General features: G+C 44.0%; 3 protein-coding genes, 1 long non-coding RNA gene and 2 pseudogenes across 11 annotated transcripts; 3 read left to right on the top strand and 3 right to left on the bottom strand.

Annotated features, from left to right (window-relative positions):
• The first annotated feature begins 243 nt into the window (after positions 1-243).
• ASL (argininosuccinate lyase) lies at positions 244-10,505 on the top strand. 3 transcript variants are annotated; one of them, XM_032604467.1, is made up of 17 exons: positions 244-967; positions 1,178-1,232; positions 4,346-4,540; positions 4,859-4,942; positions 5,159-5,215; positions 5,362-5,459; positions 6,920-6,997; positions 7,085-7,162; positions 7,560-7,612; positions 7,981-8,043; positions 8,233-8,347; positions 8,490-8,574; positions 8,687-8,746; positions 8,987-9,070; positions 9,876-9,956; positions 10,119-10,225; positions 10,317-10,505. In XM_032604467.1, the coding sequence occupies exons 2-17, from the start codon at positions 1,221-1,223 to the stop codon at positions 10,459-10,461; spliced, it is 1,395 nt and encodes a 464-aa protein (XP_032460358.1). In that variant the 5' UTR covers positions 244-967; positions 1,178-1,220; the 3' UTR covers positions 10,462-10,505. The 3 variants fall into 3 exon arrangements, with proteins under 3 accessions (XP_032460358.1, XP_032460360.1, XP_032460359.1); XM_032604469.1 differs by lacking the exon at positions 5,159-5,215 and having other exon boundaries at positions 921-967; positions 10,317-10,503; XM_032604468.1 differs by lacking the exon at positions 244-967 and having other exon boundaries at positions 972-1,232.
• On the bottom strand, positions 9,068-27,305 carry LOC116739773. 3 transcript variants are annotated; one of them, XR_004345703.1, is made up of 4 exons: positions 26,950-27,305; positions 16,522-16,772; positions 11,015-11,206; positions 9,068-9,205 (listed from the first exon to the last, which is right to left on the bottom strand). It is a non-coding gene; the product is annotated as an uncharacterized LOC116739773 (long non-coding RNA). The 3 variants fall into 3 exon arrangements; XR_004345702.1 differs by having other exon boundaries at positions 16,526-16,772; positions 26,950-27,301; XR_004345704.1 differs by lacking the exon at positions 16,522-16,772 and having other exon boundaries at positions 11,015-11,203; positions 26,950-27,283.
• LOC116739768 lies at positions 20,384-20,932 on the top strand (annotated as a pseudogene).
• Positions 27,306-27,334: 29 nt separating the features above from the next.
• GUSB (glucuronidase beta) lies at positions 27,335-42,041 on the top strand. 4 transcript variants are annotated; one of them, XR_004345700.1, is made up of 13 exons: positions 27,338-27,611; positions 29,064-29,249; positions 29,544-29,725; positions 29,884-30,026; positions 30,454-30,641; positions 31,328-31,480; positions 31,728-31,906; positions 31,989-32,135; positions 34,328-34,412; positions 36,406-36,582; positions 39,663-39,752; positions 39,847-39,950; positions 41,622-42,033. XR_004345700.1 is itself a non-coding variant. In XM_032604464.1 (12 exons), exons 1-12 carry the CDS (start codon positions 27,399-27,401, stop codon positions 41,789-41,791), a joined length of 1,959 nt encoding a protein of 652 aa, XP_032460355.1. In that variant the 5' UTR covers positions 27,335-27,398; the 3' UTR covers positions 41,792-42,041. The 4 variants fall into 4 exon arrangements, 3 of the variants coding, with proteins under 3 accessions (XP_032460355.1, XP_032460356.1, XP_032460357.1); XM_032604464.1 differs by lacking the exon at positions 39,847-39,950 and having other exon boundaries at positions 27,335-27,611; positions 39,663-39,798; positions 41,622-42,041; XM_032604465.1 differs by having other exon boundaries at positions 27,337-27,611; positions 39,663-39,950.
• A 500-nt stretch (positions 42,042-42,541) lies between these two features.
• On the bottom strand, positions 42,542-104,195 carry VKORC1L1 (vitamin K epoxide reductase complex subunit 1 like 1). Its single transcript, XM_032604475.1, has 3 exons — positions 103,862-104,195; positions 51,554-51,663; positions 42,542-47,768 (listed from the first exon to the last, which is right to left on the bottom strand). Exons 1-3 carry the CDS (start codon positions 104,053-104,055, stop codon positions 47,542-47,544), a joined length of 531 nt encoding a protein of 176 aa, XP_032460366.1. The 5' UTR covers positions 104,056-104,195; the 3' UTR covers positions 42,542-47,541.
• Positions 104,196-109,403: 5,208 nt separating this feature from the next.
• Positions 109,404-109,958, bottom strand: LOC116740592 (annotated as a pseudogene).
• Positions 109,959-116,287: the final 6,329 nt, after the last annotated feature.

Below are 116,287 nucleotides of genomic sequence, written 5' to 3'. Positions count from 1 at the left end.
GGTCCTATCAAGACCAAACCCTCTCGTTTGACATTCAAGGCCCTTTACAATCTTACCCCAACCTACTTCCCACCTCTCCTCCCCACCTCCATTCTAAAGCCCCAGACCCTTTGTTATAGCCACTCTTGGTTTCCTGTTCTGCAAGCAGGCCATTCACTTTCTGGCCTCTGGCCTCCCGGACTTTGCCCAGGCTGACCCCCGCACCCCCCACCCCGGCGCAGGGAATGTTCTAATCCCCTTTTTTGCTGAGCTAACTCCCTTTTATTTCCAAGACTCAACTCAGGGGACATCTCCCCCAGAATGTGGAACTTCCAGGGCAGAAGTTCTAGGGCCCCTAAGGCCGGAACCCAGGCTGTCTATTTTGTTGAATAATTAATTAATCGTGTCAGGGAACCCTTCCCTGAGTACCCCAAGATGGACGCCCCACTGCGCTGCCCTCTGTGCCCCCTGCACACCTTATCCACGCTTTGTTAGATCTTCTTGAGGCAAGCATCATTTCTTATGCTCATTTCCTTTTCTTCAGTGTCTAACTCTGTACCTACCACATAGGAGGTGCGGGTACGTGTTTGTTGAATGAACGAATGATCGGACTTGGCTTTTCACCCTGTGTCTCCTGTGAGCCCGCCAGGCCTGGCCCAGTGTCTTTACCTCTATCCCTAGCCTGGGTCTCCCTCCAGTGCCCGGAGCAGTCTGCAGCCTTGAGCACTGCCGCCCTGGGGGTAGGGGACCCTCACAGTCGCCTACCGCCTCCCTAGTGCTGCTCAGCCCAAAGCCGCTCCCGAGACGGCTCCGCCCACAGCCGGGGTTGGAGGGCGGAGGCAACGCCCACGGGGCCGGGCTGCCTGGGATTGATTGGTGCGGCCGCCGACAGGAGGCGGGGACAGCGCTGGGCTGCTGTTGACGCTCTCCCGGCCGGAAAAGTCCAGCCCCGCGGCTGTGGAGAGACTCACCGCGCGGCCAGGCGGTGGTAAGTGCTCGGCGGACGAACGGGCTGGACGGGCGGGACTGACGGGAGGGGAGGACGCAGAGGACCCGCGCGAGCGCTGGCTGGGCACTGCCCACGCCCGCCTCCGCCACAGGCTGCGCTCCAAAGGCAGTGCCCCAACCCGGAGCCGGCCCCGCCCGGGGGACACCGCCCGGTGGCCGCCGAGGTCGTCAGTCCTGCCCTGTCTTCCAGACCCGGAGGACCTAGGCTCCCGGACGGCAAGAAACCGCCCAACATGGCATCGGAGGTGAGTGGACTCTCGAGGACGCCGGTCCTCCAGGCCTCCAAACGAGGGGGAGGGGCGCCCTGGGCGCCAGCAGGGACAGTGACCTGCGCACGCGATCTCCCCGAGCCAGACCTGTCGCCCTCCACCCTCCTGGTAATTGTTCTCGCTGGCTCCAGGCAGTGGGTACGCCCCGGCGCACCTGCCAGAGCCCTAAGGAGAGCTTTGCCCCGACTTCCCGGTATCCCCACCACCATCTTTTCTCCCCGGTCCCTCACCCCTCCCTAGGCAGCCTTTGTGGCAAATGCACCAACCCACACTGCTGGGGAAGGTGGCCCTGACCTGACCGTGATCTAGGCCGGGCGGGAAAGGTGCGGCCCGCTCATTCAGCACCCTCACCTCTTCATTCCTTCCTTCCCGCCCCCCATCTCCCCCGTCCTCCTGTCAGTCCCCATCCTGTGCCCCTCTCCTACCATAGCAGTTGTCCCTGTGTAGCAGAGTCCACAGGGCTCTTGCGTGTGCTAAGAGCCAGGATGTAGGGGACCGTGCCGTGTGGCCCCAGGACCTGGTGGCTTCCTGTCTCATTGGCCTCTCTCCCTCAGAGCCAGAGGACTCCTGGGTTCTCTTTCTGACTTAGTGGCAGGAGTCTGAGGCACAGGTTCCTTTCCCTGGGCCTCAGTTGATTTACCCGGCAGATGGGGATAATATTAGCTGTCTGCCTTCTCTGTAAGGTACTGGATCATGAGGTCATTGCTTTGAACCCTTCAAGTAAAAGGGGCTGTTTGCTTGATGCCAGAGAAGAGAACCCTGGGCCTGGGAAGCAGGAGGTGTGGGTTCCAGTCCCTCCTGGCCCCCATTAGCTGGCAAGTCACTTCCTCTCTGGGCCTCAGTTTTTTATTGAATAAATGGGTTAAGACTGTCTGCCCTACTAGCTTCTGGGTCATGGTGGAGGGCCCGTGGCAGGGCCTGGACTTTGGGGCCAAACAGACTTGGCTTCTGAAGCAGTCACTCGACCTCTCTGAATGTCTTTCCTCATTTGTAAAATAGGGGTAACCTCACAGGAGAGTGTAAGAGCATCTGGAGAATGCCTGGCACAGGGCGAAGCAATAGTAGGTGCTCAATAAATCATGGCTAATGACACTAAGAGGGACAACGCCGGTATTTCCCATGTGTTCTAAATTGGCTGTTGCTCTTTCATCCCAGCCTGAACCAGTGTCCCTGTCCCCTTGCCCCAAAGGGATCCTTCTGGCCCAGATGTACCCTGGCTCACAGCAGTGCCCTCTCCCACCATCTCACCCCTCTCTCAGTGCCCAGGTGGTGGCACGTCACTCTAACATCCTCCTGGGGTCCTTTTAAGACTGCCAGCAGGGTAGGAGCTTGGCCCCAATGCGGAGTGGGCTGCCTTCAGGAAACCAGGGCGCCAGGCGACCTCTGCTTTCCCCAGGCCGTCCTGTGGGTTGGCACTGATTGGTTTGGCTGCGGCCCCACTTGTTAAATAGCTGTTATTACTAGCAACCCACGAAGCGAGTCCAGGGGCCTGCTGGGGGAGGTGATGCCAGGCCCCTGGCTGAAGGGCAGCCTGCCTCCCCAACCTGACTGGCTGGCCCTGGCCCTCTGGCCCCAGTGGTCAGGACCAGGGCCCCACGTGGTGCTTTGCTGGAGATCTAGGCCTGGCGGGGCAGCAGGGGGTAAGGGGCAGGTCCAGCTCAAAAGGCTGAGTGGGGGCAGAGGCTACATCTGCAGGGCAGAGTCCTCTGGCAGCCAAGGCTGCTGGGCACTGAGGGGTCAGTTCACAGCCTGGGGCCAGAGCACCCTGGGGCCAGGTCCCGGGGGTGCACACAGGAGTGACGAGTGGAGCTAAGGCACACCCTGACCCTGGCAGCCCTCGGCCCCTCCCTTAGCAATACCTAGAACTTACTGAGTACCAGGCACTGTGCTATGTATGCAGTTTAATGGCTTAATCTAACAATTCCATCAGATAGATGCTATTATTATTCCTATTTTATAAAGGGACAACCCTGAAGGTTAGAGAGGTAATATAACACTCCTATGGTCAGGTGGCTAACTGAGGTCTACGACATTGCAGGGAGACAGAGGAGAACATATGTCCCCAGTGGCCACTGTAGACCCCTTCCACAGAAAAGATGCCAGCGAAGTAACATTCCCACCTCCACCCCGGACCGCTCTCCTCCTGTCCTTGGCTCACTGGGCACTAGGACTGCCCCTCAGGGGTTCTGCGCTCCCTCCCCCATCTGTCCCATGCCCTGACCTATGCCCTCTTTCAAAACAGAGGTGTCTCTGTCCCATCCCTCTGCCCTTGGCTCCTGGGGGGCAGAGGGTCAGCTAGTGACCTCCTAGAAGGCCGATGATAATGGGTGTGTCTGGGGTGCTCTCCAGAGGAGTGGGGGGTTGGGACCTTAGGCCCCACCCCAAGCTGGGGGAGGGAGATGCAGGTAATTTGAGGCTGACGGGGCCCCTCAAGTGCCTCCTCACCTGTCCCTGCAGCAAATGTTCAGAACAGCAGAGCCAGCAGAGAGGTCCTGGTGGCATGTGGGGTTTAGAGCAGGGCTTCGACTTCCGGCTGCCGAGGTGCAGTCCGGGCTCTGCCGCTCTCAGCAAGGGCAAGGTAAAGATCTGCTCTGTGCCTCAGCTTTTCCTCTCTGTAGCAGGATAGTATTGGTACCCAGCTCACAGCGTTGCTGTCTGCGTGACAAGCAAATAATGGTGCCTGGCAGACAGTGAGAATGCGACGTATGTTAGCCAGCATTATTGTCATTATCCCTGGTACATCAGAGCTGGATTCCAGAGTGACTTCTCACTTTGGTCAGTGGCAGGAAGGGTCCCAGAAGTTCTGCTGTGGTCTCAGGGGTGCCTGCCACCATCTCCCTGGAGCAGCGCCCCATGGTGGGAAAGAACCTAACTTCAGTGTCCAGCCAATTTCCCACATTCACTCCCTGAGTGACTCTGGGCAAGTTCCTAACCCTCTCTGAGCCTCAGTTTCCTTATCTGTCCAGTGAGAATAACCCTGCCCGCTGGCTCCCACTGCCGTCAGATTTGATAACTCTCCTGAGGGCCCTTTGTGGGAGGTACTGTTCTCAAGGGGGGAGGAGACTAATTGCTCATGCTCTCCTGGCCAGAGCGGGAAGCTGTGGGGTGGCCGGTTTGTGGGCGCAGTGGACCCCATCATGGAGAAGTTCAACTCATCCATCACCTATGACCAGCACCTCTGGGAGGTGGACGTGCAGGGCAGCAAGGCCTATAGCCGGGGCCTGCAGAAGGCGGGGATCCTCACCAAGACCGAGATGGACCAGATACTCCAGGGCCTGGACAAGGTACTCTCCACACTCCCAGGCCCAACCCAGCGTCCCTCCCTGTGGTCCCAGGCTTTCACCAAATCCCCGAGCGAGCGCAGGCTGCGGTATCATCCCAAGCCTGTCATCTCCCCTCGTAGTGATCATATGCCTAGAGAGGTGCCCTTTAACCACATGCTGTGCTGACTGTCTCTCTTCATCCCTTAATGCTCCTGTGGTCCTATGGCTCCTGAGCAAACGTGCTCTTGGCCTGTGATTCTCCTCGGGGGTGGAGCGCTGCCAGGACTCAACTGCTGATGCCCACCCTCCTGACCCCCGTGTTGCTGCTCTCTGCTACAGGTAGCTGAGGAGTGGGCCCAGGGCACCTTCAAACTAAGCCCCAATGATGAGGACATCCACACGGCCAATGAGCGGCGTCTGAAGGTGAGGCCACCCCCACCTCACCCCCCACCCCTGCCCCTCCCCTCTCTGGGCCACTTTTGAGCATAAGCTGTTCTTATGCTCATTCTGTTCCCTTCATCACTGGGACCTCAGAGCAGGAGGCCTTAGCAGAGATCGGGCAGAACCAGGGCACCCCGGGGCAGGGAGGGGAGGCCACAAGCAGGCAGACCCCGACTGCGTGCCTCCCTCCACCCCCAGGAGCTCATCGGTGAAACCGCAGGGAAGCTGCACACAGGACGAAGTCGGAACGACCAGGTGCCGCCAGCCTGCCCAGCTCCCCGCCCTGGGCCTTCCCAACCTTGGGTGGTCCAGACAGCAGAGCTGGGGCTCAGCAGCGGTCCTGGCTCCCCAGGGAGGCAACACATCTGTGGTCCCTGAGTGCCACATCCTCCTCCCAACAGGTGGTCACAGACCTCAGGCTGTGGATGCGGCAGAACTGCTCCACACTCTCTGCCCTCCTCCGGGAGCTCATCAGAACCATGGTGGATCGGGCAGAGGCGTGAGTGCATGCAACACCAGGTGGCAGAGAGGGGCATGAGGACATCCAGGGTCTCCACTCCCCCGAGACAGGCAGCCTGAATGCCAGACCTAGGTGGCAGGGGTGATGAGGGTAGGGGGGCCAGGCTCTGGAGTACAGGGGTACAGTCCAGAACTCCTGGACTGAGTGAGGCAGAGCAGCCAGGAGTGGGGATTTCTTGCAGCATCCCCGACCCCCAGCCAGCCCAGCTTAGCAGGCAGGGGGAGCTCACCCTTTGAGGGTTCACAGGCCAGAGGCTAAGGCACTAGGCAAATGGCCCGAAGCCCGCGGAAAGGGGCCGGCTTGCCCGGGGCAACCAGAGAGTCACTCCTTGGCCTGCCTGTGCCCCATGTCCCCCATCCCCACACAGCATGGCGGGCAAAGGACAGAGCTGAGGGCTGCCTCCCACTGGCCTCATCCCAAGCTTTGGCTTCTGTGACATGACTTCTGAGAAGTCTCTATTTGGTGTCAGAGACAGGGTTGACCCCTCCTCTTCCCCAGCTCCCTGTGACCCCTGTTTCACTGACTTCACTGGGGGAAAACAAGGGCCCCCAAACTGTCATCCTCAGGGCAGGGTGGGTGTTGGGAGGATTAGGGACTGACTGCTAATGAGTACAGGGTTTCTTTCCTTTTTTTTTGTCTGTGTTGGGTCTTCATTGGTACACGCAGTGAGCGGGCTTCTCACTGCTGTGGCTTCGCTTGTTGCGGAGCACGGACTCTAGACGCGCAGGCTTCAGTAGTTGCAGCACGTGGGCTCAGTAGTTGTGGCGCACGGGCTTAGTTGCTCTGCGACATGTGGGATCTTCCCAGACCAGGGATCGAACCCATGTCCCCTGCATTGGCAGGCAGATTCTTAACCACTGCACCATCAGGGAGGTCCCAGGGTTTCTTTCTTGGGGTGATGGTTGTACACTAAATGTACACTTTAAATGGGTGATTTGTATGTGAATTATATCTCAATAAAGCTGTTTATTTAAAAAAATTAGAACCGTCACTCACAGCACCTGTACCACTGCCCTGCCTACTTTAAAGTGCCCCCAGCTATTCTGGGCTCCTCTGGAGTTCCTCTCATGCTCACGAACTCGGCCTCTCACTGCCAGGTGGTACCTGCCGTGCACCTCCCCCCCTGCCCTGGCCCCTACCCAGATCTGCTACCAAGGTGCAGAGACCCCAGCTGAAGGTGTAATCTCTACTTGGTCCTACGCTCACCCTCTGGACGCCCCCAGCCATGGCCCAGTCACGATGCCCCACCTCCCGACCCTTCCCTTACACCATGTTTGTCCCCAGGAGATCACTTGGTCCCTTGTGCAGGCAGATCCTTGGTGAGCCTGCCCTGCTCTTCCCTACAGGGGCCCAGGACTGCAGGGTCCCAGGGTCCCAGGCAGGCCTCGCCTGAACCTCCTGAGCCCCTCAGGCTCCCTGCCCCTACTCTTCCCCTACAGGGAACGTGACATCCTCTTCCCAGGGTACACACACCTGCAGCGGGCTCAGCCCATCCGCTGGAGCCACTGGATCCTGAGGTGAGCGGGCAGTGAGGGAGGGGCGTGGTGGAGGGGAGGGGCCCAGCCCAGGCTGCCCTGACCCTCCTGCCTCCTGGCTTCCCACAGCCATGCTGTGGCACTGACCAGAGACTCTGAGAGGCTGCTGGAGGTGCAGAAGCGGATCAACGTCCTGCCCCTGGGGAGGTGAGTGAGGCCCAGTGCTCCAAGGATGGGGCTGCTGCCACATACTTAGCATGTTCCTTGGGCTTCAAGAGAAGAGGAGGGGCCAGGAAGGGCAGAGGGGGACAGAAGCCAGGCAGTCAGCCTCCCCAGCCACGGTGGGAGGGAGACCACCAATGGATCCTCAGCTCTCTCTAAGATGGGGGCGATGAGTGTGTCACAGCCAGGCCAGAGCTCTCCAGAGAGCCAGCCAGCTGCTCACATCGTGCCGTTTCCCCCGCGTGGGGACAACTGTCTGGCACCCAAGCCGACCAGGCCGCAGCCCTGGCAACCAGAGCTCAGCACAGGTGTGCGTGCAAGTACATGCCAGGGCCTGCCTGCCGGGAGCCCCGGTCACTCAGAACCCCTCCCATCTCTGCAGCGGGGCCATCGCAGGCAACCCTCTGGGTGTGGACCGGGAGCTGCTCCGAGCAGGTGAGGCACCCTGCCCCTCCTTTCCCAGGAGACCACCCTCAGCACCTGCCAGGTCTCGCAGACACACACTTAGAGAGGGCAGGGGTCCGGGTAAAACCCTGGTCTATTATCTATGGCCAGTGAGGCTAGAGAGGCAAGGGGAGGCCATGGGAGAGGTGCATGGTGCCGGGGAGACTCAGGGCTCCCGCCTCCCTCCTGGGACCTGTACCAAAGACCTTCCCAACCTCCTGCCCCTCCCTACTCCTCCTCCCTGAGAGGGGGTCATGGGGGGGGTGCTGAGCAGCCTGGTTGGGGGGTGGGGGTGGGGAGAAGGCCCCTCCTCACCCTCCAGCCCAACCCTATTGCCTTCCCCTTCCCAAATCGGCCAGAACTGAACTTTGGGGCCATCACTCTGAACAGCATGGATGCCACCAGTGAGCGAGACTTTGTGGGTGAGTCCTGGGCGCTAGCCCGCCCGCCCTCCAGGGCCAGTCCCCTGTAGTGCGTGCTGCCTTTGTCCCCCCGCCCTGCCTCCTCTCCAGCTTCCTACCACCCCCGAATGGCCCACTGGACCTTCTCCAGGCTGGGTGAGGGGCAAGGCCTGGTGACCAGACAGCCTGCTCTCCCTCTCCTCCCACAAGCTGAGTTCCTGTTCTGGGCTTCGCTGTGTATGACCCACCTCAGCAGGATGGCCGAGGATCTCATCCTCTATGGCACCAAGGAATTCAACTTGGTGCAGCTCTCAGATGCCTACAGGTAAGGCTGCGCCTGCCCTCCCCCAGCTCTGCGCCCACCAGCATGGCTTCTTTCCTCCTCACCTCAACCCCCGGGCAGAGCTGCCCAGCAGACCAGCCAAGGGGCACCGGAGCCCCTTCAGCCCCGGCATCTCTGTCTCCAGCACTGGAAGCAGCCTGATGCCCCAGAAGAAAAACCCAGACAGCCTGGAGCTGATCCGGAGCAAGGCGGGGCGAGTGTTTGGGCGGGTAAGCAGGGCAGGGAGTTGGGGCGAGGCCTCTGCGCTGACCCGGAGGGTCCTGAGGGAACGTCCAGGACAGGCTCCGAGGTCCAGCCCCCTGATCCTCCCTGTCCCCTCAGTGTGCTGGGCTCCTGATGACCCTCAAGGGACTTCCGAGCACCTACAACAAGGACTTACAGGTGCGAGGCTGGGGACCCAGTTGCACACACACCGCATACCAATTCTCGGGGTCCTGGCTCATCTGGGCAGGGGACCCACAGAACTACCACCTCCTGTCCTGCGCACGCAGCCCTGGGAGTGCTCTCCTCTCCCTTGCTGCGGGGTGTACGAGATGCTGAGTGTTCCCAGTGGAAGGCAGTGGGAAGGCCTCACTGGGCACCGGGCTACTGGGCCCTTACCTCCTGCCACGTGCCTCCCAGGAGGACAAGGAAGCCGTGTTTGAAGTGTCCAACACCATGAGCGCCGTCATCCAGGTGGCCACTGGCGTCATCTCTACACTGCAGGCAAGGCACGCCTCTTCTCCCCGAGGCCCCTAAGCTCAGGGCTGGGATGCCAGGAGGGTGATCTTGAGAGGAGGCAAGCATGGGTGGGTCCAGAGGCCGTGGGGCAGAGGGAGGGACCATGTGCTTGTTCCTGCCCTGGGAAGAGGGAAGAGACTTACTGCAGTAGAATGGAAGTGGGTTAGACTCAAGGAGCCCCATCAGCTGGCCTGGCCAGATTTCTTCTTTAACCATTTACTATGGGAAATATCAGTATACAACAGTTGAGAGGCTGTGTATCATGAACCCTTATGTACCAACACTCAGCTTAAACAACAATCAACCCATGGCCATTCTTGCTTCAGCTGTCTTTACCCACTACCCCCTCCACCGTTGTTTTTAAGCAAAGCCCCCTCATCATTTCATTCCTAAATAGTTCAGGACGTGTCTCTAAAGCAGCGGTTCTCAAAGTGTTGTCCCGAGATCAGCAGCATCAGTATCACCTGAGAACTTGACAGACCTGCAATCCTAGGCCCCCCTCCAGACCTGCTGAATCAGAGACTCTGGGTTAGGCCACGGAGATCTGTATTCATGATAAATCCTCCAGGTGATTCTGATGCTAAAGATAAGGAGGCAACCCCAGTAGCACAGCTAATAATTATCAATAATTATGAAATGATGGTTCAAGCAGAGAAAGCAGAAGAGGGTGGGTAAGAGGGGATCTGCCCAAGGCAGGGGACTTCCTGGCTGAGGGGGGGTAGGCCTTAGGCTGGCAGCTCCAGGACCAAGGGCCCCCCAGATTCACACTCGCCTGGCTTGCTGTCCCCAGATTCACCATGAGAACATGGCACGGGCTCTTAGTCCTGACATGCTGGCAACTGACCTCGCCTACTACCTGGTCCGCAAAGGGGTAAGTGTGGGGCAGCCAGGGTGGAGGGGCGAGGGGACAGGGATGTTCCTCAGGCTGGGGGTGGCGGTGGTCATGGTGCGGGGGGAGGGCCGGCACCCCCAGCAGAACAGGGAGCTCAGGAAGCCTGCGTCAGCACTGCTCTCCTGCCGCCCGCACCCCCAGATGCCATTTCGCCAGGCCCACGAGGCCTCTGGGAAAGCCGTGTTCATGGCCGAGACCAAAGGGGTCGCCCTCAACCAGCTGTCGCTGCAGGAGCTACAGACCATCAGGTGCGCTCCCCTCCCCTCCCCTCCCTCCCCTCCCCTCCCTCTGCTGCCTTCCTCGAGGCCAGCCCAGGCCCACCTCCTCCTTTCCCCCCAGCCCCCTGTTCTCGGGAGACGTGAGCCACGTGTGGGACTACGGACACAGCGTGGAGCAGTACGCAGCCCTGGGGGGCACTGCGCGCTCCAGTGTCGACTGGCAGATTGGGCAGGTGCGAGCTCTCCTAGGGGCGCAGCAGGCCTAGAGCCCTCCCCATGCCTCTCCCAAATAAAGTGGGCCCAAGAGGAGGCTGTGTGTGTTTCCTGCCCAGCCTGTCTGCCTCGGTCAGTGGGGATGCAGTTAAGGGCCATAGAGGAAGTGGAGGAACTGGACAAGCATGGCTAGAGTCAGGGATGGGGAAGGGTGGAGGGGATGCGCATCAGAGCCTCCACCCTGCACAGGCCCCACCCCCTTCACCGTGGGCCTCACAGTGACTTCCTGCCTTGGGTGTCTTGGCGGGACTGGCTTCCTTGGAGCCCTGCTGGGAGCTGACGGGCTGGGTTAACCCAGACAGCCCCGTCCATCCCCCTTCCTTCCAGTGTCCTTCCTAGGCTGCCCTGCTCACGTTGTCCCCTTGCTTAACCCACCCTTCCCCAGACCATCAGGGTCCTGTACCCTCTGAGGGGAATGGTGTATCTGGTGGTAAAGTCGGTCATCCGGCTAGCATGTGATGCCAGGCACTAGGTGAGCTGCATACACAGGTAAAGAAGACGCTTCCTCCACCCTGAAGAGTAACGTACAAATTCCCAGACACTAACCGTGAGGTGAGGGCCACGGACACGTGGTGCCAGAGGGGCCTGCCCGTGCTGCAGTCAAGGGAGGGATGGTCTCGCTGAGTCTGCAAAGAGCCCGAGGCCAGGCCTAGGACATGGTAAGGATTCCATAACGGTGGTCCCCAGAGCCAGCAGAGATGCAGAGGCCTCGTCTATACAAATCTCACCAAAATCCTGCTAATAAAACACAAATTTCAGACGTTTCTTAACAACAAAGGTAAGTGAGCTAAACACAAAGAAGAATGAGTAACTCCTCCTGAGCGACTCTGGGAGCAATGAGAAGACTTTGTAAACGAAAGAACCAAAACTCCAGCAGTGGGGACACTACACCAAATTCCCAAAAGGGTGAAAGCTGTGGGTCACACATAGAATCTTCTAGAGTGGTGGCTCTCAAAGTGTGGTTCCTGATTATTATCATCTTCTTCAAACTTGTTAAAAGGAAAATGTTCAGTCCCCACCGAGACCTACTGAATCGCATTCTGGGTGGGCCCAGCAGTCTGTGTTAACAAGTCCTTCAGGTGATGCTGACGTGTGCTCAGGTTTGAGAGTCACTGATCTTTAGAACCTTGTGACACAAAGTTGCTGCAGACGGGCAGCATCAGCCTCCCTGGGCCCCTACCCCGAGCTACTGATTCAGAATCTGCAGCTTGACAAACTCACCGGGTTATTCTTGTGTACATTTAGAGTCAGAAGTGCTGATCTGTAGATAAGCAACAAGGACTTATTGTACAGCACAGGGAACTATATGCGGTAGCTTGTAATATCCTATAATGGAAAAGACTCTGGGGAAAAAAAATATGTATATACATATATATATATATAACTGAATCACTTTGCTGTACACCTGAAACTAACACAATACTGCAGATCAACTATACTTCAATTTTTAAAAAGAAAAAATTAAAGAAACCCAGAGGGGTCAAACAGAAACAAAATTGTAGGAGTAAAAAAAAAAAAAAGTGCTAATCCAGAGAATGCCTAAAATCTAGTCTCTGAAATGAAGGAGGGCCTCACCCATCCAACAGCAGACAGGATTAAAATAACTAACACATTTAGCACACGGAGAATTGGAATAGAGGGAGGCAGGAAGTTGCTGCGATGCCTCCCTCCATCTCTACCGCCTCCATTGAGGGGGCACACCCCAGTCTAAATGGGGACTCTTTCCAGACAATCCTGTTAAAAGTTCCTCCTTAACTGAATTGCAGTCGGCCTCGCTGGGCTTCCCACTCAGGAGCCTGGCCTGACCAGAGGGAATGGCCTGTCCTAGCTCAGGAAGGGCAAGAGTTTGTGCAGCTTTTCTCCCAGACTCTGTCCATACATGACTGAGCTACTCCACATATCTGCCTCTTTCTGTTCTGCTACAGACTGGCTACATACTTTCCTCTTGTCTACTGTGTTTTTAATCTCAGAAGCTGTTTACCCCAAAGCTCAGTGTGACCTTGTATTGATTTCCTATTGCTGTAACAAAGTACCACAAACTTCATGGCTTAAAATAACATAAACACTATTTTATAATTCTTGAAGTCAGAAGTCTGAAGTGGGTTTTTTAATTTTTTAAAATTATTTTTGGCTGCGTTGGGTCTTCGTTGTTGCGTGCAGGCCTTCTCTAGTTGCGGCGTGTGGGCTTCTCATTGTGGGGGCTTCTCTTGTTGCGAAGCATGGGCTCTAGGCGCGCAGGCTTCAGTAGCTGCAGCACATGGGCTCCGTAGTTGTGGCTTGAGGGCTCTAGAGCGCAGACTCAGTAGTTGTGGCGCACGGGCTTAGTTGCTCCGCGGCATGTGGGATCTTCCTGGACCAGGGCTCAAACCCATGTCCCCTGCACTGGCAGGCGGATTCTTAACCACTGCGCCACCGGGGAAGTCCCTGAAGTGAGTTTTACTGAGACAAAATCAAACCTCAGCAGGGCCACGCCTCTTCCAGAGACTAGAGAAAAATCTGTTTCCTTGTCTGTTCCAGTTTCTAGAGGCCATGTGCATTCCTTGGCTTACGACCCTTCCTCCATTTTCAAGGCCAGCAATGTAAAATTGTCAAATCTCTCTTTGACCCTCTGCTTCCACTGTCACATCTTTTATTTTTTTAATTTATTTTTTATCGATGTGTAGTTGAATTACAATGTTGTGTTAATTACTACTGTACAGCAAAGTGACTCAGTTATACATATATATACATTCTTTCTCTTTTCCATTATGGTTTATCACAGGATATTGAATATAGTTCCCTGTGCTATACAGTAGGGCCTTGTTGTTTATCCATTCCGTGTATACCAGTTTGCATCTGCTAATCCCAAACTCCCAGTCCAACCCTCTCCCACCCCCGGCACCCTTGGCAACCACCAGTCTGTTCTCTATGTCCCTGATTCTATTTCTGTTTCATAGATAGGTTCATTTGCATTGTCACATCTTCTGACTGACCTTTCTGCCTCCCTATAAGGACCCTTGTGATTACACTGGATCCACCTGCATAAACCAAGATAATCTCGTCTCAATATCCTTAACTTAATCACATCTGCAAAGTCCCTATTTATCATGTTAAAGTAACATAGTTACAAGTTCCAAGGATTATTATTCAGCTTACTACATTCTGTCTGGCTCTCAAAGATTTATGTCCATCCCACATGCAACATACATTCACTTGATCCCAAGGTCTCCCAAAGTCTCAACACATTACAGCATCAACTCAAGTTCAAAATTTCATCTAAATCTCATCAGCTCAAAAGTCCCATATCTCATCATCTAAAAGGGTATGACTGAGATTCTGGGTATGATCCATCCCGGGGCAAAATTCCTCTCCATCCATGAACCTGTGATTTTGCTGAGGATTAAATGAGTTCACACACAAAAACTCAAGAAATAAATTATCTACTCGCTTTCTAAAGTAAGATGCTGGGTTAGGTACAGTATAACAGTTATAGACATTTCAATTTAAAAAGGAAGAAAATGGGAATTCCCTGGCGGTCCAGTGGTTAAGACTCAGCACTTTCACTACCATGGGCCTGGTTTTGATCCCTGGTTGGGGAACTAAGATCCCACAAGTTGTGTGGCGTGGCCAAAAAATATAAATAAATAAATAAATAAATAAAAGGAAGAAAATGGATAACACAACACTGTAAATCAACTATACTTCAATTAAAAAAAAAAAAAAGGAAGAAAATGGAAAGAGAAAAGGAGTCACTGGTTCCAAGCAATTTTGAAATCCAGCCTAGCAAACTCCATTAGGTTTCAAGGCCTGGAAATAATCCTCCATGGCTCTCAGCTCTACCCTCTGGACCTGCACCTCCGTCCTCACAGTCACCACTCCTTTTTCTTGAAGGGTAGCACATGTTTGTAGCTGAGTTAACATAGAAGCATATTTCCTAATATTTTGAGAGAACTTTTAGAGCTTTCTTTAATTTCCCCCTCTCTTGTTCCTTTTAGTCTTTGCCGGCAGAGTTTTTGCTGATATAACATCCTCAAGAACTTTGTGGGTCTCCTGTGTATGTCACAGGACACTTCACTGGACAAGAGAGTCCTCTTTCCTAGATAATCCCATCTCTGTTCCTGGCTTCTGCTGAAATATCTGGAGGGATCCATGAGTCATGTGCCAAATCTCTTAAAGAGCACTCTTAACAGGATACTCTGGCCCTCTGATCCTTTCCAGGCAGTAGCAAAAGTTTGTCCAACCACACCCTAGGCTTTCTCTCTAAAGCATGTTTTCCTAACTGTGAGTCTCCTAATTTTAGCATCTTTTGCAATCTAGATAGGCTGAGAATTTCCCAAATCATCAAGTCCTGGTTTCTTCTTGCTTACCAGTTCTTACCTCAATTTATGTCTTTGTTCTTGCATTTTATACTCAAAGCTGCAAGGGATGCTGAGGAAGCAAGTACCTGGCAAAAGGGAATGAGGTTGTCTCATTGGCTCTTATACTAAACTTTAAACATCCCTTGGGGATTGGGGCAGGGCCCACTTCACTGCTCCTGTTGTCTTCTGAACAATATTAGGGTCCATAACTAAGGAAGAAGGGAGAGGAGAAATGACTGTTCATTGAGCAGCCAATGGAGTCCAGAGTGGGTGATTACTGTCCTGTTGAAGCACCAAGATTGCACTGACATGTTTGGCAATCACAAAGTTAGTAGACTTCACAGGACCGGGGTCCGGTGTGGAGAGCCCTTCATACAGGGACACAGGGCACGGCTGGAAAGGCAGCCACCCCCTTGCCCATCACGTACCACACGTTTGTGGGGAACCTGTGCTAAATCATTCGTAGACGACCTGCTTCTGGGCCAGGGTTTTGTACGTAGCAGAGCAGCTCCCTTGCTGCCAAACTTTTTTTTTTTTAAACTCGTGATTAAAAAAATATATATATTATTTATTTATTTTATTTGAAAATTTTTGGCTGCATTGGGTCTTCGTTGCTGCAGACGGGCTTTCTCTAGTTGTGGTGAGCGGTGGCTACTCTTCATTGCGGTTCACGGGGCTTCTCACTGCGGTGGCTTCTCTTGTTGCCGAGCACGGGCTCTAGGCGCACGGGCTTCAGTAGTTGTGGCTCACGGGCTCTAGAGCACAGGCTCAGTAGTTGTGGCACACGGGCTTATTTGCTCCGCGGCCTGTGGGATCTTCCCGGACCAGGGATCGAACCCGTGTCCCCTGCATTGGCAGGCAGATTCTTAACCACTGCGAAATATCTTTTTGAACTATAGTGTTGTCTGGGTATATGCCCAGGAGTGGGATTGCTGGATCATATGGTAATTCTATTTTTAGTTTTCTGAGGAAACTCCACACTGTTTTCGGTAGTGGGTGCACCAACTTACATTCCCACCAACAGCGTAGGAGGGTTCCCTTTTCTCATACCCTCTCCAGCATTTGTTACTTTATAACAGATCTATTGAGCCATAATTCACATACCATAAAACACAACATTTTAAAGTGTTCAGTTTAATGGTTTTTAGTATGTTCACAGAGTTGTGTAATCATCACCACAATCAATGTGAGAACATTTCATCACGCTAAAAAGAAGCCCGGGCTTCTCTGGTGGCGCAGTGGTTGAGGGTCTGCCTGCCGATGCAGGGGACGTGGGTTCGTGCCCCGGTCCGGGAGGATCCCACATGTCGCGGAGCGGCTGGGCCCGTGAGCCATGGCCGCTGAGCCTGCACGTCTGGAGTCTGTGCTCTGCAGTGGGAGAGGCCACAGCAGTGAGAGGCCTGCGTACCGCAAAAAAAAAAAAAAAAAAAAGAAGCCCACAAGAAACTTGCCCTTCAAAGGAAGCGCAAAGAAACACATAACAGGTATGTGTAAATCATATACCTGATATGGGTCTCGTATGCAGAATATAAAAAGAACTTTTAAAACTCAATAATAGAAAAGACAAATAACCCAATTAAAAATGGACAAAATATCTGAATAGGCATTTCTCCAAAGAAGATATATAAATGGCCAGTAAGCACATGAAAATATGTTCAATATTATTAATCACTAGGGAACAGCAAAGCAAAGCCAAAATGAGAAATTACTTTATACCTACTAGGATGTGAGTTAATTTTTGTATATAGTGAGAGGAAAGGTCCCAACTTCATTTCTTCTCCGTGTGGATATGCATTTGTCTCATCACCATTTGTTGAGATGACTGTTTGTATCCAATTGAATTGTATTAGCACCCCTGTCAAAAATCAACTGACCAGGAATTCCCTGGCGGTCCAGTGATTAGGACTGGGCACTTTCACTGCCAGGGCCGGGTTTGATCCCTGGTCGGGGTTCTAAGATCCCAAAACCTGTGTGGCACGGACAAAAAAAAAAAAAATCAACTGACCAATATAAGTGAATTGTATGGTATGTGAATTATATACCTCAGTAAAGTTGATACCCTTCCCCAAAATTGATTATTCTTTTATTTTTAACAAATAAGTGTTTTCTACATGCGCCAGATGCTGTGCTGAAGGCACACTAGTCTATTAAAATATTTGTGGGATTCACCTTCTTCCCATTCTTGAAAACTTAACGGTCCTTCCAGCCTACCATGGCTCACCAGCAGCTACCACATTGCCCACGGTAGTTCTGAGAAGTCATCAGCTTGTTCTCAGTTACCCTGATCTCTTACCAACTCCTGCGGCCATCTGAATGTACAAGGTTGGGCTTATAAGCTCAGCCAAACATTTAGTTTTTCACTTATTCTTGCTCAACTTTTCCTGCCCTCTTCTGAGGGGAGCTAATCCAAAGATTTCACACCTTCTTCAAGCTCCCAACCTGATCCAAACATCTTCCCCAAACCCCCAGAAACGACTAATCTACTTCCTGTCTCTGTGAACTTGTCTATTTGACTTTCATATAAATGGAGTCACATAGTATATGGCCTTTCGTGCCTGGCTTCTTTCACTTCATTCATCCATGTTGTAGCATGTATCAGAACTTCATTCCTCTTTATGGCTGAATAATACTCCATTGCATGGATATACCACATTCATGAGTTGATGGAAATTTGAATTGTTTATACTTTTTGGCTATTATGAATAGTGCTGCTAAGAACATTCCAGTACAAGTTTAACAAAAAACCTCTTAATAACAAAATAAATAAATAAAACAAAATCCCCTTCAGTCCTAAAAAATTACCTAAACCAACTCAAGAAGAAACAGAAAATCCCAACAGGCCTATAACAAGAGATTGAATCAGTAATCAAAAACCTCCCAACAAAGAAAAGTCCTGGACCAGATGGCTTCACAGGTGAATTCTACCAAACATTTAAATAAGAGTTAACATTAATTGTTCTTAAACTCTTCCAAAAAACTGAAGAAGGAGCAGTCCCCAGGTCATCCTATGAGGCCAGCATTACCCTAACGCCAAAGCCAGATAATGACATCACAAGAAAATAAGATTACAGACCAATTTCCCACATGAATACAGATGCAAAAATCCTCCATAAGATATTAGCAAATTGAATCCAGTAACATATTTAAAGAATTATTCACCATGACCAAGTAGGATTTGTCCCAGGGATTCCAGCGTGGTCAAACATAAGAAAATATGGAAATTCCCTGGCAGTCCATTGGTCAGGACTCTGCTCTCACTGCCAAAGGCCCAGGTTCAATCTCTGGTCAGGGAACTAAAATCCCACAATCTGCGCAGCGCAGGCAAGAAAAAAAAAAGAAAGAAAAAGGAAAGTCAATCAATGTAACATATCACATTAGCAGAATGAAGGAAACAAAACTGCATGACTCTCTCATACGGTGTAGAAGAGGCATTTCACAAATCCAACATCTTTCTATGATAAAAACTCTCAGAAAAGTAGGAATAAAGGGAATATTTCTCAACATGATTAAGGCTATTTATGAAAAACCCACAGCTAACATATATTGAAAGACTGAAAGCTTTCCCCTTAAGATCAGGAACATGACAAGGATGCCTGCTTTCACTGCTGCTATTCGCCACTATACTGAAGGTTCTAGCCAGAGCAAATACAGTTGACCCTTGAGCAATGTGGAGGTTAGGGACACCAACCGTCTGACCCGTCAGAAACCCACACGTATAACTTTATAGTTGGCCCTCCGTATCAGCGGTTCTGAATCTGCTTGTTAACGTTTTATCTCTTGTTGTGTGTGTGTTTTGCCCCGTCTCACGCTCTCACTATAAGCCAGGTCTCCATTTGGCACTGGACCTTTGTTTCTGTCATCCCTCTACTCCAGCTCAGCCAGAACAATTCCTTCCCCCCGACCCCGGCTCACTTGAGATTGTCCAAGTAGAATCTGGATTTTGAGGTCTCCCGAGCCATCCTCCTTCTTAGAGTACCTATTTCACACCGCGAGTTGGCACTGCAACAGGTGCTCACTTTCTTTTCTTCAGGATCTGAGTTCCCCAACGAGGGATCGAACCCACGCCCCCTGCAGTGGAAGCTCATAGTCCTGACCACTGGACCGCCAGGGAAGTCCACAGGCGCTCACTTTCAGGTCTTGTCCTAGAGTCATACGATTCCTGCCCAATATTTGAGACAAAGGATTGTCATTTTTGCTGGGTAAAGGGACTATGGTGGAAGCAGGGACTTGGTTGACCTTCCCTAAAGGTGAAGTCAGAAGGAGAGGGTCAGTTTGATGAGTTCCCTCCTGAGGGTCAGCACCCAAGCAGAGCTTCCACATACCACCTTAAGAGATGTCCGTCCTGTGGCTGACCTTGAAGGATACCCCACCCTCTGCAGTACGCTGGGGCCCCCTAGGCAGTCTTGAGAGCTGGCTGGGCCTGTTGGCAACTGCCTCGCCTTCAGCTCTTGCTCTGATAATGCTCCCTCCTCCGGGCAATGGGACTTTTACCTCTTCTCCACTCTTGCCTCTCTGCATGTCTGCCTCTGAGGTGTCCTTGGGCACTCTTCCTCTGGCAGGCAGCTCTGCAGTCTGCACATGGGGGAGGAGAGGCAGCCCTGACCCACCTTCCAGCCTTTGCACCACAAAGGTGGGCTCAGACCCCACAGCAGGCAGGGCCTGGAGATCAGGGGTCTGGATGATGAGAACCTCAATAAAAATTCAAAATGTCCCAAATCCCCTGGGTTGTCATTTGTCCTTCTTTTCATTTTGTTTCCCCTAGAATGATCTCTTAAAGAAAGAGTCTCTGGGCTTTCCTTCAGAGAAGGGAGGAGAAAATATAACTTATGGGTTTGCTGTAATGTTCTGCTAATCTTGAAAAACATGTAAAATCACAGAGCTAAAAGCACTGTTTCTGATGAATTCTGGTATAAAGCAGAATTACAGTGTAAACACATTTAATTTAAAAACATTAAGAGGCAAAAGATCACATATTACATAATTTACATAAAACATCCAGACTAGCCAAATCTGTGGAGACAAAAAATAGATTAGTGGTGGCTTAGGGCTGGGTGGGAGGGATAGAAGGATAGATAACTAAAAGGCACAGGGTTTCTTTTTGAGGTGATGAAAATATTCTGAAATTGATCATAATGATGGTCATACATATACATGAATTTACTAAAAATCATTCAATTGTACAATTTAAATGGATAAATTATATGATATGTGAATTATATCTCAATAAAACCGTTTAAACACATTGTAAATCAACTATACCCCAAGAAAAAGTTTTTTTAATCTGTTTAAGAAATAAACCTTAAGGGGACTTCCCTGGTGGCCCAGTGGGTAAGACTCTGCACTCCCATTGCAGGGGGCCGGGAGGTTCGATCCCTGGTCGGGGAACTAGATCCCGCATGCACGCCACAACTAAGAGTCTGCATGCCACAACTAAAGATCCCAAGTGCAGCAACTAAAGAGTCTGCATGCCGCAACTAAGACCTGGTGCAGCCAAAATAAATAAATTCATTCATTCATTTAAAAAAACAAAAACAAAAAAATACCTTAAGATGCTCTCTTTGCTGAATCCACCATGAGAATGAAGCCTATTTTCAGCAACCAGACTGTCGACATTCCAGAAAATGTCAACATCACTGTGGAAGGACACACAATTATTGTGAAGGGCCCCAGAGGAATCCTGCAGAGGGACTACATCAGTATAGAACTCAGCCTCCTTGGAAAGAATAGGAAGGGACTCCAGGTTGACAAAACAGTGGAGAAGAGAAAGGAACCGGCTCCAGTTCATGCAGTCCCAAGTCCAATACAACACATGATCAAGGGTGTTCCACTGGGCTTCCATTACAAGAGTACGTCTGTGTATGCTCACTTCCCCACCCACATCTTTATTCAGGAGAGCAGGTCTCTTGTTGATACTGGAAATTTCTTAGATGAAAAATCTGCAGGGCTCATATGAGGCCAGGCATTGCTTATTCAGTATCTCAAGCCCAGGAAGTGATTTGCACTGACTTTGCATCAAATTCAGCTGCTTTGATTCAGCAAGCCACACAGTTAAAAATAAGGGTATCAGAACATTTTGGATGTTATCTGTGTCTCTGAAAAAGGAACAAATCATCAGGCTGATGAATAAGATCTAAGAGTTGTCTTGCTATGGAAACAAGAAGATACCAAATGATTCCCAGGACCTCTTTGTGATATCTTTAAAATGCAGTGAAACTTATCTATTGGAAAAAAAAAAGAGAAGTCTCACACTTGTGCTCTGATCAGCTGAGTGTCCTGTGACTTGCTTGTTATACTCAAGGCTGGAACCCTCACATCTTTTCAGGGACATTTTGTGTTGATGCACCTCACCACCAGGGGGAGCTTATTCTATCAATATTATCTTCTGTCCTAAACATTAGAAAGTCTTCTGGATGCAGGGTAATTTGGGGGAAGGAGAGGAGTGAATGTGCCAGCAACAATGGTAAATGTAGGGAATTCCCTGGTGGCCCAGTGGTTAGGACTTGGCGCTTTCACTGCCGGGGCCCGGGTTCAATCCCTGGTCCAGGAACTAAGATCCTGCAAGCTGTGCCAAAAAAAAAAAAAAAAAAGAAGTCAATGTATTTTGGGTGTGTTTCCTTAAGCAAGTCATTTCATCTCTCCTCTCAATTCAGCCTCAATTTCCTCATCTGTAGCAGAGAAAGAATAACTCCATTTTACAGTCTTTCAGAGCTGTAAGAATCTCTTAGCAGAGTGTCTGCTGGCGGGGGCGGGGGTGGGGGGCTGCTGATACTACTGTTACCAAGCGGTTGGAGTCTAGTGGACACCCTATAGGCCCCAGGTCACCTTTACCCAAGTGATACTCTGAATGCTCTCGCCTATGGCACGAGGCCCACATCACCGTGGTTACGAAAGGAGGGTCAGTTGCCAGAGAGTCACAGTTTGGCTCAGGACAGGCAGCCAGGACTCCAGTTCAGGACCCTGACTACAAATGCAGTGACAGCTGCTTATCCTAGGAGCAAGTCCTGTCCCCATCAGGAAACAAAAGAGCTGGCATGTGAGCCAAGCTTAGAAAAATGACCCAGAGAAGACGAGAAAGAACTATGCCGCCTTCAAGACAAGCCTGGGAAGGTATTTCTGGGGCCAAGGAGCAAGTGTACCAGTAGAAGGGCACCCAGGGATGGGGGAGACGCATAGAAAAGTCACTTAGGACAGACTTACAGTCAAATAGCATCATGACTCCATGCTTCAGACACATAATAAAGACGAATAAAATCTAGTCAAGATAAAAATAAGGAAGACCTCTTTGTGAACCAGACACAAGCAGAAGTGGTGAAAGGGGAGACACAAGGGCCTGCGCTGGGTCCAGTGAGGGGCTGGTGGCTGGGTGTTTTTCTTCAGCTTCCATGGGGTAGCTGGGAGTAAAAGCACTGGTGTGCACAGCCCCCGTGGAGAGTGCTCAGCCATAGTAAAGGAGAAGATGAACAGAGCCTCCAGCCTAGCAGCAACATCCCTAGGAAACACCTGGGGAAAGTCTCACGTGTGAGCACAAGGTCAGGAGGTACATGAGGAATGTGCTGATGGAAAGTGAAAAAGGGCAACAACCTAAATCCTCAACAGGAAAACGGGTGAAATCAGTGGTGGTGTATTCACACAATGTAATACTCTCCAGCCATTAAGATGGATGGGCCTGAGCTACATTTGTCAGCACGTCTAGAGCTGGCCAAGGCACGTGTCTGGCTATGCCGGCATTCTGGAAAGGAAATGGGCACAGTCGTTTCAGATAGTGAGAAGTGTCAGGGGTAGATCAGGGAGAGGTGAGAAGGTGATGGGAGAGGTGCTAACTTCTATCAGGTGTATCTTTTTCTTTTTTTTTTTGGCTGTGCTGCCGGCTTGTGGGATCTTAGTTCCCCTGACCAGGGATTGAACCTGCCCCCTCAGCAGTGAAAGTGGGGAGTCCTAATCACTGGACCGCCAGGGAATTCCCTACCAGGTGTATCAGAGAAGAATGTTACATGCCCCTTATTCCTCTGGCTTAGAATTCTCTTTTGCCTTTTTCCTTTCCATTGGGCGGGTATGGAGCTCCCCGGAACTTTCTTTTCTCTAGGTGCTAATGGAAAGCTGGTATTGAGTTTTGAAAATGTTGCAAGAGAAAAGGAATTTCAGGAATTTCCTGTTTCCAAGCAGCAGAAGGTAGACACCATTCCAGGTCATAAAATTGGTTCAAAGACTCTTATCTGAATAAAGTATGGAATTGGGAATAGTTATGAAAGTTCTGCCCAGAACCGAAACTTGTTCTATTTTCTGTTACTAAAAACTGTCCTTGGGAATGACATATTGACATGTGCAATAACATGGAGAATCTCAAAAACATTATACTGAATGAAAGAAACCAGACACAGAAAAGCATCCTCTATCATTCTGTTTATGTGGAGCTCTAGAAAAGCCCAGTCTACTCCAGGGTGACACAATGTCGGTCAGTAGTTGCCTGGGGTCAGGGGTGGAGGCAGGACAGACTGGACAGGGTCAGGAGGGAGCTGCCTGGAGTAATGGAACTGTTCTGTATTTTGATAGTGCTGGTAGGCACTCAGGTGTAGACATCTGTCAAGCCTTATCAACCTGTACAGTCTGAATGCGCGTGCACTTCATTATTTGTAAACTATACGTCAAGAGAGTTTGTTTTAAACAGTTTAAAAAAAAAAGTCCTTGGAAGTATTTCTACAAGGTGGGGGAGGGTCTTTTAAGACACTCAGACTTATTTTCAGATCTTGTAAAAATAACCTTTAACTTCTAAAATATTTGTTATTCTAGGGAATTCCCTGGCAGTCCAAGTGGTTAGGACGCCGTGCTTTCACTGCTGTGGGCCTGAGTTCCATCCCTGGTCGGGGAATTAAGATCCTGCAAGCTACGTGGCACGGCCAAAAATTTTAAAAAAAGAAAACAAATTTCTTATTCTAATTGGTTGTTACACTTGATAATTGTTGTCCTGGTATTGATATTAAAATAGCAATCAATATATCAAGTGACATCCTTGTATTCCTAAAAGATACACACACACACACACACACACTCACACTCACATTCTAAGGATGAAAACTGGCAGTTCCCTTTTCTCTATATATGTATGAATATGTAATAAAACCCATGACTCTGTCAATCCCTTGTTCAAACATGAGTTTGAACGTCTTTTAGAGGCCGTATAGCAGAATGACCAAGAGCATAAATCTCTAACCAGGTTCAAATTCTACCTCTGGCCTTTACTTAACTTTTCTCAGTCACTGTATTAGGAACATGGGAATAATAATAGTACCTACTTAATGCTGTGAGAAGTGAATGAGTTAATACATGTAAAACACCCAGGTAAGTACCTGGCTCTATAGGGTGTAAGTCTAGATAGGCTAGTTATGCTGTAATAGCAAACAACCCCACAATCTTAGTTGTTTGAAACAATAAAGGTGTTTTTTATTTTTTTTTACCATTTTATAATTTATTTGATTAGAAACTGCCAGATTCATGATGCACATTTCTCAAATAAAATAGGAAAGGATTTTGAATTTATAAAAGCACAAGTTCTATCCCGAATTTTGCTACAGGTTTTTCTCTGATCTTGGCAAGTCACTAGCTCCATTTGTCTTAGTGTTCCCATCTGTAAAACTGTGGTCATGATCCTTGACACTGCCTTTCTTAAAAGAGAATGTTATGAGGATGAATAAGGTAATGCCTTGTGGTAGAAATAATAAAGGTTTATTTCTCACTCATGCCACACATCCATCACAGGTTGGAAGGGAAGCACTGATCACCCTCAGTCACTCAGGAATTCAGGCTGATGGAAGCTCAATTTGGACACATGCTTCCATGATCACCAAGGCAGGGAAAAGGGATGTGGCAGATCAGCAGTGGCTTTTAAATTTCTGCTATCAAAATCTCACTTGGCAAAAATAGCCACATGGTCACACCTAACTTCAAAGGGGCAAAGACCATGTGTCTAGAAAGGCGGAGGACCAGAAAAATGTTTGGTGAAAAGCACTAACGACTACCATGGTTAACTTTTTTTTTTTTTTTTTTGGTTGCACCTTGTGACACGTGGGATCTTAGTTCCGCCAACCAGTGGAAGTGTGGAGTCCTAAACACTGGACCACCAGCGAAGTCCCATGGTTAACTATTATAATTGAATTTTAAAGTAGGCAGAAGAGGAGAACGCAATGAGGAGGTGACATTTAAGCCAATGCCTGAATCACAAAAAAGGGGAAACTAGGAGAGCATTGTGTGCAAAGTCCCTAAAGCAGGAATGGGCCTGAAGCATTTGAGGAACAGGAAAATGGCTCAAGTGTTTGCAAAATGGTGAATAAGAGTGAGAGCTGGCAGGGCTGGGTCACACAGGCCCTTGAAGGCCACAGTAAGGAGTCTGAATTTTACTCCAAAGTGTACTGCGAAGCCACTGTTTAACCAGATAACATGGTATAATTTTTATAAAGACCACTCACTCTGCTTGCTCTGGTGGGATGGGCACGTGTGGAGGAAGGGAAATCAGTGAAGAGGCTACAATCCAGGTGAGAGATGCCTGTGGTGTGGACCATACTGGTCTGGGCCAGTATGATGTTGTGTGGAACCCACGGTCCCTGTAGACTATACTGACAGAGGATAAAGAAAGCGTAGGCCTCGGGCTAGACAGTGAATGTCTACCACTGCCCCATATAATTACGACCTGCTTTTGATCCTGTCTTGTTGCTGAGGATTGAAAAGAACACGTTTACCACATCATTAGCCACGTATCAAGTGCCAGAGGCTGTGTTGATATATTCTAGCAAAGAAACAGCTTCTGAGGGGCTTCCCTGGTGGCACAGTGTTTAAGAATCCGCCTGCCAACGCAGAGGTCACTGGTTTGAGCCCTATGCTCCATGCTTCATCCCCTGTACTCATAATGTGGGGTGTCTTGGGGCTAATGTGTGAATCTGTTCTCCACCCGCACTCATTTCTTTGGTGACCTTACCCATTCTCACTGCTGACAACTCCCAAATTTTCATCTCCAGATCCATATGTTTGTACCAGGCTGCAAAATTAGTCGGGAAGGAAACTGGCCAATGGGCTTTACCCATCAGGATCTGGTCTTCAGGTTCAAACGTTCAGAAACCAAATTATGTTGCAGAGCAACTAAGCCCGTGTGCCACAACTACTGAGCCTGCACTCTAGAGCCCGCGTGCCACAACTATTGAAGCTGCTCGCCCTAGAGCCTGCGCACTGCGACCGCAACTACTGAGCCCATGCGCCGCAACTACTGAAGCCCGCGCGCCTAGAGCCTGTGCTCCGCAACAAGAGAAGCCACCGCAATAAGAAGCCCGTGCACCGCAACGAAGAGTAGCCCCTGCTCTTGGCAACTAGAGAAAGCCTGCGTGCAGCAAGGAAAACCCAACGCAACCAAAAATAAAAAATTAAAATTAAAAAAAAAAGAGGAAAATCAACTTGTACTAACTAAATATATATAGGTTGACTCGCAAATGGAAAATCAGTTTATTAATTTATAGAAGCAGATCGAACTTTACTTACTTTTGCCCATTTGCTAGTTTTAAAAGGCTCATTGGTTTGATTCTGATTATAAAAATAATTTATGTTCATGACAGAAATTTTCAAAAAATCACAAAATACGAAGAACAAAATGAAAATCATCTATAACACCCATAATAACACTTTACAACTATCTAGATCTGTGTGGATATAATTTTAGCACTATTGGGATCATACTATATATACTTTTGCATCTTACTTTCTCTTATGTTTATATGGTAAGCATTTGGGGAAAAGAAAAACCTGTAGGCCTTGTCATTTCTTACAATATATTTATTTTTACCACCCTGGGAACTACTTTTTTTACGGCGTCAAGGTCCATTACCAGAAGGTTGCTTTGGTGAACATGAAACCAGAGCAAAAATTAATAAATTAAAAATAGAGTAATTGTACGAACAATTGCATCCAGGCCAGGTTACCTGTACCATAGACCCCCGCTCCTTGCATCTTTATGTGTGTATCCGCAATGCCAAGAGGGAGCGCCGGGCCCCTGGGTAAGGGGTTCGGGGCCCAGGGGACCGCAGGTGGAAGACCAGGGTCAAGGCTATAAGCCAGGTGGGCCTGCGCGAAAGTCACTAGGCATGTTGAGGCTTCGTCTGAGCTCACCGGTGTCCCGCAAGCATAAGCGAGTGGAGGTGTCCCAGGTCGGCCTCCTTGAAGCATCAGTGGTACCCCGGCCGTCTCCAGGTTTTCGCTGCGGCCCGCGGCCCTGGACCAGCCGCCCTGGGCGCGAGCAGCCGAGTATGGGAGGGCGAGGGAGGGCGGGGGACGGCAGTGACCTCGCGGGTGCAGAGACTGAGACCTCCGCCCTTCGGGGCCCGGGGTGGATCTCGGGCTCCCCGCGGCCCCTCCCCCGCCGCCGCCCTCCGTGAGGAAGGCGGGCCTGGAACCGCCTTGTGGGCGCCGGCCTCACCGTGTGCCTCCGGGCCGCGCAGTCGCTTTCAACGAAGATGGCGGGGGGGCGGGACACGTGACTTCAGGCTCCACCCCGGCCCCGCCTCCCGCGCTCACGGCACCGGGCGGGGGATGCTGGCAGCTAGCGGCTCGTGGGAACCATGCTTCGGGGGTTGGCGGGCACCCGGGCCGTGGTCGGCGCGCTGCTCTGGGGCTGTGGGCTGGCGCTGCTGCAGGGCGGGATGCTCTACCCCCGGGAGAGCCGGTCACGGGAGCGCAAGGAGCTGGACGGCCTCTGGAGGTTCCGCGCCGACTTCTCCCAGAACCGGCGCCAGGGCTTCGAGCAGCAGTGGTACCGGACGCCGCTGCGGGAGGTGCGGGCTCTGGGGACGGGGACCAGGGCAGGGAAGCTACTGGAAGCCGGGTCGGGGGTGTGGGAAGCCTTCCCCTGAGCCCTCGGAACTGCCGGCCAGGAGGAGGTTAAAGATGGACGGGCCTGTGGGGGCGTGGGGTCGACCCACCCGGAGAGTGACCCGGAACGAGGAAATGGGCGGGCCAGATGTCGGTGGGGGAGGCAGAGCCGGAACAGTGTCCCGGCACCGACCTGGGGGCGGGTGGCCGCGCAGTGGCAGGAGGGGAGGCTTTGGACGTCTTGGGGCCAGCTCTGCCCTGGCAGGAAAGACCTTGGGTTCCAAGGTTCAGGTAGAGGACGGGGCTTGGCATCCAGCCGAGGATCCCCCTCTAGGCCTCCCCTCTGACTTGGATCGTGTGGGCTGAGAACTGGAGCAGGGGCAGGCCTGTGTGCCCATCCGACACTCACCTCACTTAGATCCTCTTTTTAAAGTCTTTGCCGCCCAGCCCTCATCAGCGGAGGAAGAAAGGGTCGGGCGGGGGCTGGTGCCAGGCACTTCTTGCGCAACTCAGAGTTTCCTCAGCAAAGCGGCCCGTGCGCCCCGGCCAGCCTTCCTCCCTCCCTGGGGCAGTCAGTTGGTCATCTTCCTCTTAGTCAGGGTCTAGATTGACTTTGCAGATCCTTCTTGCCCTAGCCTGGTTGTGGCCATAGGCTCACCCCATTCCATGGAGACCCTGGTGCCTGCTGCCCGCTACCCTGAGAAAGAACTTATGGCCTCACCAGACCTTGGACACAAAGCATCCTAGCAGTTGGTCTCTCATCAGCAAGTTATCCATCCATTCATCCAATATTTGTTAAGTCCTTACTATGTGGCAGGGCTTGTGCCAGAAGCTGGGCAGACAGCTGTGAGGGACAGGAAATCCCTGCTTCCTTGGAGGTCACGTGTGTCTTCAGGAAGCTCTTCCCCAGGCTGCTTCCAGACTCACTGAGCTCTCTGCCCCACTCCTGCCTTGCCTTCTCCCTGAGGTGTTCAAGGGTGCGGAGGTTCAGGGGATTCCCTGCGGGGCTCAGATTCACCTGGTTCTGCCGGGACGTCCAGAGGTCGTATCTCAGGGGCCCTGGCCCCTAAGATAGTCCCCTGCCATGCTCCACGCTCTCTTCGTAGAGCTGCTCACCTGGCAGCAGAGGCCTTGTTCACTCTTTCATTCCCAGCGCCTAAAACAGCATGTAGGTGTTCACTGTGCACCACTGAGTGAGTGAGTGAGTGCATGCGTGACTGGGTCTGCTTCATGGAGTTGCGAAAATTAAATGAGTCCGTAAAAGACATTGGTCAGTTGCTGGTGGGGTGGCCTGGAATCCGGGAGGGTCTGGGAGAAGTCATCTCGTCCAGCTTCTTCCTGTAAGTGGGGTTGCTGGGGAGGGCCCCTTAGCTTCCCAGGTGATCTGGACCTGATTCCGGTCCTTGTCTCCTCAGTCGGGCCCCAGCCTGGACATGCCAGTTCCCTCCAGCTTCAACGACGTGGGCCAGGATGGGCGGCTGAGGAGCTTCATTGGCTGGGTGTGGTATGAACGGGAGGCCACCCTGCCCCAGCGATGGACCGAGGACCTGGGCACAAGAGTGGTGCTGAGGATCGGCAGCGCCCACTACTACGCCATCGTGGTCAGTGCAGCGAGCGGCAGGCGGAGCGAGTAGGGTGCCTGGCTCCCAGCCGTCACCTGGCAGCCTGCCTCCTGCGGTGCCCGCGGGGTGGGGGGCACACTCATGCCCCGCACTGGGGTTTGTGCCCTGGGTGGGGAGGGTGGCCTCATCTATTCCCCCAGAGCTCCCTCCCTCCACCTCTGAGGCGGGTGGCAGCTGGCAGCCCGTCCCACCAGCTCCCCCCATACTGCACTTCTACGTGAGGGAGCGCCTGAGATGGCAGGGCCCCCTCCTCATATATCCCTGTGTCTGCAGTGGGTGAATGGGGTCCACGTGGCAGAGCACGAGGGGGGCCATCTCCCCTTCGAGGCTGACATCAGCAGGCTGGTCCAGAGTGGGCCCCTGTCCTCCTGCCGCATCACCATCGCCATCAACAACACGCTCTCCCCCAACACCCTGCCGCCAGGGACCATCCTCTACAAGACGGACACCTCCAAGTGAGCAGCACCTCGCCCCCTCCCCGCTCCGCCCAGTGGTCTTCCCGTCAGGGGCAGGGTAGCCTTAACAGAGGTGAGGCCCTGGCTCCGGGAGGCCAGGGAGACATGTGAGCTGAGGTCGAAGGACCCAGGGCAAGGCCACTGTCCTCCCATCCTAGGTACCCCAAGGGTTACTTTGTCCAGAACACAAACTTTGACTTCTTCAATTATGCGGGACTGCATCGGACTGTGCTCCTCTACACCACGCCTACCGCCTACATTGATGACATCACCGTCACCACCGACGTGGACCAAGACACTGGTGAGGCTTCTGGCAGGGTCTGCCGTCAGCCAGGCCCCCAGCGGCTTTGTACCCTGTTTGGAAAGATCCCCTAGGAGAAAGACTGTCCCATCCACCTCAGCAGCTGGAATCCAGCCTGTCTGAGCTGGCAGGGGCTGCGGAAATCACCCATCTGCTCTGACTTCACTTTGGGAGGAAGCGGGGCTTGCCTCAAATCAGAGCTCGTGGTGAATAACAGCCCAGGATGCAGGAGAACCCCGTGTCCCTTCCCCACTGTGCCATGTGCCACCCTCACTTTATCTCCCCTCGCTGCAGATTAAGCTCAAAAAATAAACGGCTGTCAGCTACGGGCTCCTCAGAAAGGTGGCCTCAGGGCGCTCTCATCTGTGTGACCCCAGGTCACATCCCTTCCTTTTCTCTCTTGTCTGATCTGTCTTGTCTCCTGCAGGGCTGGTGAATTACCAGATCGTTGTCCAGGGCAGTGAGCACTTCCAGCTGGAAGTGTGTCTTCTGGATGAGGAAGGCACGGTCGTGGCCAAGGGGACCGGGGGCCGGGGCCAGCTGCAGGTGCCCAGTGCCCACCTCTGGTGGCCGTACCTGATGCACGAGCACCCTGCCTACCTGTACTCGTTGGAGGTAATGGTGGTGAGGACTGGGCTGTGGGAGGCCTTTTCCCCCCATCCAGCAGCTCTGGCTTCAGCAGGTATGGTCCTCTGATCTTCCCAGTCAGTTGGATTGAAGAGTCCCCAGCCTGCTTTTTTCCAGCCCTTGGTGGGGAGGCCCAGTTTGAAGAGCAGGCCCCAGGGGCAGGGTGGGCAAAAGTTCCTTCTTTTTTAAATTTTTACATCTTTATTGGAGTATAATTGCTTTACAATGGTGTGTCAGTTTCTGCTTTATGACAAAGTGAATCAGTTGTACACATACATATATCCCTGTGTCTCCTCCCTCTTGCATCTCCCTCCCACCCTCCCTATCCCACCCCTCCAGGCGGTCACAAAGCACCGAGCTGATCTCCCTGTGCTATGCGGCTGCTTCCCACTAGCTATCTATTTTACGTTTGGTAGTGTATATATGTCCATGCCACTCTCTCACTTCGTCCCAGCTTACCCTTCCCCCTCCCTGTATCCTCAAGTCCATTCTCTAGTAGGTCTGCATAAAAGTTCCTTCTTGTTCATGGCAGATGCCTGTACTTCCTGCATCTCTCTACCTGCTGTTCCAGAGGTGGGCTGCCGTGGTTTGCAGGGGGCCATCCTGCCGAAGTGCGGGCTGCGTTGTGTTCAGGCCGTCCAGGATGCCTCATGCCCAGTGCTTGGCTTTTGCAGGTGAAGCTGACCGCACAGACGGCTGCTGGGTTTGTGTCTGACTTCTACACCCTGCCCGTGGGGATCCGTACCGTGGCTGTCACACAGAGCCAGTTCCTCATCAACGGGAAGCCTTTCTATTTCCACGGGGTCAACAAGCATGAGGATGCAGACGTGAGTTGGGGCTCCTGAGTCCCTGTGGGGGGGCCATTTCTCGCCATCCCTTCCTCCGCGTCCCTTGAAGTGGTTGAGGGCAGCTCAGAGCAGTTAAGCAAACCGCTCAAAACCACTGCCCAATGGGGCCTGTGCTTGGCCTGGATAGCGGGCTAACAGGGTGACTCTGAGGGGCCCAGCTCTAGTAGGAAGGGCATCTTCAACGGGGACAGGGGGCAGGGGCTCACTCTGCTGTGCTGTCCCCTAGATCCGAGGGAAGGGCTTTGACTGGCCGCTGCTGGTGAAGGACTTCAACCTGCTTCGCTGGCTGGGCGCCAATGCCTTCCGCACCAGCCACTACCCCTACGCAGAGGAGGTGATGCAGCTTTGCGACCGCTATGGGATCGTGGTCATCGACGAGAGTCCCGGAGTGGGCATCGTGCTGGCGTGAGTGCCCGCCAGCCGCACAGCCCAGCCCGCCCAGCTTGGCGCCCTGTGACCTGCTCCCTTTCCTCCCCTGGCCCCGCAGCCAGAGCTACAGCAACGTGTCTCTGCAGCACCACCTGGAGGTGATGGAGGAGATGGTCCGCAGGGACAAGAATCACCCGTCTGTTGTGATGTGGTCTGTGGCCAACGAGCCCGCTTCCTTCCTGAAACCAGCTGGTTACTACTTTAAGTGAGTGCCTCTGCCTTCCCCGGGTCAGGGGCGAGACCTCAGCCCTCTGGCCCAGCTCAGCCTCGGCTGGTAGCTGCAGGAGAGCTGCAGTGGGCCCTGGGGTGGGCGTGGGCTGTGAGAGGGTCAGCACCTGCTCCCAGCCCAGGTACATCCATACCTGGTCAGTTCAGGGGACCAAGTACCCACCCACCCAGATTGTGATTTCAACCCAGTGTCTCCTTGACACACCTGAAATGAAATCCAGAGTTAACCTAACCCACTTACACACATAACTTCAAATTAAGAAAGAAAAAAAATAGTGACGTGGCCTAACCGTAGTATAAGGGAGTCATTTGTAAAATAATCCGTGAGTGCCTGGGCCTGACTCCCCGGAAGATGCAGTGAAGGGGTCGGGAGCTTGCATCTGGATGTGGCATCTCCCTGAAAGCACAGCTACAAAAGCTGATGACGGGGGCTGGAAAGCATAGTTGGTGACTCTGATACCGTGAGCAGCGTTTTCTTCAGTGTTGCCCTCTTCTAAAACACTGAGCCACCCCAGGTAAAGTTGCAACCAAAACCAAGTATAGTCGTCCCTCGATTTTTATGGTATCTCCCTTCCTGGGAAATTTAGTGCGTGTTAAAACTGCACAAAACCACTTCGTGATGCTTCGGGTTCATCTGTAAAGGGGAATTAAGCTTTATAAAGCCGGCTTACCTAGGCATGTAATTATAAACAGGTTTGAAATGACATGCATGCTCTAACCATTCTAAGTTACATTGTTGGACGGGACCAGGCCATCTAAAGTTCATGGTCCGTTCACTGAATGCCAGTAGCTCCCCCCACCCCCCAGGCATTGCTGTGGACAGAAATCCCACTTAGGGGTCATCTCCCCGCCCTGGGCTGGCTCCCCTCGGGGTGTTCCTTGGTTCCTTCTCTCTCTTAATGGTCATGCAGTTGTAGTGTAGCCTGGAGAGGGGAATTATTTCACTTCCTGTGGAGGCAGCAGAGGCCATGGAAATACTCCCTGAGGCGGACACTGCCTGCATCCCAGTGTCCCAGATGGAGGCTCTGAGGAGTGGACCCACCCGGGTGAAGCTGAGCTCCGGACACGCAGCCCCAGAGCACATGGCACAGGGATGTTGAGCCAGGCTGGTGGACGGAATTTTTTCTGTGACGTGAAAGGATGATAAGCTTCCAGGGGCAGGTGCCTGAGGTTTCCTGTGAACCTTTTTGGGAGGTGCGGAGAAGGAGAGGCTTGATTTGGGAGCAGTGGCGATGGGGCAGGATGTAAGTAGGGCTGCCTGGGCCGGAGGCGCTCAGCTGGGCTTTGAAGCTCCCCAGGTGACAGACAGGCTGTTTTGGACAGTGGGTTAGGGACTTGCAGGTCGCAGGGCAGTGTTCTGGCCTGTGGAAAACACAGCCTTCGAGTGAGAAGAGTTATAATGGGTGGGGGGGGGGTGTCAAGGAAAAGAAAACCAGCTGTGAGGAAATAGAAGAGGAAAATAGGCTTAAACAGTGAGTGAGGGTGACCTGCACTGGGGAGGCTGAGCCCTGACCACAGACCAGCCCCTCTGTTGGGAAGCATCCTCTCGCCACCCCTCCTTGGTTAGCAGGACTCAGTGTAAATGCCGTGTCTTCAGAGAGGCTGTGCTGACGGTCTGGTCTCGGGGATGTGCCGCCTTACGGTCTCATAGAACCCCGTGCTTCCCCTTCATCATTCCCGCCAGCGCTTGTCATTTGTTACATTCGCCCGTGTGGCTTCGCTCCACGGAGCTTCATGGCTGTTTCAGTTTCTAGCGAGTGCCCAGCGCACAGCCTGCCTCCCAGCCCCCGACTTACGTGCTAAGTTAATATCCATCCTAATCCACACCCCGTCCTATTTTCAAGAGCTTCGCCAGAGATGCAGAGCCCAGCTTTTGGCAGTGGCCAGCCCAAGGACCTCTGCTCTGTGCCTCCCGCCCCTGGAGGATGGCCTCTCCTCTGGGAGGGGTGGGGGACTAGGAACTGGGGAGGGAGGAAGGAGGAAAGAATGATGTCAGGGAACGTGATGCCTAGAAGAACGTGTCTGCTTACCTGAAATACACTGGAAGGCAGGGAGGAGAGCGGTGTCTTGGGGGTCTTTTTGGCTGGGAAGATGAGAAGGAGAGGATGCGGGATGAGAGTCCTCCCTGGACTGACTGACGGTGCCGTGTCTTCTGCCCTCCGTGGACAGGACGCTGATTGCCCACACCAAAGCCTTGGACCCCTCCCGGCCCGTGACCTTTGTGACCAACTCCAACTATGAAGCAGACCTGGGGGTGAGCCTGGGGGTCTCCATGCCACGTCTCCCCTCTGCCTGTCCTCTCATCCTGCCCGGATGCTTGCTGACATGAGCCGCTGGGAGGGACCACAGCAGCCAGTCCACCCATTTCCATAGATGGTCTTTAGGTTAAAGAGGACTGCCCGTTGACTTGCCAGGCAGTGTGGCTTCTTGCATCTAAGGAGGCTGGGCACAGGGAGGGCGAATTCATTCTCCGTTCAGACCCACCAGTTTTTATGCCCCTCAGTTTAATAGGCTCAGAAAAGGGTAGAGGTTTAAGGGAGCCTAAAGTCATCATCGTCCCATTTCTCAAACCTGGCTGATCGTCAGAACCACTAAGGGAAGCTTTCTGAAAGTGTAGATATCTGGATTCTGAGATTCTGATTTAGTAAAGTCCAGGGTGGGAATCTTGAGTTTTTAAAAAACTCCTCAGTGATTCCAGTCATCAACCCAGCTTTGGGAACCAGACTAGACTAGATCCAGACCCTGGGATTGAGAATCAGAGGAACAGGCTCACACAGCCGGCCAGACCCCACGGCCACCCTCGCAGTCCCTGGGCGCAGCAGCCCCTCGGAAGCCGTGTTGAGTTGCACGGAAGCTGTAAAACATGGGAGCGAGAAGATTCTCCTCCGCTAGAGAACCGAGGCCAGTACTTAAAAGTGCTCCAGAGGGAGATCACGTAAAGGAGAAAGAATGGATGAGAAAACCCATGCACAAGTACAAATTGTCAGCACTGTCATTTTGACATGGATGGGACAGTTTGTAGCCCTGGTGTTCCTGTGCCATCCCTCGACGACACCCCCTTGAAGGAGTGCGAAGACTGTGGCCAAATACCAGTGTGACACAGGCAGACCTGGACTTTCTCAGAGCCTAAGTGATGTCCCTTCCCATTCTAGTGGCAGGGGGGCCTCTGCCGGTCCCCCCAGAAGGTTGCCAGGCTCACCTGGCGGGGTGTGTGAGCCATGGTCATGGTCATGTGCCCACCCAGAGGCACCACTTTGCACCTGAGTCTTTCCGCCACCAGTTCGGAAAGGTGCCGAGGTCACTTGGGAAAGACGGACCACGACAGTCACAGTGCAGACTTTGGAGGTGGGTGTGGGTTCAGGTGAGCTTTGCTGCCCACTGAGCACCACACTGTTCAGATTTGAGGCAGTCCCGCCCCATCATCTGGGCTACCCTCCTAGGAGGGAATTTTCCAGCCACTTTATGGCCCACAGTACTAGCTAGCTCAGGAAGGTGAATCAAGAGGCTTTGTGAGGAGAAAAACTGCCTTTGTCCCTTAGTTGGGAACACTGCTTCAGGGCCAGGGGGACAGCCAGTGACAGGAGCACAATCTAAAGAGGAACACAGTCGGGTTGGGATGGGCCCTGGGCTCCCACTGGGGCCAGCGTGCTGGGCACCCTCCCCTGAGCCCAGCTGCAGCCAGGTTGGGGGCACCAGCCCAGAGTTAAGAGACTTGTTCGATTCAGGTCTTTTCCAACCCCACGTCCTATACGTGTGAGCATCCAACTCATTTCTTTTTTAAAATTAATTAATTTTATTTTTGGCTGTGTTGGGTCTTTTCGTTGCTGCACACGGGCTTTCTCTAGTTGCGGCGAGTGGGGGCTACTCTTCATTGTGGTGCGCGGGCTTCCCATCGCAGTGGCTTCTCTTGTTGCGGAGCATGGGCTCTAGGCGCATGGGCTTCAGTGGTTGTGGCACGTGGGCTCAGTAGTTGTGGCTCGTGGGCTCTAGAGCGCAGGCTCAGTTGTGGCACACGGGCTTAGTTACTCCACAGCATGTGGGATCTTCCCAGACCAGGGCTCGAACCAGTGTACCCTGCATTGGCAGGCGGATTCTTAGCCACTGCGCCACCAGGGAAGTCCCCTAACTCATTTCTGTGTCCCCTTCTTACCTCCTGTGCCAGAAGTGCTGCCCCCCCTGCCCAAGTGTAAGTCCGAACGCTATCCTACACTCTCCTGGTTCGTGAACACGTTTTAACACTCTTCCAGGTGCCTTATGTGGACGTCATCTGTGTGAACAGTTACTACTCCTGGTATCATGACTACGGGCACATGGAAGTGATTCAGCTGCAGCTGGCAACCCAGTTTGAGAGCTGGTATAAGACCTACCAGAAGCCAATTATTCAGAGCGAGTACGGAGCAGAAACCATCACAGGGTTTCATGAGGTAAGTAGTGTAGACATTCGAGTTATTTTTTCACTCTCTTGGACAGTGATGTCATTCACTGCCCCAGGCTAGAAAGGTGCCTCCTTCCCGGTCCCTCACTTGTCCTGATGACCTCCTACAGCTCACCAGGCTCACCTTAACCTACCCCTCCACATGGCTGCCCTGGGCTCAGCCTCTGCCTCACTTGAGTGGTCCTCAGACAGCCTCCCACTAGCTGGCCAAATGGTCTTTGGAACAAATCCAAACCTTGGGAGTCCCGCCACTGGCTTCTCCTGGCCCACAGGACGAAGCCCTAATCTGTGGTCAGGGCTGTCAACACCCTTTGCCCTGTGCATCTCCCAGGCCTTCATCCTCCTTTGCCTTCAGTCCTGGACCCTGGCCTGTTTTCACTGTACTCACAGGCCTCTGCTCTGGCTTGGCCTGTTCCTTCTACCTAGAATGCCCTTCTTAGCACCATAATCATCAACTAATGGGTTCTGTTTTGTTTTTTTTAAGGGATTATTTATTTATTTACTTGTGTATTTATGTATGTATTTATTTATTTTGGGCTGCATTGGGTCTTTGTTGCACCGCGGGCTTTCTCTAGTTGTGGCAAGCGGGGGCTACTCTTAGTTGCGGTGCACGGGCTTCTCATTGTGATGGCTTCTCTTGTTGTGGGGCACGGGCTCTAGGCACACAGGCTCAGTAGTTGTGGCGTGTGGGCTCAGTAGTTGTGGCTCGCGGGCTCTAGAGCACAGGCTCAGTAGTTGTGGCGCACGGGCTTAGTTGCTCCGCAGCATGTGGGATCTTCCCGGACCAGGGCTCGAACCCGTATCTCCTGCACTGGCAGGCGGATTCCTAACCATTGCACCACCAGGGAAGCCCAACTAATGGATTCTTACTCAGCATTTGAGCCTCAGCTTAGGTGGCCCCTCTTTGGTGAGGTTTACCCCACCTGCCCGGGCAGAGGAAACTCTTCCCCCTGCTCCGTCTCTGTCTCAGCATTTCTCACTGTGCACTGTCATGATCTCTTTGGCTCTCTCCTTGACCAGACCGAGGGCTCCAGGAGGGAGACTAAATCCTATTTATCGTTGCTTCCCAAGCACTCAGCAGGGTCCGGCACACAGCGGGTGCTAACTGATACTTGTTAAGGCAATGAGTGAGATCTTGGAGCAAGATTTTGGTTTTGGGGGGAGTTTTTTTTTGGCTGCGTTGCACGGCATACAGGATCTTAGTTCCTCGACCAGGGATTGAACCCACACCCCCTGCATTGGAAGCATGGAGTCTTAACCACTGGACCACCAGGGAAGTCATTGGAGCAAGGTTTAATCACTAGCTTTTTCTCCTTGTTTTGTCCATTTCCTCACCAAAGATAGGCTGTTTTGTCTTGTGGGGATTGTTTTCATGTGGATTCTTGAACCCCAGCCAGCTGACACTCACCTGTCACAACGGCTGGGGTTCCTTGTTGACACATTTCTTCATTTGCTGATCCTTAGTAGGTTGAACAGTAACCCAAATGGACTCCCTTATTCTGTTCACACCCTTAAATTCATCTTGCCTACACAGAGTGCCACTTGGACAGACTGCTAATGTAGGGGGAAGTATTTTATGAAGACAAAGTATGTACATTTGTCCTCCCTCTTTGAAAAGGTGACCAACTCTGAATTTTTAACAAATTCTGAAAAGGACTTCCCTGGTGGTCCAGTGGTTAAGACTTCCCCTTCCAATGTAGGGGGTGTGGGTTCGATCTCTGGTCCGGGAGCTAAGATTCCACATGCCTCCCGGCCAAGAAACCAAAACATAAAACAGAAGCAATATTGTAACAAATTCAATAAAGATTTTTTTAAAAAAAGGGAAATTCTGAAAGAGTCTGGGTCAGCACTCTCTGATAGTGCCTTTGTGGTGATGGAAATGTTCTAGACCTGCACCGTCCAGAACGGGAGCCACTGCCACGTGTGACTTTTGAGGACTTTGAACGTGACTAGCGTGACTGATGTAGTTTAAAGTAGTTTTAAATTTAAATAACCTCGTGTGGCTAGCGTTAGACAAGGCAGGGTCATTTCCATTAAAACACAGAAGGAACTCGACATCTTGCCCTGCCCTCAAATCCCGCTTTGGAACTGCAGCAAAACAGGGCTCAGTGGTACAGTCGTATCTTTGGTGTATAGTAGCTTTCACTGTTGTCGTTCTGTATCTTTTTTTTTTTGCCTGTGCCACGAGGCATACAGTATCTTAGTTCCCCGACCAGGGATCGAACCTGTGCCCCCTGCAGTGGTGCAGTGGAAGCACAGCGTCTTAACCACTGGACTGCCAGGGAAGTCCCTATAATAGCATATTTTTCCTATAATAGCATTTTTATTTATTTATTTATTTATTTTGGCTGCGCCAGGTCCTAGTTGTGGCACTCGGGATCCTCACTGCGGCACACGGGATCTTTAGTTGTGGCATATGGGATCTAGTTCCCTGACCCTATCTTTCTAGTTTGTCACTTTGTCTCCAATGCCTGCCATATAAGCAGATACTAAATAATTATTTGTTGAATGGATGAATGGGCTAAATAGCAGCTACTTACCCAGAAGAGATACAGATGAATCTGAGGCGAGTTAAATCTGAGTCACACTAGTTCTCAAATTATGCACTGGCAGCTACTTCAAACTTGAGTTTTAAATTTATTATCCAGAGACATACTTTTACTCCTAGTGTAGTTCAGCGTTAAGACTGCACTGGGGAATAGAGATGTTAAAGATAAAGCAAATATTAAATTCTGTTTATGGGAATTCCCTGGTGGTCCAGTGGTTAGGACTTGGCACTTTCACTGCCGAGGGCCCCAGTTCAATCCCTGGTCAGGGAACTAAGATCCTGCGTGCCACGCAGTGTGGCCCAAAAAACCCAGTTACTAATTAAGGTGTTTTTTTTTTTTTTTTTTTAACCTGGGCTGTCATACCCTGGCTGTGTCCCTACACCGGCATCAGCAAGTCCTGCAGTCACTATAGCCCACCATGAGGACAGATGTTTTGGTCATCACGTGGATCTTTATTTTTATCTAACATTTACAGTCCTGCTTGTTCTGAGTCCTAAATTCTCTTTGCCTTGACTTCCAGGACCCACCTCTGATGTTCAGTGAAGAGTACCAGAAAGGCCTGCTTGAGCAGTATCACGTGGTTCTGGATCAAAAACGAAGAGAATATGTGGTTGGAGAGCTCATCTGGAATTTTGCTGATTTTATGACTGACCAGTGTAAGTGGCAGTTCGGTGCATGGAATGTACTGCTTCTCCTTTTTTCAGGTTGGCATTTTAGTTCAGGACGTTTGGCTGTAAGAACCCTGGAAACAAGAAGGGGGAAAGCTGATGTAATCAATGCAGGCTACGTAGAGGATTCCCTAGGAAACGTAAGTTGCTTTCAGCAAGCAGCCATCACTTGCTGGCTGCCTAAATCATTTTATGGTAAACAAGCAAATGGGAGAGGCTACCGTCTCAAGGCAGAGATGGCTAGCTTACCTCTGTGGTTCACCACAGTATAAGGAAAAAGTGGACCTCGTACTGGATGTATTTGTGGGATATACTCATTATTCCAGAATAAGGTACAAAGCCCGAGGAACTTCAGATATTTCAGTCTGTTTTATATTTTTCACTTATAAAAGGCAAGTTTGCCAAATACAGGTTAAGTGTCAAAAGGTTTTGAATGTGGGAGTGTTTAAAAGCCTTCAAGGTGAATACGACCTGTACTTTCTCAAGTGGGGATAAAGAGGGCTACTTCACAAAAGTTCCAAATGAGTTTCCCATTTCTTTCTACCCCTCTAGGTAACTAGCTTCTTGATATACCGTAAACTTAGGATAGCAATCTGGGGAGGAAGGGAAGGATTTGGTAGTAGTGGGAATTACATTACTTACGGGGAAAGACAGGTTTGTAGAAGGTTAAAGTTTTGTTTTGTTTTGATATATTTTTATTTATTTATTTGGTTGCACCGGGTCTCAGTTGTGGCAGGCAGGCTCCTTTGTTGCAGCTCGCTGGCTCCTTAGTTGTGGCATGCGAACTCTTAGTTGCAGCATGCATGTGGGATCTAGTTCCCTGACCCGGCATCAAACCTGGGCCCCCTGCATTGGGAGCACGGAGTCTTAACCACTGTGCCACGAGGGAAGTCCCTAGAAGATTAAGGTTTAATTAAAAATCCGAATGGGAGAGGTGAAGAAAGAAAGAGACAGCATGAGCCTCCACTCTGCTTTTGGCAAACGAGATTAACAGCTCCTGGAAATAAGCTTGGATGGAAGTCTAGTTTTGTGACTAGGTGCACTGCTTCGCATAGTAAGGAATTAGCTGTGTGACCTTGTACAAGGTACCTACCTTTTCACAAGCCTGTAAAGTGGGGCTAACGCCTACCACCTTGCAGGTTGACACAGGGATTCCATTTGACGAAGCGCTTGGCACAGTGCCTGGCGTTTGCTTTTCGTGGAAGAAATTATTGTTGTCTTGAGCTTTTCAGTGGGAAAGACCTGCTTTCCATTTAACAGAAGCGGTGGTTTCTCTAGGAGACGGAGGGGTTTGCTGGGAGTGTAGCTGCTCCTTTCCCAGCTCCAGCTCTGGCGGACTTGCCACCAGGGGTGGGGACCCAGCTGGAAGTCTGCCCAGCGGGACTTTAAAATCTACAAGTAGCTCCCTCTTAGGCGCCTGTGACTGGTCAAGTCTCTGGCTCCCACTAGCACAGTTGTCTCCTCAGAGAGGTGCAAGCCTTTCCAAGGGGAACTCTGTCTCAGCCCTGCTCCAGTTACCAGGCAGGTGGGTACCCATAATGTCTTAAACCTTATTTTGCAAGTAAAAGATAAATAATTTTGGATTATTTCCCTAACAGAAGAAAAATTAACACACCAGGGAGCTAAGTGTTTTTGGAGAGCAGTGGTATTTAAATCTTTAACCCGTTAAGGAGCCACTTCATCAGATACCACTTCAGACCAAGCATCTCTAAGCCATGAGGACCTCTCTGTTTAGTGCCCAGCTTGGCTCCAGGCTGGTTGTGATTTGGCCCATCAGAAGTCATCTGAAATACCTTTTGCCTTGTTTTTAGCACCACAGAGGCCGATAGGGAATAGAAAAGGGATCTTCACTCGTCAGAGACAACCGAAAAGTGCAGCATTCCTGTTGCGAGAGAGATACTGGAAACTTGCCAATGAAACCAAGTGCCACCGGTCAGCTGTGAAGTCACAGTGCGTGGGAAACAGCCCGTTTACTTTTTAAGCAAGAACTACCTCTCTGCTGACAAGGGCTCTGTCAGCCCCTCCTTCCCAAGTAGGGGGCGACTTCCACAGGACACAGAGCAAGCGCTTCCTGGACTGTGCATGGCAGACCGGGAAGTTTTCTGGTCTGGATTTTGTGGTCATTTGCTAGAAGGGAACGTTAGAGGTGAAAATAAAGGCTTTTGTAGTATGAGAGTAAGGAGTTGGCTTAAAAGCGACCATCCATAAATTCAATGATCTGTACTGCTGAAGCATTGGAAATGGTTTTTCTGTGTCAGGCTGTTTTCATGGCCTTAACCGAGTACAGAGTCTTGAGAAACCTCTGCTTCAGCACTCGCCACAGTCAGAGTCGCTGGTTACAGACTGTGTGCTGCCACAGGAACAGCCCTGCCGCTTTGGGGCCACCTGTGCTTTAGGCCGGCCTTGACTTGAGTGGGTGACAGTAAAAGACAAGTGCTAGTAGCTCCACAGATAAGCCGAAGTCCCAGCACATTCACAGAAAGTAGTATCATGCTGGAATAATGCACAAGGTTGAGGTACCAGTTTCCAGAGTTAAGCTGACACGTAAGCCTAAGAAAGGTAAGAGTTGAGGAATGTCAGAATTGGAAGGGAGCTGAGAGGTTACCAGTTCTTCTGGGACGTTCTTCCAACCTCAGCCATAGTTTTTTCTGGACTGAGAGGGATAGATGGGCGTAGAAGCCCACTGGGCCATCACAGCTGACTCCAGTGAATGTGATGAGGCCTCTTTAAACGGGCTGGGCCTGCAGACAAGTAGGACAGGCTCTTGTACCTCTGGGTGACGCCACCCGCTCTGCTCCTGAGGATGGTCTTTCCTTATGGAATCTTTCCTCCTCCTCCTCCTCTTCCACAGGCTCCATTAAGGCAAGTAAGGCACATTGTTTGTAAGAGTTCAGTGTTCATCTATCTTGGTTTAAAGCTGAAAGCTTTGGAAAAATACTGTCCAATCAAATAGAAGACCGTGAAACAATACAATTCTTAATACAGAGCTTGATCCACTTCACTTGCGGGGGATTTCACATCTCAGCACATGCCCTTTTTTACCCTTCCTTTCCAAGCTCCGTGAAAGGAACAGTACAGATAATTTAACCTCATTTTAGTGGCCGTCTTTAGACCATTTTTAAGAAATGAGAGTGTAGTCAGTTCAAATAATGTTAGGAATTCTAGTGGTTACATATGTCTTTCATTACCACTAAACTTAAGTCCCTTGGAGTAATCAAGTTTTGTGTTCCAGTTTAATGTCAAGGAATAATATATAAAACTCTTTACTTGACAAACATTAAAAAAAAAATTAAACATCACAAACACACTTAAATGTTTTACAAATTAGAGGTAAGGTCCATTTCTTAAGTCCTAAGGTTCTAACACAGGGCACATTTGTTCTATTCAATAAAATATGGCTAACTGCATTTCAAATGGCATCATCTTTCTTACAGATGTTAACTTTTTAGATTATAACAGTGGAGTGTTCGAGATGAGCTAAAGTAAAGCAGTGGAAAAACAGCTGATTAATACATTCTATGTGCTTACAGGACTGTAAGCAGTAACATTTTTTCATTAATTCTTGACAACCACATACATCATAAATCAACAGGAATTCCAAGAACTAGAATCTCTGAGAATTCTGCTTGTGTCTTCTCTAAGTTACATATAATTTAAGAGAAGAATCAACTCAGTACACCTGTAGAAATACATTCTACAGTACACCTGTAGAAATACCTGTAGAAATACATTTCAGTACACGTAGAAATGAAGCTACAGAAACAATTTCAAGAATATAAGACTGAATTCATTTCTGCTGCTTTTTTGAAATGGCAATACTGCAGTATAAGAATGAGGGCAGCACAACTTCCACAGGTAACTTCTACATTTATTTTATACCAAAAAGTTATGTGCAACAAATAAACATTCTTACATATTTACATTTGTTTTTACCAGTTAGCAAAACTGTGTCCTAAATCTCTGATAAAGAATATTTCTATCTATATTAAAGGGGAAATCTGCCCAGTGAACTCCATTTTAAATGAATGTTTACTCTGGAGCTTAAAGCACTAGTAATAAATATTTTTGATGGAACGCACTATACAGATCATACACCTAATACTTAGGCCATGCGTAATAGTTTTATAACAAAACATTTCACCTTTTCTGGGCTAATTTGTCAAAAAAAATGTTTACCCAAGTAGCCTGGACTCCTACCCCCGCCCCCTTTGATTTATTGAAGGGTAGCTCTCACAAATTAGGAATCGTAAGTGCTGCCTAAAATATCTGAATAGAAATGTTTCACCAGTGCTTGCCTGTTGGGGAGAAATACACGAGGACAAAGACTGAATATCAGGTATTCCTTCCCAAATAGGTTACCAAAAATAATAGTGGGTTTCTTGTTGGCATTTGTTCAATGCTGATTTTTCAGGACAAGATCTGTCAGCATTCATTGGTGTCAAGCTTTGCTGAAGACAACTTTGCACTTTTGCTGATAGTCTTAAAAATAAATGAAATACAAGAAAACTAAAGCCAACTAACAGTTTTAATTTAACTGTAGTCTTCGTCCTGTATCCTACCTAGTAGGTCCAAGGATCTCTTGTACCAAATGATAGACCTTTGTCTCTTTGTAAGAAAATAGTCAATGCTTTCAACATCCTTAGAAGTAATGGATTTCAGGAGAGGCTCTATACATCAAGTAAAAGTAATTCCTGGCACACAGCTAGTTAAACCTGAGTTATTTCACCAGACGTTTACCCTCACTGATAGCAACTAGCTACAATGAAAAATACCAAATCCTCCAAACCACCTAGATTCCCTAGAATTTATCATCTAACTACAACTTCTCTTATTTCTTCAAATGATAGGACTGTCAAATAGATAAGAGGCTTCGTCGTTACAAGTCATTTTGAAAACCAAGAAGCAGAAATTCAATTTCTTCCCTAATCTGTTCTTCCACATTGGTGGCTAATAATGTTGCAGTGTTTAAATATTCTGTCTAAATAGTCAAAATCGGGGGCGTCCCTGGTGGCGCAGTGGTTGAGAGTCCGCCTGCCGACGCGGGGGACGCGGGTTCGTGCCCCGGTTCGGGAAGATCCCACATGCCGCGGAGCGGCTGGGCCCGTGAGCCATGGCCGCTGAGCCTGGGCGTCCGGAGCCTGTGCTCCGCAACAGGAGAGGCCACAGCAGTGAGAGGCCTGCATACCAGGCAAAAAAAAAAAAAAAAAAAAAGATAAAATCGTCAAAATAGCCCTCAGATTTTATAACATGGGGTTTTCCCCCTCTTCTGGGGTGTAATTGAGGATGTAGAGGGAAGCCTAAATTCTTCCCGGGCAAAAATACCAAATCACACGCATGGGGGGGGGGGGGCGGGCGCGGGGGACGGGGGCGGGTCCTTTGCTTACAGCGAAACAGGCGTCACCGCGCTGGTATTTCAGGCAGCACGTGGTCATCACCCAGTGAAAAGGAGGATATTAATTCTGGGGTCATAGGAATGTGGCAACAATTTTTCTACAGCTGAAACAGTGGTTTACCCAAGGCTTAGAAAAGCAAAGGAAAAAATTCGAAGGGTCTGGCTGAACACTGACGTTCTCTCATGTAAGAGTTGAAGATGTTCGCAAGAACGCAACATCAAGACAAGCTTTAACTCTAACTGATACAAAATATGGTGAAAAACAATTTTAAATTGGTACACGAGGAACTTGTTTAGCACGACCAGAGTTATATATACCACGAAGTCTTCACCGTGAAGCCAGTTCCACTCTAGCGGAGAAAAGAGAAGCAGTAAACTGCTGGGTAGACGGGAAGCACTGCTACAAGACGACCTCGTTGCACGGTTTTCCAGCATTAGGACTTGTTTCTCCATAAATATCAGACATCTAATCAATGCTTTCTAGAGTTCTTTAACTATAGAAACAAGAACAATACATAGATAATAAAACAGGCATTGAAATATTCACATTCTTGGGAGAACATAAGCCTTGATGAAATCTGAATTAAGCTCTCTTTTACAAAACTGGTTTAACCTGGTTGAAAGTACATTACAACTCGGATTTTATACCTGCCTTGGGCCAGAAGAATACACTGCATCAATTATGAGTTAGTTGGAAACTGCTGAACAGTTGCTGTCTCTGCACGTTACAGTTTACAGAGCAGAGCCTGTCCCCTCCCTTCAACAGAAGGCAAATAAAGCACTCAAAAGTTACCCGGTCTCTTTTTAACATAATGATGAATGGAACTGGAGGCAAAAACATGGCTACTACTTCTCAATCTAAGGAATAAAATGATCATATGGAACCTTTCTATAGAATGCAAGTTTTCTACTTCATGCTAAGAAAGGAAGGAAGGACACTTCTGCCCAAGTTCAACACACAAAATATTTGGTTTGAGATTTAAGACAGAAGGCACTTTTAACAATCTGATATAAGATGTTAACCATAGAAACATACTGTCACTATTTCATTTGGGCTTATTCAGATCACTTTCGCAAACTCTGCATTTGGGTAGTTATTAGAAAGAGTACTGTATTTCACCTTGAGATATTTCTACCTTTAGTACTCCTCTCCCAGTTAAGCAAACTGAGCAGCATGTCAGCCCTAAAGTGTACAAATCCAGTATCTGACTCTAAAACAATTAAACTAGACGTCTGGTTAATCAGTGTAGAAAGAAGCAGGGAAAACACTACAGAGCTACCCAAGAGCAATCCAGCTCTGGAGCGACTGGGCTTCTACTGATGATTTCAAAGTCAATACTGTTGGGTTGACTGGCACCAATGTTAAGGAAAATTCTCTGCAGGAAAATTCAACTGTTGTAAGAGATTTTACCTAAAAATGCCATATTAATATTTCCAGCTTTTCTCCAAAGAAATCTACCCATTTTCCCATCTTTAGTATCCTGAAGGCCTTGGACTTGAAAGTCTGGTCACATGACTCATTCTGTAAGGTTATAACTGATCCAGTTTTATGACTAGGTACAAGCTTGACTTGAATGTCCAAATTTAGTTTCCTCCTTTCAGAGAAAGGAGATGAAAGGGAACCAATCACCCTATCATTTTTGCTGTCAATGCTAGACCCACAGCTCTCAGTGCTTTTCACAAGATGCTCTGTATGGACTTACTATTTTCACTATTTCTTCAGTCAACGTTAAGCTGACATTTCTTCATTGCTACACTTCAACTAAACTGTACAGTAAGTTCTGCAGGGATGGATCCAATATTTCTACCTTTATTTACAAATATCACATGAATGGATTCTAGTTGAATCTACATGTTTAAATCCATCAGCTAAAAACATTACATATTGTAAACATGGCAATATTTAATACAGTATCTATTCTAAAATATTTTCATGTCATGATCACATTTGTTATAGCTGAAATGTAATTTATACACATTAGAGAATTACTAGCAATGGTTGCTCACTTTACAATTGAGGGAAGGAGGCTAGGGCTACATTTATTATTTCAGAAACATCTCCAAAGTAAAGTTAAAGCTTGTCTTTGATTGGCTCGGCGTATCCTCTTTTTTTCTTTTTTTTTTTTGTATCCATATTTAAAATGAAGATTGACACAGAAAATAGCTAGAGCTCCTTCTAATTTACAGGATTTTAAAAAAATCAGTTTAAGATTCTTAGGGAAAGTGTCTGTTGTGAAGAATTAAAAAAAAAAAAAAAAAACAACAACAACCAAACTGCTGCAAAATAAACTTAATGGAAAAAGGGACTTCAGACTGTCAGTTAAGAGTTCGTCAGGTGGTTAGTCCTGCTTGGGCTGCAGTTGCCGTTTCCAGGCCTCATTCAAGTAAACTAGTCGTTTGTAGTTGATGATAAGAAGAATGAAGTTCAGCACATATGTGATGACGCAGATTATGCAAAACTCCTTCAGCACAAAGTACAGGATGTAGGCCAGGTACAAAGACCCCACTACAGACATGATGGAGGATGTCATGAGGATTAAAGCCGCAACTGCACTTGCTGTCAGGCCTGCAAGAGAAAGAGACACTTGGCTCAATCAGACCTTGACACTGGAGAGAAAGTTTCTGAGTTAAAAGGTAACATTTTGTGATTTGCTGCAGTGTTGGAATACGGATCTTACAACAAAACATTCTGAAATTGGAGGACAAAAACTACAGGTCTATTTTGTTAAGATTATGCAGGTTGACTCTGCACATAGGATACCAGTTTTATAGCTGCAATATTTTTGACTTGTCAATATTCTAGATGAAATATTAACTTATTTCATAAACCAGCCTCAGTTAAGGCACACAAAGAAAATACGCAGTCTCTCAATCACATTATGCAATGAGCAGATTTGTAAACTGACAGCCCTGCCTCCTCTAATGAATAAAACAACACGAGGACCACAAGCTTCTCGTCCAAGCAGGACACATTTGATGAGACCCTCCCCCTGGCCTTTTCACTATAGGTAGAATCCCCACCTGTGGAAAGTAAAATTTGCTTTCCCATGTTTAGACAAAAAAAAAAACAAAAAACATAATGAGAGATGATTATGCCAACACGCTGCTGAAGAAAAAAAAAATCATGATAAACATTTCAGAAAGGGCTCTCCCTGAGGCATAAAAGAAACCGCATTTGACCAGTTGGCCACATGCGGGTCAAACCAGATCAAGTTATGTGTGCTAAGCTTGGTTCTCAAGACAAAGGCTTGCCTGAATTCTTGATGCTACCTGACATCTTCACATGTATTGTTTTGTAATTTCCTGTAGCCAACAGTATTGAAAACATGTGCATTTATTTTCAAGGACAGAGGAGACAGCAGAGCATATTAAACTACCTATACCCTCCTACCCAGCAAGTAATGGATAAGGATCACAGAAACAGGAAAAAATAAGAATAGGTGGTAGTGGTTTGAAGAGGTTAATTAAGAAGCTGAAATTCCCGCTGCAAGTAGAATGAGAAGTTGCCTGTGGACTGCAGCTTGGCCATGGGGGCCGACTTGCCCCAACACCAGTCAGTACTAGAGAATATGATGCTTTAACAAGGCTCTTTAAGACTAAGATGCTGTTGCATTACTTATGCCACCTGCTTTTGTAAATGAAGATTTATCGTAACCCAGCCACGCTTATTCATGTATGTAACGTCCATGGCTGCTTCTGCACTAGAGTGGCAGAGTTGAGCAGCTGCAACAGTCAGAAGAGCCTAAATTATTTCCTATCTGGCCCTTTACTAAAAAACATAGTTTGCTGACCTCATCTGTGCTAACATCTAAAACCTCAGAAATTAATGCTGTCAGGGACTTCCCTGGCGGTCCAGTGGTTAAGACTCCGCACTTCCACTGCAGGGGGTGTGGGTTCGACCGCCGGTTGGGGAACTAACTAAGGTCCCACATGCCGTGTCGTATGGCCAAAAACTGGAAAAAAAAAAAAAAAATTAGTGCTGTCACCTTAATTTTATCTAAGAAAGTGATATGGGCAAGTTATTTACTCTCTCTCTGCAACTCTTTTCCTTAACTGTAAAACTGTGATGATAATCATGACTGCCTCCGAAGGCTGTTGTGCAGAATAAAAGAGCTGATTCCCTGGCATTCCAGTGGTTAGGACTCGACACTTTCACTGTGGTGACCTGGGTTCGATCCCTGGTCGGGGAACTAAGATCCCGCAAGCTGAGAGGCGCGGCCAAAAACAAAACAAAACCAAAAAAGGCTGTATCTTGAACAACTTAGAAGGAAGTGAAGATGATGTGCTCTGGAAACCAATGTTTGAGGAGTTGAAATGTGCCACAGTGGTAAAGACACTGACACTAAAAATGCATGTGAATGCATAAAATGTGAATAGAAAAGATACATATGGGGACTTCCCTGGTGGCGCAGTGGTTAAGAATCCACCTGCCACTGCAGGGGACACGGGTTCGAGCCCTGGTCCGGGAATACCCCACATGCCGCGGAGCAACTAAGCCTGTGTGCCACAACTACTGAGCCTGCACTCTAAAGCCCGCAAGCCACAACTACTGAAGCCCACGTGCCTAGAGCCTGTGCTCCCCAACAAGAGAAGCCACCGTAATGAGAAGTCTACGCACCGCAACAAAGACTGGCCCCCGCTCGCCACAACTAGAGAAAGCCCACGCGCAGCAATGAAGACCCAACGCAGCCAAAAACAAATAAATAAATTTAAAAATAAATTTATAAAGATGCATATGATACACATGATTTAAAATGTGTATATAATGAAATTAACAAATTAAATATTGTAAACAAATCTGTTCAACCCCTATCTCCAAGAATTAACACAGTCTAAGCTTTTCTTAGGTTATTTTAATATGGGCTTATACTTTATATTCTTCAGAAATCCAAACAAAACAATTAAATGGAATAAAAGTGGAACTCTCAAAAAAAAAAAAAAAAAGTGGAAGTCTCAACCCCAGCCCCCAACCACACCATTTTCTGTGCATTTACATGCATATATATAAACATATATTTATCCTACATCTATTATACCACAACTTGCTTTTTTCACTAAACTATGTCTATATCTTCCAGGGTTTGTACACCTACTTTTCCCTTCAATGGCTACATAGTATTTTCTAGTATGCTTGTAACCTAATTTATTCAACCATTATGTTTTGCTAAGCTACTTCCAATTTTTTGCTATTTTAAACTGTACTGCTGTGAATATTCTTGTGCGTATTTTCATATGTCTGCAGGATATACAGATATGGAACTGGGCAAACATGACGGGAGTATTGAGAAAAATTGATACACAATTTGCCTTGTAATAAATCTACTGCAGCTAGACAGAAGACCTGGCAGATAACAGGATAAAATATTAACAATTGAAATGCAAGGACAAAAAAGGATAGATTTAACTCTAAAAGTATGAAAACTCTTGTACAATCAAAACTCACGAAACTAACATTAAAAAGGCTAAAGAATGGGTAAAATGTCTGTAACAGATATGAAGTGTACCATTATCAGGATCCCAATAACTAAATTGGCAAGAAAAGTAAATTAAAGTACAGTAAAATTAAAATAATGGCTACTAATATGTAACTGCTGAATTAGAAATTTTACAGAAAAAACTTTAAAAAATGAGGATAGATGAAGCTTTGGGGAAACCTGACAACTGAGGGAAAAGCAGTTTGGTTATACCTATTAAAATCCATACCAAAAAAAAATCTTTGTTTGTTGATTCTTTCATCCTACAGTTAGATATTTATTTTGCAGAAATAATTCAAAGAGGGAAGGGGGTATGAGAAGGGGACTTTAAACAAAGTTGATCAGTGCAGTGTTATTTAGGACATTAAAAAATCTGAAGCCTTGATGTTCACAATAATAAAACACTTAAGAGGATAGACAGTATAAGAGAGTTCACATAAAATTAAGTGAAAAGAGTAGACTACAATGGCAATAGTGGCTATGTAAAGGTGATGGAATTATGACTGAATATCATATACCATTAATGTTTTCTCAATGCATAATATTTTAAAATAGCTACAGAGTATACAAAATAACAAGGGAAGAGGTTTCCAGGGCAGACTGTTTGGAGTAATAATTTCCCTGAATGCGACTTGTTTTTCTAGGCATCATGGGATGCTGCTGTCCCTGATTAAACACCAACAGATACCAAGTTCAGCATGAGCTTCGTCAAAATCTTAGTGCACCAAGTTTTCACAACACCAAAATGTGTTACAAACCAGTTGTTCTATCACTAACATGCTTTTATTTAATATAAAGACACACATCAGGGCAAAGACACAAAGTACTAAATGAAATATAACAAACTTATTTTTGTATTTTGCTGTAATATACTTACCAAGTAATAACTGTAGTATATAAAATATAAGTCCAAAGACACTGTTTGGCTGGTTTAATACACCATCCTTTCCAAAAATGGAACCCAAAAGACCAAATCCTCGACCCCATCTGTAAAATAAAGAAAACCAGTAACCCTATACTTGAGTTTTCCTATTTAAAAAAATGTAGAATTATCTGAGCATATCATGCCCACATACCCATCTGAAACTCTAAATTGCCCATTTCTATATAGTCTCTTTTCCTGACAGCATTAGTATTTGCAGAGGAAGGGCTCTTTCGATTTAAGCCAGGGTCTCTTAGCAGCAGCACCACTGACATGCTGAACTAAACGCTTCTTTGTGGTGGGGGGCTATTCAGTGCGTTACAAGATGTTCAGCAGCATCCGTGGCCTCCACCCACCTGCCAGCTGTGCCTCCCAAAATGTCGTCAGCCATTGCCAAATGTCCCCTGGGGGCAAAATCACCACCAGTTAAAAGTCACTGATGTAAGCTCCCCTAACATAGACCATAATGTTGCCTCCTGACCGGGACATGCATGAGGAAACATATCCTGGGAACATACCTTTAAATGTACAATAGAATATCAGAAACTTAGTCTTTCCCTAGAATCTTATCTCAAGAGTAAAAAGTTGATACATTATTTGCCCCATCAGTTTTTATTTGCAGTTTAACTGAAAATGTTGCATTTGACTTTACATTTTCAGAATCTTATTTTCTTATTAAAAATTAAATTCTGATTTAATAAAATTTGATACAAATATCAAACTAACATTTACTTTGGATAAAAACCTTTGATAATAACTTTAACTCTGAATGAAAGTGCTTTTTAAAATACCAAAAAGAAAATGTTTTCAGTCTGTAGCAAATTACTCAATAAAATCTAAACTTGGGTTCTGAAGACAAACTACCTGAAAATAAGGATAAATAAGTGAATCCTTACTAGTCACACGACTTTAGTGTCTAAGAAAGAGAGTGAAATCTTTTCATAATGATGATGTTGGGAGATAACCCTAGTTTTACAAGCAAGTGAGAACCATGAAGATTGTTATTAAACAATTATATGCGTCAAGGAACACAAAATAATCTCGATCATATTTGTTTATTCTTTTACACATCAAATACTCATTGTGTTCCAGGTGCAGACAGTGGGTCAGGTGCTGACTTGTCCCGAGTGAACAAGTCAAAGTGGTGCCCTTGTGGGGCTCATATTCCATTTAGGGAAAAGTAATAGACAAGTAAATGACTAACTTATCTTCAGAAATGGATGCACTATTAACAGATACACAGGAAAGTTGAGAAGGTGGGTTATTCTACATCAGAGCTTTTGAAAATTTTAAACTGCATGCAATCACCTTGGAGTTTTGTTAAAATGCAGATTTTACTGCAGCTGGTCTGTGGTGGGGTATAGGACTGCATTTCCAAACCAAACAAAACAAAACAAAACGCTCCCATGTGATGCTCATGCTTCTGGTCTGAGGACCACACTCCGCACCCACTGCTCTAGACGGAGAAGGGGTGGAAGGAGCTACTCCAGCTAGATGGTCAGGGAAGGCCTTTTGCAGGAATTAAATCCTGAATGAAATCCTGAAGCAGCTAATCTCATGAGGAATGCCAAGTACAAAGGCCTGGAAAGAGCTATGAGTGTGTAAAAGAAGACCGTCAAGGCTGACACTGATGAGGGAGAGTGGCAAGAGAATGAGGCACTGTTCCATCATTTATATAATTTATAGCCTTGTTTGTAGGCCATGATGAAGAGTTTGAATTCTATTCTAACTGCAATGGGAAGGCAGTCAGTGGCTTTTAAACAGGAGAGTAATATAAGCTTATTTATGATCACTCTTGACTATTGTGTAAAGACCAAACTGCAGGAGGGCAGGGACAAACTATGCAATCACACTTTGAAGCCCTACTCATCTGAAGTAGGAATTCAAATGTAAATCACCAACTTTGGCAATGGAAATAACTGGGCATAGTGCCAGAATTATCATACATAAACAGAATTTTTATATTCTAAGCATTGGTCTATGCCTAATTATTCACATATGATCATGTGGATATTTTCCTTGAAAGCAAAGCAGTAATCCATAGAATGAATGCATCATTTTATCAAAGTAATACATGCATAAGGTTTAAAAATCGAGTAACACTAAAAGCCTTATAAAACAAAATAGAGATATTTCCTACTCCAGGCCTCTCCACACTCAGCTCTGATCCCCATAGGCAACCACTTTGATACCTTTTAACTGTTTTTCCCTTCTATTTACTTCCACGTTTCTAAATAATATGCTTACACTGCTATTTCTTGATTTATCAGTGTTAAATGCTATCTTTTGACCTTCTAATATGGTAGACCAAAATGTTGCTTTAAAAAAAATACAAACATTTTGACGTGGAAAGCTTCAAATGTATATACATAAAGTGAAAAGAACAGTGTAATAACCTTAGGTCCCTATCACCCAATTTCGAAAATTGTGCCTTTCTTGTTTTATCTCTACCTCTACCCCCAACCACCTGATGATTATTTTTAGATTTTTTAAGGTAAAATGTACATACATTTAATGCACAAATCTTAACTGTATAATTTTGACAAATACATACACCTGAGTAACCCTGGTATACAAATTGTAATCCTGGTATACTAGTCCTGGTACAGTAATTCTGGAGTGTGAAGTAATTCCAGGAGTGTGAAGTGAGAATATAAGTACCTTTCATAAAAAAAACAAAACAAAAAAACACCTCAACATTCTACAGAGTGCTTCCATCTCCCAAACTAAATTGTTGGTCGCTTTGCAGCAATCCACACTCCTCTCCACCCATAAGCAAGACGCACGTGGCTGCCTAGGCTTGTAGGAATCCAGTCTCGGAACCAAAATTAGATCTCTGGTCTCTTGGATCGCAGTGCTGTGCTCTTTCTCTCATGTTGCATTAAGTTATAAAATGCAGTTACCATTCCAGCATTTTCAACCAAACAGAATAATAGCCTAATTCCTTGATAAATACAATTAATAAAGTTGAATAACGCTTAATAAACTTTGATAAGGCTGATGGAATAACTGTTAGCAAGTGAAATCACTAGCAAAGTAGACTGGCATTACATAAGATTATTTTCCTAGGAAAGGTGAATAAGAGCAGATTTTCATAAATGACACTATACTTCACAATTGCTAAGGATGGTGTGAGTAATTAAAAACAGTGAATCTTTTTTTCAAGTTGGAACATTTGAAAATACTGTAGTTTTCTCCCACTTCTAAAAGCTATACAAAAGTATATGAAATAAATTTTATGTGCTAACTTTATGCTTGTTTTATCTTAGTTTCTAACCTTTTTCTTCTTGTCCCATCTATATTCAAAACTCTATTATACTAATTATCTGCAGAGTTGCCCCAAGTACTTTATGGAACAAGATGGGATATTAACCAACGGAGCAAAAAGAAATGTTTTCTTAAAGTACTACTTATACAGATGTTCATTTTGCTTCAGTATACTATTGAATAAAATCAATGAAGTGATTATGCAAATGAGAACTTCTCTTTAATCTCTGACTCTAAAAAAAGGATCATCTTTGACCCAAATAGTAACTTCCTTGGATATTCTGTATTTGGGTGCATAAACAACCCATACCTCTTCCCTAGGTATTATGAGAAATTGTTGAAAGGTTTCTAAACACTCCTAATTTTGCCAGAAACAACAAATCTTAAAACCAATTGCTCTCCAACTTGGGTATCCTAGGTCCCTGAACACATGTGATAATGCAATAGACTGAATATAGGAGCTGATGTGAGAATCCAACAGTCTTATCTTATGGCAGGCTTTAAAGAGATTTGCAATAAGAGAAACTAGGCAGTCTTTCCACTATTTTGTGTGTGTGTGTTTGGAAAAAGTTATTATTCATGAAAATATTTTGTTAACATGTAATGGGTTTATTACGTTCCAATGAATGAATACATATTTAAATAATTTCTCAGTTTGTAACTTCTAATACAGTAAATACCAAAGATATAGGGGCTTCCCTGGTGGCGCAGTGGTTAAGAATCTGCCTGCCAACGCAGGGGACATGGGTTCGATCCCTGGACCGGAAAGATCCCACATGCAGCGGAGTAACTAAGCCCATGTGCCACAACTGCTAAGCCTGCGCTCTAGAGCCCGTGAGCCACAACTACTGAGCCCATGCACCACAATTACTGAAGCCCGTGCTCTGCAACAAAGAGAAGCCACCACAATGAGAAGCCCACGCACCGCAACGAAGAGTAGCCCCCGCTCACCACAACTAGAGAAAGCCCGCGCACAGCAACGAAGACCCAACACAGCCAAAAATTTAAAACAAAAAAAAAATACTTAAATAAATAAATCCCACAAAGATATAACTCACACAAACAAAACCTTTTAGGGGTATTCAATAAGTATTAAAGATATAAAGGGGTTCTGACATCAAAAAGTTTGAAAAATCACTGCTTTTGACCAATTCTCCCCCCCCAACAAAAAACAAATCACAGATCAGACAAAATTTTAAAAACTGGGGTGAGATAAAGTAGAAATAGAACAACAATCCTAAAATTTTTGTGAAATCACAAAAGACCCTGAAGAGCCAAAGCAATGTCGAGAAAGAAAAACAAAGCTGGAGGCATCACAGTCTCTGATTTTCAACTATACTACAAAGCTACAGCATTCAAATCAGTATGGCAGTGGCATAAAAAAGAGACACATAGATCAATGGAACAGAATAGAGAGCTCAGAAATAAACCCACATATATACGGTAAATTAATTTATGATAAAGGAGCCAAGAATATAAAATGGGGAAGGATAATGTCTTCAATAAATGGTGCTGGGAAAACTGGACAGCCACATCTAAAGAATGAAACTAGACCACTATATACACCATACACAAAAATTAGCTCAAAATGGATTAAAGACCTGAATGTAAGAACTGAAACCATAATACTCCTAGAAGAAAACATAGGCAGTAAGCTCCCTGACATTAGTCTAGGCAATGATTTTTTGGATTTAACACCAAAAGCAAAGGCAACAAAAACAAAAATAAACAAGTAGGATTACATCAAACTAAAAAGCTGCTGCAGGGCAAAAGGAACCATCAACAAAATGAAAAGGCAACCTACTGAATGGGAGAAAATATTTGCAAATCATATATCTGATAAGGGGTTAATACCCAAAATATATAAAGAACTCATACAATGCAATAGCAAAAAAACAAACAATCTGATTTTTTAAATGGGCAGAGAAACTAAATAGACATTTTTCCAAAGAAGACAGATGGCTAACAAGTACATGAAAAGGTACTCAACATGACTAGTCATCAGGGAAATGTAAATCAAAACCACAATGTTACCTGTTAGAGTGGCTACTATCAAAAAGACAAGAAATAAGCGTTGGTGAGGATGTGGAGAAAAGAGAACCCTTGTACATTGTTGGTGGGAATGTTAATTGGTGCAGCCACTATGGCAAACAGTATGGAGGTTCCTCAAACAACTAAAAATAGAGCTACCACATGATCCAGCAATTCCACTACTGGGTATTTATCCAAAGAAAACAAAAACACTAACTGGAAAAGATGTGTATTATGTTCACTGTAACATTATTTACAATAGCCAAGGCATGGAAACAAACTAAATGTCCATCAATGAGTGAATGGATAAAGGAAATGTGCTGGGTGTGTGTGTATGTGTGTGTGTGTGTGTATGTGTGTGTGTGATTATATATATTACAGAATATTATACAGCCATAAAAAAGAATGAAAGCTTGCCATTTGCAACAACATGGATGGACCTTGAGGGCACTATGCTAAATGAAATAAGTCACACAGAAAAAGAAAAATACTGTATGATCTAACTTATATGTGGGACCTAAAAAAACAACAGATAACAAATGAACAAAAAAACTGAGCTCATGGATATAGAGAACAGATTGGTGGTTGCCTCAGGGAGGGAGTGGGCAAAACTGGTAAAGAGAGTCAAAAGGTACAAATTTCCAGTTACAAAATGAATAAGCCCTGGGGATATAATGTATAGTATGGTGACTACAGTTAAGGATACTGTATTGTATATTTGCAAGTAGCTAGGTAAGTGGATCTTGAAAGTTCTCATCACAAGAAAAGAAATTTTGGGGCTTCCCTGGTGGTGCAGTGGTTGAGAGCCCGCCTGCCGATGCAGGGGACACGGGTTCGTGCCCCAGTCTGGGAAGATCCCACATGCTGCGGAGCGGCTGGGCCCGTGAGCCATGGCCGCTGAGCCTGTGTGTCCGGAGCCTGTGCTCCGCAACGGGAGAGGCCACAATGGTGAGAGGCCCACGTACCGCAAAAAAAAAAAAAAAAAAAAAAGAAAAGGAATTTTGTACACCTATGTATGGTGATTGATGTTAACTGGACTTATGGTGATCATTTTGCAATATATACAAATATCAAATCAATGCATTGTACACCTAAAATGATATGTCAATTATACCTCAATAAAATAAATAATATACCTTTTAATAAATTATATTTTTATAGATTCCATGGCTATAACTATTTTCAAAAAAAAGAAAATAACAAATGTTGGCAAGGATGTGGAGATACTGGAACCCTTGTATACTGCTGGTGGGTAAAATGGAGCAGCTGCTGAGGAAAACAATTTTTTGGTTCCTCAAAAAGTTAAACATGGAATTACCATATGACTCAGCAATTCCACTCCTAGGTATATACCCCAAATATTTGAAAACAGGTATTCAAGAAAGTACAAGTACTTGTTCACAGCAGCACTATTCACAATAGCCAAAAGATGGAAACAACTCAATGCCCATTAACTGATGAATGGATACATAAAACACAGTATATCCATACAATGGAATATTATTCAGCCATAAAAAGGAATGAAGTACTGATACATGCTACAACATGGATGAACCTTGAATACATTATGCTAAGTGAAAAATGCCAGACACAAAAGATCACATTTATATGAGAGTTCCAGAACAGACAGATCCATAGAGACAGAAAGTAGGTTTGTGGTTGCCAGGGGCTGGGAGAGGGGGCAGTGAGAAGTGATTGCTTAATTGGTACAGTATCTCCTTTGGGGGTAATCAAAATGTTTTGGAAATGGATAGAGATTATGACTGCACAACACTGCAAGTATACTAAATGTCACTGTACCCTTTAAAATGGTTAATTTTGTGCCAATCTTTCTCAAAGTCTTCCAAAAAATTTGAAGAGGCCAAACTCATCTTATGAGGCCAGCATAATCCTGATACCAAAGCCAAAAAGGATACTACCAGAAAAGAAAATTACAGGCCAATACCCTGATGAATATAGATGCAAAAACTGTCAATAAAATATTACTAGCAGGGACTTCCCTGGTGGCACAGTGGTTAAGAATCCGCCTGCCAATTCAGGGGACACGGTTTTGAGCCCTGGTCTGGGAGGATCCCACATGCCGTGGAGCAACTAAGCCCGTGCACCACAACTACTGAGCCTGCGCTCTAGAGCCCACAAGCCACAACTACTGAGCCCGTGTACTGCAACTACTGAAGCCCGCGCGCCTAGAGCCTATGCTCCGCAACGAGAAGCCACCGCAAAGAGAAGCCCGCACACTGCAATGAAGAGTAGCCCCGCTCGCCGCAACCAGAGAAAGCCTGCGTGCAGCAACGAAGACCCAGTGCAGCCAAAATAAATAAATAAATAAATAAATTTATTTTTAAAAGTATTACCAGCAAACCGAATTCAGCAGCATGTTAGAAGGACCGTTCACCGTGAACAAGAGGAATTTACATTCGGGATGCAAGGATGATTCAATATATGCAAATCAATGTGTCATCACATTAATAGAATGAAAGAAAAAACCATATAATAATCTCAACAGACAAAAAGCATTTGATAAATTTTACTGCAAACAATCTTTCATCATGGAAAATCTACCAAGGCTCTAATACCATGATTAAAACATTCAGGAGGGCTCCCCTGGTGGCGCAGTGGTTGAGAGTCCTCCTGCCGATGCAGGGGACATGGGTTCGTGCCCCGGTCCGGCAAGATCCCACATGCCGCGGAGCGGCTGGGCCCGTGAGCCATGGCCGCTGAGCCTGCGCGTCCGGTGACTGTGCTCCGCAACGGGAGAGGCCACAACAGTGAGAGGCCCGCGTACCGCAAAAACAAAAAGGAGTTCCCCTGGTATTTTCCTTACTCTGAGGAAGAATTTGTTGAGCTGCTTGCTTACACATACCACTTAAAAATATTCTCTCCTGGTTGGGGAACTAAGATCCCAATCCTACATGCCGTGCGGCATGGCCAAAATAATAATTTTTTAAAAATCTTTTTACTTATAAATATATGTAAGGACTTCCCTGGTGGCGCAGTGGTTAAGAATCCGCCTGCCAACGCAGGGGACACGGGTTTGAGCCCTGGTCCGGGAAAATATCACGTGCCATGAAGCAACTAAGCCTGTGCCCCACAACTACTGAGCCTGCGCTCTAGAGCCCACAAGCCACAACTACTGAGCCCGTGCACCACAACTACTGAAACCGAGCCTAGAGCCCGTGCTCTGCAACGAGAAGCCACCGCAATGAGAAGCCCACGCACCACAACGAAGAGTAGCCCCCACTCACCGCAACTAGAGAAAGCCCGCACACAGCAACAAAGACCCAACGCAGCCATAAATAAATAAATGAATAAATAAATAATTTTTAAAAAATCTATGAATTGCACTTTTTCCCCTGGAGACATCTTCCCTGTAACCCTTGACCTTCCTGATCCACTCCAGAGGACTTGATTTGGGCTGGCTGCTCTCTGGGCTTGCTGCACAGCTGTCATCCTAAGACTTCCAATCTCTTCCCTACACTGAATCTTTCATTTCTTAGGTTTGGCATGCTCCTTTCCCCCTTAGTTTAATCATCTGTTTTGGTGAAACAATCTTCTAATAGCTTCCTTGAGAAAACACATACTAGAGGTAAAATTTCTGAGATGTCGAAAGTCTAAAAATATCTTTCTAGGGAGTTCCCTGGTGGCCTAGTGGTTAGGATTCAGGGCTTTCACTGCTGTGGCCCGGGTTCAATCCCTGGCTGGAGAACTGAGATCCTGCAAGCCATGTGGCACGGTCAAAGAATATATATATATTTCTTCTACCATCACACTGGACTGACATTTTGTTTGGGTATATAATTACAAATTTAAAATAATTTTCCTTCAGAATTTTTAAAGACATCATTCCACTATCCTACTTCCAGAGTTGGTCCTTGAAAAATCTGATGCCACCCTGACCTTTGAATATGACCTGTTTTTGTCCCTCCATGAAGCTTTAAGAAACTGCATGTTAATTCTAGTGATATAAAATTTCACAAAGGATATGCCTTGTTGTGGGTCTTCAGTCATTCATTGTGAAGGGCCCTTAGTAGGCTCTTTCAGTATAGAAATTTGTGTTCTTCAGTACAGACAATTTTCACATATGATTTAGGCAACTGCTGGACTTCTAAAACAGAACCTCTAATTTTCTTTTACTTTTCCTTCTATTTGCCATCTCTCTTTCCTTTGGTTCCATTTTCTAGGAGATTAACATGATGTAATCTTCCAAGTAATCTTAATTCATTTATTAAACTTATTGCTACTGTACACTGTATTCTTATTCTCTGATGGTTCCTTTTACATAAATAGCATCTTGCTTTGTTTCTGGGTAACCACTTTTATTTCTTAGATTTAATGAGATAAAACCATTTATGTTTATTTTAAGTTTACTTCAGGCAGCTTCATTTTCTGTTTCCTCTGAGTTCCTTGGTGTGTGTCTATGTGTATCTGTCTCTCACACTGAAGACTTTTCTCAAATGTCTGAGGACCCTTAACTGTCAAGTCATCTGTAGACCAAGGCATTAAAAATATGAATGCTGGGACTTCCCTAGTGGTGCAGTGGTTAAGAATCTGTCTGCCAATGCAGGGGACACGGGTTCAAGCCCTGGTCTGGGAAGATCCCACATGCTGCAGAGCAACTGAGCCCGTGCGCCACAACTACTGAGCCTGTGCTCTAGAGCCCGTGAGCCACAACTACTGAAGCCCTCATGCCTAGAGCCTGTGCTCCTCAACAAGAGAAGCCACTGCAATGAGAAGCACGTGCACAACGAAGAGTAGCCCCCCCACTCGCTGCAACTAGAGAAAGCCTGCGCGCAGCAACGAAGACCCAATGCAGCCAAAAATAAATACATAAATTTATAATAAAAAAAAATGAATGCCAATTCCAGTGCTGGACAAAATAGATTATGCCCACCATAGCCTCTCTCTCTCACTGATTACAACTGAAAATTGGAAAGAATATGAAAACCAACCACCTGAGAACTCTAAAAAGTAAAAACAGTAAGTGAACAGGGGAGAGAAGTTGAAACTTGAACAACCAGTACTGTGGAGTTTTCTGGGGGTTTTCCCCTCTTCTATCTTCTGCCTTTGAAGCAAGAGTAGCCCAAGTTTCAGAATTGCCCAAGAGTAGTAGACAGCCAAAAAAAGCCCCTCTTTCTGGCTAGAAGATGAAGAAAAGGGACCCATGTGAGCTGAGTAGTGTGAGGGGGGCAACCACAGTTTGTTTTCATATTATTTTTTCCCTCCTGGCCTTGCTTAAGGGTGAGCAAGGGTTCTGAAACTGCAGCTCAGGGATGACAGTCCAGGTACCTCAAATTGAGAGAAAACCTGTCTCTGCCTGGAAGAAATGAGAAAAGGGGCCCCTGTGGTCTTAAGCAAGTAAGGGGAATCCTGTCATTTTTGTTCTCTTTTCTCTCACTGCTTTACCCTGAGGGTGAAATCTGTCATGTGGAACTATGTGACAGCAAGGGGAGTAAAATGCTCTGTGAGAAACCTGTCTTTCTAGCTAGAGAAACTGGAAAAGGGGCCACTGGGAACCAGAGGTTAGGAAGAAAATCCCAGCAAGGAGGAAGCCAAAGAAAGGATCTCCTAATTTTGTGTAGCAACTAACACAAGTCCCAGTCTCACCCCTGAGCTGCAAAATCATGGAACAGAACCAAAGAAGCCCACCAAAGTCTTTGAGAACTAAACACCACTCAAGTTGAAGACTGACTATTGAGTGGGGCATGTGAGGGCAAAGGCTTTGAAAATGCAAGTGACATTGAAACTATCGCCCACAGAGGAGGTAGAACTTGTAGTCTTAATCTAACTGGTTTGATTGCGTGTTAAAACAAAAATCAATATTCTCAAGATTTTAACAGAAGCCAGAGTCTAAAAGCAAAATATTCAAGATACATTCCAAATGAGTTGAGGATATATTCCAAAATTATATGACGTACAATGAACCGAAAAAAGAAAAAGTGACCAATTCTCCGGGGAAAAAAAAAGGTGTCAATCCTAAAATGACATAGATATTGGAGTTATCAGAAAAAGATTTAAAACAGTTGTATCTATGTTCCACAAGGTGAAGGTAATGAAAAATGACCGGAAAGATGGAAGTTCTCAGAAGAGAAAGAATAACTATAAAACAGGAACCAAATGGAAATTATATAACAATGAAAGATCTGAAATTAAAAATTCACTAGATGAAGTCAAAAGCAGAATGAAGATGGCAAAGGGGAAGATTCAGTGAGCTGAAAGATTGATCAATAGAAATTATCCAACCTGAAGAACAGAGAAAAAGAAAAAAAAAATGAACAGGCACTTAGGAACTTCTAGGACAATACCAAACAGTCTAACATTTATGTTACTGGATTCCCAGAAGGGGACAGAAAAAGAGATAGAGGCACAAAAGTTTTTTAAGAAATAGTGGCTTAAACTCCTCAAATTTAGCAAAATACAAACATTATGGATTAAAAACAAAAAACTCAGGGACTTCCCTGGTGGCACAGTGGTTAAGAATCCACCTGCCAATGCAGGGGACATGGGTTCAATCCCTGCTCCAGGAAGATCCCACATACCGCGGAGCAGCTAAGCCCGTGTGCCACAACTACTGAGCCTGCGCTCTAGAGCCCATATGCCACAACTACTGAGCCCGAGTGCCATAATACTGAAGCCCATGTGCCTAGAGCCCGTGCTCTGCAACAAGAGAAGCCACCACAATGAGAAGCCCACGCACTGCAACAAAGAGTGGCCCCTGCTCGCCACAACTAGAGAAAGCCCATGCACAATAACGAAGACTCAACACAGACAAAATTAATTTTTTTTAAATTAAAAAAAGAAATATTAAAAAAATTTAAATTAAAAAAAAAACTCAGTGAACATAAAAGTGTTGATAAACTCAAAGAACATCATACCCAGACCAACCTGATCTGACATTTGTAGAACATTCCACCCAACAGTAGCAGAATATATATTCTTTTCAAATACACATCAAGATAAACCACACTATAAACAAAACACAAACATATTATATACAAACCTTAACAAATTTAACTAATTGAAATCATACAAAGTATACCCTCTGACCATAATGAAAATTAAACTAGAAACCAGTAACAGAAACGTATCTTAAAAATGCCACCAATTATTTGGAAATTAAACAACACACTTCTTTTTTTTTTTTTCTTTTTTTCTTCAACACACTTCTTAAAAAAAAAAAAATCCACAGGTCAAAGACAAAGTCTCAAGGAAATTAGAAAATATTTTGAACTGAATAAAAATATAACATATCAAAAGTGGTGGTATGCAGCTAAAGCGGTGCTTAGAGGGAAATTTATAGTATTAAAAGAAGGAAGGAGGGAAAATAAGATTAGAGCAGAAATCAATGAAGTTGAAACAGAAAAACAATAACGTAAATGAAATAAAAAGCTGGTTCTTTGAAATGATTAATAAAAATTGCTAAATCTCTAGCTACACTTGACAAAGAGAAAAAGAAAGAGAGAAGACAAAAGGTATCAATATCAGAAATGAAAGAGGGGATATCATTACAGACAGGTACAGACATTAAAAGGATAATAAGGGAATACTACAAACAATTCTATGCCCACAAGTTTGACAACTTAGATGAAATGGACAAATACTTTGAAATTCACAAATACCAGAACTCACTGAAGAAGAAAAAGAGAATCTCAATAGCACTATTAATAGTTTAGAATCTTTCAAGAAAATAAAAACTCTCTAGATCTAGATGGTTGCACTGGCAAATTCTACTATATATATATATATATATATATATATATATATATATATATATATGGAAGAAATAATACCAATTCTACACAATCTCTTCCAGAAAATAATCTCTTCCAGAAAACAGAAGAGGATGCAATACTTCTCAACTCAACGTATGAGGCGAGCATTATGTTGACATCAAAACCAGACAAAAACATTACAAGAAGCAAACAAAAACAAAAAAAAATTACAGAACAACATCTCACTCATGAAAATAGACACAAAAATCCTCAACAAAATATTGTAAATCAAATCCAGCAATATACATATAGGATAATACATCATGACCAAGGGGGATTAATTGTGAGAATGCAAAGCTGGTTCAACATTCAAAAATCTATCAGTGTGATTCATCATATTAACAAACTAAAGAAAAAAAACCACATGATGATCTCAGTAGATACAGATAATGCATCTGACAAAATGCAACATCCATTCATGATTTTTTAAATGCTTAACAAACTAGGAAGAGAAGGGGTTTTCTTTGATCTGATAAAGGTCATCTACAAAAACCCTACAGCTAACATCACATTCAATAGGGAAAGACTAAATCTTTTTTTTCCCTAAGATCAGAAACTAAATTAAAGATGTCTGCTCTCACCACTCCTATTCAACACTGTACTGAAAGTCCTAGCCAGTACAATTAGGGAAGAAAATAAAGGCATACCAATTAGAAAGGGAGAAATAAAACTCTTTTTGCAAGACCACAGGATTGTCTACATAGAATATCCCAAGTGAGAGACTGAATATACAAACGGACAATAGCCAGACCACATCCAAAAACAACTCTGACCCACAGCCTCTGCAGCAACCAGTCCAGGAAGCCAAACCACAACTTCTTTTTTTTTTTTTTTTTTTTGCGGTACGCGGGCCTCTCACTGTTGTGGCCTCTCCCATTGAGGAGCACAGGCTCCGGACGCGCAGGCTCAGCGGCCATGGCTCGCAGGCCTAGCCGCTCCGCGGCATGTGGGATCTTCCCGGACCGGGGCACGAACCCGTGTCCTCTGCATCGGCAGGCGGACTCCTAACCACTGCGCCACCAGGGAAGCCCCTAAACCACAACTTCTATAGCAATCAGATCCAAACAGCCAGGCCTTGATCAATAACTGTCAGCTTCCCTAATTTTTGCCCCCACTTCCAATTTAGGACCAACCAGAGAAAGCCAAATATGCTCCCCTAACCAACCACACAGGATGCCCGACTTCTACTTAGGCCTGCTTCCAGCTTCCCCATGCCAACAACTTCCAATTAAGACAACCTGAAGCTTTCTCTTTTTTCCATTCTAAAGCTTTTATACTCTCCTTTTAGATTTCCTTTTGAGTCTGTGCCAAATGCAAGTAACGGTGGCTGGTGCCCTACTTGTTCTTATTTGGGTGGTCTTCATTTATTTCCATACCATGAATCTACTAAAAAGCTCCTAGGGCTTCCCTGGTGGCGCAGTGGTTGAGAGTCCGCCTGCCGATGTAGGGGACATGGGTTCGTGCCCCGTTCCAGGAGGATCCCACATGCCGCGGAGCGGCTAGGACCGTGAGCCATGGCCGCTGGGCCTGCGCGTCCGGAGCCTGTGCTCCGCAACGGGAGAGGCCACAACAGTGAGAGGCCCGCATACTGCAAAAAAAAAAAAGCTCCTAGAATTAACAGGTGAGTGAGTTTATAAGGTTCTACAACACAAGGTCAGTATACAAAAATCAACTGTATTTCTATATATTAGAAATGAATTTTTGGAAATAAAACATTCAAAATTATAATTTACAATAGTACAAAATACATAGGCACGAATCTAACAACATATGTGTAGTTTCTGTATGCTGAAAATTAGAAAACATTGATAAAATAAAGAAGACCTACATAGATGGAGAAAGACTGGAAAACTCAATATTGTTAGGATACTAACTCTGCTCAGACTGCAGTGCAGATTCAATGCAATTCTGATCAAAATACCAGTGGGATTTTTGGTAGACAGTGACAAATATTTACATAGAAAGGTAGAGAAGGGAATTCCCTTGCAGTCCAGTGGTTAGGACTCTGCACTTTCACTGCCAAAGATGCAGGTTTGATCCCTGGTCAGGGAACTAAGATCCTGCAAACCACGTGGCTCGCCACCCCCACCCCCCAAAAAAAGGTAAAGGAACGAGAAAAGTCAAAACATTTTTGAAAAAGAATACAGCTGGAGAAAACACGAATTTCAAGATATTGTAAAGCTATAGTAATCAAGATAGTGTGCTACTGGAAAAAGGACAGACTCAGAGATCACAGAGCAGAATATAGAGCTCAGAAGTAGATACAATTGGTGATTTTAACAAAAGTGCAAAGACAACTTAATGGAGAAAGAAACCTCAAGCACTATTCTCAATAGAGAAGATTAGAAGGTGGACTTTGAAACTTAAAAACATTTGCTTTGTGAAAGGCACTGTTAAGAAAATGAAAAGATAAGCCAGAGACTGAGAGAAAATACCTGGACATTACATATAAAACAAAGGACTTTTATCCAGAATACATAAAGATCTCTAAAACCTCAACCATAAAAAAAAACCCAACTTAGGTTAAAAAAAAAAAAAAGCAAACGATTTCAATAAGCACATCACCATATAGAGAGAAATGACATATAAGTACAGGGAAAGATGCTCAACATCTTTAGTCATTAAGAAAAATGCAAATTAAAATTCCAATGACATACCACTACACACCTACCAGAATGGTAAATAAACACAATAAAACAAAACATACACACCGAAGTGCTCATAAGGATTCAAAGCAAATGGAACTCTCATACATTGTTGGTTGTCATGCAAAATGGTATAGTCATTTGGAAAACAAATTGGCAGTTTCTTATGAAGTTAAACATACACTTATCACATGACCCAGCACTCCCACTGGTTGTTTACCCAAGAGAAATGAAAACTTATGCTCACAAAAAAATCTGATTGTAAAAGTTTATAATAACTTTATAATGGCCAAAAATTGGAAACAACCCAATTGTCCTTCAATAGGTAAATGGATGAACAAACTAGTACATATCACGGACTATCACTCAGTCATAAAAGGAAATGACTACTGATACATGCAACAACATGGATCAACTACAAACACATTATGCTAAGTTAACAAAGCCAAACTCAAAGCTAGATACTGTAAAATTCCATTCAAATGATATTTTGGAAAAGGCAAAACTTATAAGGACAGAGAATAGATCAATGTTTCCCAGGGGTTAGGGATGGAAGAGGGGCTGACTAAAAAGGGGAACTGTTCTGATGTTGATGGTACCGGTGGCTACCTGACTGCATCTGTCTAAATTCAACAAACTGGAAGCCAAATAGCCAATTTCCTTTATGTAAATTTAAATTAATTTTTAAAGTAATTTAGATCTTAAAAGCAGAATGGAATTTTTATTATTATGTACGGTTTTGTCAACATTAGATGTTACTATAGGTGGGTTATTAGGTAGAGAGCTAATCATATCATTAAAGGTCCCTGAATGTCAGTATCTGTACTTCTTTTTTTTTTTGGAAAATAAATGTTTCTCTAGGGAACAAAAAAAAACCACCAGTCTCCTACTGTTAGGGGTAGGGATATGGCTGAAGATGCCTGGCTGCTAGTCTTCTTAGAGCTGTGTCTACTTTCCCATTCTTTTTGTCTTTGTGGTTTTATACAATTTCTTTTATTCCTTTACTCTCATTTCCTTGGAATTTCCTGAGGGTGTAGAGATAAACACATGCATAAAATCCATTATGTTTATCCAGAAATCTAAAATTCACTTATTCAAATTTTATCAAATTTATCAAAGCAGATGTTTGAAGCAGTAAGGCTGCGAAGTTGGACATATAAATGCATGAAGCACAGTCCATACCCTCAAGAAGCTTTGTCTTAAAGAACAGAGAGAAAAATGACATCCAGAAACATAATGCAAACTAATAAATACTGTAAAGTACCTATTTTCCTAAGTGAAGAAGGTTTAATTCTGCCTGAGAGGGTTAACAAGGGATTGTGGCACTGGTATATAGCACAGATTGATCCAAGGGGTCAGAATTCGAAACAGTGAGACCAATTTGTAAACTACTGTAATAATTTAGGGGAAATATGAAGGTCTGAACTAGAAGTAAGAGTACTAAAGATGGATCCAAAAGATCGTTAGGAAGTAAAATTGAGAGGATTTGATAATGTACTGAATTATGGAGGAAGGATGACTGACTCCCAAGTTTCCAGGATGACTGGGTAGACGGTGAGGACATTCATGAGACAAACACAGGAGGAAGAACGATGGAAGATGGAGTTGAGTTTTGACATTTTGAGCTTTCATGTCTCTGAGCCACACACATAATTGTGCTTAATAAGCAGCCAAAAAGAAGAATCTGAAGGATTATAAATCGGTCTAAAATGTGGATTTAGAATTGCGGTTCTAAAAACTACAGCCACGAATAAGATGGCTCAGGGAGTCAAGTTAATTGGGATAGATCATGTGGCCCACAAAACCTCAAATAATTGCTATCTGGCCCTTTAAAGAAAAAGTCAGCCACAGAGAAATACAAATATCATAATCTAAAAAAAAAAATTATACAAATGAACTTATTTACAAAACAGAAATAGACTCACAGACTTAGAGAATGAACGTACGGTTAGTGGGGAAGGTTTGGGGGGGAGAGATAGATTGAGAGCTTGGGACTGACATGTTCACACTGCTATATTTAAAACAGATAACCAACAAGGACCTACTGTTAAAAAAAAAAAAGAAAAAGTCAGCCAATCTTTGTATTTGACCAGAATAATGTCACTATTGATAAAGATTATGCAGTTACAGAATGTAAAGATAGACTGTCCAGACTAACAGAGGGTAAAAACTAACCAAAAAAAAAAAAAAAAAAAGAAAAGAAAACTACCAATTGTGAGGCCATCAGAGGTCTCACAAATTGCTATTTAGCTTGGGGCATTGGTCATGGTCAAGGGCCTCGCTTTGGGTTTCAAATCTCAAAACCTGAAAAGCCTTGAGAAGCTATTTCCAGACTCAGTAAGCCATGAATGAAGATATTAGACCATTGAGTCTCCACTGCGAAGCCTGCCCTCGCTAAGTCACCCTATCCAATAAGCTCATAAGAACCAATACGTTAAAGCTCTAGGAAGGCACCACCTCATTTCCCCATACCTGAAGGGGAAGCTTCATAATCAGGAGAGGAAATCTGGTAGGCCATCTTTATCTCAGAAACTATCAGGACCCTTCTCATTATGCCTCACGTCATCCCTTTTACCTGTCACTGCCAGAAGGTCAGACTTCCTAAATCAGGCATCATCACATGAATCTCACACTGCTCTGTACTTCCCATTAAAATCTAGTATCTCATTCTTCTCCCCTACCTCCCAAACCTCTCAGTTATATCTTCTGAAATCCTGTTCACTGACCCGTCAGCTCTTCACTTTTAAAAAACCCTCTTCTGCCTTCTTTAGCTGACAACATGAATTCCTTTACAGTCCATTCACATGCTGACACGTTTTTGTCTCATATGCATTTGTCAGAGCCAGGAAGGAAAATATGCTCCTTCCTTCTGATTTTTGCTTTCAAGTCTTTACCTCTCTTTCCCTCTTGCAAAACTCCCTGCTCCTTGCAGTTGTGTTTCAATATACAAGCTCAGCCACCACTCTCACTGTTGCCACCTACCAACCTTGTAATCCCATTGACAGTCATACTCTCACACCCTTACATTCAAGGAAGCCTTTGGCAGGATCCTGGTTCATAGGCTTTCTCTCCTCCCCAGCTCCCATAATCTTTTGGAGAGACTTCAACATCACACAGATGAACCAGCCAACCACATCAATTACCCACTTAGTAACTCCAAGTCAGTCATCCATTCCCATGATCAAACCTTCCACTTTGTTGTCACCAGAAACAGAGGAGAAAACAGGACAGAAACAATATTTGAAGAAATAGATAATGGTTAAGAATTTTCCAAAACTGAAGACAAATACCAAGCCATAGATTCAAGAGGTGCCGAATCCCAAGCAGTACATCTAAAGAAAAACACACACAGGAATATCATAGTAAAACTCCAGAAAACAAAATTAAATTAGACATCTTAAAAAGCAGCCAGAGGCCTCCCTGGTGGCGCAGTGGTTGAGAGTCCGCCTGCCGATGCAGGGGACGCGGGTTCGTGCCCCGGTCCGGGAAGATACCACGTGCCGCAGAGCGGGCTGGGCCCGTGAGCCATGGCTGCTGAGCCTGAGCGTCCGGAGCCTGTGCTCCGCAACGGGAGAGGCCACAACAGTGAGAGGCCCGCGTACCGCAAAAAAAAAAAAAAAAAAAAAAAAAGCAGCCAGGGTGGGGCTGGGGGGCATAAAAGGACACATTGCTCTTAAATCAGCAACAATAAGGCTGACAGCTAACACCAACAGAAAGGGAAGCCAAAAGACAATGAACTGCCAACCTACAATTCTATATCAAGTCTAAATATCATTTGAAAATGAAGGGAAAATACTTTCTCATATGAGTAAAAACTGAATGTGTTCACTAGAAGATCCACACTAAAAACAGTTCTTCAGGCAAAAGAAATATGACCCCAGAAAGAAGCACTGCAAACTGGAAGAATGAAGACAAAAAGGAGAAATATGAGGGAAGAGCTAAATGAATACGGACTATACAGAACAATGTTAATATCTTGTGGGGTCACAGATATGTAGAATTAAATGACAATAACAACATAAAAGGTAGGATTGTGGTAGATGAAGCATAAATATTCCAAGGTCCATGCACTGACAGAGAAGTGATAAAACTATTAATTCATACTAGACCTCAATAATCCAAGGATGCATGTTATAATCTGTAGGGTAATGACAAAAAGGATATTAATGAATGTATATGAATAAGATAACACAGTGGGGAAATGGAATAATAAAAATGTTTGATTAATCCAAGAGAAGACAAGAAAGAAAAATAAACACAACTGGTGGGAGAAACAGAAATTGTTAGATGTTATTTTTAAATCCAAATATATCAGTAATTAAACTGACCACGTAAAAAGTCTGTTAAAATACCTACTAAGAATATCACTACCAACAGTTGTGGGTTTTAGCTAACTCTGTTTAAAGGGAATTTATAACCATAACTGCATGCATTAGTGATATAATTATTAATCTCAGAAAGTTAGAAAAATAACAGCAAATTAAACCTCCCCAAAGTGGAGGAAACTAATAAATGTAAGATAAGTAGTCAATGAAGTAGGAAGCAAGTATAATGGCACAAACCAAAGATTAATAAAAGGGATCAATGCCTATAAAGGCCCATCTTTAATTAAAAAAAGAGGAAAACAGTTTCAGGAATGAGAAAGGGTAAGCCACTTACAGAAACTACTTAACTTTCATCTTTCAGATCCCAGCTTCTGACACTTGACCAGGGAAGCGCCTCCCCACCCCTCTTGTCAGCTTCCTAGGTTTTATACTCTCATACAACCAAGCTCCTTTCCTGGAGAGCTTTTATCTCAGATTTTGTACATACATTTATGCGCTAATTACTGTGTTGCCGTACTAGTCTCTGCTCCATACTCCATGAGGAGAGGGACCACTCACTACTGACTACCCAATGTCTAGCACAGTGTACAGCATGCCATAGAGTAGGCACTCAACACTCATTTCCACAAATACTGAATGCCCACCATGTGCTTGGTACTGTTTTAGATGCCCAGAATAAGCAAAATAGACAAAATTCTATGTCCTCACGGAGTTTACATTCTCATGGAAGGAGAGACAAGCAAACAAGTAAAATATATACTATGCCGGATGGGGATAAACAGAAACAAAGTCGAGATGAGTTTAGGGCTGAAAGAACTGCAATTTAAACTTTACATTTAAATTGTGAAGTCGGGGGGGGGGGGGGGGGGGGGGGAGGGGTGGTCAGGGAAAGCCTCCCTGAGGTGAAAAAGCAAACCATGCCCACCTGGCAGGTTTCAAGAACAGTCAGGAAGTATGGATGGAACAGAGTGAGCAAATGAAAGAAGGTAATAGGAGATAAAGGAAAAAAAAAAGAAAAAACCAGGGCAAGGGTCACAGAAGATCATGTAGGGTGTTTAGGCCATTATTATGACTTTGACTTTTACTCTGAATGAAACAGGAAGCTAATTTGCGGGTTTAGCCACTGTTTATATTTTTAAAGGATCACTCTGACTGCTGTATTTAAAACAGTCTATGAGGGAGAAAGCTGGAAATAAGGAGTCCACTTATGAGATTACTGCAATAATCCCAGAAAGAGATTATGGAGGCAGATGACGGCAGTGGAGATGACGGCGAAAAACGGTTATTCCCAGGATAAATTTTGAAGATATAGCCACCAAATTCTGAAGATATATTGCTCACAGACTGGTTGTGCAGTGTGAGACAATGAAAATGGTCTAAGATGATACGAGGATTTTGATTTGAGCTGCTAGAAAGCTGGCTCTTTTGAGATGTGAAAGAGAAGACTTTAGGGAAATGACAAGAGAGAGAATCCAGTTCTAGAAACATCAAGTTTGAATTGCCTTTCATATATCCAAGTAGAGATGTCAGGTAGGCAATTGGATTTATGAGTTTATAGTTTAAGAAATTTGGGAGTTGTCAGCATATAGGTGGTATTCAAAGTCATGAGACTGAAATGATATCACCAAGTAACTTTTGATATAAATGAATCAGTTCATCAATCAATGACTAATAAACATGACTATTAGTCATCAGGGCTGTCAAGGGTGAAAAAGTGGTGGTTAACTTGGGAACCTGAGCTTCTGCTGGAGTGAAAAAAACTACGCTATTTGTTTTGGTTTTTAAAGAATCTTTCTTTGCCTTCAGATATTCTCAAATACCACCTTTAAGGAAAAAACTGCATAGCCAACATTAAGGCAAGGCAAGTTTCTTCTTATTTGTTCTCCAAAGTTAGTAGATTTCCCCTTAACTGGCACCATGTTATCTGCACTCTGTATATACCTTGAAATGGATGCTGTACATGTCTTATCAAATCCTGGCTGCAAAAAGTACCCTTTGTGGGGAATGTCTGAAGATCATCCCAAACATTCATCTATGGATTTTAATTTGAAATCAACTTGGACCATCAGAAATCTATGCTTTTGGACAATACTATCTCTATGTAAAGTTGCTTGCACTGAGTTTCATGTTGGCATTATGTCTTGGTGATTCCTAAAGGAAACAGTCATATGAATGAACTCCTTTACAATTGACCCTTGAATAACACAGGTTTGAACTACATAGGTCCACTTATATGCAGATTTTTTTCAATAAATACATATAGTACTACATGATCTGAGATTGGTTGAATCCGAGGATGTGGAACCATGAATACAGAGAGAGCCAACTGTGGGCCTTGAGCATCTGTGGATTTTAGTATCCACAGCAGGTCCTGGAGCCAATCCCCTGTGGATACCGAGGGAATACCTGTACTTTGTTTCCTATAGGAATGCTGCTGAAAACATTGTCTACATGTCTCTGTGTCCTTTATGTGAAACCCTGCAAGACATTTCTTTTATAGTTAATAGGGAAAAAACTGCCTCCCCTGATGAGTTATAGGCAATGTTTTGTTTTGGTTTTTTTAGACAAGACTGCCATGAAGTATATAATGTATGATCCCATTTATATGATATTCTAGAACAAGCAAAACTATAGTAGAAAAATAACGCCACACCAATGGCTATCTCTGGAATGTTGGGGGGTAAGGGGGGGATTGACTGGCCAGAGAAATGATGAAACTTCCCAGGGTTACGGTAATGCCTCTACATCAAGATTTCTCAAAAGTGGCACTATAGACAACTGTAACTAGACTCTACCCACTAGATGTCAGCACTACCCCATCCTTACCCTGCCCAGCTTGGACAACCAAAAATAGCTCCAGACATTGTCAAATGTCCCCTTGGAGGCCAAACTGCCCCTAAATGAATACAATCGCCCTATATCTTGACAGAATTTTGGCTTACATAGGTGCATGATTTGGTAAAACTCAGAGAACATACACTTGTAATCTGTGTATTGCATTGTATGTGTATTTTAGCTCAAAAGAAAACAGACTGTAAACAAACAATAAACTCTAGTTAATGATATGTATGCTGACATTTTTAGGAGAAAGATTTTAGTGGTAGTCGGATAGAGGTATAGATACTTGTATAGGCATGTAATAATGCAAGTATAGTAAAATGTTAAAGGTAGAATCTACGTGGTGGGTATACAGGCACTCTATAAAATTCTTTAAACTTTTCTGTATGCTTGAAAATTTTCCTGACAAAATGTTGGGTCACTCTTACACATTTCATCACACATTCTCATCCATTACATAAATCAGAAGATACCCAGTGGTGCTAGTTCACAAACATGGGGGTAAGTATGCAGTGAAAAGTGACAGCTGTGGGCTTCCCTGGTGGCGCAGTGGTTGAGAGTCCGCCTTCCGATGCCGGGGACACGGGTTCGTCCCCCGGTCCGGGAAGATCCCACATGTCGCAGAGCGGCTGGGCCCGTGAGCCATGGCCGCTGGGCCTGTGCGTCCGGGAGAGGCCACAACAGTGAGAGGCCCGTGTACCGCAAAAAAAAAAAAAAACAACTGTCAGCTGTAAGCACTGTGATCTTGGAAAGAGCCATAAGTAACACCACACAGTGGTTCTTTTCTTGATGGCTTCTTGGGGAAGAAACAATACTGTACAGCTGCACCATCACTAATAAGTTACATTTGCAAATTCACATCTCACAAACATTTAAAAACAGCTCACATCTACTTTAAATGTTCTGAAATTCCAGTTAAAACAGTAGATGCCTGCACATTTTTTCACAAAAGCACTGTCAAATATTTGAAAATTAAAGTATAATAATGACTAAATATAAGTATGGTATTTCTTATTGTTTCTAATAAGATATTCTTTTACCTTAATATTATCTTATTATGGAATTATATCTTAATAGTGTGTAATTTGCTCTGTTGTGTCATGTAATAGGTATCAAATAAATCCTTTTAAAAGATGCAGTGAAACTGATTATTTCCTATAGATTTAAGTACCAGTGCACATAAAGCACTACTCTATTGGTAGTCCACTGCCATTGAAAGCATGGCTCACACACTAGTGATGGTCTATGAACTATTTGTTATAGATCCGTGATGAGATCAGTTCAGAAACTGAAACTAAACACTTGGAAGCTTTTAGACATTTGACATTGCCATGACATCAAAGCACATGATTAGTGGATTTGTCTTGTTGAAGAGCATACAGATAGATCCAAGTGTTATCAAACTTATCAATTCAATAGTGAATTGCATCTGGCATGACGTGCTAATGAGGCACAGTAGAACAAAGTTACACGTAATATTTTAAGGTTATTTTGTCAACTACCTAAAGGTGTATAAAAATCTGAGAAAAAACACAGGTTTGGGGCTTCCCCGGTGGCACAGTGGTTAAGAATCCACCTGCCAATGCAGGGGACACGGGTTCGAGCCCTGGGCTGGGAAGATCCCACATGTCGCGGAGCAACTGAGCCCATGCACCCCAACTAGTGAGTCTGAGCTCTAGAGCCCGTGCGCCACAACTACTGAGGCTGCGCTCTAGAGCCCGCGAGCCACAACTACTGAGCCCACATGCCACAACTACTGAAGCCCGCACGCCTAGAGCCCGTGTTCCACAACAAGAGAAGCCACCACAATGAGAAGCCCCTGCACTGCAACGAAGAGTAGCCCCTGCTCGCCACAACTGGAGAAAATCCACACGCAGCAACAAACACCCAACACAGCCATAAATAAATAAATAAATAAATTTATTTTTAAAAAAACACACACACATCTATAAAAAAAAAAGCCACAGGCTTACTCATTTTTAATAACTAGTTAATTTTACAAACATTTTAATCTTAATCATGCCTGCTTTTTAATTTATAATTTAATATCATTAGCTAAATGAGAGAAGTGAAATTTATATTATTTTTAACCAAATTTACATGGGGACAAACAAGCTTCAGTAGATTTTTCAGCGTTCTTTTAATGGAAAAGACACACCTTTTCTGAATGCACCAGCAGTAGTAAACCAAATAAGGGTAAAGGAAGTGATTCCAAACAGATGAAGACCAAAGAGGCCTTCTTTCATTCAGGAGTATGATCCCTTATATACTGAGTTCAGTTTTGTAGCCATAATTGATGGTGAAGTGCTAACATCAGTGTGTTAACTGCAGAGATATACTAGTTAATGGAGCAACAAAAACATCAAAATTTAAGGAGCATTCACTTACAAAATGTACACAAAAATAAGCTCACAGACAAAAGAATTTTTTGAAAGAAAATTCACTGAATTAAAAAGGCTAATGGAAGCAGATATTCAGTATTTCATCGATAAATGTTGGTTTTGCAGGCTTCCTATCCTTGCACTTTGGGTTGCAAGACTAAAGTGCTAAATACAATTGTTAAGAGACAAGTGAACAAGTACATCAAAGATATTTGCTTGGAAATACTGGGTCACTCTGCACTTTCCAACGATAGCACAGCTCACCACATTTAGAAACTAATGACATGGAAGACCAACTTGCAAAGTATTTTTCATTGCCCCTTGACAAGTGCACAGATATTGCTATTTGAACATAATGGTGATACGGAGGAAGAACTCTTGTTCTCAGTTTTATAGCCAACAAACACAATCCGCTCTGGAAAACTAAAGAATTACATCATCAACAAAGGTTGTCTGGAGTTTTGTAGAGAAGAATGTTCTGATGGCACAGCTGCAAAGACAAGAAAACATTCTGGAGAAATTCCCCAGATTAAGAAGAAGCACCAGAAAATAAATCAACACAGTGCTTCTTTTGTTGACAAAGTCTTGGTACAAAAAAAGTCAGCTGAACTAAACAGCATGTTTAGTGTCACAATAAAAATCATCAAAATGTTAATGCTAAAGCATTAAGTTAGAGATCATTCTCATTATTATATAATAATAAAGAAGTATCTTATAAACGACTGCTAATAAATTAAACGTTAAAACAATGTCAATGTTAAAACAATGGTTTTAAGGGGGTAAACTGGAATTACAGAACACACTCTTAGTGTTTCTACAAGACAAAAAACAGGTTGCTTCCAACTTTAAAAGATGTAAATTGGATAACCAATTTGTCTTATATCTTCAGTACTTTTAACAATCTTAAGACTTTCTCACAAGAAAGAAATGACGGATGCTTTTCAGTGACGGGTAAGATTAAAGGGAAAAACAAAAATTGGAAACTTGAAAGAACAGTTTCTACAGATTACCACCATACACCTCATAAATGTCATAGACCATTTTGAAATTTAATTTTCCAACCAAATGAGATTCACAGATAGTAAATGTAATAGAACTAAACCCATTTCTTTCATTTAAAGATAATATAACTATTCACTATATAAACTGTTGTAATTGGCTTCTGTTCAATGGTAAAGGATACATTTGAGACTACAGCACCACTTTTTTTGAATAAAATTCTAAATGAATATACTGAGCTTGAGGAAACTGCCTTTAGTATCTCTTCTTCCAATCCCATCTGCATAACTCAGTAAAGATAGTTTCTCTACTTGAGTATTACTAAATCAAAGCACAGCAACAGTTTAGCTATGTTATTACCTGAAAGTAGTGCTGTCTTCCATCCAACCTAGATAAGTTAACAAGCAAGAAGTGAGCCTGTCACATCACAACTTTAAATAGTGATAAAACAGTGTTTATTCAAGTGTATGTTAGGTGTTTAGAACACCTAATTGCTATTGCATAACTTTATTTAGTTACAATCACAAAATTACATTAAGAATATAGCAGAGAGATTCACCCTAGTAATTGACTATACATACATAGTGTTTTGGGTTTTTTTTTTTTTACAGTTTTTGTAACTCTTTGTGTTCTACTGTTATTTTACTGATTAATCAGTAAAATGTAATTTTGTGAGATGACTAAACTACTTGAGCTCGTATTTAGCATGTCTGTTGTTTTCACCTATTTGTTAATAATTCATTTTGTAAATATACCCGTCCATAATGGACTGGAAATTTCACTCTTCCTTCATCACAGTTTGAGAAACACTGGGCTAGCCTCAAACAGTGAATCCAAACTTGTATCCTGAGTTTGTGTCAACAGAGTAAATTCATGTAAATCCTGAACACATCTTTATTGAGATTTTGTGAAGTAAACCTAAATTTTTAAGTATCTAGAAATTTGACGGGTCTAGGAAAACATCTTAACCAGTTGTTGGTATTTATATGCAGAGTACTCATGGCCCCCAAGTAGCGGAGGAGTTAACAGGCCTCACATATTGCTTGCTTGTTTTCACAGTAAATAATGAAAGCTCAGACTAGAGCACATTTTCATATTTAATCCAGTGTCCTATCCATTGAAACTGTTGTCTCTGATAGGAAAAAACAAAAAAGCAAGGAATATTCCCTTAAGAACAAAACTTATCTAGTTTAGAGTTTAACAAACTGAAGAAAATTGTCTTTGGAAATATCAAAGTGTTCTGATTTTAATGTCAGACTCCCTGAAGTTTAAGTATATTTCAACTTGAAAACCAATTAAACACCTGGTTCGGAGATCTGCAGATCATTAGCCAGCTAGTATTGATGAGAATATTAGACCTTTCCACCACGATTAAAATACAAAACAAAACCAGTAGTATTCACAGTGACATATCTGCCAGTCACCAAAACTGAACACTAGGAGGTCTTCTGTGGTTCATTCTGTAATGTGCAAGCAAATCTAAGCCATTCTTTCAAGACAGTAATTGGTGTTGGGAAAGAGGATGCCAGAGGCCATCAGAAATACTGCTACCATGAATAGTTTCCAGGTATGAGGAAAAACAGTTTAAACTTCCATTTTAAATTGAGGTTTTGGTAATTAATTTCACATTAAATATGAAAAGTAATGAGGAGTCTAGCAGTTATATGCACAAAACTGAGCTTGATTGTCAAGCACTTTGTTGCTCAGTCCCATTTTCCTTCAAATCACCTTATCGAATCAATACATTACCGTCAGTTTCTACCCCTACATGAAGACTCACACTACTAGAAAAAAACCCTTAAGCATTAATTTGTAATTTTTTTTACTCATCCCAGGTCCAAGTCTATTACTCCAAAATGCAATCTCAAAGCTCCTTCACTCTGCATAAACCTCTCCTGGCCTCTCTCAGTAGAAAATGGAAACCAAGAATTATGGATCTGCCTCACCATCTGGTACATCACCACCACCACCACCACCACCCCCCTTCTGTCTAGTGCCAGACAAAGGTGATGGACTCCTTGAGAACAGAAAAGAACTCTTATTCACCTCGGGGTCCCCAGGGTCAAATTCCAAAGTGTATGTAATTAAGAAAAGGAATAACTCCCAACTCTTTCAAGTTCTGAATATGTGATCTTCTCAAAAATAGATAGTTTGTATTCAAACCTTCTTTGATTACTTGTTTCTTTGATCCAGTTCTCTACCTTTGGAGGTCTCAAAAAAATACCTCAAAAAGTAGGTGTTTTCTAGAACACTCCCACATGGGAATATTTGCAAATAAGAACTCTTGAGCCTAAATTTCTACTACTAAAAATCTTGTGATACCACATTTAAATTGTGCTGAAGTGGCTGAAGTAAAGGAAAATGACAAAACTAATCAACAAATGGACACTCTATTTTCTTTTATTTCCCACTGAAGTTTAAATTCCCTAGAGCTGACAAAAAGATATAAAAAACTGAGTCTCAAAAAGCTGGTATAAATTGAGGAGAAAATAATAAAATGCAGAGTACTTAATGTTTTATAAGAATTTGAGGGGCTTCCCTGGTGGCGTAGTGGTTAAGAATCCACCTGCCAATGCAGGGGACACGGGTTTGAGCCCTGGTCGGGGAAGATCCCACATGCCGCAGAGCACCTAAGCCCACACGCCACTACTACTGAGCCTGCGCTCTAGAGCCCGTGAGCCACAACTACTGAGCCTGTGTGCCTACAGCCCGTGCCCCACAACAAGAGAAGCCACCGTAATGAAAAGCCCGCACACCACAATGAAGAGTAGCTCCCACTCAACGCAACTAGAGAAAGCCCGTGCGCAGCAACAAAGACCCAACGCAGCCAAAAATAAATTAATTAATTAATTAAAAGAATTTGAGAGAATTCTGCCTATGTAAATCATCACAAAGTGGGAATAATCTAAGATGAGGAAAGATTTAACAGAGATGTAAAGATTTTCCAAGATGAAAAACATGATTTGCCAAATTTGAAATAACAGAAGCAGTGAATGGCAGGTGAAATATTACCAAATGAAAATCAGTGACATAATAAAATAAATGGACAAATTGTCCCACAACTCTAATCAAAAAGACAAAATAGATCAATAAAATGAAAGAAAAAAAGTCAGAATTATACAGATCAATCTTCCAATAATAAGAGTTGTAGAAAGAAAAACAGTATATTCTTCTACAAATTTATTGAGCATTTAGTATACTATAGCCAGGCACTGAGGAGACAACAGTGAACAAGATAGACATGGAAAAGTTCACATTCTAGAACAAATGAGGCTGAAGCAATAACCAAAGAAATGAAAACTCTACTGCTGAAGAAGAGAGAAAGGAAGAAAAGAAGGAAGGAGGGAAGGAAGGAGAAGGAAAAATGTCCACATTTTGTCTTCTAGCTAAATTTAATACAAAGACATTCTGGGAGAATTTCAAACTTCAAAGATAAAGTATCCTATAACCATTCAGAGTGGAAGTCAAGTTACTTACAATTAAAAAAAAATCTGATTGGCAATGTTTAACTAATATTACATGTGGACAAGGATGAGGTTAAATTGGCACTCCTATATGCTATAGAGGGAACATAAATTGGTAAAATTTTCTAGAGATAAATTTGACAATTCCACTTCCAGGAATATAGCCTAGAAAATAACCAAGGAGGTAAACATTTAGATAAACGTGTACGAGAGTGCTCATCACAGCATTATTTAAAATGGTAAATTAAAAAACAACCTAGGACTTCCCTGGCAATCCAAGTAGTTAAGATTTGCACTTCCAATGCAGTGGGCGCAGGTTCGATCTCTGGTTGGGGAACTAAGATCCCACATGCCGTGCACCACAGCCAGAAAAAAAACTACATGGCAAACAATCTAGGATGAAACAAATCACATTTTGCCCATTCAGTGGAATACTATGCAGATATCAAAAGCTGTTTTCAAATATTTTATTACATGTCAAAATGCTTACAATTCAAAATTAAATGAAAACAAAGAGCACAGTCTCAACTTTGTTCCTTAAAAAAAGCACATATTTATGTGTATACATAAACATTTGTATGAATATACATATATACATGTACATATGTATACACATACATATGCATAGACAAAAATCAACTGGAAGTAAGTGCACTAAAAATGTTAATCGTGGTGACACTGGAGATAATATTTATCTCCTTTACTTTGCAAATTTTTAAAAAAACAGAATAAAATTTTCAAGACCATTTACACTCAATGTAATGACAGACCAATATGGCTGGGTTTAAGTCTACCATCTTGCTGTTTTCTATTTGTCCCATTTGTGCTTTGTTCCTTTTCTCCTCAATTCCTGCCTTCTTTCGGATTAACCGAGTATTTTTTAGGATTCTGTTATATCTCCCCAATTAGTTGACTAGCTATACTTGTTTAATTTTTCTAGTGGTTGCTCTAAGCTTTACATTATACGTATTTAACTTCTCATTCTACTTTCCTATGGTATACCTCTTCATGTATAATGTAAGAACTTTACAACTGTATGCTTCCATTTACCTTCCTCCCAACTTTTGTGCTGTTGTCAAATGTTTTACTTCTACATGTTGCAAAACCTATGTCATTATTTTTGCTTTAAAAACAGAGCATATTTTTTTATTTACTAATTCCAAAACATTTCCATCACCCCAAAAGAAACCCTATACCTGTTGGCAGTCACTCAGTTCAATCGTCTTTTAAAAGGATTAAAAAATAAATTTCTGTATATCTGCCCCCACATTTACCACTTCCGGTACTTTTTAATCCTTTGCAAAGATTCAGATGTCCATCTTAAATAATCTTCCTTCTGCCTGGAAAACTTCCTTTAACATTTCTTGTGTGGGTCTGCTGGCAACAAATGCTTTTGGCATTATTAGATTATTCAAAAAGTATTTTGCTCCCATTTCTGAAAGGCATTTTCCTAGGTAAGGAATAAGGCTGTCAGTTTTGTGGGTTTTTTTTTTTTTAAGCACTTTAAAGATGTCTCTTCACCATCATCTTCTTTTTTTATTTTTTTTAAATTTTATTTTTGGCTGTGTTGGGTCTTCATTGCTGTGCATGTGCTTTCTCTAGTTGTGGCCAGAGGGGGCTACTCTTGGTTGCAGTGCGCAGGCTTCTCATTGCAGTGGCTTCTCTTGTTGTGGAGCACAGGCTCTAGGTGTACACGCTTCAGTAGTTGTGGCACGCCAGCTCAGTAGTTGTGGCTCTCGGGCTCTAGAGCGCAGGCTCAGTAGTTGTGGAGCACCGGCTTAGCTGCTCTGCAGCATGCAGGATCTTCCCGGACCAGGGATCGAACCCATGTCCCCTGTATTGGCAGGCGGATTCTTAACCACTGTGCCACCAGCGAAGTCCCTCTTCACCATCTTCTGATCTGCTAAATTTCTGATGAAAAATCTGCCAACATTCTTATGTTTGTTACTCTGTACATAATGTGTGTGGGGTTTTTTTTGCTACCTGCTTTTGGGATTTTTCTCGTTATCACTGGTCGTCAGCAATTTGACTATGATGTTCCTTGGTGTGGTTTCCTTTATATTTATTTTCCTTGGAAATTTATTGAGCTTCTTGGATCTGTGGGTTTGCAGTTTTCATTAAATTTGGAAGTTTCCGGTCATTATTTTTAAAAGTATTTTTTGTCCTCCCCTTTCCCTCTCCAAAAAGGGCTCAAATATATGTACATTAGACTGTTTTTTGTTCCTGACTTCTGTTATAGTCATTGGTGATCTATTAATTTTCCCAACATTTTTCTCTTTTTCTCATTTCAGACACTTTCTATTGTTACATAAGTTCACTGATCTGCTGTGCCTCATTGTTGTCAGTTCCATCAGTGTTATTTTTTCATTCCATTTCCATCTCTAAAAGCTATATTTAGGTCTTTTTTATATCTTCCATTTCTCTCCCCATTATGTTAATCATTTTCTCTACCTACCTGAACATACAGAACATATATATATATATATTTTTTTTTAACATCTTTATTGGAGTATAATTGCTTTACAGTGATGTGTCAAACATATAACAGCTGCTTTAACATCCTTGTTCGTTAATTCCATCATCTCTGGGTCTATTTCTACTGATTGATTTTTTCTGATTATAGGTCATATTTCCCTGGTTCTTTGCATGCCTGGTAATTTTTGATTGGCTTGTGAATTTTATGCTTTGGGCGCTGGATTTTGCTATATTCCTTTAAATAGTGCCTGACTTTGTTCTGGTGTACAGTTAAGTTTCTTGGAATCAGTTGGATCCTCCAAGGCTTGCTTTTGTGCTTTGTGAGAGTGAGTCCACAGCAGCCTTTAATTTAGGGCTAATTTAGCCCTATTACCGAGACAATACCTTTCTGATGCCCTGTGCATGCTCTGGCAAGTGAGAACTTAGACTCTTCCCAACCTGTGTGCGCTCCCATCTACCATTCTCCAGTGAAGTTCTTTCTCTGGCCTCAGGGGGTTTCCTCTCATGCATGTGCAGATCAGTACTCAGCCAGACTCAAGGGGACACCTCTGCATATCTCTGGAGTTCTCTGTGCAACTCCCTCCTCTCTTGTCTGCCCCACAAATCATAGCTGCCTTCAAACTCCTGTCTCTGTCTTCTCAACTCAGTGAGACCACTGGGCTCCCCATTCCTGCTCTGCAGCCTGAAAACCACCTCCAGATAATAAATTGAGGCAACCATAGAGCTCAGAAGGTTTGCTTCTCTTCTTTCAGTGATCACAGTTCCTGTGCTGCCTGTTATCCAATGTCTCTTAACTGTTATTTCTTACATTGCCTGGTTTTCTAGTTGCTTAAGGTAGCAAGGTAAATTCAGTCATTGTTATTCCCTCACTGCTGGACAGAATAAGTTTTGTAAATCAACTAACTATTTTACAATTTCCTATCTAAAGCCTTTTTCTTAGTTCATTCAGCTCTACCTCTTTTAAAAAAAATATCTAACAATGCTAACTACTCCTTTTTTTTCTTAGAATCTGCTCCACTCTCAGTTTGACACTAAACTCTTTTAATTCTACTTCTCTGATTATGACTTATTCTTGAATCCTCAAATACAGGCAAGTTTCCAAAGTTCTGTCCTTGCCATATTTTGTTCTCCATCTGTGCAAGATCTCACCATGTGTAATTTCAACAGTTTCCTTTATGACCTCTTTTGCTGCTGACTCTTAACACAACAGAAGCACCATATGTAACTGGCCTTGGACTTCTTCATTCATGAATAGAACACAAAGAAAAAAAAGGCAGAATACAAAATGTAAAATCTCAACTACATCTTAAAACGTGAGTTTATTTATATACATTTATATGTATGTAACCATAAAAAAACCCAGGAGTTAATTCAATTAAATGTTAAGAATGATTATCTGCTTTATGAATACTTTTTATTCTATATATTTTTCTGTATTTTCTATACACACATACACACATAAACAACAAATTTATAATGAGAAGTTTATTTTCTAAATCCCCATGTCTAGCTCACAGCTCCCGCTATTTCATAGGCCAGCATCTCAAACCAATATTTTCAAAAACCAGTCACATATCTTCCACCTAGAGTCTGCCTGTCCCTTTCTGTTCTATTTAATGGTACAAAGTCCTCCCATAAACTCCAAAGCCATTTCAACTTGTTCCTTTGTCTCCACATCAATCCCCACAGTCAACAGTTCCAATGAAACAATGAGTTTCAATTCACAGGAAACAAGATTACTGCAGAAGGCTCTAGACTAACGATCTCAAGCAGTACTGAACAGCTAGCAGAACGAGGAACCCTCTTAAACAGGTCAGAGACAGAGGAGAAACCTGCAAAGAGGAAGCAATGCCCTTGGCAGAGAACCAGGCTGTGCCTGGGGTAAAGAACTAGATTTTGAGAAGATCAAAGTTGGACAATAAACCCAGGGTAAAAACTACTGAGCAGACTGAGGGTCAAGAGACTGGGGACTGGATAAGCCTGCATTTTGGTTGGCACCTACAGATGAAATAAAGCTTCAAATGGCACGTTGGCATAAAGTTGTTTTGCTGTCAAAACTGGCATTTTTGGTTAAGGTGAATAATACACATTATCAACTTTTTAACATGTAATTAGCCAGCTCTGAATAAGGTCATAACTTTTTATTTTAATGATCTTTTAAAAATAAGAAATAAATGGACAAGGTACAGAATTCAAAGGTCACAAATTGGTTAAATGAACTTTGAGGACATTATGCTAAGTGAAATAAGTCAGTCACAAAAAGACAAGTACTGTGTGACTCTACTTTTACGAGGTATCTAGAGTAGTCCAAGTCATAGAAACAACAAAAGCAGAATGGTGATTGCTAGGGGTCAAGGTGAGGAGGAAATGAAGAGTTATTCAATGGGTATGAAAAGGTTCTGGAGACTGCTTGCACAAAGACGTGAATATACTTAACAGTAAGTACTGAACTGCACACTTAAAATGGTTAAGATGGTAAATTTTATGTTATGTGGATTTTGCCACAATTAAAAATTTTTTTAATTTAAAAGTCACAAAACAGTATGCAGAGCAAGTGTCTCCCACTTTGCCCCCAGCCACCCACCTCTCCTCAGAGAAAGCCAGCATTAGTATGTCTTTCTATCCTTCTAGAGAGATTCTATTTATATATGCTTGTATGTACATGCCTTAAAAGAAAATACCCAAACGGAAATGGTAGCATACTACATATAGTGTTCACGCACATTGGTCTTTTCATTTAATATATCTTACAGATACTTCTCAAGGAGTTCATAAAGAACTGCCTTACTCCTTTTAAGAGCTACTACTAATTCACTGTATGACTATACCATTAGTTATTTTACCAGTTCCCCACTGATGGATAAATGTGTATGTTTATGTATGTGTGTGCTTACAAGCATAGAAGGGAATTGCTAAAACAAAGGTCTGTGCTTTATGACTATGTATATACACTTTTTATTTTAAAATTGTTATTGAAGTATAGCATACATTCACAAATCCTAGGTTTATAACTTGATGAATTTTCCCAATGTAAACACAACCGTGTAACCAGCAGCCACATCAAGATACAGGACATTACAAGCCCCTCAAAGCCCTTCTTGTGTTCCCTTTCAGTGAGCTCCATCAAGGGTAACACTACCCTGACTTCTAACACCATAGATTAATTTTGTCTGGTTTTCAACTTAGGTGTTTGGCTCTTCCACTCAATATTACGTTTGTGAGAATCATCCATATGGTGTATGAACTGTCATTCATTCTTTTTTTTTTGCTGCGTCACGCGGCATGTGGGATTTTAGTTCCGCGACCAGGGATCAAACCCGCGCCCCCTGCACTGGAAGCACGGAATCTTAACCACTGGATAGCCAGGGAAGTCCTGTAATTCATTCATTCTTTCTCTCTGTAATATTCCATTGTGTAATACATCACAATTTATCCATATTACTCTTGAGGTACACGCATTGTTAATTTTAATGGATATTGTCTGCTCTCCATAGTTTAGAATCCTACCATTACTAAATGGAAGTAGCTATTTCTCTACGCCTTAGCTACATTAATCAAACTTTTTTCTTTGCCAATCATATATATTTAAAATGCTTTCAATTTGCTTTTCTCTTATTATAATTGAAACTGGGGATCATTTCCTGTTTAAAATTATTTGTTTTTACTTTCAACTGTCTTTGAATGTCCTATCCTACTTGTCTACTGAGTTGTTGGTCTTTTCTGAATTGATTTAAAAGGACTCCCAGATTTTTTGTTTTTTCTTTTTAAAGAAAATTAGCTCCTTAAATATGATGCATGGCAAATTTTTTTCCCAGTTTATCTTTGGAGTTCCAACTTTGTTTTATGTTAGTTATTGCCATGCATAGGTTTTGTCTGTCTTTATGTGAATTCATCAACTTTTTTTTCTTTATGGCTTCTGGGGTTCTGCAACACTTAGGGCAACTGGAACTGTCATACGTTGCTGATGGGTATAAGCTGGAACAGTCACTCCGGAAAACTGTTTGGCAATATATACTAAAATTAAACATACACATATACTATGACCCAGCATTTCCACTCAATTCCAACAGAAAATGAGCACTTGTGCTCCCCCCACAAACATGTACAAGAATGTTCTCAGCAGTTTTATTCATTTTACCCCCAAAATATGAACAACCAAAATTTCTATCAACAAAGTGTGGCATATTAACACAACATAATACGACACAAGAGTAAAAAAAGAACTGCTACATGCAACATAAATAAATCTCACAGACATAATGTTAAGCAAAAGAAGCTAGACACAAAAGAAGACTTACTTATTCGCTTTATTTGAAGATCAAAACCAGGGAAAACTAATCTATGGATAGCGGTCTGAATAGTGGTTATCACTGGTGGAGGTGGTATTGACTGGGAAGAGCATAACGGAGAATTTTGAGATGCTGGAGATAGTCTATATCTTGATTGAGGCGGTGAGTACTTTGTGTATACATACATAAAAATTTGTTGAGTTGGTCCCTTAAAGTATGCATACTTTCTTGTGAATTGTATCTCAATAAAAGTTTTTCTTTTTTTTTTTTTTTGCTGTACACGGGCCTCTCACCGTTGTGGCCTCTCCCGTTGCGGAGCACAGGCTCCGGACGCGCAGGCTCAGCCGCCATGGCTCACGGGTCCAGCCGCTCAGCGGCATGTGGGATCTTCCCGGACCGGGGTACGAACCCGTGTCCCCTGCATCAGCAGGCGGACTCTCAACCACTGCGCCACCAGGGAAGCCCAAAGTTTTTCTTTTTTAAAGTGAGATAGCAAGCTAGCTTTTTTTCCCAAATGGCTACTCAGTTGACCCCATACTATTTACTGAAGAATTGTTTTCATCCTTATCATATTTAACATTTCTATAAATGAGGCCACTTAAGTACTCTCAACTCTGTCCAGTGATAACTTGTCTACTCTGGTATTCTTAATTACTTCAGCTTTAACACAGACTTTAATAGCAATAATACCTCCTTCATGAACACTGGTTTTCATAATACTTAAAATTCCACATATGTCCTTTCATATGAACTTTAGAATCAAGTTTTGAAAACCCTGTTTGAGATATTGTTATTACACTGAGTTTACAGATTATATTTTATAAACTTCAAGATACCTTCGATGTGAAACTAACATAACACTGTAAATCAACTATACTCCAATAAAAACTTTAAAAAAAAGATACCTTCGATGTAAGATTTACAATTATTTTATGTAGCACTAAAAAATAAGACATTGCCCAGCTATGACATAATGCTGAGGATTTTTATTTTATGCCTATTGTTAAATTACCTTTTTCTCTTCAAAAACTCTGTTAGGAAGATATGCAAAACCTCTTTTTAGAAATCTATAAAACATTATTGAGAAAAAAATTAAAGAAGACCAAAACACATGGAGAGAAAATACTCATGAATCGGAAGACTCATCGGCATAAAGATTTCGATTTCCACTAAACTTATCATTGTGGAACCTCACAAGCTGATTCTAAAATGTATATGCAAATGCAAGGGGCTCAAAATAACCAAGAATTATCTACTGCATATCAAGATTTATAAAACTAGAGTAGTAATTCTCATACTTTTTGGTCTTATACTCCTACAAGTTATTGAGACTCTAAAGAGCTTTAGTTTATGTGAGTTTATTTTTTTTCACATTTGAAACTGAAGCAGAAAATTCTGAAATATTTATTCATTTAAAAATAATAAGAAACCCATTACATGCTAACAGAAATAACTTTATGAAAAATAACTCTTTTCCAAAACAAAAATATTTAGCAGGAAGAGTGGCACTGCTTTACATTTCTGTAAATCTCTTTAATATCTGGCTTAATAGGAGACAGCTGGATTCTCAAATCTGCTCCTTTATTCAATCTATTTCAATATCACATGTTATGCATCCTCTGGAAAACCTATTGTAGACTCATGAGAGAATGAGAGTGAATAAGGCAAATAACATCTTACTATTACTACGAAAATAGTTTTGACCTCAGAGACCCCCTTAAAGGGTCTCAGGGACCCTACATGGTCCCAGGAGAACTACTGAAATAGACTATTTAAGACAATGTCACTTTGGCATAAGGACAGACAAAATAGAAAAATGGAAGAGGAGAGCCCAGACAAATCCTTGTACATACAATCAGCTGATTTATGACAAAAGTGACTCTGCAGAGCAGGGGAGAATGGACATTTTAAAAAGTGGTGCCACAATAACAGTAACTGGACAGTCATATAGGAAAAGAATTAAACTGACCCCTATCTCACACCATTAAAAAAATTCCACATAGATTGTTGATCTAAATGTGAAAGGCAAAACCTAACAGAAAATAATATAGAATATATCTTCATCACCAGGATACAAAAAGTGCTAATTATAAAGGAAAAGACTGACATACTTAACTACATTAAAATTAAGGATTTCTGTTAATCCAAATATACCTTTAAGAAAATGAAAAGGTAAGGCAAGCCAAAGAGTGGAAGAGGATATCTGCAATATGAGTATCTGAATACACACACACAAATAAGACAAAGATAGAACACCAGATAGTAAAATGGGCAAATGACTTTAATAAGCCTTTAATCAGCCTTTCGAAAAGATGATGGTCAATAAACACACGAAAGGCTGTTCAACTCTACTGGTAATCAGGGGAATGCAAATTAAAACCAAAGAGGAGTGTTAAATAGTACAACCACTTTGGGAAACTGTTCTGTAGTTTCTAGTAAAATTAAACGCCTACCTGATGCCCCAAAATCCACTCCTCGATATATAGTCAAGAGAAATGAGTATGTATATATAGAAAGATGTGCATGAGAATATTCATAAAAGCTTAATTCACAATAGCCAAACTTAGAAACAATAATCAATAAGAAAATGATAATCATAAAATGGGACTAAGCAGTAAAAAAAGAAAAACTAATAAAACCAACAACTTGGATAAATTGCAAAAAACATTATTATGCTGGGCAGAAGAAGCCTGACACAAAAGAGTTCATACTGTTACAAACTCATTTACATGAAGTTCAAGAACAGGCAAAACAAATTTATAGTGGTAGAAGTCAAAACAGTTTTGTCAGAATAATAGCTTCTGACTGGAAAGGAGTATGAGAGAACTTTCTGGAGTGATGGAAATGTTCTATATCTTCATATGGATATGGTACATGCATATGTAAAATGTTCTTCAAGCTGTACATTTAAGATTTTTGCAACTTATTGGATATGACATATACCTCAAATTACACAAAAAAATCCATTACATATAAACCAGAATGGTTACTTTAACAGATTGACAATTCCAAGGCTTGGCAAAGAGGTGGAATAACAGGAATTCTCATACACTGCTGGTAGGAATCTAAACTAGCGCAATGACTTTGAAAAATAGTCTGGCATTACCAACTAAAACTGAAGAATCACAGAAGTGTTCACAGCAGTATTATTCATAATTGCTGCAAAGTAAAAACAATTTAAATACCCATCCAAAAAAAGAGCAAAACAATCAACCGTGATATATTTGTATAAAAGAACATCCCGCTGGGCTTCCCTGGTGGCGCAGTGGTTGAGAGTCCGCCTGCCGATGCAGGGGACGCGGGTTCGTGCCCCGGTCCGGGAGGATCCCACATGCCGCGGAGCGGCTGGGACCGTGAGCCATGGCCGCTGAGCCTGCGCGTCCGGAGCCTGTTGCTCCGCAGCGGGAGAGGCCACAGCAGTGAGAGGCCCGCGTACCGCAAAAAAAAAACACCGCGTACCGCAGTGACAAACTACAGCTCCATCACACACAGATCAATCTCACAAAATAATGTTGAATGAAAGCAGCCAGAGTAAAGAATACAAAATGAATGGTTCATTTATATAAGGTTGAAAAAGCAGGCAAAACTAAACTACCAAGTTTGGGTGCAACCTTAGGTAGAAAAGAAAGTGATTATCATAAAAGTCAGGGCAGAGCTTATTCTAGTGAAGGAGTAGAAGTATACTTCATAAGGAGGGCTTTCTGCAGCGCTGAAAATTGTCTGTTTAATGACCTGAATGTTGGTTACAAGGCTTATGCTTTATAACCACCACATCAAAACAATATGCACAGATCAATGACTTTTCTGTATGTAACAGAACAAAACCAAAAAGGTTACAAATCAGAAAAAAGGTTTAAAAAAGTCAACTGGACCTGGTGACTGATTGGGTTGGGGTGGGGGTTAGTAAAGGCAACCGAGGAAAACGCCCGGGTTGCTGACTTGCACAACTGTTTGGGTGGGATGCCTTTCACTGAGACAGGAAACAGCATTTCAGGGGAAGAATATGAATTAAACTTTGTACATGGTGAATTTAATAGTTCCAAGCAGAGATATCCAACAGGCAATTACATATGCAGAACTTGAGCTCAAAGGAGAGGTCCAGACTAGAAATACAAATTTTGGATACATCTGTAAGTGAAATCATGGGCAGGGATGTGATTGTTTAGGGGAAGAAGACTGACCAGAGGGTGTACGGCTGATCCCTGGTATGTCAGCATTTAATGGGCAGGTACAGGATGATAAACCAGTAAAGAAAACTGAGAAGGGAGCGAGCAGCGGGAGGACAATCAAGAACATGTCATGAACCATTAAGCGAAGGAAGAGAACATCTCATGAGTAATTAGTCATTCACTGCAGGTTGATGCATAGTTAAGAAAACATATGGGTTATGTGCAATACTCAGCAAGCCAGTTTTTACTCCACCTCTCTCTGGCTGATTTGAGAGAAGCAACACCCAGAGAGAAAACCAATGCTTCTGAGAACGGTTGCAAGTTTTTGTGTTATCTTTAGAAGTGAGGAATTAAGGCCCCTCTCGCTCTTCGCCCTGACTCTCAGGAAAGAAGAAGACAGATTTGGGAGCACTGATAGGTCTGTGTGCTACTGGGTAGAATCACCATCAAAAGGTCAGTACACCCGTGCGGGCTCATTTTTCTGCTTCTTCCATGTGACTGAAGTGGTATGAGATGCGTTCAAGAGAGGACTTCCTCTATTCCAAGTGACAGCCAGGGCCAAACCTACTACTTGGGCAGAAAAGGCCAGAGGCAGGTGGCCAAGACCAGATCAGCAGTCAGCCAGGGCAAATGGGCTCTCTCTGGTTACAAGGCCCTGAGCACTGATAGGAATGAGTTAGAGCAGCTTTGCCCATATAGTAAGGGAAAGATCTAGCCACGTTTGAAAACTGGGGAGATAGAGGGTGTCCATCCCATGGCCTGTTTCACTTTGAAACAAATGAAGCTTAACTAAATTGAGAAAAACAGCATCTCCATATGAAGCAGCTGGGTTCATTCCAGTCTTCTGTCTTAGAGTTTGATGCCCAAGTCCTACTCAAGATGCAAAGTATTTTGGTTTTTCATTGCTGGTACAAATATAAACCTCTCTCTTAGGGACCCTATAGACTTGAAAATAATGGCTGTGGACTGGAGGGAATTCTAGTATTCCTGGATCCCACCGGAATACCATCATAAAATTTCTCAATTTCTAGCACCACATAAATCACATACAAAACAAAACAAAACAAAACCACAATGGGCATTTGGTTAAAATGGCATCAGATTAGCAACTCCAGAATAAGTAGAAAGTCGCAATATGTTTGTTCCTTGATACAAAGGTTTTAGTGAAGGTTGTCTCCTTCCCAAATCATCTATAAATTCAGTACAATTCTAATCAAAATGTCAATGGGATTTTTTTTTAGAGCTCATCAAAGTAAATTCTAAAATTCACCTGAAACAATACATGCATGAGAACAGCCAAGAAAAATTTGAAAATGAGCATATTTGCTCTATCAGGTATCAAACTGTATTATATAAAGCCACAGGGGAAAGGGGGACTGTGGTAATGGAATTCTGCAGAAACATACACAAACAAATCACTGGAACTGAACTGAGAGTCCAGAAAGAGGCCCTATGTATATAAGGAAATTCTTGCACCATTTCAAATGTGGACAGGTCAATAAGTGGAATTAGGCAAAAGCTTATCAATTTTTTAAAAAGTACGTTAGATCCCTACCTCACATCTGACAAAAAAGTAAACTGCACACAAAATAAAAGAGTTAAATATGAAAAAACAAATTTCAAATATAACATACAAGAGTTTAAAAAAAAATCTTGGGGGGACTTCCCTGGTGGCACAGTGGTTAAGAATCTGCCTGCCAATGCAGGGGACACAGGGTTCGAGCCCTGGTCCGGGAAGTTCCCACATGCTGCAGAGCAACTAAGCCTGTGCACCACAACTACTGAGCCTGTGCTCTAGAGCCCGCGAGTCACAACTACTGAAGCCCACGTGCCTAGAGCCCATGCTCCGCAACAAGAGAAGCCACCACAATGAGAAGCCCGCACACCGCAACGAAGAGCAGCCCCCGCTCGCCACAACTAGAGAAAGCCCGCATGCAGCAAAGAAGACCCAACACAGCCATAAATAAATAAATAAATTTATAAGAAAGAAAATCTTGGGACTTCCCTGGCGGTCCAGTGATTGGGACTTCGCCTTCCAATGCAGAAGGGTTTGGGCTTCCCTGGTGGCGCATTGGTTGAGAGTCCGCCTGCCGATGCAGGGGACATGGGTTCGTGCCCCGGTCCAGGAAGATCCCACATGCCGTGGAGCGGCTGGGCCCGTGAGCCATGGCTGCTGAGCCTGCGCGTCCAGAGCCTGTGCTCTGCAACGGGAGAGGCCACAACAGTGAGAGGCCCGCGTACTGCAAAAAAAAACCAAAAACAAAACAAAAACAGAAACAATGCAGGACGGTTTGATCCCTGGTCGGGGAGCTGGGATCCTGCATGCCTTGCAGCCAAAAAACCAAAACATAAAACAGAAGAAATATTGTAACAAATTCAATAAAGACTTTAAAAATGGTCCACATCAAAAAAAAATCTTAAAAAAAAAAAACTTGGGATGGTAGAGATTTTGATAAACAAGATTAAAGAAAAAAACAAAAAAACTCAAAAGCTACAAAGAAGTCGAAGATGGGACCACATAAAAAGTTTAAACTTCTGTATGAATAAAAATACCATAAATGGGTTTCCCTGGTGGCGCAGTGGTTGGGAGTCTGCCTGCCAATGCAGGGGACATGGGTTCATGCCCCGGTCCGGGAAGATCCCACATGCCATGGAGCCATGGCCACTGAGCCTGTGCGTCCAGAGCCTGTGCTCCGCAATGGGAGAGGCCACAGCAGTGACAGGTCCGTGTACCGCAAAAAAAAAAAACCATAAATGAAATTAAAAGACAAGTGAGAAACTAGGAGAAAATACCTGTAATACATATAACAAAGGATTAACTACTCTGATAGCTAAAGAATTCCTGTGAACCAATAAGAAAAAACGACAACACTGAAGGGAAAAAATGGGCAAAGGCATGAACAGGCAATATCCAAAAGGAATATGAATGCCCATTAAACATATGTCTGTACAAAAATTAGGTTACAGACTCATCTAACACCTGATAAGCTACATCCTAGATGATTAAGAAATTAATTTTTTCAAAACTAAGAGAAATTATAAATTCATCAGATATCAGAATGAGAAATGCCCTTCTAAACTTAAAACCTATGAGAAAAAATTACAAAGAAAAATAATTAAATTTTATATACTTAAAAAAAAACCCGGCTTCCCTGGAGGTGCAGTGGTTGAGAATCTGCCTGCCAATGCAGGGTACACGGGTTCGAGCCCTGGTCTGGGAAGATCCTACATGCCGCGGAGCAACTAGGCCCGTGAGCCACAACTACTGAGCCTGTGCGTCTGGAGCCTGTGCTCCGCAACAAGCGAGGCCGTGATAGTGAGAGGCCCACACACCGCGATGAAGAGTGGCCCCTGCTTGCCGCAACTAGAGAAAGCCCTCGTGCAGAAATGAAGACCCAACACAGCCAAAAAAAAAATAAATATAAAAATAAATATTTTTTAAAAACCCATAGTACTGCAAAAATTAATGAAATTGAACTAAACTGGCAAAAATATTAACAAATATAATAAAATATTCATATCCTTTAAGCATATAAAGGATTTGTCTAAATCAATATAAAAATTCTAAGATCTATACAGGCAAGACTGGAGAAGAAAGGCAAACAGTTAATAAAATGTGAAAAACATTAAACCTTACTTATACCTTGGGGGGAAATGCAAGTCAAAACAATGAGATGACATTTTTCATACATGAAACTGATAACGGTCTAAAAAATGAGGATGCCCAATACTGGCAGGGGGTACAGGGCACTTGACATTCTCTTACATTACTGGTGGAATTTTTAATGACATAAGAAAATAGTTGTGACATGTTAGATGAGGAGAAAAGATATAAAGTACGTACAGTATGATCTCAACCGTATTTTAAAATAAGAGCTAAGTTTTATGAGCACTTACTTCTGTGCCTGGCACTGTGCTAAGACCATTTTCAGGTATTGGTGCATTGGTGCACTTCATACAATAATCCTGAGTTAGACGCTATTATTATCCTCGTTTTATGGAGGAGGAAACTGCGACGAGATCAAGTTATGGAACCAAGGCTTCAACCCAGTTACACTTGCTCTAGAGTCTGTGATAGTAACTATTAGCACAAAGCAGAGGAGGAAATAAATCAAACTCCTAAGACAAAGTGATGTTGAATATACTCCACTTAATTCCTATTTTGTCATGGATTTTCCATTTTACTTCTCAAACACAATGATGGTCTTTAAAAGGTCAATAATCACACAACAGTGACAACAGCATCCTTGAAATGCCCCGAAGTTACAGGTGCTAACAACAAAAGAAACTTTATAGATCATAATCCAGGGTATTTAAAAATGTTGTTCAGCAAAAGAACTTTTTTGTAAGTGAAAATTTAAATGGATCTATGATATGAGAAACAGATTAAAGCAGTATTGCATTGTATTAGTGTATTTGAAAAGCTCAAATTTATAACATTTACAATGAAACTCTTCTGGTGAATACAAACTTCAAATTATGGATGATTAGGGCAGTCGAATTTGTTTTGTTTCATTGCCCAGTATCAAGAAAAACCTGATTCACAGAGAATAGCAATTGCAAATAAGAGTTTTTGTGATTCTTTAAAAAACAGCACATAAATGCTATCTGAGGATTTTATTACACCTGTCTGGAAGTCCAAGTAGAACATTTCTAAGTTAAACCTCTAATAATATTAGGAATGAGAATACTTGGTAACCACAAATATTTTTGGTAAAAAATAAAAATCTTAAAATATATACTAATCATGACATCAAAGCATTATACATAAGGCAGTCACAAGTTATTGCACAATGCAATGAGAGTTGTCTACAGGAGCAAACTTGCTCATATAATTTTACAAAAGCAAATAAGGACTGGTCTGAATTTTTAAAAGACCAGTGTAAAGCTACAATCTTTCCAATCAATAAAATTTTTAAAAATTCAAGTATAGGCACAAAGAAAGCAAGAAACACTATTATAAGGATTGTTATCTGGCTGTTGGCGTTATGGACAATTTTCATTTTTTCTTTTTGCTTATTTCCCCTCAAACACCCTAAATACACTACTTTTTTTTTCTTTTTTACTTTTACTTTTAAAATAGTTATAAATCACAGGAATTTTCAAAAAAATGTACAGGAAGGTCCTGAGGACCCTTCACCTAACTTCCTTCAATGGTAATATCCTACATAGCTCTAGTGTAAGATCATAACCAGGAAACTGACCTTGGTACAAAGTTTACTCATATTTCACCACTTCTACATTCGTGTGTGTGTGTGTGTGTGTGTGTGTTGTGTGTGTGTTCTATGCAATTTTATCACATTTGTAGCTTTGAGTAACCACAGCTGAGATACAGAACTGTTCCCTCCCCACAAAGCTCTCTCGTGCTGCCTCCTTAGCCACCCCTTCCCCCATTCCTAACTCCCAGCAACAGCTAAGCTATTCTCCATCTCTATAATTTTGTTATTTCAATAATGTTATATAATGCAATCATATAGAATGCAACCTTTTAAGATTGAATATTTTTTTTACCTAGATAACCCGGCAGTACAAATCAGCGGTCTCTAATGTAAAATTTAGCATAAGATACATCTGAGTGTATATAAATGTTTATAATGTTTTAAAGTTTACAGTATTAAAAATGTGACTCAAATGCTTATGAAATCCCTGTTGTACCACCACAGAACTAGGATTCTGGGGGATGAATTTTAAAAATTGATAATCTAATACAAGTCTAGTGCAATCTAGTACAAACACTGTACAGAAGAGAAACCCAAGGCACAGTGCTTGTTAAGTTTTATCTATGTTTACAAGAACACGTGGCTTACAAGAATGCCTGGTTTTGCATTCTTCTGGCCAAGATCTAGATTCCAGTCCTCTCCTAACCCAGGTAAATCTATATTACATTCAAATATGACCATTTGCTATTCCCCTCAAAATGGTCACCGTTTTCTGCCTTTCCTCATGTTGTTTGCTAGAATCCTTCCAAATCATCAAGGAAATGAATTCCTCTTAAATTCCTGGTTCTGGTGACTTAACCCCACCACATCCCAGGCCCAATTCTTCTGTTTCTATATGCAGTAGGTCCTTATGACTCAACACCTCTCTCAGGAAGGACTACCCCACCCCAGTACAAATTCATAACATTTTCCCCTCCCCTCTACACCTCCAGGTACGTAGATCCACTTTATCTTTCTTCTCTCGGCTATTCTGTTAGGTCTTCCTGATAGCTCACCCCACTGTATACCTGTTCACTCACTAGGTGTGACAAATGCCTTATCTTCACAAGTTTAGGCGTAGAAGGCAAACACTCCAGGGATTTACTTCTTGAATACCGTGCCTTCAGAGTAATGTCCTTGCTTTTCCAAAAAGATTGCTCCCAATAAGTAAAAGCTAAAACACAAACATACAGATGCAAAAAAAAAAGCATAGATGTTTGCATATTTTTAAAAATTTGGCTGATATGGGTATCACTATATCAAAATCACATCAAATGGAATTTAAAGTAGTGGTAAAGAGCCAGATTGCCTGGGTTAAAATGTAGCCTCTGCCACTGTACTATCTAAATCAAGTTTCATTTACATTCTGTGTGCTTCAATTTTCTCATCTGTAAAATGGTGATAAAAGTGCCTCACAGGACAGCTGTGAGAATTAAATAAACTGCATTTAGAACACTGCCTAGTACACAGTAAACATTATCCAAGTATTAACAATTATCTCTAATGCATGGCAATCCAAGTTCACCTCTTTGTGATATCCCTCTATTCCCCTTACATTCTTTGAAGTCTATACTGCTTCTGAAATCTCCATACCAAGAAACAATGGTCACATAAGAACCTGTATTTTATTTATTAAATTCATCTTGGTCAAAACTAACCAGTAGAACAAATTGTTTTTTACATAGTGGTAGCAGTTATTAACATTCACCAAATATGAATGTAAGCACTTAAAAGTATGGTGGTGATGGAAAGAAGGCTAGCAGAGAGTAAAGTACAGATCAGAACACAGAATATGGTAGTTTTATGTGTAAAAAATGGGGAGACTAATATGGTCATATTTATGCTTGTATATGCATAAAATGGCTCTGTAAAGTTTCATGTCTGCTTAAGGAAAGGGAGAACTACATGTCTGGGGGCAGGGTTCTGAAGGGGACGGTTCACTATATATGCTTTAGTATCTTTCAAACTTGAAGCAGTGAATATATTACCTATATAAGAATTTAATTGTAAAAATGGAGGAGGGTGGGGTAGTGGTCCCTCTAAACAAGTACTCTGGAAGCCAGGCTTCCAGTCCCAATCTGCCACTGTGTTACCTTGCACAAGTCATTTAACCTGAGTCTAGCTGAACTAAGCAAGGGGCAGCACAGATTCCTAGGTTCTATTCTAATTCTAAAAATGTGTCTCAAAGAGGGGGATAGTAAACAGATGGTACTATTTTTAAGACATGAGAGGGGTACTAGTCCAACATTTTGCGAAATAAGGCAACTTTTTGAGGACTTGAATTGTCAAGCCTCTCCATCTTTCAAAATCATTTTTTTCTTACATAAAAGCTCTTCTTAGAAGGGGTCTAATGCAACGTATAGGAAATACCTATAAAGAATATTCTACACATTATTTTGTGTCTCTTGCCACACTTTTGTAGTTGTTTTAAATGGATTTTAAGTCTTTATACTATGCCATGGAGTGAGCAATAAAGTACTCTAAAACAATTTACATTTAAAATACATAAATGACTACACCTAAGACAAGTAACTTGTACTATTTAAAGGCGTTTATGATCAGACATTGCAAAAAAATAATCATACCACCTCCAGTCAATAACAGCTGTAACTAATGGAGTACATACTTTATTTCAAGTATCATCCATTTATTTATTCCATGTATCCTCCTTAATCCTACCCATTAATCTGGCAAAGTAGGTTTTAATATCCCCATTTAACCGAGAAGCAACTGTAGCTCCGTGAAGGTGAGTGACTAGCTCGAGGCCACAGTCTAACAAGTGGACGAGCTAGGAGTCCACCCAGAACCTTTGGATCTGAACTTAGTGCACTGGGCAGGGATTAGCAGGCAGGCTGGTGCAGACTTGCAACAAAGCTTTTAGTAATTTAAATAAAAATGAGGAAAAATGAGAAGAAAGTAAACTTTTTAATAAACCTAAGTGATTCAATTTAAAGATCTTTCATACTGAGATTCAGTTCTTTCTAATTATTTGAGTTAAAATATCCTTACTTACAATGAAATGACAGTGACAGTAGACAGTGGTATGGGTTACTGTTGCTGTTTTTATTGACTATAGCCAGCCAGCAGAACAAACTGGCACCTCTATTGCAGCCTCCCAATTTGGGGGGGAATACTTCTTTTGAAATCCAAAAATCTGGGAACTACTTCCTTAGACAATGATGCCTCCCAAAATAATAGAGGACTTACACACACACACACACATATAGCCCCCAAGATTCTCTCATTAATCTCTACTTTATTTGGATTAGAACTCTTAAGGATTAAGAAATGAGAATAAAGTGAGTTTCAGCAATCCAAAATCACATGAGTTAACGCTGGATTCTGGCAGAGAACCTTCCTCAGGATTTCATTGGTTAATTTTTCTCATGCTTTATCTTTAATTCTACTCAAACCTGGGCTCAAACTTTCTGTTCCTAAAATAGTCACACTTTGGGACTTTCCTGGCGGTCCAGTGGTTAAGACTCCACGCTTCGGGCTTCCCTGGTGGTGCAGTGGTTGAAAGTCCGCCTGCCGATGCAGGGGACGTGGGTTCGTGCCCTGGTCCAGGAAGATCCCACATGCCGCGGAGCCCGTGAGCCATGGCCGCTGAGCCTGCACGTCCGGAGCCTGTGCTCCGCGACAGGAGAGGCCACAACAGTGAGAGGCCCGCTTACGGCAAAAAAAAAAAAAAAAGAGAGAGAGACTCCACGCTTCCAATGGAGGGGGCGTGGGTTCGATCCCTGGTCAGGAAACTAAGATCTCACATGCCCCTGTGGCATGGCCAAAAATAATAAAAAAAATAATAATAATAAAATTTTTTAAATAAATAAAACAGTCACATTTTTTACTACTACTGCTAACTGGCAATCCATACTTAAGTCAAATAAAAAGAACTACAACTTGAGGTCTCCAATAATCTGCTTTTATTTAAAGCCTTTTTCACTTTGACAAAATAAAAACTTTTAATTATGTTTAGTCTACCTACTTCCAAAAGAAAACTGATCTATAAATTAGACTCAAGCCACTTTAATTTCCAAATTTCTGTATCTCCATCATATATATATAATATATATAGTTTATATATATATAATGTATATATGTATTGATATATATGGTTTTGCAAGCAGTTTATAAACAGGTTGGTCAAACTGTCTAAATTTCTTGAATTTTATTGTGTACACAGCAAATAAGCTATTTATTCCTCTTATTAGCATGTCTTATTTCTTACCTATCTTCCTTTAGTGAGCATCAAATTTAAAATATTCTATGTACACAGCTACACAATTAAACATTAGTGTCAGTCACAACATATTAAATTCACACTTAAAACTATAAAGAGATCCAGATATTTTTAGTCTTACACATATACTTTATATATAATCTCACTTGATGTTATTTATATTATCTTATGGTGCTTTATTAAACAGACATCAGAACACAAAAACCTGGACCTTGCAGGATACATAACTGAAAATATTTATAATCTATACTTATTACATGGTTCAAAAACACTCTTTTTTAAAGGAAAGCCAATATTAAGAACTTAAACATACAGTCTGGATAACATAAAGCACTCTTTCCAAGTCCAAATGTTAAAAGGTCTAGTTAAATTTATGATAGACTATAGTGTTTCCAAAAGCTAAAATTGGTAATAATTCTGCTTAAATTCCATATTAATCTAATATCAAAAGTTATTTTTATTTCTTTTTTCAAATACCTGAAATACACTGCTGCTTAGTCTTTTCATTATATATTTAGTTAGCTAACTTTGGGTGCAAGGTACTTTAAATATAAAAGTCCTTTCCAATGGATAGTGAAAATAATATTAAAATGTTTGTATAAAATACACTCAGTGATTCTCAAAGGATATCTGAGAGTCTATTAGGTCTATTAACTTGGTTCAAAATACCCAACAACAAATGTGAGGTTTTGTCACATTGACATATTTTAACTGTTAACTGGTATCTACATTTTAAACACATTATGTCTAATGTAGCAATAATGATGACTATTTTTCCACTAAAAAGCTACAGGATTTTGGTTTAAGGGCAAATGAGAAAGAGTACGTGGCTCACCAAGAAGGGTGTCAAAGTGGAAAAGATCAGCAGTCTGAAATTTGTAAATAGTAACAAGACAAACTCCAGTGCTAGGTCGTTCATGTAATCACCAATATGTAGGTCAAAATAAACTAGTGAGCTATACATTACTGTCTACGTAGTAATTTACAGATCAATATGAGAGGAAGAAACTGCTCAAATATGACTACTGTTAACAAACTCAAAATATTAGGCACAGTAATGTCTCTATTAAAATTATAACTTATCAATTGTGAAATAATTTCTTTCACTATTTCTACTTTTAAAAAATGAACCCTCCTCAATTAAAAAAAAAAGAGCAGCCACTTTTAAGATGTAAATTCCTCTTTTTTTCAAAGTAACTTACCCAGAAAAATCTAATGCAGAAGATAAAGTGTAACAGATAAATCGACTACAACATTTTTAAAAACCTAAAAGTATCAGTAAAACAAACCAATCCCTCCAGTTTAGCAATGCGTGTATTTTTAAGCTTCGGTGGGTATACCATTATAATAACCAACAACGTTTAAAAGGCACCCTAATGCCCCAAACATCATCATTACACATGACATACTCGTATTTTACTCAAATTATGCTTAGACCAGATCCAAACTCAGGCCATTCCCCCCTCGCGGGCACACTAGATACGAGGGGGAATCCAAGAAATCAGATATGTTAAGTGCAGGTATCTCCTTCCAGAGTAGGGTCAAATTCTTGTTTGCCCGCAAATGTCACTGTCTCAAGAAGTCTGCAAATTCTCATTAGCGCTACAGAGTACAAAGAGGCCTGACCACGGAAACACCTGTCCTAGCTCCGGGAAGACAGTGGGAAATGCAAACCCCGAGCCCACGCCGGCCGTACAGCCTTGGGCAGCAGCAGCGACCCCAGACGAGGGGTGGACACTGACCTCATGGCTCCCTCGGGCAGGCTCCCACACCCCCGACTCGCCTCCCCGGTCAAGAACCACTAAATCTGTCAAGCCGGCCGGGACCCACCCTCCGCGAACCCCGCTTGCTCCTTCCGAGCCCGGCCCCAGCCTGCCCAACTGCCCCCGGTCCGCTCCGGCCTCGCGGCTGCACTCTGCCACCTCATCCCTCCTTGCCGGTCTCGCGGCCCCGCCACCTCAGCCTCGGCGGCCTGCACTCGGGCCGCCCCACCCCGGCCGCCGCCCCCCGGCCCCAGCCAAGGCTCCCGGCCAGGCTCACGGCGCCGTCGGTCCCTTCGCGGCCCGATCCCCGCCGCCCCCCAGGCCCGAGCTCCCGCCGCGCGCTCCCCACCCCCAGCCTCCGCCCTCGCCCCGCTCGGCCGCTCCCGGCCCGCTCCCCCTAGCCGGGCTACCTGGAGGCAAGGGCGGCAGAGCACTTCACCCAGGGCCCCAGGTCGCAGAGGGCCCGGTGCTCGGGGTCCCGCTCCTTCTCCCGCTCCACGTGGTAGGCGTAGATGGAGAGCAGGATCCCGGCGGCGCACACTGCATACCGGGCCACCCGCTCCCAACGCGGCACCGACACTCTCAGCAGGACGGGCGCCGCCATCTTCCCCCCTCCGCCGCCGCCGCCGCCGCCTCCTTCGCCGCCGCCGCCGCCGCCGCCTCCCTCCGCCTCCACCTCAGCCGCCGCCGCCCGTCGGGGCCCGACCCAGCCGCCGCCGCTACCGTTACCGCCTCCGCCGCCGCCGCCACCGCCGCCGCCGCCACCGCCGCGCCCCATTGGCTCGACCGCCTCCTCCGGGCCCCGCCCCCACAGGCGCGCGGCCCAACCGCCCCAAAAGGAGAGATCCTGGCGGGGCGGGGAAGGCGCGCGCGGGCGCGGAGTGGGGAACGGAGTGCGCAACCGGCCGGGAGGCCGGCCGGGGGGCGGAGCCGGAGGCAGTGCGGCGCGCGCAGCGGGCGGGGCCGAAGGAGGGGCGGGGCCATGGGAAGGGAAGGGCGGGGCTCTGGGAGGGGAGGGAGGGGAGCGGAGGGGACGGGAGGGGAGGGCAGCGGAGGGGACGGGAGGGGAGCGGAGCGGAGCGGTGGCGCGGGCAGGCCCTAGGGTACCCGGTGAAAGGAATAAATTTCAAAGATACCACCGTGTGTGACTGGATAAGCCCTTGGCCCCACCTCCTGCGGGTGGTAATCAATTGCCATACTTTCTGCCTTTTTTTTTGTCATTATCACTTGATATTTTCTGACCCAAACCAAATTAGCCTTGGCCATTTCCCAGAGCTCCAGAGCCAAGCTCCAGAGCCACGTTTACATTACCTGATCTTCCCCAGTACCACCTCCAGTCACTTTGTGTTCAACAAGTGCAAACTTAACTATTTTTAAAACATTATTTCTGAATGCCTTGCTTCCCTGTAAGCTGAATTTGAGATGGCTTAACATAATTCGTGTAATATAGTAAAGTATAAAAATGAACTAAAAAATCAGGACTAAGAAAAAGACAAATCAAAGTAAAAGACCAGGGGCTTCCCAGGTGGTGCAGTGGTTGGAAATCCGCCTGCTAATGCAGGGGACATGGGTTCGAGTCCTAGTCCGCGAAGATCCCACATGTTGCGGAGCAACTAAGCCCGTGCGCCACAACTACTGACCCTGCGCTCTAGAACCCGCGAGCCACAACTACTGAGCCCACGTGCCACAACTACTGAAGCCCGCATGCCTGGAGCCCATGCTCCGCAACGAGAAGCCACCCCAATCAGAAGCCCGCACACCGCAACAGAGTAGCCCGCCGCAACTAGAGAAAGCCCGCGTGCAGCAATGAAGACCCAACACAGCAAAACATTTTAAAAATTATAATAAATAAATAAAAGACCAGGAGTAAGAACACAGACAAGGGACTTTGCTGGTGGCACAGTGGTTAAGAATCCGCCTGCCACTGCAGGGGACACAGGTTCGATCCCTAGTCTGGGAAGATCCCACATGCAGCGGAGCAACTAAGCCCGTGCACCGCAACTATTGAGCCTGTGCTCTAGAGCAGGCGAGCCACAACTATTGAAGCCTGCGTGCCTAGAGCCGGTGCTCCACAACAAGGGAAGCCACAGCAGTGAGAAGACTGCATACCGCAACGAAGAGTAGCCCCCACTCACTGCAACTAGAGAAAGTCCACGTGCAACAACAAAGACCCAACGCAGCCAAAAATGAATGAATGAATAAATAAATAAATAAAATGCCTTAATGGCTCAGACCAATTAAAAAAAAAAAAAGAATCCGTCTTGCAAAAAAAGAATCCTTCTTGCAATGCAGGGGACTTTGGTTCATCCCAGTGGGGGAACTAAGATCCCACATGCAGTGGGGCAACTAAGCCCACACACCACAACCACTGAGCCCGCGCTCCTCAACTACAGAGCCCAAGCGCTCTGGAGCCCACACACCACAACCAGAGAAGCCCGCATGCCACAACTAGAGAGAAGCCTGTGCACGCACTGCAATGAAGCGAAGAGCCCACCCTCCACAGCAAAAGATCCCGCATGCTGCAACTAAGACCCGACAGCAGTGAAAAATAAATTAATTAATTAATTTTAAAAAAAAGAACACAGACAAGCAGGCCATAGAGTATCACATAATTATTAAAACCGAGCCATAAATTTGGCTCTGAGCTTCCTGGTGGCCAAAACTAAAAGAAAAATACATGTATGTTATTCTCACTGTCTCTAAGAAGAAACACACTGTTTTTGGAGATTGCTAGATTTTTCCTGGTTGCCGCTGGCCAAGAGATTTCAGTTTTATATAGTGATTTTGAGTAATTGATGTCCTATTATTTATGTATTGTTGGGTAACAAATTACCCCAAACTTGCAGCTTAAAACAACAACAACAAAAATCTCTTATTTTCTCATAGTTTCTGTGGGTCAGGAATCTGGGTGTTATTTAGCTGGGTCCCCTGGATCAGGGTCTCTCACAGGATGCAGTCAAGATGTTGGCTGGGGCTACAGGCATCTCAAGGCTGGAGAATCCTCTTTCAAGCTCACTCACAGGGCAGTTGGCAGGCCTCACGTCCTCTCCGGCTGTTGGCTGGATCCATCAGTTCCTGGCCACTTGTACCTCTCCATAAGAAGCTGCTACGTTCCCTTAAAGCAAAGGATAAGAGAGAGTGAGGGAAATGGAAGTCACAGTCTTTTCTGTAACCTAATCTCAGAAGAAACTGCCCATCACTTTTACATATTCTGTTACTTAGAAGCTAGTCCACAACCTAAGTGTCCATGGATGGATGAATGGATAAAGGAAATGTGGTATGTACCCACAATGGAATATTATTCAGCCACAAAAAAGAAGGAAATCCTACCATTTGAGACAACAAGGACAAACCTTGAGGGCATTATGACAAATGAAATAAATCAGACAGAGAAAGACAAATACTGTTGACCCTTGAACAAGGCAGGGGTTAGGGGCACCAGCCCCCTGTGGAGTCGAAAATCCAAATATAACTTTACAGTCAGCCCTCCATATCCGAGGTTTCACAGCCACAGATTCAACCAAGGGTCATGTATTACTGTCCTATGTGTGTATTGAAAAAAATCCACATATAAGTGGACCTGTGCAGTTCAAGCCTGTGTTGTTCAAGGGTCAAGTGTACTATACAATCTCACATGTGGAATCTAAAAAAGCTGAAATCATAGAAACAGAATTGTTTGGTGGTTGGCAGGGGCTGGCAGGTGGGGAAAACGGAGAGATGTTGGTCAAAGGGCACAAACTTCCAATTATTAGATAAATAAATTCTGGAGATCTAATGTACACTATGGTATCTATAGTTAATAATATTGTACATGTGAAAGTTGCTAAGAGAGTTGCTAAATCTTACATGTTCTCATTCCCTCCCTCCAGGCCAAAAATAAAAAACGGTAGTTATGTGAGGTGATGGGTGTGTTAACTGATCTTATTGTGGTAATCATTTCACTATATATGTATATCAAATCATGTTGTACATCTTAAACTTTCACAATGTTATATGTCAATTATATCTCAATAAAACTGGAGGAGAAAAAGAAGCTAGTCCCTAGGTCCAGTCTACACTGAAAGGGAGGGGATTACACAAAGGCATGAATACCAGAAGGGGAATCACTGGGATCATCTTTTTTCTTTTAAGAATTTTTTTTTTTTATGGTTGCGTTGGGTCTTCATTCCTAGATGTGGCAGCGGGGGCTACTCTTCGTTGCAGGGCTCGGGCTTATTGCAGTGGCTTCTCTTGCTGTGGAGCACAGGTTCTAGGCACATGGGCTTCAATAGTTGCAGCATGCGGGCTCAGTAATTGCAGCACGTGGGCCCTAGAGGGCATGGGCTTCAGTAGTTGTGGCTCGTGGGCTCTAGAGCACAGGCTCAGTAGTTGTGGCGCACGGGCTTAGTTGCTCCGCAGCATGTGGGATCTTCCTGGACCAGGGATCGTGTGTCCCCTGCATTGGCAGGTGGATTCTTAACCACTGCACCACCAGGGAAGCCCTCATTGGGATCATCTTAAAGCCTGTCTACCACTGTCCTCAAAAAGATCGACTCTCTAACGCTCTGGTGGTTTCCATACTTCTGAGTGGACTCATTCTCCTGTAGTCCCCTCCTTCTGGATTCCTTTACTGACTTGATAAGATCTATTGATTATCTGACTTCTTTTACTCATCATTATGTCTGTGAGGGTTTATCTATGTTATTGTACACAGCTGTGTAATAGTCCACTATATAACTAACCACAATTTTATTTATCCAGTCTGTCCACTGTTTATGGACATTTGGCCAGTTGTTAGCTATTTTGAATAAAGCTGCTGTGAACATTCTGTAAACGTCTTTCGGTGGCTGTATGCAGTCATGTCTGCTGGGAATACATCCAGGGGCAGAACTAGAGTCAGACAGTATTAGTTATACTGCCTCAGTCAATTTAGGTCCTCCAAGGAGAAGATGCCAAAGTGAAATCAGAAGTGTAAGAGATTGACAGGGGGCAATTCCTGTGAAGGATAAAGGAGACAGGGAACAAGAACAGGCATGGAGAGCCTCCAGATCACAAAGCAGGTCTGACCACTATGAAAGCTCTGCAGTCTCAGCCAGGCTGACAGGGAGCAAGGCAGGAGTAACCCCCTATCTAGTAGCCCTGCCAGGCACAGTCATGGGCTGGGAGCAGCCTGGGGAGAGCATGGCCTCAGCATGAATGTTGTGATCCATCCAAAGGTGTAGCCAGCCACTGGAGGCTACTGGCCAGCTAGCCTCTTTGCAGCAGACTCTCTTGAAGGGAGACTGACTGGTGTACCACCAGGGCCACCACACTACCAAACAGTCTTCCAAAGGAGTTGTACCAATTTAAGCTCCCATTAGCAAAGTATGAGAGTTCTGGGTACCCCACATCCTCACCAATCCTTGGCAAGGTCAGTGCTTTCCGTTTTAGAAAATTTGGTAGCTCTCTAGAGGGATCGTGGTGGTTTTAAAATTGCCTTTCCCTGAAGACCAACGAATCTGAGCTCCTTTCATATGCTTTTTGACTACTTAGATGTTCTCTTTTGTGAAGTGCCTACTTAAGCCTTTTTCGCACTTTAAAAAATGGGTCGTCTTTTTCTTATTGGTTTGTAGAAAGAAAGTCTTTATATATTCTGGATACAAATCTTTGTCAGTATATGTATTGCAGATATCCTCTATGCTTTTTTAAAAAAAATATTTATTTAGGCTGTGCCGGGTCCTAGCTGTGGCAGGCAGGATCTTCATTGCAGCATGCAGACTTAGTTGAAGCATGTGGACTCTTTAGTTGCAGTATGCGAACTCTTAGTTGTGGCAGGCATGCAGGACCTAGTTCCCCAACCAGGGATCAAACCCGGGCCCCCTGCATTGGGAGCGCAGTCTTCCCACTGGTCCACCAGGGAAGTCCCACCTTCTCCTATACTTTGGCTTGCTGTTTCCCCCTTTTTTTTTTAACTTTTTAATTTTTCTGTGACATTTATTCCTGGGCCATAAGTTTCTGTTTCTTCCATTTCTTCTGGGATATCTTTTTCTTCTGTGCAACGTCCTCTTCTGGTTTAGGAACAATCTGGTTTTTTTTAGTAAGGATCATCTCAGTGTGGCAGGGAGAGCTCATATATGGTTTGATCCGACCGTGAACTCTGTAAGTTCTATGTCGTATCTTGGGGGCTTTGTTCAGCTGGATGTTCTCAATGACCAGAGAATCTACATCTAAGCCCTTGAGTTCAGCATTAGTCTCTGCATTTTAGAGCCTGTGCAGTAAAAATTTAGCACTCTTTTTCGGTCACCGACCCTGCGTCCAGCCCCACTGTTTGGCCTGGGCACACCAACCAACTCCACCACTGTAACGATGGAATGGCACACATTGCTTCTTTAAAGTGACATCCTTCAGATACTTGGTGGCTTTTTGGATATGCATACCCTTAATGGCCTGGGCAGTTTCATGAATGTTCTTAAAGTGAACACAAAGATCTGAACTTCTTAATTTGCATGATTTTGTGGGGTTTTCTGGGTCAAGTGAATAGCACACCATTTTTAGAGGTCACCTCAGGCCGCTTACCAGAAAAAGTGCCCTTTCTCCTTCTTAATGGTGTTTTTTGCTGAACAACTGAAGAGACTTCTTTGAATTCCTCATATACATTCTACTACCTTCACCTTGGAGCTTTCAAACTCCTACTTAACCCACATTTTAGATACCGCTTTCTCCTTGAAGGCTTTCCCACTTCTATTGTACTAATCTGGCTCACTAGGCCAGGGATTCAAACCCCCTCAAGACTCTCTCTGTCCACTTCCTACCTCTGTGTCAGTTTTGTTCTCTCAGGCCAGTTTTTTGCCTATAGAAGGAAAAGTGGTCCCATAGTTCCTCCATTTGCATCTTTGTTTTCTCCTGCCTGTAAGGGACTGCCTCTCCTCCCTTAAATCCAATTTTTAAAATCCTGATGAAGAATTCAGGCAGCTCGACCAGCCTCAGGTCACTCATGAGCCCTGTAGCTAGAAAAGAAAGAGTGCTAGAGACAGCAGCCGCCCCCCAGACCTACAAGAGAGTCTATGCAAAACCAGTTCTCCTAAAAACAAGAAAGTGAGTTTCCCAGAAGCAGGAAGGGGTAGGTGGGTAGACCCAGCAGGAGGAAGCTGCTGTGGGAGGATGCTGGGGGAGATTGTCACTGTTGGGGGCTCACAGGGAACAGCCCTTGTCTCTGTCCAGAAGAAGCTCTTCTGCTCCGTAAAGCGGTTTATCAACCTTTCTGTAGTGCCAAGAGGCAGCTGAGGCCTTCTGTGCTTGGTGGGCACAACTCTGGGAGGTCACTTTGTGCCAATCCAAGAATGTGAACTTCAAAACTTGTACATAGGGAATTCCCTGGAAGTCCAGTGGTTAGGACTCTGAGCTTTCACTGCCGAGGGCCCTGGTTCCATCCCTGGTCGGGGAACTGAAATCCCGCAAGCCGCGCAGGGCGGCCAAAACAAACAAACAAAAAAAAAAAAACTTGTACATAGATGGAAACTTCATACATTGCTGGTAGCAATGTAAAATGGTGCAGCCCCTCAGAAAACAGGTTGGCAATTTCTCAAAATGTTAAACATAGTTACTCTATGGCCCAGCAATTCCACTCCTGGCTATATTCCCAAGAGAACTGAAAACATGCGTCCACACAAAAACTTGTACATGAGTGTTCATCATAGCATTATTCATAATAGTCAAAAATGCCCATCAACTGATAAATGAATAAACAAAATGTAGTATATGCATACAATGGAGTATTATTATTCAGCCATAAAAAGGAATGAAATGGGGAGTTCCCTGGTGGCCTAGTGATTAGGATTCTGGGCTTTCACTGCCATGGCCCCGGTTCAATCCCTGGTTGGGGAACTGAGATACCGCAAGCCACACAGCGTGGCAAAAAAAAAAGGAAGGAAATACTGATATATGCTATAACATGGATTAATCTTGAAAACATTATGCTAAATGAAAGAAGACAGACCCAAACATAAAAGGCTACGTATTATGTCATTACTTTAATTTATTTAATTGAAGTATAGTTGCTGTACAATATTAAATAAGTTACAGGTGTGCAATAGTGATTCACAATTTTTAAAGGTTATGCTCCATTTATAGTTATTATAAAATATTGGCTATATTCCCCCTGTTGTGCAATATATCCTTGAAGCTTATGTATGTAACACACCTTTTAAATGAAATCTAGAGTAGGCAAGTCCCTAGAGAGAGAAACTAGATTACTGGTAACCAGGAGCTGGGGTGATGGAAAATGTGGAGTGATTGCTAACGGGTATGGGGTTTCCTTTTGGGGTAATCTAACATTCTGGATCTAGACAGTGGTGGTGGAAGCACAACTCTATGAATATGCTAAAACCACTCTAAAAGGGTGAATTTTATGGTATGTGAATTACACCTCAATAAAACTTATTTTTTAGGGACTTCCCTGGCAGTCCACTGGTTAAGACTTCGCCTTCCAATGCAGGGGGTGCGGGTTCAGTCCCTGGTCAGAGAGCTTAGATCCCACATGCCTTGCAGCCAAAAAAACAAAAAACAAAAACAAAAAAAACCTGTTATTTTTAAAAATGTGTACATAGAGCTTCTGTGTGGTAATTGCTCACTTAATGTCTGTCTCTGCCAATTGCAGATTCCGTGAGGCCGGTGGCTGGGTCTTTTGTATTCTCAGCAGTTGGGGTAGTGCCTGGCACAATAACACGCGCTTAAGAATTATTTGGTGAATGGATGACTGAATGAATGATACCAGCTTAAATGCCACCTCATTCAGGAAACTCCTCCCCCTGTGCTCCCGAAGAGCACCCCCCCACCACCATTCTCTTTCACTGGAAGGACAGACTCAGGCTGGGAGGAGTCTCCACTCCAGTTTATCACCCCAACTTCCGGGGTCAGCTCCCTGGCCACATCCCCTCGGGCCACTGCCGCTGCAGCACTTCATTCCTGGGGCTGGGTTTAGGGTCCCTTTCATCAGCACCTGGAGATGTGCCTTTCTTCCTACTGAGCTCAGCTGTGTGTTTAAGCTTTTCTTCTTTCTTTTTTTTTAAGATCTCCTATTTATTTATTTATTTATTTTTAATTTTTGGCCTTGCCACGCAGCTTATGGGATTTTAGTTCCCCAACCAGGAATCCAACCCAGGCCCTCGGCAGAGTCCTAACCAGTGGACCATCAGGGAATCCCCTAAGCTTTTTTTCTTAGAAGGTTTTATCTCGTATTTCTGTATTTGTATTTGTGTATTTTCTGTGTTGGCTCAATCCATCATACCAGAACCAGAAATCCCAAGAGGCTTCTATAAGCTTGTTCATGACCCCAAACTTGCTTTGCTGGGTTAGAACACTGTATATTTTCTGTCCAAGTTTTGAGAAAGGTCACAGCAAGGATACAGCAGGACGCTGTACGTGTGGCAGTCGCTGGCTAGTCTCTTTTTTTTGGCCACACTACGCAACTTGTGGGATCTTAGTTCCTCGACCTGGGATCCAACCCGCACCCTCAGCAGTGAAAGCCCAGAGTCCTAACCACTGGACCGCCAGGGAATTCCCTAAAAATCTTTTTATAACAGAGTCTGTGACATCCCAAGCCTCCCAGTGTCCTTCGGGAAAATCCCACTCAAAGTAAATATCCTATTGAAAGGGGATGGATGTGTCATTTTTGCTTTCAAGCGATAATGGATTCTGATATCATTTCATTATTGTCAGCACAGATGAAATGCTCTTTTTATAACACTGGAGGAGGAGTGGACTAGTAAACATCCTATGTACATAGATGACCTGCCGACCCACCAGATGAAGAGGCCGTCCACTGAGCACACATCTACATACCAGGCACTGTGTTGGCTTCTGATATGTTATATTTAAATTTCATAAGCTCTGTACAAGGTAGGTGTCATTATCTCCAGTTTCCATGGGAGAAAAGTAAGCCTCACAGGGCTAAGTACCTGGCCCAATTACTGTAAGAGGTAGAGCTTCAATTAGTACCCAGGCCAATCTGGTTTGTGTTCCCCATCTTTCCACCAGCCTGTGTGGCTTCTCTCTGAGAAGGCATCTCTCAATTTGACATGGATGCTCTGTTTGTTCCCAGATGTATGAATGGATTCTTCACCAACCCTCCCCTTCCATTCTACTCTATGCATGTAACCAAGTTCCAAGGTCTTTCCCTGTTCCTGTCTCAGTGTAAAAACCAATATATCCCTGTGGTCTGTGGTAGGCTGGACCCAGGGTTAAATGCTGACGTCTGCTGAAATTCCATCTGCTCACTGCCATCCCAGATACCACGCTGGGGCAGCCTGAGGCTCCACTGAGATCATTTCCTCCCAAGATCCATGAATCTCAGCATGGCCACCCTGACCACCCAGCCTAAACTTGGTCCCAGAGCTCCAGTAGGAACCCTGAAGCTGGTGACGTTCCCCACCAGGCCCTCACCCCTGCCATCCTGTTCTCAAGATATTTACCTGTATTTAATTCCAACAAAAACCTTTGATGTAGGAATTATTGTTTTCTATGTTTTACAGATAAGGAAATTGAGGCTCAGAGAGGTTAAGTAAACTGCCAAAAATCACACAGCTAATAAGTTGTAGAACTGGGATTCAAGCTCCAGCAGGCTGGCTTCCTGATCTATGCTCTTAGCTTCTGTGCTAAGAGCTAATACACACAGAGAATTTAGATTTCTTTTTCCTTAGCATTTACCACCATATAACATAATATATATTAATTTTTTTAAAATCTCTTTTATGTCTGTCTCTCCCACTAGAACGTAAGCCCCCCAAAGGCAGAGATCTTTGTCTGCTTTGTTAGCTACTGTATCAGCATCTAGAACAGGACCTGATCACAGAGTAGGTACCCAGTAAGTACATTTTAAATGAATGAATGAGCACTGAAAAAATGTTAGCTATCAGTATCTTTGCACAAATAATAAGCCCACAGCAAATATCTTTTTCCAAATAAAAGAGGAATTCTCCCCCCAGAGACTACTTTTTCCACCACCCGGTAACAAAAGGCAAAAACTCAAGAAAGCCTTTATAATAGAATTTGACCTCTCCGCCTTCAGCACAACTCTCTCTCAAGTCCTCTGCTTTCCTGAGGATGTCCGTGTCCTTGTGAATGGCCATGCCACTCTCCTGACTCATTGTCCCATATCTTCCTCAACTCTGATGACCTTTGCTTCCATTCTACTTCAGCTGCCCACAGGAGTGGTCCTTGTGATCCTTTTGAATGGCCAGATTTCTGAACTCTTAAACACCTATACTCTGCTCTTTGTTCTTCCGTATTATAGCAGATTGCATTTTCCAAGATGGCAGCAATAAGATCTCCCATCCTACGTACTCTTCTTCACTGTGATATTGGCCCTGCTCCCATCCAGAGTCTGGGGCTATGTTCCTTCCCCTTAAATCTGAGAGTCTGACTGTGGCAGAAATGATGCTCTGTGCCTTTTGAGGTCAGATCATAAACCATTCCTCCATGGTCTTCTTGGGGTGCTTGCTTGTTGAAGCCAGCCACCATGCTGTGAGGAGCCCCAGGACACATGGAGAGGCTGCATTTAGGTCTTTGAGCCAACAGCTGCAGGTCTTAACTGACAGCCAACATCAGTCGCCAGACATGGGACTAAAGAAGCCTTTAAGATAACTCCAGACTCAGCCACAGCAACAGTATCAGAGACCCAAGTGCAAACCACCTAGAGGAACCCAGTCAACTCCCAGAACCATGAAAAAAAAAGATTATTGTTTTAAGCCTCTAAAGTTTTGGGTTTGTACATTATGAAGTAAGAGTAATTGAAACACCCTTCTTTCCTTCTACTCTCTCCCTAGAGGCCTGCTGTGTCCTAATCAACGTTTTCCCCATTGTCCCAGCAGGAGACAGGTTGGGACATCTCCCTGATCTTCATGTCTATTTCAAGGCCATTTTTCGTTCTGCTTGGTTAACCTAAATGTCTCTCTTTTCTCCCGCAGTCTTATCACCTTAAATACTCAATCTACGTGACGGTAGCAAGCCCTGACTTTGCAGGGTTCCCTCCCTAAGAATTTCTGAGATTCTCCGAGGAGGGTCATATGCCACCCATAAAGAGATGAGTTAATTTGTCCATGGTCCACACTCCAGCCAGCAGTGAAGCCACATACAAGCTGCACCTGGCCCTCCCTGCACAGCACACTATCTCTTCTTGCATATATTTTCTACACTATATGAGGATGAGAACACTTTTGAGCTAACCGATGTGCGTGCTTTCTGTTTAAAGGAAGACAATAAATAACCCCTGCCAACTTGCTGAATTCCTAGTGGGAGTGAAACCCAACCCCCCTAAAAGTGAGTTCCCTTATGGAGTCTATGATTAATCTCTCTCCAAAACTTTATTCCCTTTCTTGTCCCCTCTGACCTCAATCCTCTGCTAACTGAACACTCATCAGAGTCAGATGACAAGAATGGCTATTGTCAGTAACATCATTAATGTGCTAAAATTGTTATTATAGATATCATCTTAATGTACGAACCCAGGCTGTTTCTCCACAGCAAGATGAGCTAACAGGCCCCAAGCCATGGACCACCTGGCCAGCGAATCATACACCAGATACATCCTGACTCCCAAAACTATGATTAAGAAATGTCACAGAAAGCAACCAACTCAGCTAGGTTTATTTGTGAAACAAGGAAATAAAGGCTTACTTCTCTTAAAAGAGAAAGAGAGAGAGAGAGGAAGAAAGAAAGAAAGAAAAAGGAAGAAATGTCACAGAAAATTGGTGTAGCCACTAAGGAAAACAGCATGGAGTTTCCTTAAAAAACTAAAAATAGAGTTACCATATGATCCAGCAATCCCACTCCTGGGCATATATCCAGAAACAATGAAAACTCTAATTCAAAAAGATACATGC

This window comes from Phocoena sinus, chromosome 15, assembly GCF_008692025.1.
Source record: "Phocoena sinus isolate mPhoSin1 chromosome 15, mPhoSin1.pri, whole genome shotgun sequence".
Classification (NCBI taxonomy): Eukaryota; Metazoa; Chordata; class Mammalia; order Artiodactyla; family Phocoenidae; genus Phocoena; species Phocoena sinus.
This window is presented reverse-complemented; position numbering and strand designations above follow the sequence as displayed.

Bases quoted from the DNA above. Each gene is read 5' to 3' on its own strand.
- ASL (XM_032604467.1), top strand. The intron at 5,216-5,361 runs GTGCCGCCAGCC...TCCTCCCAACAG, and splicing joins GACGAAGTCGGAACGACCAG to GTGGTCACAGACCTCAGGCT. The intron at 8,575-8,686 runs GTAAGCAGGGCA...CTGTCCCCTCAG, and splicing joins CGGGGCGAGTGTTTGGGCGG to TGTGCTGGGCTCCTGATGAC.
- VKORC1L1 (XM_032604475.1), bottom strand. From the start codon at position 104,055: ATGGCGGCGCCCGTCCTGCTGAGAGTGTCGGTGCCGCGTTGGGAGCGG. The intron at 51,664-103,861 runs GTAGCCCGGCTA...TTTATTTTACAG, and splicing joins TCTGCCGCCCTTGCCTCCAG to ATGGGGTCGAGGATTTGGTC. The intron at 47,769-51,553 runs GTAAGTATATTA...TTTCTCTTGCAG, and splicing joins TATACTACAGTTATTACTTG to GCCTGACAGCAAGTGCAGTT.
- GUSB (XM_032604464.1), top strand. From the start codon at position 27,399: ATGCTTCGGGGGTTGGCGGGCACCCGGGCCGTGGTCGGCGCGCTGCTC. The intron at 29,250-29,543 runs GTCAGTGCAGCG...CTGTGTCTGCAG, and splicing joins CCCACTACTACGCCATCGTG to TGGGTGAATGGGGTCCACGT. The intron at 29,726-29,883 runs GTGAGCAGCACC...CTCCCATCCTAG, and splicing joins TACAAGACGGACACCTCCAA to GTACCCCAAGGGTTACTTTG.